The sequence below is a fragment of the Pipistrellus kuhlii genome, unplaced genomic scaffold, assembly GCF_014108245.1.
Source record: "Pipistrellus kuhlii isolate mPipKuh1 unplaced genomic scaffold, mPipKuh1.p scaffold_m20_p_12, whole genome shotgun sequence".
Taxonomy (NCBI): domain Eukaryota; kingdom Metazoa; phylum Chordata; class Mammalia; order Chiroptera; family Vespertilionidae; genus Pipistrellus; species Pipistrellus kuhlii.
The window spans coordinates 20,128,809-20,272,987 of record NW_023425427.1 but is presented as its reverse complement, the minus strand read 5'-3'; the positions used below and the strand labels follow the sequence as shown (position 1 = coordinate 20,272,987).

The window sequence follows — 144,179 nt, the reverse complement described above, 5'->3', positions numbered from 1 at the left end:
TTTATCAAGTACATAAATTTTTTTATGAAAGGTCTAATTTATTCCTTATTTTGAGTTGTGAATATTATGACTGCAAAAATCAGTAAATAAGATAAAGATGGGATTCTGGAACTACTAGCTATTGTAGAAGAGTGTCTTACTAGCCAAAAATTATTTCTTCCTTCCTCCTCCTTGCCAAAGTCCTCACAATTTACCTCTTCATTCCATTTATGTTGTGTTCAGTCATGTGACTTGTGTTGGTCAATGGAATATAGACAGAAGAAACTGTGCTATTTTAGAGCAGAAGCCTCTAATCACCTCTTATGGGTTTTCATTCCCCCTTGTCCTTCTGTCAGGAGAAAAGCAAGCTCTTTGCAGATGCTTTTGGTGATGTTAAACACCTGGAACAGACTTGAACACAACTCTTATCCTAAAGCAGACCCAATCCAACTAACTTGCAGATGAGTGGATGAGGAAATAGTTGTATGCCATTGAGATTCTGGAGTTGTTATTCAATGCTATCACATCAACAGTGACTTAAATAGCTACTATTTGCCAGTTTTTTTTCTTACTTAATCAGGAAGTATTTTTCACACTGCCATATGAAAAATCATGATTTTTAAATAGTCATCAGTTCAGTAAAAATGTCTCAATTCTCTTAATAAGCCAAGCACAAAGTGTGATTAAGCCTAGTAATTCCATGAAATTCATTTTTTAAAACTTCTTACCTTTTTTTTAATTTTAGGTGATGCAACAGGATAGTATTTTGAAGTACTAACAGATGTCCTCAATTATTTCCTATATTTCATTGAGTTATAACCCAGTTTAGTCCTAGGCCTAGAAATAAAGATACCAAATAACTTAAAAAGAAATGCTTCCAACTATGGATTGAAACCATTAATGGATCACAAAATCAATGAAGTAGGTCTCAACCAACGTATTTTAAATGAAAAAATAGAAGATAAAATATCAGACTGTGTCACACATAAAAAGGTAAACATTGGTTTGCAAATATATGTGAGAAAAAGAGAGAATAAAATGTAATAAAGAAAAGTCAAAACAATCATTGAGAACAGTCTTAAAGGAAGTTTATTTGAATAGATTTAGAGGCATCAAATAACTGGCTCTCATTTGATACTAGACTCTTCAAATAACCATTAGCACTTTACTTTCTACTTTTCTCTGGAGCTATAATTATAGTTAATGTAAAATAGAAGGACATTATTTGAACATGGAAAAGACCACAGTAAATTGTAATTAAACAATGAATTACTGAAGTGATTTCCATTCAAGTCAGGACCAAGATAGGTATGTCTACTATGAACACTACCTTTCAATCATGTTTAGAACATTTTAACTAATGCATTAAGGAAAAATAAATAGAACATAAAGAAAGATAAATCTTTCTTTTCTTATCGATGATATTGTTGAATTATGACTATCCAATTTCCTTTTATTATAAAAAAGAAAAGACTTAAGCAGACATTTCATACAAAGGCTATCCACATGATCAATAAACATATGGAAAACACTCAGTATCATTAGTCACAACAACATATGCTAAATAGCCACCAGAATAACTAAAATTTTTAATAACTGTCAATGCTAAGTTGATAAGAATGGGAACAACTGGCACTCTCACAATACTGACAGAACTTTCACTTGGTACTGGTTCTTTGAAAAGCTCTGCCATGCTTTGTTAGAGAGGAATATGTGCATATATTCTGGCCCAGCAATTTCATTCTTGGCATATACCTGATGGAAACGTGTGAACCGACAGACATGTACACTAGTAAGAATTGTTTTGGTGTTACAGATAACAGCCAAAACTAGAAACAACCCAGATGTCCATCAAGAGTAGAATGGAGAGGCAGAAATGCAAAATGACGCATCCACTGTGAAAAGTGGTATGGTGAGTCCTTAAAAAATTAAACATAGAATTATTATATAGTCCAGCAATTCTACTTCTGAGTGTGTCTACTCAAAAGAACAGAAAGCAGAGATGTGAATGAATATTTGTACACCCATGTTCCCACCAGCATTATTCACAATAGCCAAAGGCGGAACCAAGTCAAGTGTCCATGGACAGAGGTATGGGTAAATAAAATGTTGTGTAACCATATGAAGGAATATTATGCAGCCTTAAAAATGAAGGAAATTCTGACACATGCTACCCCATGGATGACCAATGAAGACACTATGCTAAGCCACACACAATAGATCAAATATTATATAATTCATTTAAATAAGGTAACTAGAGTAGACAAACTCATAGAGGCAGGAAATAGAATGATGCTTGCAAGGGCCTGAGGTAAAGAGGGAATGGGGAGTTATTTATAATGGATACAGAGTTTCAGAGTAGGATGACAAAAAAATTTGTGGAGATGGATGGTGGCAATGGCTGCCCAACAATGTAAATGTACTTAATGCAACTGAACTGTACACTTAAAAATGGTTAAAATGATAAATTTTATGTATATTTTACCACAATAAGAAATTTTAAGAGTAGAATGGATAAATTGTGATATATTCATCAAACTACTACCACACTACAACATAGATTTAATATTTTTAATTCAATAGCTTTAATACCTATGCGTTTTTTGAATACTTATATAAGAAAAGGCAAAAGACTTAAGCCAGACAAATAAAGACCAAAAAAAAAAGATACTTTTCATCCTTAGAACCACGGAAAATATATGTTAGCAGTTTTAGAATGATTATTTTGTTCTAAATTTCAGCATGAAGCCTACTAGAAACTGAGCCTGAGAAATTTTCAAATAATCAAAGCAAACATTTACATAACCTTTTCAAATGTAACTTATTAAACAAAATTTTAAAAAGGTAAGACTGTCTAATTTCACATCAGGCAGCCCTTCCCCAGCTTCATTGTCATTCACTTCCTGCACCACTCCGATTATAACCGCCGGGGCCAGTGACAAGCTGAAGTAGACGAGGCAGTAACTGACCACTTCCATGTTTTGAGATTTGTAGGAGAGAGGACCAGCGTCAGGAATAGACGTTGGAGACGTGTCTTGCAGAGACTACCATGTTTTACTTACACTTCCTGGCACAAAAAGAATGACAGATTGCTCCACACAGCCAGGCACCATAATGGGCCCAGTTCTTCAAGGGTCCTCACAGTGAGAGCAGCTTCCTGCACTGTCCAGTTGGGGCCACCCCATCAGTGAGCTCAGCGTGGTGCACAGTGCTCATCCTCCTCCCTTAGACCTGGCGAATAGTGAAAGGGACCAAAGACACTCCCACCCAAGCCAGGTGAACAAGCCCTGACTAGCTCCCCACTGCCTTGCTGTGCAGGTGAACAGAAAAGAGCAACACGGCGCCTACGAAACAATGTGGGACATAGAAAAAGGAAGCAGTACACTCGGGCGGCAGAGGGAAAACAGGCTTTTTTTTAAGAGCTCAAATCCATCACGTTTATTTTCTAAAAGAATGAGAGACCCTCCAATCAAGACGAAAGGTTATTCCCTAAACTTGGAACTCTAAACAACTTGCTTTTTAAAAAATATTTCATTTGCTTTAGAACGTGAAATAGATAGTGGGTGAAGAAGGTCTCTTCAAAACTCACAGGACCCAGATCCACAGAATGTGACCTTTTTGGGATACAAAGTTTTTGCAAATGTTATTGGTTTACCTAAGATGAGGTTGTGCTGGCTGAGAGTGGGCCCTAGAGGCAATGACTGGGTCCTTACAAGTACAGGCACACAGAGAAGGCTCTGAGGAGACGGGGGCAGAGACTGGAGTGAAGCAGCTACAAGCCAAGGATCATTAGGAGCCACTAGGAGCAAGGAAGAGGCCAAGAAGGGGTCTTCCCTAGAGCTTTGAAGGAGCATGGCCCTGCCGACTCCTTGATTTAGTTGTCAGAACTACGAGAATAAATATTTGTTGTTTTAAGATATCTACTCTGTGACAATCTGTTACAGCACTCCTAGGAAATTAGCATAGTAAGCTATACAGAAGGGTAAAATCAACAATAAAATAAATACCCACTTATCAATAACCTAACTTATGGAAGAAAAGTTACTGGCAACTTTGAAGTCCTCAAGAGTGTCCGTCCCCTGTCTCAGCCTCCATCCCTCATCTCTCCTGTCTGGAATTTTGTATTAAACATTCCTTTTCTTTTCTTTGTAGTTCCCTTAATTCAGGGGTCCTCAAACTTTTTAAAGTGGGGGCCAGATCACGGTCCCTCAGAGAGCTGGAGGGCCGGACTATATGAACTACTAATTCCTACTGTAATACCTCGGCTGCGCTCACTGCCCAAAAAACCTGGCGGGCCGGATCAGACTCCTCTGCGGGCCGCATGTGGCCCGCGGGCCGTAGTTTGAAGATGCCTGCTAGATGTACCTATGAAAATATCCCCAAATAATACAGTGTTTAATTTTGCCAGCTTTGAGCTTTTATATGAAGTTATACTTTATATATTCTTTTTAATTTTTTCATACAATATTTTGTTTTTGAGACTAAGTCATGATGATGTGTAATATTGCATATACAACATATTTATTTATTTATTTTCTACTACCTCCTAAGTAGTTTTTAATATTTTGTTGTTATAAACAATGTTACCATGAACATCCTTATGTATGTCTCTTAATACATCTATATTATTATGATACTATACCAACCTGATTTGCAATAGGCTTAGAATTAAAATAGAGTTTCTACTTCATATATTTGCTGAATTATGGGTATGTCTATGTTCCACTTTATGAAAAGTATACTTTAAAAATATATATGGTGCAGAATTTAGAGGAATTTTTTAGATGTCAAAATCACAGACTCAAAACAAGAGGAAAAAAAAAGATGAGGTAAAAAATAATTAGTTAATAATCCAAAACCTGAAAAGGTTAGGAAAAACACACAGACTGATCTCATTTATGAATATAGATTTCAACTCATAAATAAAATATAAGCAATTTAAATCTAAAAGTATATAATAATAATGTACCAAGTTGACTTTACTCCAGAAATGCAAGCATAATTAATTAAGAAAAATGCACATAATTTATAAAATGAGTCAAAACATAAAAGTATACAATTATTTTAATCAAAATTGAAAAGATATTTTATAATATTCAGAATCTATTTCTCTTTTTTTTTAAAAAAAACTCTTTATGAACCAGTACGAGGAAAGTGGATTTGTAACTTGATGAAAAAAATAACCACATTAACCAAATTAGAAAAAAGAATAGAATGTTTGCCTTCATTATTCAAACCAGTTTGGAGATTTCTAATCCATGCATTAAGAAAGAAAAAGTGAGATATATATTTTACAAAGGAGACAAAAATTAGAAAGGTGAAAATTTGTTTGGAGATGACATGATTTGCAAATGATTTTTCACCTAGATAACACAAGACTAAAAAAATCTGTTGTAAAAATCTCACCGTAATGGAGACAGATATACATAGTAGTACTTGTCAGTGTTCAGCAAAGACAATTTGTCCTACACTATTGACACAATGCCTCTTGTGGGGCAACAGATTAAACGGAAGGCTGACGTTAATGATCCGAAATATTGTTTTAAAAAAAAAAACATTTTAAAAGTATAGAAGTAGAATTTTATGTCATGTGAAAAAAAATATTAACTTTTAATACTTACGAACAGCATAGAAAAACTGCTCATATCATTAGAGAAAACAAGCAGTGCACCTCCCCTTTCTCATGCTCCCTTTTGGACATAATTTTACAGGATGAAATAGGGGATGGAATTGTCTAACATTTACATCATTATCTCCTTCCTTTTCTCTTTCTAACTCTATTTTTTCCCCCTCTCAGAACAGACATTTGAATTTGTGTACTTCACATGCATATATAATCAGACATCATTATAAATAAAACTGTATCTAATTATGCCCATATGCAGATTCTGCTTTTGCTTGATGCCAAACCTGATGCAAAATTCAGTCCTGCTACAAATCCCACCTCCCAACGAATTATTTTTGCACACCAAAAATATTATTGAAGAAAACAGACTTTGCTAGGATGTTGATTTTGGAGGAGGGTATGTGAGTAGAGATACAGAGGGCATAGGGGAACCCTCTATACTTTCCACTCAATGTTGTTGTGAACCTAAAACTGCTCTCAAAAAAATTCTTATTAATTAAAAAACTGGAATTTGCTAATTATTTAAGAACTTAATCAGTAGCCAAATTGAAGAATTGACATTACGTAGCACACGTTATTTCCACCAGGCAATTCTTTCCTAAGTGTCTCTTGTCGACAGCACCAGCTACATCCAGCCCGGATCCAGGTCCCGGCTCAGGACTAAGAATCCCACCTCTGGCTTCTTCAAGCTAAATCCACTTTGTGATTTGCGGTTAACAGGGTCAAGGAGCTGTCTTCTCCAGAGCCCACCACCTAGAACTTTCCTTTTATCCCTCCTACTTACTCTCTTTTCTGCCCTCTCTTATTTTATTTTTATTATTATTATTAGAAAAGCTTCTTTATCTTTTAATGAAACCTAAAATTCTGCCACATGATCATTCCTACCATCAGCAGTTTGTGATAGACTATTACGCAGCCATGAAAAGGAATGGTGCAGGTCCCAGCAGTAAAGCAGCGAGGTGCCTGTTCTCTCTTGGTACCCACTGCAAGCGCCACCAAGATGCCCAAGCATAAGGGCGATTCAGCCCAAGGAGCGCTAAAGGAACCCTATGGGATCAGCCTAAAGGCCCACCAAACTGTTTCTGTAAACAGTGAAACTAAGCCACAGAAATCTAAGTAACAAAATAAAGTGATGAATGGAGTGGATCCAGAGACATGGAAGTGTGGAACAGAGTGTGGAATCTTGGGAAGGTCGGTGGTTTGATTCCTGGTCAGGGCACATACCCAAATTGTGGGTTTGATCCTCAGTCCAGGTGTGTCCCAGAAGCAACCAAACAAAACAATCTCTCTCTCTTTCTCTCTCTCAAATCTATTTCTAAAAGAAATTTAAAAAAAAAAATTTTTAAAGCCCAGCTTAGTACTCAGTGGTTCAGCATCAACCTATGAACCAGGAGGTCACAGTTCAGTTCCTGGTCAGCGCCCAGGCCCAAGTTTCAGGCTCTACTTCTGGGTGGAGCATGAAGGAAAAGAACCAATCAATGATTCTCTCTCCTCATTGATGTTTCTCTCTCTCTCTCCCCCCCCTCTCTTAAATCAATAATAATATATTTTAAAGTAATATGTCAATTATATCTCAATTTTTTTAAAAAGGAAACTGGTTAGAACACAGGTGTTGTGCTATAGTTTAATTGGCAGAATTTTGTCTTTCTCAGCAGTACATTAAACAATGGGACACTAACAATCAATGACATCTTATATACAATGAAATATAGTTTCTTTATTATCATGGAAAGAAATCCTTGATACACTTGAAGTGTTCCTTTCAGGAGCACAGACTAAAATTGGAATGACACAGCATGGCACCTGGGTAAGGGTGCCATTCAGCCTCATGAAGAGCTCCACCTTTTTTTCTATTTCTTGATCTGGGTGTTTATTCATGAACATTCATCCAGCCATACACTTACGTTTCATGCCCATTTCTGTAGGTGTGCCATCTCTTCATATCATTTCTTACAGTATCAGTATGTAATCTAGCTTACTAGTATATAGTGTGGATCCCATTTTTCTAAGTGTAGGTGTGCATGCCCTCTCCCATTTGGGTGCACATATTTTGGTATGTAGGCACAGAATCCAAAATGTCAAGGGTAATTATGGAAAGACAGGTGGCTTTTACCTGTCTTTCCATAATGCTTTTCTGTGTCTGAATATTTTTTACAGTGAGTATGTTATTTCTTTTACAATCAAGAGAAAAAGACAAAAAGACCTATTCTCGTTTTAAAAGCACAGGTATATAAAACAAAACCAGCATATTCCGAGAACAGCGATTGCACTTCACAGAACTGCTGTACATAATAATTAAGGATGTGCACAACAAGTTAGCTATTATAATGCTCATCACATTTCATGTCTTCTACCCAGTATTTTCATTTCTGAGAACCTAGCCTAAAAAATAATTTGAGATGTGGAGAAATACATATACAAGGTTTTTCAGCATAGTGCTCTGTAAAATATCAAACACTTCTAATAACACCGGGATAGTTAGATAAATTATTGTACATTCGTGTGATGAATGTAGCCACCAACATGGGTGTGGATTTTTAAGACTTCAGGGGTAGACAAAAGTAGGTTTATAGTTGCAAATACATGAAACAGAGAGTTTGTTCCTATATTATTATGATTATAATAATTATGATTATAACCTGCATGTCTTTTCTTTAGGAACAACTGTAAATTTACTTTTGCCCACCTATGCATCATAACACATGGTTTAAATAATATCAACATTGTTGTACTTCTTGTTAACAAAAAATAAGAGAGAAAAAAACTTTAAATACTAACAAAACTCTTACTGAATTCCCGTGATATGCCAAGTACTTTATATACATTATCTCATCTAATTCTCAGCATAACTCTGCAAAGTACACAATCATGTTCCCATTTGAAAGACAGGAAAATAAAGGCTCCAGAGTTAGTACAGAAGTTAGAAGCTGGGAGCTCTGGAATTAAATGCTGCCTCTCCCTTCTATCTGATCTCAGTAAGTCAGTGGATTTCTCTGTGCCTCTGTTTCTTTACCTGTAAAATGGGGACAGTAATTCTCAGAGAGAAGTTGTCAGGATTAAATAAGCATCAACAAATGTAGGGCTGCAAGGTCATCTTATTATATGCTATTTAATTCCAATTTCTCTCCCTTTTAAGGCTCACTCCACTCAAATTTTCCACCCCACAATCTTGGCATCTTAGCGTGGCTACCAATGACATCCACATTGCTAACTCCAGCGGTCAGCTCCCTCCCTTCCTTACCTGGCACAGTTCATCACATCCTCTGAAGTGCTGACTCCCTTCCCTTTGCTTCTCCAACACCACACTCTCCTGACCTTCGCACCTCACTGGCCACATGCCCCACCTGTAATCTTCTGTTCTGTCTTCCTATTCAGAAGACAACGTGGAAGCCACATGTTGAAGATGGTGGCATCAAAAATTGGAAGGAGCCGAAACCAGCTTGGCTCAGTGGATAGAGCGTCGGTCTGTGGACTGAAAGGTCCCAGGTTCGATTCCGGTCAAGGGCTTGTATCTTGGTTGCAGGTACATCTCCAGAAGGGGGTGTGCAAGAGGCAGCTGATGGATGTTCCTCTCTCATCGATGTTTCTAGCTTTCTATCCCTCTCTCTCTTCCTTTCTGTAAAAACTCAATAAAATATATTTTTTAAATAAAAATAAATTTTTAAAAAAATTGGAAGGAGCTCAAGCTCCTGAATGTGCGGGAAACAATCTTTTACTTCTCCTGAGGAACTACATTGGGAAAGAAGTAAACCTTTCTTGTGTTAAGCTAGCATAATGGAAAGGTTATTTATTTTAGCAGGTAGCATAATTTAGCCTGAATAATATACTCAACCACTGGAATAAGAAGGCAATGAAAACACCAAACAAATCAAAAAGTAGGCACTGAAGCAAATTATTTAGACATATGACTGTATATGGTAAAAGAGGTGGAAGTGGTATAACTGAGGTATGAAGTAGGGTGGGAAATTAAAGTGGGTGACTGCCGGTTTTCATTACAAGCCTAATAGTAACTTTCAACTACATGCATGCATAGTTTAAATAAAAATATAAATTATTGACCTAAAAATTATTTATATTAAGTAAAAATATAAATTCTAAACGCCTCTAGGAGAAGCAGACATGAGCCTAAATAATTACAGAATACACACTATAAAAACCAGAGTGAAGCATGATGGGTTATGAGTGAAACAAATAGCGCTCTTAAAATGAATCTAATACATCTGAGTACAATAAAAGTTGTGTTCAATTCAGTTCGGTTATTTTGTTGTAGAGTTTAGACATGATGGCTTCCTAGCGGGTAGAAAATTTGGGAGCATTTTCCTCCCTTTCTCTTTTTGCAGAAAGTGTAAGAAGAAGATATTTTAAATAGTAAGTGGAAGAAGGCCAAAACTCAGGCCTCTGCCAGCACATACTATTTTTGTGTGTGGATTCTTTTAAAGCACCCCTTCCTCGAGATACTTTCATCAGTTGGAAAATTGCCTTCAGTACACTTATCTTGTTAGAATGAGACACTTTACTGACATCTGGTGGATACGCATAAGTATTCAAGTTCAAATATTCCTACCTGCACAGTTGCATTGCTCTCCTTAGAGGTGTGATGTGTTCCGCGCACAACCATCTGGTACAACTCATGCTCCTTCCTAAAATACCTCTTGACTATCCCACCCTTGCAGACCCTGGCCCCTCAATTGATCCTATCTTGCTAACTCTTCTCCCCTCCTCCCTTCTCTCCTTTTCCCCTCTAGCCCTCCTGTTTAAGAGTGCCTCTCTCCTCCAAAAAAAATCAACCCTTCTTTTGCAGAGGAAAGGCCTTGGTTTCAGCAGACACTAGACCTTTAGAGCTTCACCTTTTGCCCAGAGCTTTATCCGGAACTAAGATGTAACCCCAGAGCCTGCTGTTAATAAATAAACCATTTCTACTTCAGAATAGATGCAGACCACAATTCAGTATGTCTTTTCACTTAAGGCTCGTGCACAGGGTGAGTGGGGTCCTGAGGGGTCTGCTCCGGACAGAATCTTATCCTGATGCCCTCCTCTAAACCACTAGGACCATAAATGCTACCTGCTTGGCAGAGAGCCTTTGCCACACCCACTCAAGTGATTTTCAAGCTCTCAACTTCACCAGGAGTCAGAAAACCAATGGGTGTGCTTTCTTCACCATTTCCCTTAGGACTCGGGTGGTTTGGCTGCTGGTTGCTCAGAGCCCCTGAATCAGCTCAGTTAATTTTTTTTTCTTTGCTATTTTCTTTTCCAAATTACTCAAGGAATTAGCTGGTACACATCTGAAAAAATATATACTTCATTCTTTCGGACCTAACTCCTCTCTTTTGGGGGGAAGACAAATGAACCAGCCTATGCTTGGGGACTGCACAGTGACCCAGTCCCCTTTACCTACATGCATGGTTTGATGCCACCAATTCTCTGTCTCACTTGCGAAAAGCCATAACCCTTGTTGGATTAAAAGATCTCTCTTCAATGCATCCCTTCTTTGCTGCCTATCTCCCCTAACACTACTTAAGGGGAGTAAGTGACCTTCAAGAAGGCCCCTCAATATCAATGAACTGCTTCGAAGTAATTTTTGTTCTCCAACATGCTGCTCTGTAAAAACAGGATGAGTCCAGGAAACACTGTCTCTAATCCAGATACAGTATAAATTCAAATGTCTCTAGCCAGTTTCCTCACACCCTATTGAGCTTGAGACCTGGAGATCTTTAAGAAACTGAAACAATTCAATCTAGAAAGAGAAAGATGCCAGGGAAGGTCTGAATGCCTTTCGATGTAAAAAGAGTTACCATAAAGGTCTCATTTTTATTTATGTCCAATAAAATGAGCTTCACCTGCAATTAAATGGCCATTGATGAGAGAGAGGCGGTGAGTGGATAAGCTCCTCCCTCACACTGGGAAACCTGCTGCTTGACTGGAAGCCCACTGGAGGCAGGGGATGGAGAGAGGGCCTCTTGAGCTCCCTACAGCCATGCTAGTTGAAAGTCTACACAGTTCATTCAACTACAGAATTATTCCATTAAAATTTGGCCCTCGGGAGCTCACCATCCACCAGTGGAATCCAGCCTGTGCAGACTTCAGAGAGCCAGGCGCTCAGCTTGTCCAGCAGGTGAGGGAAGGTCACTCCCTGACGCTAAATTCCTGCTGACCTAATCCTCTCTCAGACTCATCTGCCAATGTAAGTGTGGCTGTAATTTAGCCCAAATCCCTGAACACTAGGACTCTGTGCCCTCCCTGAGAATATCTCCGGGCTCTTTGTTAGCCAGCCTGCATGCGAGGAAAGAGCGTTTTAAGTGTCCTGGAAATACCTTTCATTGCATTATGCATCAGGGATGATTTGGGAGTGATGCAGGGAACGAATGCTGAGCCCTAATTAGGACAGTCAATGCTGATCTGTCTCTTCTGTAGCTGTCTTCAAAGCTTTGCCTGCCTGTGCAGGATCACAAGGTTTGTAAGAAACCAGAGCAAGTGTAATATCAAGATTGCACACACTGAAGCGTGAAAATGTGCCAAATATTAGCCATCCCTCTTCAGTCCTCTTAGAACTAGGTCATTAATACCATGCCTAATTAATGACAACTTTTCATAGGTCCTGTCTCTTCCAGGGTTCCAACAGGAAAGACTTGACATGCAAGAAATATTAAATGAAAGGACAATATACAGTTATGTGGGGGAACCATCAGGAATAATGCAATCCTTCACTACTATCATTGGGACTCAATGTTTGGGACTCAGGGAGGAAGGCGAAGTGCTTCAGGACCAGAAGGTTAAAGTCATGGAGAGGCTGACAATGGAGAGGAGCTGTGATCGGTCTAAGGGCACAGCCGTCCAAGGCCAGGGATCCAGGAGAACAAATCCCCAGCCTCACTCGCCTCCCTCCTTTCCCATGGGCTGAAGCTAAGCAGCAGCTGGAAGAAAAGGAAGTCCATTGGTTCAGTCCAGAGCATCACCATGAGTATGAGTTCTTTATATATTTTAGACACTAATGTCTTGTGTCTTTATAATTTGCTAATATATTCTCCCATCCCTTGGGTTGCATTTTTATTTTGTTGATGGTTTCCATTGCTGTGCTGATGCTTTTTAGCTTGATGTAGTTCCACATATTTATTTTTGCCTTTGTTTCCTTTGCTTCTGGTGTCAACTCCAAAATAATATCACCAAGACTGATGCCAAGAGTTCTGTGATCTGTGGTCTAATTGGATTCAAAGGCAGCAGTGACTCTGTTTCCACTGGTAAAGAAGGGACTGGTCTTTGGTGAAGCAACAAAACAAAACAAATCATTGTTTGCAACACATTCCTTTAGTTAGCTCTGCTCTCTGTCAACTGAAACTGCTCTGCTTCTTGAAATGTTTGTTCCAGACCTAAGATTAGAAATCACATTATTCTTCCAATAGTGTGCCTAAGACTAGCGCTCACGCTAAAAGGCATGGTTTTTCATTCAATTTTTTAAAACCTTAATTTAACTTTTGTCTTTATAAATGTAAACATAATTTTGAACGTTTTCATTTTTTTTCCTCTGGTTCATCCATGCTCTTGATTAACCCCATTATTTCATGTCATTTGATATCTATCCACCCAGAGCTCTTTCTAAGGAAAATCACTCTACCCAGAGCCCCTGCTAAGTTTAGAGCACTGCCCCTTTTCTTTGTTTGGATATCACACACACACACACACACACACACACACACACACACACACACACAATTTTCCCATCTAACTGCAAAGCAGAGAACATTTTTTTTTTCATTCTTCCTCTCTCTTGGAATGCAGACCAAGCATGGACGATGTCCAGTCATCAGAATAATTCCTCCCAAAGCTGTGATGCAAAGGAGGAGTGGTAATGATGTACACCTGGATGCAATACTGAGCACTCGTCATTGCCATCCGGGGGGCAAGTACTGGCCGAGGAAGCCAGACACTTGCATTTTTCTTACACCTCCGCAACTCTCCAGTCTTTCAGCTGCCTTGGGCTTTAGCGCCCACCCTTCCCATCAAGAGGATTAAAGCTTTCATTTCCTCCCCTGGAATGCTGTAGAAAGAGTGTGTGAGAACCCACTGTGTGTGGTTGTGTGGTCTGAGTCACTGGAAGATGGAAAATGTAGGAAATGTAGGAAATATGAAATATGTGCCTTAGGAAATAGTATTTTTTATCTCACTTGGTGATTAAATAAATCAATATCATTTATTCAATACAAGTTTTTCCTACTCACTCAAAAATTATGCAGAGCCCAGCTGGCATGGCTCAGTGGTTGAGCATCAACCTCTGAACCAGGAGGTCACAGTACCAATTCCTGGTCAGGGCACATGCCTAGGTTGTGGGATCGATCCCCAGTAGGAGGCAGCCAATCAATGATTTTTCTCATCATTGATGTTCCTATTTCTCTCTCCCTCCCCTTTCCTCTCTGAAATCAATAAAAATGTATTTTTTAAATTATGCACAGACAATTGTGTGTTTATGTACATCTATTTACAAAGACATACAGATATACTTCTTATATACAACTAGAGGCCCGATGCATGAAATACGTGCAAGAGTAGGCCTTCCTTCCCCCAGCTGCCAGCCTGTGCTTCCCTCTGGCACCTGGGTCCAGCCCTGGCTTTGTCCGAAAGGAGGTCTGGAATGACATCTGGTCTAATTAACATATTACCCTTTTATTATTATATTATAGATTGCACACAGGGGACTGGGGGTTGCATGTGTGTTACATATCTAGATATCTTCTCTGAACTCCTACCCTGTGCTAGGGTCTATGCTAAGTGCTATGGATTTGAAAATGAATAATGGACAAAATATTTTCTTATGAAGTTCACTAATAGTGGATATAGACTTCTAACCATCTTCTCAGCCTTTTTATCAAGTACAGCATTGGACATTTTTTTTTTCAGATTTGGAGAACATTCAGAGAGTGGACTGAATAACATTATCTAGCAGGATAGGTAGGCTGAATAATGCCCCCAAATATATCCATGTCCTAACCCCCAAAGCCTGTGCTTATGTTAGCTTGTATGACAGAGAGGACTTTACAGAAATACTCAATTAAAGAGTTTTCAGCTTAGACTTCTGACTTTCAAAACTGAGAGAGAATAAATTCGTGTTGTTTTAAGGCACTAAATTTATGGCACTTTAGAATTATAGAATGCAGAAGATTAGGAAGGGATTCCTGGGAGAGATCAGATATAGGCTTGAAAACTAAGTAGAATGTTTCTGGGAGCCAAGGCAGGGGTGAAAGTTGGGTGCCAGAGAGGGGACCATGTCAGCAATGGATAGAGGTATAAAAGCACACATGAGACAGAGATTTCACTTTAATTTTTTATTTTGTTGTGATCATAGAGCTTATTAGAGAGGTGAAGGAGGTAACACCAAGCGGACTGTGGAGGGCTTTAAATGGGGAATATCAGCTGTGGCTATAATTAAGCTGCATAACAAACCACCCCAAATCTGTGGCTTCAAACACCAGCCATTTATCATTTTTCACAAATGATTTGGGTCATCTGGGTGGTTCTACTGATCTGAGCAGACGTGGCTGAGTTAGCTGAACTGGCTCATGCATCTGTGGTCAGACGGCAGGTTGGCTGTGGGCTGGTTGGTCCAAGTTGGCCTCAGCTGGGAGCTCCTGGCTCTTGGCTCTTTTCCATGAGTCCCTCGCATTCTTCCAGGGGGTATAGCTTGGGTATGTTGTCTTAGTAGTGGCAGGAGTCAAAAGAGAAGAAGCAGACATTTAAGTGCATTTTTTCAGTCTTCTGTTTGATTACTACCATCCCATTGGCGAGAGCAAGACAAATGGCATATTTGTTTTCGAGGATTAGCATAATAAGCATCACAGATGGTAGCTTAAACAGTAGAAATTCCTCGTATTTCTGGATCTGGAAGTCCAAGACCAAGGTGCTGCCATGGTTGATTACTTTTGAAGCCTTTGGCTTATAGATGACTGTCTTCTCCATGGTCATTCCTCATTGCGTGTCTGTGGCCTAATTTCCCCTTTTTATAAGGACACCAGTCATATTTGACTAGACCCCACCCTAATGGCTTCATTTTAATTTACCTATTTTAAGGTCCTTTCTCCAAATACAGAATGTGATTAAATTCCAAGGTATTTTTAGTTAGTTATGTCTCATCCAAATTCTTTAACATATGAATTTGGATGAGACATAATCCATCCTATAACATGTGGATAAGTGCAGAGTGGTACCAAAGGTCATGGGCCCTGGAAGCATGAAAATTTGGACCATTAATATAATTAATCTACCGCACAAGGAATTGAGAATTTTTATTTTAATTCATTACATGATTGGAAGTCTATAGATTTTTAAGTGGGGGTACAATGATAAAAAAAATATATATGTATTTAAGGAAATTATAGCTCTAAATTTATTTCTTGCTACACACAATATTAATGAGTGAATTCTAAATGCCATGGCTCTGATTCATCACACTAATTTTGGTTATCTATTGAAAAACTTAGTGGCTTAAACAACCATTTTATGAAGATGTCATACTTTTATGGATCAGGAACAGGGGATGGATTAAGCTAGGTCCTCAGAACACTCAGAGAGAGAGAGTTCCAAGAGAAAGGAAGTGGGAGCTTGCAGTCCTTTAACGACGGGGTCCAGAACCAGCACCGAGAGCCTTCCACTGCACTGTATTGCTCAAAGCAGTCGCAAACAAGGTCAGTCTATTCGTTTCTAAAATCCTGTCGCTCCCTCAGGACAACAGGGTTGGAGCAGCTGGGCTTCCATGTTGATCCTTTTGCACTTGTTTGAGATGGGCTTTTGTAAGAAGACGAGCAACATTTGAAACCTAGGAACAGAACCAGATCTGGAAGGTGAGTGTGGGTGTGTAACCTGTTCTCAGTTCTGCTGTGGATTCTCAATCTGGAGACGTAAACTACACACCTAGCATTGCATCCAGACCCAGGTCTCCCAGTGCAGGCTTCTGCGTTCATAAATGCTACCAGCAGTAGTGACCTCAGACATTTTCAAGGATGGGAAGAATGAAAGGGGCCAACCTCTGGTCCTTCCCTCCTGGTGTGGTCATCCTACTATCCTTACCCAAACAAAGGAGTGAGGGGCCAGGGGAACATTGTGCCAGCTCTCTGCCTGAGGAGTGCACCTCGCTCTTGGAAGGTTTCTTCTCTCCACTGTCTCCTCTCAAAAGTGCTCACCTCCTCAGAACTTCCTCACCCACTTCCCCTACTCAAGGGAGAAAGGCAGTTAATCTTCCCTGGGCACACACTAGAACTTACGTCTTCGGTTGGGTACCCCAAAGCAGATTCTGAGACAAGGATTCAAGTGCAAGAAATTAACTTGGGAGGAAGCACTAGTAGTGGAGGGGGAAGGAGAGCCAAGAGAGGATGTTAATAACCGAGGCTCCCTCTTGCTGGGGACCTTTGGGGACGCTGTAGAGTGTGGCCCCGGCCATTATGACTGAGGCACTGTTGGTGCTCGCAGAGTGCAGACTCCCCGGCACTCGGGCTTTGCTAAGCATGGGCTCCGCAGCCAGAGACAGCCCCAGGCTGAGCCACAGGTGCCTGCATAGGAAGCTGTGGGCAAGTTCAAAGCAGGAACAGTAAGTACTGAGGGGATGAGGATGGGGTGACAATGGTGTCGGCCACAAACTCATATCCAGGGACCCACATTAGACCTCCTATCATGCCCATTTTTACCAATTACGTCACTGAGATATTTTTATCAAATAAGAAAAAAATCAAATTTTGAAAACTGTATGACTTTAGCAAAATAAAAATACAATGAAATAAGTTTGAACAATAGAGAAATGTATACAATCAAAAATAAAACTCTTTGTCTCTACCTCATTCCACCAAGGTATCCACTCTCTCAACACTTCCTGTGGTAAATGGTTGGGTACAATCATCCCTTTCAATCATGCGCTTAGACAGGAGTTCCTCACAATTCAAGGACAATTAGCACCGGAAAAAGCCACTTACAGGGAATCCATTTAAAACTGAGATCAAAATTTCACACTAAATAGCAATTAGGAGATTATCTTGAAAACTGAAACTGAAATTATAAAAATAAATGTATTTTTATTTAATAAAACATAATGGCCACTAATTCTTGGAAAGAGTAAAAAAAAATAAATCAAGCATTTAAAGGGTCTGGGGAGTAATTTTCAGACAAAATTGTACAGCAGCAGGATGCAACATCCTTCGCTTCCTGTGTGACTTCCACAGTTCATAGAATGCTCACTCTCACAAAGAGCCTTCGAAAACTTCATAGATGTTCCCAAGGACTTCTCTTTATTTTGTGTAATTCGAACCCACTTCCTCCCTGTGACCGCACTGTGCAGCAGCAGTTATCCTTTTACCCCATCAGGTTTTCCCTTCCCTGTTGTCAACGGGCCTCACTCCCTACGTCTTATTTCAGATTTGCAGTTGACTGAGTTAAGAGTGATGGGGGTGGGAGGCGAGGGTTGTTGACTGCAAGTATCAGGAAGTGAGGCTGTTTTAGTGGAAACTAATTTGATCAATATTCATATAATTTTGAATTATACAACCTCATAACAATAGAGACCAGCATAATGAACATTCAGATAACAGGCACCCCTCTACCTTCATTTCTGAATGTATCCATTTTGGACATCTATGGGCAGTGCCCATTCAGCAGTTCTGAATGATTGGCCTGGCTTCGATCATAGAAGAACCTGGGCCTCGCAGCTTTTCCACACTCTTCTCCCTCCCACTTTCTCAGAACCCATTGAACAAAGCACCCTGACCTCAATGTGTAAAACAACCATCCTTTAACCTGCCCACGAATTCTGTGGGTCAGGAGTCAGGAGGGCACAGAGGGACGGCTTACCTTTCATCCACAATGTCTGGGGTGTCACCCAGGAATCGTTGGAGCTAGGGTGCCCTCGTATCAGGAGGCTGGAGTCATCTGAGTGGGCGGGAGGAGGACAGGACTGCGCGCCAGAGCACCTGTGCGTGGCTGTTCCCCGGGGGCAGCTTCCTTACACCATGGCAGGCTCGGCTGGCTCAGGCTCCTCACGTGGGGCCTGGGCTCTACGCACAAGTGTTTCCACTCGTGTGGGGCAAGAACTGCAACTCCTTTTATGGCCTAGCCTCAGCGATCTGGCGCTGTCTTTTACACTGCGTTCCAGTGGCTACACAGGTACCAGCCACAGCTTCAGAGGGGAGAAGAGCATGGGCCATGGTAGGTGTTGTTGAGATTACTTTTATTTTTTTTAATATATTTTATTGATTTTTTTATAGAGAGGAAGGGAGAGGGACTGAGAGCTAGAAACATCAATGAGAGAGGAATATCATCGACCAGCTGCCTCCTGCACACCCCCCACTGGGGATGTGCCCGCAACCAATGTACATGCCTTTGACCGGAATCGAACCTGGGACCTCTCAGTCGGCAGGCCGACACTCTATCCACTGAGCCAAACCGGTTTCAGCGAGTTCGCTTTTAGAAATACTATCTGTCTGAAACCTCAAAGCCAAATGACACCACTAGCTGTTAGGCAAACATGCCCACACTCTTCCATCCCTTGTCTATTTGCACCTGTCTTAAATCTGGCCCAACCTTCAAGGCTCACCCCAAATGCTGCTTCCTCCTTGAAGCCAAAAGAATCTCTTCCTCAGCCACTCCCCACGCTGTAGCTATTTTTCTCAGCTGCCCCACTGTCTTGTGTCCTAGGCGTCTGGATTCTCCCTGGATCCTTCTGGTCATCAGGCCCAAGCCCCATTTCTCCTTATGGCCCCTCTGTGTCTGGGGCACGTGTCTGTTGGCAAAATGTGTCTCTGGAAAGTTTATCAGCCTCTAAATGCAGCCCCAGCCCTGGCACAGCGCCAGCTAGCAAGATCTGGAGAACAAACTGGACATTGTCACATAGACTATCCAGGCCCATATTCCCACCCACGGCTCCTTAAATGTGATGCTCTGAAACAAGGTTCCCCAACCTTCTAAGCTAAACAGACATCCCCTCTGGGGTGGCAAAGGCAGACTGGCACACAAAGCTCTTAGCTGTACAAATTCTGGGGTCCCACGGCGTCTTAGGTGTCCTTCTACCTGGGCAATGGCTCTCATGTGAAGATTGTAACAACTCCATTTCCTCCCCCCCTCCACCCCCACACCAGCCCCAAGCTTTATTGAGGTATAATTGGCAAATGAAATTGTAAGATACTGGAAGTGTAACATGTGATGATTTGATATACTACATATACATTGTGAAAGAAATCCTCACATCTATTAATTTGCTCCACCTTGTTGACCTGTGTCAGCAAACTGTACCAGTGGTTGGGTGGGGGTTGCAAATCCAGCCCATGGCCTGTTTGGGTAAATGAAGTTTTATTGGGACACAGGCATGCCCATTTATTATATTTTGTCTATGACTGCTCTCCCTCTACAGTGGCAGAGTTGAGGAGTGTGACAGAAATCATATGGCCCACAAGGCTCAATTGATTTATGCTCAATAAACATAAGTATGTACACCTGATCTGCATAAGAAAGTGATTAGATAAAAATTTTTAAATGCTGGGACTATGCATACAAAGACTAAATTTTAAGTCTTTGCTTTGCCACACACACTTTGAATAACCCTCGCAAAGTCATTTGACCTCAACGGGCCTCAGTTTCCCCATCTGATCCAATAAGAGATTTGGGCTAGGTTCTATTACATTACAGAATGCACAACTTGAGAAAATGGTGGGGACAAAAGGAGCTTGAGAGGGATGTGTGTTCTTCTGTTGCTGAATGAAGTCGTCTAAAGAAGTCAATTACACCAGTTGATCGATGGTGTCGTTGAGATGAGCTACCAAGTCCTCACTGACATCTTGCCTGTGAGATCTGTCCGCTTCTGACAGAAGGTGGTGGAGTCTCCAGCTGTCATAGTATGGCCATCTATTTCTCCTTGCAGTTCTATCTGTATGAGTTTTGCCTCATACAGTTTAATGCTCAGTTGTTAGGTGCATACACATTAAAGATTCTTATCTCTTCTTGGAGAATTGAGTTGTTTATCATCCTATATAATAAGAGAGGAATGTGCTAATTATCCGTTATGCCCTGAGGCGTAATGACCAACTGCATAAGGACCCGATCTCAGACCTGCAGGAAGGTGAGGCAGTGAACTACAAGGAGGCAGCAGAGAGCTACAGGATGAGTCAGGGTAGCAAACTATGGGGGAACAGGGAGAGCTATAGGAGGGCAGGTAGCAGGTGGAAAGCTACAGGAGGGCGACAGATACTAGTTATTCATGTGCAGGGCTACTAGTTATTTGATATCCTTCTTTTTTAAATTCTTTATTGTTTGAAGTTTTACATAAGTCTCCTTTTTCCCCCATTTACCTCTCCCCAGCCACCACTACCCCCAGCACATCCCCTCGCCCCCCTACTGTCTGTGTCCATTGGTTATGCTCATATGTATGCATACAAGTCCTTCAGTTGATCTTTTACCTCCTCACCCTCCACCTTCTCTCATGAGTTGGACAGTCTGTCCGATGCTTCTGTCTCTGGTTCTATTTTTGTTCATCAGTTTATGTTGTTCATTATATTCCATAAATGAGTGAGATCATGTGATATGTAATATCCTTCTTTATCCTGATATCTTCGCTTGCCCTGAGGTCTGCTCTGTCTGAAATTACTATAGCTACTTCTTTCTCTTGACTGGTGTTAACATAGTATTTCTCCTTCCCTCTACTTCTAATCTATATGTGTGAGTTTCTTGTAAACAACATATTGTTGGGTTTTTTGTTTTGATCCACTCTCATAACCTGTGCCCTTTAATTAATACATTTAGACCACAGATGTTCAAAGTGATTACTGATATAATTAGGCTAATAGTTGCTACTGTTTTCTATTTCTGACCTTGTTCTTTGTTCCTGTTGTCTCCCAATCTTTTTCTGCCTTTTGTGGCTGTAATTGAGCATTTTATATTTTATTTTTCCTCCCTTCTCAGTATATAAGTTGTACTCTTTTCACTTTTTTTAAAGTGATTGATTCAAATACTCAGAAATCAAGTGCCTGAAATTCAGAAGTGCCTGTCAATTTACCTCATCTTAACAGCCATCCTCAGCCTCAGGACTCAGCTGGATTTCTCTAGCAACTCAGGTTCAGTCTTTGTTCTTTTGTACTCACCTGTTGGAATAATAAAACCCTGGCCTGCACATAAAACCTTTTTCTTGAACTAATGTTATTCTGGATAGCTAAGAATCAGAGCAAACCTTTGTATTCCAAGTTTTAAGCCTTTCTCCCACACAAAGATGCACAGGAAGTCTTTGCGGCATTATTCATGATAGATGAAAATTAAAAACAATTCAAATGTGCAATGGTTTTAAAAAATGTATTGTTCCATACAATGGAATATTATTTGGCAATGAAAGGAAACAGAGTAACAGCACATAATGAGACGTGATGGACCTCAAAACATTTTTCTAAGTGAAAGAAGCCAGACACAAGAAATTGCATGTTGCATTATTCCATTCATATAAAATGTCAAAAAATGGCAACTCTACAAAGACACAGAAGTGTAATGGTGCCCTGGGGTGTCGGGAGAGAATAATGGAGATTAATAGTGAATGTGCATGAGAAATATTATTAGGGTGATGAAAATGTTCTATAAATGATTTGTGGTGGTGGCTGTACAAGTTAGTAAATTTACTGAAAAAAAAACACACATTGAATTGTACACTTGAAACAGGTGAATTATATGATATATATAATATATGCCTCAATTAACTGGGGTGTTTTTTTTTTTTTCTTTCTTTTATTCTAAAATTCACAAGCCTGTGTTTTTAAATCCTTTTTGCATGACTGAGTCCTGGCCTCCATCCGTTGGGTGAACTATACTAATCATTGCTGAAGGTTTTACCCTCAAGGTACGGGAAGTTCAAATACAGAGCTGACACCTTGAATCCCATTTGACCTACCCAGAAAGCCTTTTACTTATTAGCAAGTCTCCAGCTTTGACCCGCCTGCCAAGTGTTTCTATTTCTGTAGGTTGGGTTCTAATTGATCGGGATTCTTGTTGTATTTTCTTCTGTCTTCCTCCAGGATCTTTCCTGGGGCAAGAGAGATACGCGAGAAGACAGAAGCATTTGAGGCAAACTGAGCTGGGAACCTAGGCCCTTCTGCTGGCCTCATCGCCTCGCACAGAGCCGGACCTCCACGTGTGTGGAGCCAAGAGAAAGGCAGGGCACTCGTATTCCGTGTGGGCAACATTCATGGTCCATCGCCCCAGCACCTCCAAGCAACTGGCTCAACGCAGCACCGGTGAGTCAAATTTGTGTTTGCGGAGGGAAACAAATAATTAAAACAGATCAAAAGCTCGACGTGATCGTTGGAAACATGCTCATCCCTGTCCGGCCCCTGCCGAGGTTCAGCACTCTTAAAGTCGGAGAAAAAAACCGCAGATGCTATGTGAACACTCGCCTCAGCCCCACCCCTTGGGCTGACTTCCATTTTTCTCCTGAGAGGGTTTCTGCTTGCCATAAGGATCCATCCCCTTCTTTCTCAGCCTGGTGGCCTCTTCCACAGACTTTAATCCTCAAACGCCATGTCCTCCAGAAAGCTGGTCTGATCCCTCGGGGCTCGGGCTCACAGCTGTTGGAGCACTTCCCCCATTGGCTTGGTCCTGCAGCCGGGGTAAGGCTGCTGACTCCACCACGACCACACACTCCAGGAGGGCAAAGGCCGTGCCCCTCGCCTCCAGGGCTTCCGCATCACCCACCACGCCCGGGGCCCAGCCCTCACTCAGACACAACCACTGATTCTACACGTCCACTGTTTGTAGCACCATCAACATGGTCCTCTTGCCTTATATGTTCCACCTCCACTCACCCCTGGATTCAGAGAGAAACAGAAACATTCACACCGACTATTCCCTCCCCTCACCAGTTCACACCGACTCCCTTCTGGTCTAGAAGAGGAGGTACCTTCCCACCAGCTTCTAAGCTTTCACTGGCTCCTCCTCACCCAGAGATTCATATCCCCAACCCCCCAGCATGGATCTTCAGAACCCAAAGCCACCACCCTGAGGCGCCTGCCCTGCCACCCCACCCTGCATTGCAGCCCCAGCAAACCACTGGCCCCTTCTTACCTCCGCCCCAGCTGTTCCAGCTCCGCGCCTCTCCCTGTGCTTTCCCCGCTTCTTGTGTTTCAAAGCTCCAGCCCCAAGAGGCAGGCTCCTCTCTTGCTCCCTTCCCCTGGTGCTCCCAGCAACACCGTGAAGCCAGCATTTCCCCCTGCCTCCGCTGCCGCTCTGTGTTTGCTCTTCCGTGTTTCCATCCAAACGGTAAGTATTCTTAAAGCAGGGGCTCTGCTTTGCATGTCTTCACATTCAGGTGCCTAGCACAAGGCCTGGCACAGGTTTGGTAAAGCCAACCAATCAGGAGAGGACTGTCATTAGGATAATATAGCTTGCTACTCAAAGTTCCCAAGAAAAGAGGGCATACCATGCCCCCGGGGGTAGTTAGAGGGGAGAAGGCGGGTGTCTCACGGAGAAGACGCACCAGAGATGGTCAGGAGGCAGAAGGAGTGAGGGAGAAGCATGGACATGAGCTTTCACTGTGGTTTTCACGGGAAGCAATGGGCAAGGCAGGAGACGCAGGCCAGGGCTTTGCTTGTTGGGATAATTTTGAAGACCCTGGATATAGGGGTTCTTCCCAGTTGCCTGGCAGCTGGCCTTCAAGTAACAGGGCAGATGGATAGTGGCCCCAACTATGAGAAACCAATAAAGGAGGTGGTTGGGGGATGTAGACCCTGGACTGGCTGCTTTGTTTTTGAAAAGAACACCTCTGAGAGCAAGGGGACTCAGCACAGCATCTGCTTGTCCAGAACCACTGTGTTCAAAAATGCATGCGGGCAGATGTTAAAGCATCACATTTACAGAAGCTAGAAACCTGGTTATACAGTAGGTGTTTTAAAAAAATGTAGAAGTAATGACCAAATGAATAGATGGAAGGGTGGGTGGATGAATAAGAGATAAATAGATGAGAGGATGAATGGGTGGGAAGTGCGAGGGTGGGGAGGTTAGATGGATGGAAAGATGAGTAAGTAGATAAATGGGTGGGTGGATGATGGGTAGGTGGATGGATAGATGGCTCACACGCTAACAGTTTCAGGTAATCGAGAGAGATCACTGAAGCATTTCGATTTTGCAACCTTTAGATTTTCGCATATTTCAAATGTGGGAGCATTTGTCTTTAAAATAACTCTCAAAAAAATCTTGAGATATAATAAATTTTCTTTCATAGCCTGGTTATGGCACATTTATTTTACAGATACCATTTACTCAGTTTTATTTTCCCCTTCTAATTATGATTAAAGATAAAACTCATGGTTCTATGTTCACCATCCTAGTAAATGCAATATCGCAGTTTTAAAGAGCTCATTTGTGCTGACAGAGTCCCAGAACGGAGCGGTGCATTCAAGGTCAGAGATGAAGAAGATTGGAGAAAACTGAGCCTGGGAGTGCTTCAGTGGCTACAGAAAGGGCTAACCTGAAACTGGCCCCCAAGTCCCTGATGCCTGATGCCCAACCACCCCTCTCTCTCTCTCTCTCTTTCTCTCTCTCTCTCTCTCCTCCCCCCTCTCCTCTCTCCAAATGTGTGCCACCAAATAAAAAAACAACTGATGATTTCAAATCTAATGCAAAGATGTTTCACAAGGAAACCGCCCTCTGGAAACAGAGCAAAAATCCACCCCGGGGATGCATCCCAGAACTACCTCTGCGGGGCACCCTCCACTTTAACTGATTTATGTGAATAGCAGGGATTTGAACGTTTCCAGGTTGGCATCACCAGTCTCCTGAAGAAACACCCTGCCAGCTCACCTAACTCAGTTCACATAAATCCAAACTAGAACGACCGCTTTTGTAAGCTGGAAGACGCCAGCTACTGCCATGGCTGAAATCTCCGTGGGAGGGTTCAGGCCTAACCACTGGGAAAGCTGTGATGCTCACGAGCGAGAAGCCCAGATTCCCACAGCTCCCAAAGAGAACGCCACGCAGCTCGGCCTTCAGCTGGGAGCTAATAAAACGTGGGGCAATAAAACACATGTTGTAGTCAGAGCCAGAGAGAGGATACTCCCTTAAGCAGGCCCAGTTTACAAGCGAGTTTACTGCCTGCTTCTCAGGCCCAGTGCATTAGGCATCGCTGCTGAAAACCATGGGGGTTCCAGGTTCTAAATGAAGTGGACTCTCTCCGGGCAGCAGCGAGAGACTCGGGGAACTTCAGGCTAAACCTTTGCTTAGATTTTCCCCAAGGGGCGTCAGAAACAGGAGACACACGGGAAGCAGGCAGCAGCCGTCAGCGTGGCCAGGCCCTCACCTAGGGAGACCACAGCAGCCCCGCACACAGGCCCAGGCAGTGTCAGGGGCCGAGCGGTCCTGTGCGGCCACCACTGTCCCTCTCTCTAGCCTAGGGGTGTTGAAGTCAATCAGAGAAGGGGCCAAAATCTAAAATCCAGCCTAAATCGCGGGCTGAATGGTTTACTGAACAGTCATAAACTGTCATTGTGATGGAAATGCAGCGGAGTGCAGTGATGACAGCGCAGTGCGGGCCACATTGCAAGGCCTGGCGGGACGGATTTGGCCCGCGGGCCTTGTGTTTGACACATGTGCTCTAGCCCGCAATGCTAAGATCCCTTCTCCCGCCCCTGTGGCAGCTCACACAGTGTCCTTCGAGCCGGGCTAACTGTGACCGCAGCAGGTACCGCCTCCCCAGATGTCCAGTTTCTTTCCTCTTTTGGCCCTGATACTGCCTCTGCAGGAAAACTTGCTACCTTGCAGGGAAACTTCCAATAGGAAAAGAAAATTCTACCCTGGCCTACCCCCCCTTGAAGAACGTTGCATTCAAGCCTCAGCACCTCTTAATGACACAGTCCCCTTGGTGGCAACGCCCAAATCAGGACGGAGAGACCTGAGTATTGTGTGTCCACAGTGCATAGCAGCTGTTACACTGAAATAACACTCTGCATATACTTACTGGGCTAGTTTGACTAGACATAGATGATATAAAATTATTAATAATTTTCTTAAGTGTGATAAAAGTACTGTGGTTGTGAGGAAAATTTAAATTCACATTCATAGAGCCCTAGCTGGTTTGGCTCAGTGAAGAGAGCATCCGCCTGCAGACTGAAGGGTCCTGGATTCAATTCCTGTCAAGAGCAAGTACCTTGGCTGCAGGCTCCTCCCCGGCCCAGGCTCTGGTTGGAGGCAACCAATCGATACATTTCTCTCACATTGATATTTCCCTCATCTTCCCCTCTCTCTTTCCCTCTCTCTAAAAAAAAATAAGAAAAGGAAAGAAAGTAAATTCAAATCATACATAGCTAAGGAAATAATTGAATCTAGATGGACGCTATGTGGGAGTTCATTACATTACTATTTCTCACAGTTTAAACATTTTCATAGCAAAAAGCTGAAGTAAGGAAATAAGCCAAACAAAGCTACTGTAATAATAAAATACTTATTATAACTACAATTTATAAAAAGGAAATTAAAACTCTTTATTACATAAAGATTTCTCAGGTCAAGGTATACTGATCATTCGGAAACCTAAAAGAAGATAACCCCAGAAAGTGGCAAAGAATTGGGATGTGAGGGTGTTACTCTGTAGGGTTGGGTGGCTTTTAAAAGGGCAGTTCAGGAATGCTCTTCAAAAACATTTCCCCAGCAATCCCACTGCTGAGTTTAGCCTGAGAAAATAAGAAAACAAAGGGGCTGAACTGTATGTGTACAAGTGCTCAATGCAGCCCAGTTTATAAAAGAACAAAAGAATGGCGACCAACCAACCGTCCCTCACTCGCTACTGAGGTATCACACGATGGAGTAATATTCAGTCCACATGTGCTAACCCAGGGCGATGGCCACAGGTGACAGGCAGGTTAGAGATACATAGGCCGATAGATGCAGACAGGGAGACTGAGGAGGAGGAGGAGGAGGAGGAGGAGGAGGAGGAGGAGGAGGAGGAGGAGGAGGAGGAGGATAATGTTGGTATTTAATCTTTGCTTCCAGGGGGGAAAAAGAAGAAACAAAAATGATGATCACTTATTACTTTGTAATTATGGAGAAAAGGGCCATCTTCATTTGGGAAGCAAAATGACACAGGCCTGTTATGCAGAGTAAATCACTGGGGTCCAGCCTGTGCCCACACTGCCCTGCCTGACCCCAGGAAGAGGAAGAACCAGAGTTCCTGCCACCGTCACGGGAGGAAAACATCCTCCAGGACCCCTGCCAGGGACTAACGAGTTAACCGAGCGCACAGTGCAGGCTTCTCAGGAAGAAGAGAGAAGAGCACACGGTGTTATTATTCCCTCCCCCCACCCCACCCCCGCCCCACTCCCCAGGGGCATGCCAGGCTGCATCTCAGTGTCTGATTGAAATTGTGCCATCCAGTCTGTCTCTCCACAAACAAATGGAATATTCTGAGCTTCCAGCATTTGCAGGCACACAGCTTGCATTTTTCTGTGAAGAAAAATAAACACTGTGTATGGTAACAACTAAGTCACGATGGATAAAACATGCCTCGATCCAGGACTGCTTGTGCAGCCCAGGCCGCAGACTGGCGCAGGGCAGGCCCGGCTCGGCGGTGATGGGGAGCAGGCCGGGCGTGGGAGACGTGAGGGAGCCGTGTGTGGACGTGCCTCTGGGGAGGACACCTTATCCGGTCACGTCCCCACCGCTCCTAAAAAACAAAAGGCACACGTTGTTTATTCCAACAGTGCCAGCCACTAGTGGCATCCAATTCTCTCTAGAGTTCCAGCCCCAACTCCAATCACCCCTTCCCCCGGACATCCTCAGCTGCTCCGGGGACTGGAAGGAATGGAAAACCACTCACATGACCTTCCGACTCATTCCTTAGGGTGTCCGATGGACTCCTCCCCAAATGGAGCAGAACAAGCCACCACTCCGTCCTTCCTCCTCCTTCTCCACAACTTCCTTGCTTTATTTCTTAGGTGCTCTTCCTCCCATAAAGGCAGCAGGCCTGAGCAATTTGGGGAGACCTTCGTACCCGGCTCCCTGGTAGACAACGTGGGAAATAAAGCTGGTGGAATAAACTGGGTCAGAGGGAAGGAGAGATGAGAACTAATATTTGTTTAACCCAGCATGTGCCGTACACGGCAATGGCTGTTGCCATTCATTATCATAGCAGGGCCCCCAGTGGTCTTCTGAGGTAGGTATTGCCCTAGACCAGTGTTTCCCAAACTTTTGACATATGTGTACCCCTTCTATAATTTTCGTAATGCTGAGTACCCCTGGTACTCATGAGAACATAGAATTAGGCGCAGCTAAGCACGGTGCAGTGCATATCCCCACCAAACTCCGGTGCATCGCGTACCCCCACCAAACTCTTCCCATACTCCTGGGGGTACACATACCACACTTTGGGAAACACTGCTAGTAGACCACAATGAGATGGTTGGAAATCAGAGAGGTTCAGTAATTCTAGGACTGCAGAGCAGAGGAAGGAAATCTTAAGGTGATCATCCTCGTACCGTGGCTGGCCTTCTGCTTCTCTGGAATGTGAGGTCCCCACCGGGAGAACACTCCCTGCCACCGTCTGCTCACTCCCCCCCAGGCGGCTGGCTCTCAGGAGTGGTCCCGTCTGTTTGACAAACCACAGGAGAGATGCTGCTGCAGGCACAGTGCGAGCTGCAAGGCTTTTTGGAACAAGGGACTTGAAACTCACCTTTTTTTGAGGGATCCCAACTCTGAGAGAAACAAATGGAAACCAGAATTCTTTGGCTGTGGTCTGTGGGAATATCTGGACCCTTTTTACAGCATGTGACATCATTTTCCTTCCAGACTTCCATGTTAAAAATAGCCCGGAAAGTCCTTTGAACTATTGTCTCGGTCCTTAAAGCACAGTATGGATTGTGTGTGTGTTTACCACTTGGAAGAAACGCTTTGTGACATGCGACGTGCGCTCAGGCGGCTCCTGGCCTGGCGGACGCTTGGGGAGCCGCAGACCCGCTGAACTTGCACTAACCAGACACATGCACCGTGCACACACACAGGCTGCTCTTGTATGACACAACCATTCCAAATAGCAGCTAACGCTTTTATTTATTGTCTAAAGTTTTACACGTCTCCTTTTTCTCCTATTGACACCTCCCACCTCCACCAGCCATTCCTACCCCAGGCAAGCCCCCACTCCCCCAGTGTCTGTGTCCACTGGTTATGCTAATATGAATGCATACAAGTCCTTTGGTTGTTCTCTAACCCACTCCACCCTGCCCACTTCCCATGCCATTTGTCTCTGGATCTATTTTTGTTCATCAAACTATGTTGAGTATTATATCCCACGTATGAGTGAGATCGTGTGATATTTATCTTTCTCTGACTGGCTTATTTCGCTTAGCGTAATGCTCTCCAGTTCCATCCATGCTAGCTCATGCTCTTTTAAACAACCCTGGGAGGTGACCAGCTTGACCGAGACTCAGCAGGAAGATGACCAGGCAGAATTTGAAGGAGCTACCCTTGTGAGACCTCTGACTGCCCCTATGTCTAGATGGGCCCAACCCAGTTTCCTCAAGAAAGGGTTGCTCAGGTGAGCTTTCAGGCTCTGTGGAGGTGAGGCAGCGGCCTTCTCTGCAGGGGGAGCCGGGGAGCTTAGCAAAGGTCTCCCCCCTAGAACTGCTTCTACCCAGAGCAGGCTGAAGGGGGAGACGCAGGGAGCACAGAGGTGGGGAACTACCCAAGTCTCCGAGGTTCACACTATTAGAGTCTCTTGGTGAGACTGGAATATTCTGACCACAGTCAGCTGGCAGGAGCAGAGAAACATGGGCCTCTGACAGGTAAGCCCAGCTCAACTGGTACTAGCTGGCTGAGTGCCTTTCTAAGGAGATGCCCAACCCAAAGCCAGCAAACCTGCAGCCACGGCTGGAAGTGGGTTTCCAGGAGGAACACTGAGCCTGCCAGAGCTTAGGGCGAAGACTCGCCACAGCATCGGCACATCCAACCTGGGAGGATGGTTTCTAATAGAAACGAGATGAAGCGCAGTAACAGGCCAAAGAACAAGATTCCCGGGTTTTCTGGGGGCATGGGAAGGAAGGCCTTATGATCTCTTTAAGCTGAGCAAATGCCAGGTGGCAGGGACAGTCTGCGGAAAGGTGCGCACATTCTCATCTGGTTTGATTTTTACCACTTGGCATTAACATCCAGAAAAGTCCACTTTACTGACATTAAAAAGTTAAAATGGCCAAGGTCACTTCAACAAAATGCAGCATTGTTGTAATTCAAAACTCAAGGAAAATAAGAATATGTGGATGAGAGCACTTGGAGTTGTGGAATTCCCTGCCAAGAACAGTAACACGTTGTCAACAGCTCCCTACAAAGAAGGGCATGGAAACTGGCTGAGCTATTGGCCCCCCTGGGTCAGGCAACGTCCCTGCCCCACAGTCCCAAAGAACAGCGCTGGCTGCTTCCCGGTCCCATCTGGCATGTGCTTATCAATTTCCCCCAAAGACCTAAACCAGACTGTCCTTCCACAAAGAGTATGAATCACACAAGAAGCCTGAAAATTCAACCCACTCTGCACAATTTGACTTTTTTAACTGAGAGTGTATTTTCCCCATTCTCATATTCTCTTGACTCCAAAGGAGATCAAAATAAACTTTCCAGACACTCCCAAACAAATAAAATGCAGCACCTTGAAGCTGAGGCCAAACACGAACACGTTTGGCTCAAGCCAGCAGGAAGTGGTCACTGCGTTTATGGAAGCAGGCCTGCTTCGTCTCAGGGGACGTGAAGAACTGATTGTGTGGCAGCGAGGTGGCTGGCTTTGGCTCTTTTCCCTCCTCCTTTTTCTCCAGGTGCCTCCTTTGGATTTGTTTTCTGTTGCTATGAACTTAGCAGATTTAAATGACTCCAAATGCCCAGTTCGAAGAACACAGTGTATTATCTCACAGTATCTCTGGGGCAGAAGTCTATCCACAGCATGGCTTAGCTAAATCTCTGTGGGGGTGACACCATGTAAGGCTGAAATCCAGGCGTCAGCAGGGCTGCAAGGCTCTGGACAGGAACCCACTTCCAAGTTCAGTCAAGTTGATGGCAGAATGCCCTTCCTGGCAGTACTGAAGTCCCCACTTCTTAGCTTTGGGTCCATGCTGCTTCCAGCTCCCTGAACTCCCCGCTCTGTCTCTCTAGCCTCCAGCCTTCACCTCCAAGGCCAGCCAGCAGCCCTCCCAGTCTCTCTGACCTCTTGCTGCCTCCTTTTTCTGTCTGGCACTTCTGCCCTCTCTTCTGCTTGTGAGGCTTTGTGCCTACCTGGTAATCCTGAAGTACTTGGCTACAAATCTGAAAAATAATCCAAATCTTAACCAGTATTTGGGCAATAACCTGACATGTTGTGCCTTTCAAAATACAAAATGTACCAACATAACAGCGGACCAGACAACCAATGTCACTGAAAATCCATTATCAAATCCCATTTGCCCAGATTTCTCATCTCACATGAGCTATCGTCATGCTGTTCTCCTATGCTACCACTTAAAAGCCTCATTATTAGGCCTGGGGAGTGCACATTTGGATGGGTAGAGTGTTTGCAATTATATTTTAAGGTGCTTCCCCAAAGCTCTAAAGTCAAAGCTATAAATGGCAAGATGGGTGATGTAATTGCCAACAGAATATGAAACATGTCTGAAATCAGAGTCAGTTCTGCTCATCCTTAAAAGAGGTGCCCGCAGAGCATACACATCAGAAAGGATCCGATGAGGGGGTGCAAGAACAGAGTCAGAAACCTGGGTAGCCTGGCCAGTTTGGCTCAGTGGTGGAGCATCGGCCACTGACTGAAGGATCCCGGGTTCAATTGCAGGCAAGGGCATGTAAGTCAGGGTGAGTGGCAGAGGCAACCAATCAATGTATCTCTCTCACACTGATGTTTGTCTTTCTATCTCTCCCCTTCCCTTCCACTCTCTCTAAAAACCAATGGGAGAGTATTAACAAAACAAAACAAAGCAAAAAAAAAAAGAAAGAAAGCTGGATGGATTCAGGCAAGACACCTAACCTCTCCTGGACTGAATTTGTTAATCTAAAAAAGAGTGGGATTCTATAACCTCTGAGAGCCTTCTCAGCACTAAAGATTCCATAGAAGGACAGAAACATTCTGAAATATTAAGTAGAACAAATGAAATTGAGTCAAATGGGCCACTGCCCACAGCATTATTGAGCTGTTGTGTGCTGGGCTTTGTGCCTGACACTCTACAAATTTGGGTCTCTGGAACCTCATGAGCAGTGACAGTGATATTTGGTAAATTAATTAAATGGATATTAATCCTCCAGCCAATGCAAACTAATTCTGAATTTAAAAAGTAGACCTTGGCCCCAACAGGTTATCTAAATCAGATTCCACTTATTCAATGTGAGTGACCTGCCAAATCAATATCTGAATTTTCCCAAGAATATATGGCCCCGGTTCATCAATAAAGACAACAGGGACATGAGTCCAACAAAGATGAAAGACCTGAATTAGTCTCTTGAATTAGTCTCTTAGTCATTCATTAACTAAAGTGTCTCCAATTTCCAAGAAGTCTAAGGATATTTTTACCCAAAAAGAAGAGGCAATTTCTAGACAGTTTTAAGCTAGATATAAAGAATTATAGAATGTCTCTTGCTTTTCTTCCCTCTCCTTGTTACAAACAGGCATTATTTTCTTGAGGGAATAGAGTAGACTGAACTCCTGAATTGCACCATTTTCCTTCAGTCAGTTGGTTGCTTCTATTACTTTAGGTCTTTATAACCTCACAAGCTGCAATAGTAATACTTAGTGAATTAATTAAGTGGACATTAAATCCCTCAGCCAGTGCAGACTAATTCCAAATTTAAAAAATAGACCTGTGAAAGGGCATCCTCTGTCCCTTTGAAAACCAAAATCAGATAATTTTAAAGAATCCAAATTTAATAAGATGCAGGGCTCTCAGCTGGGACAACAAAACAAGCCAGTGGGGAGGGAGGGGTAGAGTAAATGGGTGGTGCTGGCATTGGGGGAGGTTCAAGAGTAAAACTATCATTCAAAAGGCCTCTAGTGAACTTACCCTTCTGAGTGTTACATCTGTCCCTTGTACATTCACTTGGGAGAGGGCTATTTAAATATTAACATACTGAGAAACTAAAGGTAAAGTCTTGTTCTGCTCTAAGTCATGAACAGATTGGCATGCTCTGGAATGGTCTGAAATTTTTGGTAAGTTTCATGGACTTGCCTATAAAGATACAGTGAAACCTCCCACCCACGTCACATTAACTAGAAGCAAAGCCATGTAGGATTCTAGAGTTCTCTTCCTCTCTTAGCTAGATATCCAAACCCTAAGTTATCCATAAAAATGTCTGTTTCAAAGGCAGGCAAGAGGGCACCTTGTCCAAGAGTTACAAAGCTTACAGTTCTTAACTCACACCCTTAGGATTACAGAATTTAGAGATGACACAGGTTAAGCATAATTAACCAATGAATTTAAAAGTCTATGCCGAATCCGATTTGGCTCAGTGGACAGAGTGTTGGCCTGCAGACTGAAAGGTCCCAGGTTCGATTCCAGTCAAGAGCATGTACCTTGGTTGTGGGCACATCCCCAGTAGGGGGTGTGCAAGAGGCAGCTGATCGATGGTTTCTCTCTCATCGATGTTTCTAACTCTTTATCCCTCTACCTTCCTCTCTGTAAAAAAAAGCAATAAAATATATTTTAAAAAATAAAATAAAAAAATAAAAGTCTACGAAAGTTTTGACAATAATTTGATCATAAACGAATACAAAGTTGCAAGATTTAAGTCATCTGATTCTTATTTTGTAAAAAGATTATATTCCTCTAAAATTAAATCTAGAAAAACACACAATCATAGGCTTCTTTTTAAGATTTACTTCTTAGCCCTGGCAGCTAAAGTGATAATGAGCTACAGAATAAACTATCTTCTCAGTGAAAACATAAGTTCTTTAAAGAAAATGAAGTAAAAATTGACTTGATGTGAAGTCTGTGAGACTTCAAAATTTTTTGCCCTCACCATCGGAGATAGAAAATCAGCCTTTTCAAGACTTAGGAGAAACCAGAAAGGACAGAGAAAGGCATGTGCTAAGTCATTACCTATTTGGTTAAACATAAAATCAAAAGACTCAAGAGTCTCTTTCCTTTGAAAAAAAATATATATAAAATGGTTCGAAACAATGGGTCACCACCTCTGTATACACTGCCTTTCTCCTAACCAACCATAAAAATACTGATTTGGAAAATATGAGAATCATTCCACACATTATGAGAGAAAATGTTTCCATCGAGATGGTTTTCAGAAGGCACTCAACAGATGTTGTCAGGGTTAGTTAGCTCTCCCCACCTTCCTCAGGGACCCTATGGTATATGATGATAAACAGTTGCATGGTTTTCCAATATCATCAAACTACTTACCCAAGGCTGGCTGGGCTGGCTCACTCACAGCGATGGCCCAGGCCCACCACGTGGCTGCATATGAGGAAGCACAGGGTCCTCAGAGGAGGGCCCCAGGCTCAAGTCTGAGCCCCACCTCTGCTGCATCCTAGCAAGTCCAGGTAAACCAGATGGCCTCTCCAAGCCTCACATTCTCTCAAATTAAATGGAAATGCTAATGCTACATTTATGAAGTGTTTGCAAGATGCTAAATAAGTTTTTTTAATTTAAATATATTTTATTTCAGATAGGGAGATTGAAACATCAATGAGAATCATTGATTGGCTGCCTCTCCATGTCCCACTCTGGGGACTGAGCCCACAACCTGGGCATGTGCCCTGACTGGGAATCAAATTGTGACCTCCTTGTTCATAGGTCGACACTCAACCACTGAGCCATGCCAGCTGGGCTCAAATAACTTTTATTAAAGCACTTCTTGGACTTTAAAGAGCTATTTAAATGCTCTTTATCTATAAATCTGGTGTGGATGAAAGGCAGGCTTTTGCAGTTCTAATCAGTGGGTGGGTGGAAGTAGCTTTGAAATTGCTAACTGAATGATAATAAGAGGTCGTCCCATTATATTTGCTCATTGATCTACCGATGTAACACAACAAAGGGATCTCTGACCCCTTCTTTACTCACTCCCTATGTCCATCTTATTATGATACACCATTGAAGAGGTCCTCACTTTCAATAGTTTATGATCTCTATTACTAATGGAGAAAACTTTCTTTTTAAAAAATATATATTGATTTTTTTTTTTTTTTACAGAGAGGAAGGGAGAAGGATAGAGAGTCAGAAACATCAATGAGAGAGAAATATCCATCAGCTGCCCCCTGCACACTCCCTACTGGGTATGTGCCCACAACCAAGGTACATGCCCTTGACCAGAATCGAACCTGGGACCCTTGAGTCTTCAGACCGATGCTCTATATCCATTGAGCCAAACCCGTTAGGGCTGGAGAGAACTTTCACGATGCTGAAAAGTCAGCTCTTGGGACAATATTATCTTTGAAACCCCCAACAGGTATCATGCCTGGAAGAAATAACCCTAAGTTTTGAGCTGGCAGTGCAAAAAATAAGGTTCATTTCTAGCCAGGTAAACTTTTCTGGTAGTTATAAAACTTAGTTATGTCTGGTGTGTCTGAGTGGACATGTGTGTTTTTGCCTTCCCAGAGTGTCCCTTGGGTGAAAGAACTCTCCTCTTAGAATGTGTGCTTTGAATGGAGCCACCCCCAAGGATGGGCACAAGAGGTGGCTGGTTTTTCAGACACGTTTCAGACATACAGACCTAAGAAATATTTACTTAACATAACATCCTGTTGTGTAAGGTATAATAGCTTTTCAATTAAAATATTGCTTCAACAGATTTTTCCTAATGGAGAGAACTAAGGTTTACATATGGCTACTGAACCTTCACCAAAATAAGAAGAAAAAAATCACTGATCTTCAATTAGTGTTTTATGATTTAAGTACATAGAAAATAAAAGGATTTAGAAAGGTGCATTTATAGTTTCATGACTGCCATTTATTTCTGAATCGTGCACAATTCCATTAATACATTTACTACATTATCCATCTCAGTGCTCACAATATGGTCATCATAATTTGGACATTTGAAAGTTAAAAGTATTGTATTCATTGCTATTACTATGCTAAAAGAAGTCAAGCTCCCGGTTACTTATTTTAATTAGGATTCAGACAAATGTCCATGTTTCCAAACACCACACAAAGTGAAAAAAGTGGCAGAAACGAATGAATGGAAGACAAAATCTTGGGTTCAAACAACACTATGACTGCAGTGAGGGGAAAGCCAATGTGCAGCATAGGTTTTTGCATTCTGCCTTGCCTGAATGCATTTCACAAACTCAAGACCCTAGAGCTTTTAGCATTCCTCACTCTTTGGGGAGAGGCAAAGGGCAGCATCTTCTTTTGTAGTAGGAACATGAGGCTAAATGTCAGATCTAAGCTAAAAACCCTGGCCATGCCCAAATGACCCTGTGACTTTGTGTAAATTTTGACTCTACAGGTTTGATCTAAACCAGCAATCGCCACTGGTGGTCCATGAGGTCCGAAAGGTTGGCAACCACTGATCTAAACCATTTCTGGTGCCAATTTCCAAGTCAGAGGTCCTCTGATTATTAGGAAACTGTGATCACAAAAGAGCACATGAGACCACACCAATGGTCCCACAGCACTGGAGAATTTTTAAGAAATGCAAATTTAGGGGTCCGACCCCAGATATATATGATCAGTAATCTCTGTCTTAAGAAGCAAGGTCTCAGATAATTCTGATGTACACTATACAGTTGGAGAACCACCAGATTAGACCAAAACTACATTTAAGAATTCACTGTTAAAAAAAAAATTTAACTGTAGTTCCAAACACAGGATAAAACAAATAAATCAAAACTCCATTATTAGTCTCAGCTGATCAGCCACACATTAATTTTCAGGTTTATGAAAAAGTCCTGAAATCATTCTTTGAAAATCCTGAAAGGACGTAGTCACAAAGGTAAGAGTTAGGGCAATTTTAGCTATGACTAGCCAATGAAACTTAGTTTTACATCTAATTAGGAAAGATTTTAAATTACTTTTTATATTTCCAAAGCTATTTATTATTTAAGAAAAAAGATCATTTCCCTAACCACAAAGGCTTCCTCTTTAATTCTATGAATAATTACTTAATAAAAGGTATATTCAGGTTTACAACATATGCTAAAAGATGAACAAAATATTGTAACATGGCGAGGGTTTTTTACACTGATTAACATAATGAAGTGAAGTTTTGAGTTATTCTGCACATTATAATAGCTGTAGAGCTGCTTTTCATAATTTCTGCTTTGGTTTTTAATTTCTAATGTTATAAGAACCAAGAAAAGTTCATAATATGGGCATAGTGGCTCCATAATCTACTCTGAAAAATATATAATTAAATATGTAATTATGTTATATATAAAATATGTAAATAAATATGATAAAGTATTAGAAAAATTAGTAAATAGATACATAATACTTTACCTTGCTAAAGTATCCTGATCTCTCCTAAATTATTAGGTCTCCACACACCAAAAGGTTTTCTTCAACTTCACAATCCATTTAGTCTTTATTTTCTGAGATTAATAAGAATTAGGCTATTTAGAGAAAAAGACCTCTTTGTCAACTGCTCCATGCTGTTTTTAGACATGGTTCCCATGACACCAAAAGGAAACTACATAGTAGATAAAATGCCTCTAAATAATACAATGAAAACCACTGATTTGGAAAATGCAAAAATCTGAAATATACTTTTATTTCTTTCCAATTATTACAGGTTTAAAGAAAGACTGGAAAAAAAAATGACTCAGGGATAAGCAAAACTTATGTGCTAAAACCTAAGCCCCTGAGTCCAGAGAAGAGATTAACCAAAGAATGTATATGCATATATTCATTGCCAATGGACACAGACATTAAATAGAGTGGTGAAGCCTGGGGTGGGGTGGGAACTGGGTGCAAAAGGGGTAATGGAGGAAAAAGGAGGGTATAATACTGCGATACTCTTAACAATAGAAATTTTAAAAAGGAAAAAAAAAAAGAATGTGAATGAGGTATCTTTTTTTTTTTTTTTTTTTTTTTTTTTTTTTTTTTTTTTTTTTTTTTTTTTCTGATCAAGCCTCAATTTTATTCTCTGAAATGGCTGTATTTATACAGCAGAGACAAAGGGGGTCAGGGCCGCCCATGCAGAGGGGTCCCTGGCTGTGTCCATGGGGGAGGATCAGGAAGGGGAAGTTGCAAAGATGTTAACATTCCAAGGTGCAACATTCCAAGGCTGGGCTATCTAGGGGGGAGGATCAGGAAGGGGAAGAGGCAGGAAGACAAGAAGATGCTAAGCCCCAGGTTAATCTTATCTTCTGGTCAAGCCCTCAGGGCACCGCATAACTTCTGCTAGAAGGAACTTAATTCTATTTTCTTAAGACTGAGTTGCTCGTCTCAACTCTGCTGGCTCCCAACATCTCCTCCCTTTGTCTTAATTGAAGGTGGGCCTTAACCGATTGGGGGAGTAGTGACCTGGTTCCTCCCGTGGGCTTCCCAGGCCCACCAGTGTTAGCGGCTCTTGGTATCTTTTGGGGAGGAGAGGCAGAGCCGATTGGATTTGTATTGATACCAACCTCTATGCAAACCAGGTATGCTCGCAGGGAAATCCAGAGGGGGTCGAAATTTTCCCATGACCTTCCCTTGGGAAGAGGGGGTCAGAAAATGTTTTGGACCTTCCCTTGCAATGCTTTGCTCTGCACCCATATCGGTACCCATACCTTTCTCCCAGTGAGGAGTAGGTAAGCATTCCTCTGGTCATCATGCTGTCCCCGCAGGGAGGGAGCGATGGTAAAGTTCAAAATCTTGCTCATGGTCAGCTACGGCTAAACGGTGGTAATGTATCTGGATGGGTTTGGCCAAGACGCTGTCAATGTGTTGTTTTACAAAATCTGTTAACCTCCGAAAAGCCCAGGGGCCAAAGGATAGGATTAATAAAAAACCTATGAGGGGGCCCAGGATGGGGAGAAGGTAGGGGAGAAGTCCGTTTAGTCCGCTCCAGAGAGGGTTCTCGAACAGTTCTTTCCTCCGCTTTCTTGTCTCGGTCGATTCCGGCCTTGTTGGCATAGAAACAGCAACGTTCCTGCAGGGGTGAATGAGGTATCTTTTTGGATTTCTTTTGCTACAACAGAAACTTAGTTCATAAAGCGTTTATTCAACATCGTTGGACTTGTTATATTTTATTTAAAAACAAAGTCATTCCTGCAGTAAGACAGCTTAAACTTGGGAAGATGGCACTACAAGAAAAGGCCTAACCTTGCTGCAGTCATCTAGGACTCGGGTGCCAGTGTGGGATGCCCTGAGTGGATTTACTCCCGCTAATAACACAGCACAGCTCGGGAAACGCTAAACATGCTTGAATACAACTAGACATTTAACAGTAGACTGTGTCCTCACTGCATTTTAAAGCTTCTTAACAAACTGACTGCAGTGATAAACTCTAGGTGCACCCAGGAGACACCATTTTAGACAAAAAAGCTGTTCAATTACATTTTTTACAACAGGTAGAGATGTACCATATTATGAAACACTTAACACTGGTAAATTAAGCATTTTTTTTTTTTTACAAATTTTTCTTAACGTGTGTTCAGATGTTAGATTTTTATAATATTTTCACAAAGATTCTATAAACCAATAATCTGAACTGATTAGAAAGGATGACGAAATGAATGCAATATTTAATATTGATTTTATTTGTTTAATTTGGTAAATGTAGAATGTAATGGTTTCCAAGGCAAACTCTGGATTATTCAATCACAGCTCAACAATTAACATGATTCAGAAGAACAGTCTTATCTTCAATATCTACCCACCCTCCCTACACAGACACATCTATAGACATCCATGTACATATATATTAGTTCTCAAAAGTTCAGGATTCTCAACTCTAGAATTTAGATTTTATATTCTCACACACTTCAGAATTATCCATCTGATGCAAGATATCACCATAAGGAGATAAAAATTCATGCAATGATACTCAGGTTTTCCTTTAAAATCGTAAATCCAATACTTGATGATTCAATGCTATATATAAAGTGCATTGAATAGCTAAAATAAAACAAGTGCCAATTTTATCATGAATTAATAACATATTTATTGTCTTGAAACCAAACAGGCCCAAGTTTCTTTTTATCTATATGAGTCAGCTCTCTCTATAAACTCATTTCTTCCAAACTTCTCATGTAATAAAAATCAAGATAGTTCATTTCTTCTTTGCATTTACAAGAGACGGAAGAGGGATCACGGTAGAAATGTTCTGGATGAATCAGAATCAGAAAGTACTTCTTCTTGAGTAGAAGTTTCATAATCTGCATTTTCAGCTAATTCAATATCTAATTCATCATTACTCTCGGCACTGTAATCAACTTCTTCGAGGAATCGAGGTTCATCTTCATCCAAAACATAAGTGGTAGGGCTGCAGCCAAAGCACATAGAACATACAGGTCTTCATTAGGTTACAAGGTTCTAAGAAAATGATTATTTGAACACACTGGAGTAACTTTTATTTGAATGTAATAAATCTGGTCGGGCCAACTTTAAAAACGTTATCCAAATGAACAAATTAAGAGATTTATAACAGTTAAAACCTTCTTACATTGATAATAAAGAGTGAAATGCTAGTTTTTAATTATATTACAATTATCAATATACATCCTACAATTAGAGAGCAACAAAAAACAATAGACTCTCATTAGGTTATTTCTTTGAGGAGTTTCATCTATAAACCCAGCAACCAATAATTTCAGTAAGTTTTATAAGAAACTCTGAGTAGCCCTGCCCAGTGCAGCTCAGTTGGCTGGATGTCGTCCTGCGCACCGAGGGTTGCCAGTTCAATTCCCAGTCAAGAGTATATGCCAGGGTTGCACACTCAGTCCCCAGTAAGAGTCAGCTGGTAGATGCTGCACTCTCACGTCAATGTTTCTTCCTCTCTCTCTCCCTCTCCCTTTCTCTCTCTCTAAAAATCAATAAAGTATAAAAAAAGAAGAAACTGGGTATTTAATTGGTTCCTCCAGTCTTGCACTGACATCACTTCTAAGTCTGTAAAGTGATTATTTGCCATAAAAACATATCCATCCTCAGTGTCTATTGGTCAAGAATAAAAATTGAAAACAAGTGAACATTCCATATTCATATCACTTACTTTCCCTGGGGACACAGAATAATGTATTTGCTTAAAAGCACTAAGTGCTTCTACATATTTCATAAGGTACATTTCTTGGGATTAAGACAATCTTTCCACTAGGATATATATTATTTTCTCTTCAAGAAAATAGCAGTATTCTGATTTTCCTCATTTGAGAGATTACACACACACACACACACACACACACACACACACACACACAATCAACACAACACTACAGCAGTATTTTCAATGTCCCATTTTGTGACACAAACTATATTAATTTCATATAGATGCATGTTCGTTTATATACCACCTGCTTCCAAATGTATTTCTCATCACTGGTGCAATTAAAAGCTACAAAATCAGACAATAAAAAGGGAACAATAATCTGTTAAAATGAGCAGAGAAGCAGATGTCATTAGACCCCAAAAATGAAAGAATTCGTACAACTGAGGATCAAATTCGCTCCAGATAGCTGCAAGTTTGGGCAAGATAAATAAGTGAATGGATTATAAGGTTCCAATTTTCTATTAGAGAATGCAAACTCATCTGGTAAGAGTATTCTTTTTCCTAGAATTGTTTTAGTTTTGTTCACTTAATAAGAGAAAATAATGTATTACAAAACCATCTTGACCTTATATATAGCAAACAACCTCTTTCTATTATGGAGTAGTCCTCATAAACCAAGCTGAGTGGCCTGGAGGATTATGGGAGAATTTACAACAGACCTCACACTCATAAAAACAAGTGTGCAGCTTTCAATTATACATCTAAAATATTTATGATGACTCTGTTATATCTTTAGAGTGAAGAGTTAGATTAAAAGAAAAATTTATTTGCCTTTCAAAATGATTATTTTTTTTCTTTTGAGAAACTAATTCATTCCTCTGCTTAACCTTGTTATTTCAAATTCACAGGATGTCTCAGGTGATTCTTCAAATAAAAGGTTAGCCGAAGCAAAGGAGGGGAAAAGAGAGTGAGGAGAGAAAGCAAGAAAAGACCAATTTCTTGCCACATACTTGTTTTCTTTCTGGACACTGTCATAATAAGACATGATCATCCTTATACTCAGAGTGGACCAGTTTCATACCCCTATTCCACTCGTAACCCATACTGGCCCTGATGGTTAATTTGCAAATATAACAAAATCATGTTCCTAGCCTGCCACTGAAGGATACAGAGTACCTCCAGCAATGGTGATGGGGCTGGGCCCTCATTGCTAACTTATATACTGGGAGGTGGAGGGTGAGCAGTAGAGGAGGGAGAAGGAGAAGTGATCAGATCTAGGTTCAAAGAACTGGAGGAATACTGAGAGAGAAGGGAAGGGAGATTAAATCCCATCACTCCACAGAAAGCAGCCTTCTTACTGTTATTCCAGCTGCCACTTTCCAGTCCATTTTTTCTAGGTCTCTCTGCTGTGCTGACTGTGGGGGAAATGCTGACTCTCCTCTGTCTTTCCTCAAGGCTGCCCAAGTGCTCTTCACCCCTTGTATATGCCGCAAAAGTAGGTGCTCATAACAATGTTCTGTTTTCTTGTATGCATGCCCTCTCCAAGTGAGTTCATGTATTTTAATTTACAACCTGATCATTTCCAAATCCAAATGTCTAGCCCAGCTTCTGCTTTAATTTTTCCTGTGTATGCCTGGACTTGCTAGTATAGTCACATGTCTATCTCACAGGCACCTTGTGAATGTGGCACGTTCAACTGATGGGGCACATTCATTGTTCTCCCCTCCAAGCCAGCTTCTCTGGAATTTTCTCAGTATCATTCACTGAGTCATAAAACCAAAGTTCTCAGTAAGCATGTCCTGCCAATCAATGCCCAGACCACTCCCTGCCTCACACTTTATAGGTCTTCACTTACAGGACACCGTTTCCTCTGCTTAGGACACACTTCACATCTCCCTTCTCACCACTCACATTTCTTTCAAACCACAGCTTGTGCTCATCTTTACATGTCTTCCTTTCTTAAAGCTCAGTGTGGGATAAGAGCCCTTTCTCTTTATTTCCTTTGCACTCTGAACAAACATTCCACCTGATCACTATCAAAAGCCATTGAAACCATCTACCTGTGGGGGCCTGTGTTTTCAGTACTAAATCATAAGGAGAAACTGTGACTTACCCATCTTAGTACCACCTGGCAGCTCCCAGAAGTGCCTGACACATTGCAGGCCTAAAGGAAATGTCCACTGCGCTGTTTATGAGGAGCCATAGTCCGCAAGATCAGTGACTTTCACATCACCCCCTCCCACTGATTTCATTTTAGTAAAAAAATTAAGGCACAAGACCGATCACAGCAATTCAGTTTCACTTTTATTAATAATTACAACATACGTTTTAAGTACATTACAATTTAGGAAGTACATTCATACACATTATCACACAATAACCATCACCTAAGAGAAAGATTTTAAGGTAATTTGCCCTAGGGTTATAAAATAATCCCTTTCCATTAGTAGATAGGAATTCAAATATTTCAATCATAAAAAATGTCTAATCAACATTTAATTCTTTCCCATTGCTGTAATTTTGGTTTCCCACCACTATTTCCTCATTTCCCTCATTTTCTTCATGTAAGTTACTCCTTTTACCCTGTTTTTGCTTCATTTTCCAATAACTGTCCTAGATACACCTGCCTGAATAGTCTTTTATTCTGGATTTTAATTCTTAGTGTAAAGTTGACAAAACCAAAAACAATTCAATATGGAACATTTCATTCTAAAAGAAAATAGCATTTTAGTCTAAATACAAATCCTCCTTGTGCTGCTTCAAGAAAAATACAAAACCTTCACCCAAAGGGCCTTCTCACAGATGAAGGCAGTAAAATTCTCTGCTGCATGGTGTCATCGTGATGCAGAAAAGGTTTATAATAGCAACTATTTCTAAATTAGGAAAAAACTGCGCTTCATTCAGATTCAACGCATTATAGCTATCTTCATATTAAGCTATTAATCAGCACTGGACAAAATTAAACCTAAAGAATTCACCATCTTCCTCAAACGTACACCCGTCTACTTCCATTAGAGCTGATTGGCCATCCGAGACATCAGAATGTAGATCTTCAGCTCTGTTACCTATACAAGCATGAGAGAAACAAAACACTGTATATGGAGTCAGAAATTCTCTTGTGCCTCTTCTCTTCTACTAACCAGCCGCATCTTAAGCGAGTCTCTCTCTCCAAGCACCCGTTTTTCTCACGTGTGAAGCCAAGATAACAATTTCAGCCCCACGACCTCACAAATTTGTTTGCCTCAAATTAGGTAGTAAATGTGAAAGCATTTGTGAACTCTTAAACTGTACAAATATAAAATGTTATTGTGACATTAATAAAGCCTACCTTATTAAAGAAAAGTGTAAATCAAATCTTTCTCAATTCCTAAAGAGCCCATACAAAGAGCTGCCCCAGGCCAATAGGACTAAAAATACTGCCTTACCTTTGTAACTCTGAGACCCTCCTTAATCTCATGCTGGGCTACAATTTCAAAACTAACCTATCTATTTTAAGACAGCACAATAAATATAATCTGGAGTAGAATTTCTGAAACTGATGCACGAACAACTCCATGGCCCAAAGTCTCAGCAATTTGTGACTTGCTGATTGTATCTTTGGATTGAAATGTCAGGTCTGATGTGGTGGAAAATATCTATTAATATATGAATAAATATTGGAGAATATTTTATTTATATAATTTGATTCCTATATTATAAGAGATATAGCATCTCCTAAATATCACAAAGTGAATAAAATTATCCACAGAAAATACAAGTAACAATTTTGTCCATCTTAAGTGATGGACATATAAGGATACATGTAAGTACTTGTACACACTTACACATGGCACATATAAACACTCAGACTTAATGTATAAAATATCTAACAAGAGAATGTTACTTATTTGGGTTGGGGGGAAAGCTAATTTACACGTACTTTGTTGGAAAGTATAACTAAACTGTCCTTGGGAAACGGTGATTAACTCCCAACTTACTTTATTATTCTGAAAACATTCCTTAGACACATGGAGGATTAAATGAGTAAATTCTCACATGACACAGGAGACCTTCAAAAACTGAAGCCACTCCTTTTCGGTTACTTGGAAGACTCAAGATATAATGGAAGTACAGGGGAATTCTGGAGTTAGACCTGGATGCATTCCTGGTTCTGTTGGAAATTACTAGATGGATGACCTTGGGTAAATGCATCTCTGAGCCTCAGTTTCCCACACATATAAAAGGATTACAATACCAGTTGTCTCTGATCATTCTCAACAAAACACTAACATCTCTGAGATAATAATCACACTTAATAGAAATTCAGAATGGCAGGCATGGGTTGGGGGTCCCACTCTGGGCTGAGTGATTTGCTACTAAGACTTCCAGGATTCAGCACACACCTAAGATTTACGAGGTGTACCAGTTAATAATTTGGATTTTGTAATCAAAGAAAACAAGATAATTTCAAGAGAAACATCAATGGGAGAGAACCATCAATTAGCTGCCTCTTGCACACCTCCTACTAGAGATGTGCCCGCAACCAAGATACATGCCCCTGACCAGAATCGAACCTTGAGTCCACAGGCTGTTGCTCTATCCACTGAGCCAAACCAGTTAAGGCATCAACATTTTTAAGCATAAAAATATATATGATGTTAACGCCTACAGAAAATTTGACATATGCAGCTTTGAAGCTTGCTGTCAATACAACAAAACAGCATACATATCATATCGCATATATATCAACATATGTGTAACTTCATCTATTGAAAAAAAAACGCATTATTAACCAGTACACCTGGTATACAGTTGAACGGATACAAAGCAAAATCAATCAAGGAAAAGGGTGCTTGGGGTAAAGTCCATAGGCAACCAAAGTCAGGCAAGGATAGCTGCTAAGAGGCAGGAAAGTCATAAGAGCTTTCAGCAATTTCAAAGGTTTGCAGGCAAAAACAGGAGTTCAGAGCTGCCAAGCTTCCTGAAAGAAGGGAGTTGCACAGATGTGACCCCAACAGTTTTCCCCTAATGGCATTTGACAATTTTTTAAAATACATAATACACAAAACTGAGAAGCAGAATAGAAAGCAGCAAAACAAATGAAACAGAAAATTTTTGGCAGCACTGTGATAGTGAGGAAAGAAGTCTTAGGCCTTCACGATGTTTCTAACTCTCTATCTCTCTCCCTTCCTCTCTGTATAAAATCAATAAAATATATATATTTAAAAAAAAAGAAATAGAGGGGAGGGAGAGAGAGAGAGAGAGAGGAAATGCTAAAGTAAATGTAATAAAATGCTTCATATTTGTGCATTTAGGTAAAGGACACGTGGGAAGTTTTCATATTCTTTTTGCAACTCTTCTGTAAATAAAGTATTTCAAAGTAAAATAAAAATAAAAATAAAAAAAAAGAAGTCTTAGGCCTTCATTTGTGACCTCTGGAGGGCTACGCCCTAGAAAGGGGGAGGGGTGAACCAAGGATCAAACAAGTTTCACAGGTTTTGCAAACCCACCTCAAGTCATCTAGGTCCCACACTGGAGTGAAGCCATCTGCCCTACTCTACAGCCTACCAAAGGATACAATGAATCCTCTTTGAAGGGATATGTATTCTTCCTTATTCTGATACACTATCTTTTTATATTAAAGGCTCAAGAAGACACTTTTGTGAGAGGAATAACTTCATTCTTCCAAGAGCTACCAAAAGTAAAACACACAAATATCTATAAAATATACAGTCAGCAAATTCCTTGTATAGCTAAATCTTAGAGATTAGAAATTACTACTAGTTTGATGCCTATCTGGATCTCATGATAAGGAGCATTTCCTTCTCTTACTAGTATTATAAACCTCAAAGCTTTCATTATAATCTAATATGGCCTGGGGTCCTGAGGTGCTCTTATAAATCCCAAACTTATTTTTCTAGATGACTTTGATCTCCTCTGATTCTGTGAATACAACAGCATTTCATTGACTCAGCACAGAAACACAATCGGTTCACTTGTACTTATAAGCCACTATGATTTCAAGTGGACTGGAAGTTGTGATATGATCTTCAATTATATGGCAGGATTTATCTGCCTGGAAGATACCCCAATAGCAAGTATAGCTGTAAGAATTCCCTACTGTAAGAAGTCACTTAGGCAGCAATAAGTGACTAAGAAAGGCAAACCAGGCTCAAGTATGTGCGTCACAGCCATTAACTAGAAAGATCTCAAGATTGGCTTGATTAAATGAAAAACTTCACATTAAAAACAAAGCGCATTAATACCAGAAAGCTTTACTACAGAGCTATGTATTCACTATTACTGTTAACATGTGGCCCAAGTCCTTAATACTGACAGAAGTCCTCTCCTTGACCAAACTTAAGTCAGGCTCCTCTGAGTTCTGTTGAGGAGTAGGCCCTGACTGTGGGCTGTGTCCTTTACTCCAGCGGCTCTGCCTTCTTAATTCAGTTTCAGCAAGAATCCTGCTGAATCAGTTTATCGAAAATCCCCCACTCTCAACACCTAATCACCCTGGCAAAAATTCTGTCGAGTCCGATGAGCCAGCATCTCCCACATTCCCGATGTCTCAACCCACCGACCCCCACTCTGCTCCTTGGCTATGAACTCTACTTCTCCTCGCCGTTTTCAGAGCTGAGCCTGGTCTCCTCCATGGCTGGAAGCCTCGTGCAGCAGTCCTCCTGGACAAAGCCCGTTTCCCACTCTTCAAAGAGTGCCAGGAATGACTCTTTTCTTTAACAGTATTAGTTTAATTTTCTCGGGGAAAAAGTTCCTACGTACGAATAAACGCTAGATTCACATAAAGAAAGTGTGGGTAATATAGAGTTTAATAGTTCATTTTAGTGTTAATACTCTATACTATAGAGTCTATAGCAATCAATATCTTTATCACTACTTTATAATAACTTCAAGGCAGTCTCTTATAATGACAGGGTCAGTACAGCCTTTAAACAAGGGGCATAAAGATGTTAACTGGTCCACAGACCTGTACTTACTCCCTATACCTTGTTAAAAAGATACTTTATCTTTATCAAAACTCATCAAATTAGAATTAAAAAATTTTTAATACAAAATAGAAGTAAAACTAAGCATATTTTAAAGGTTTTTCCCTAGCTTAAGTTCTGTTTATTTTACTAGTTGTATTAGGAACAATTTCTCATCAAAGTTTCTAATGTTCATGCTGTACTCATAAAAAGGAATTAAGTACTAATACACATGCTTCAACAAGGATGAACCTCAAAACAAGCAAGGTGAAAGAAGCCAAACACAATAGGTCACCCATTGCATTATTCCACTTATTTGAAATATCCAGAATAGGTAAATCCACAGAGACATAAAGAAGGCTATGGTTGCCAGGGGCCGAATATGACTGTTTAATGGGTATGAGGGTCTCCTTTGTGGGGGGTTGGATAAAATTTTGGAACTATATAGAGGTGACAGGTGATTGCACAAAATTGTGAACATACTAAAACCCCATTCTATTGTTCACTTTAAAATACTTAATTTTATGCTATGCGAAAATTTTATCTCGATTTTTTTAAAAGAAGTCCAAATACTGTTTGATTGTAAGGCAGTAATTAGGCTTCATTTCAATATGGGCACATTTTGTATTACGATGAAACACTATACAGAATTTGGTATTTTTCAACTTCAGTTTTCTATAATGTTTTAAACATACTCAAATTTCAGATACTTCTTCCATATGCCCAATATACTAAAATTTAGTCATCACTGCAAAATCCTAATGAGAAATATTTTTAAATGGTTTATCAGTTCTCAAATCTTTTAAATGAGGGGTACTGAGAAAACTATTTAATAGTTCAGGTGACATGTAAAATAACACTTTTGCTAAATACAAAGGATTAGGAGGAAAATGTCTAAATCTTTCCTAATTAGCTACAATTAATAACTGAAAAGATAAATTTCACATCAGATAAGACCCAGCCTAAGAGAGCATGGGTGAATTAAACATTTTTTTAAATATATATTTTATTGATTTTTTCACAGAGAGGAGGAGGGAGGGATAGAGAGCTAGAAACATCGATGAGAGAGATACATCAACCAGCTGCCTCCTGCACACCCCCTACTGGGGATGTGCCCGCAACCGATGTACATGCCCTTGACCAGAATCGAACCCGGGACCTTTCAGTCCACAGGCCGACGCTCTATCCACTGAGCCAAACCGTTTTAGCAAATTAAAGATTTTTTTTAAAAGCCCAAACACAGCACAGAAAGACAAAGAGCAGAAACTTATTCATGAGAGTAAGATCTATGAAAAGGTCAAACTTAAAGGTAAATGGAGTCCCAGAAAGGACATAATGGGGCAGAATCCATGTTTGAAGAGAAATTGGCTAAGAATTTCCCTAAATTGACAAAAGATATTCAGCCACAGATTTAAGAAACCTTGTGAACCCAGGCAAAATAAATAAAACCCTAAGAAAAATCCCTACATACCAAAGAGTAAGAGAAATTCATAAAAGCAACTTAGCTTAAAAAGATAGATTACATTCAAAGGGCAACATTCAGACTGACACCTAATTTAACAACTCAACAGAAGACCAAAAACAATAGAATGGCCTCTTCAATGAAGGACAGTGTTACCTATCCACCAAAATAATCCCTCAAAACTAAAGATAAAGATTTAATAGTATTCTTTGAACAAAAGAAAAACTACTTAAGATAAAAAATGAAATGTAGGAAGGAATGAAGAGGAAAGGAGGGAAAGAGGGCAGTAAATGTATGAGGAAACCCAAAGACTGCATGAAACAGTAATAATGCCTGTAAAGTTTAAAATATCAATAGTATACTCATAAAATATCTGACAACAGCAGCACATATATTAAGAGAGGGAGTTAAATGGAGTTAACATGTTCTAAGGATCCTATGTTGTCCAGGAAAAGATAAAAGTACAAATTTCTATTGACTTTGATAAACTGAGAAAGTGTGAAGTATACCAAGTATCCATTAAAAGAAATTAAGAGGACAAAATCAATATAAACCTGAGATCAATCTAAAATCTATCAATCTAAAAAAGGAAAAACAAACAAAAACCACAGGGCAAGTGAAACAAACAGCAAACATGTAATAAGCTGGTAGAGTTGTCTAAATATGTCAATAATTATAATAAATGTAAATGAACTAAATATTTCAATTAAATATAACTGCCAGATTAAAATTTATAAAAACTATGTCCTAATTATGAGACATTTTTAAATATAAAGAGACAGATGGTTAAAAACAAACATTAAATAAAAAGAAAGTTAGTTATATTAATAGCTTATATACATAGTAATACTAACATGGTTTAAGAATCTGTGAGCTTTTTAATATAAAGTCTTACATTCAGAGGTTTCAAGATTTCTAAGTCAAATACTTTAACAGATCAGTTTTTAAACTTTGTTAAACTTGTAATTATTTTTTAAATTTCCATTGTTATTTATGAAACTAAATTATATTTATTGAATGAAGCATGGTAGATACACTTAATAACTGAAAACTTATCTATACATATAAAAGTCAAGCGACTGGAATGCTAGGACAACCTGTTGCTTTGATGCACACTGTAGCCCCAATCAACACCCCCCCCACCCGGATGGGGGGGAGGCGGCCAGCCCAGCCCAATTAGCCCCAATCAGGGCAGGCCAGCTGGACCCCACCTATGCACAAATTCATATACTAGACCTCTAGTTTTTCATAATTATCATAGATTAAAATGGAGTATTTCTCAGCCTTAAAAAAAGGAAACTTGGCCAGTGTGGCTCAGTTGGTTAGGTATCATCACATGCACGGAAAAGTTGTTGATTCAATTTCCTGTCAGGGATGCAGGAATGCAGGCTTGATCTCTGGTAGGGGGCAGGCAGGAGGCAGCTGATTGATATTATGCTCTCACGTTGATAGTTCTCTCTTCTCCTTTCCTTGTTCTCTAAAAATCAATAAGCCATTCTTTTTTTAAAAAATAAAATATTTTAATTTGCTACAACATGGATGAACCTAGAGAACATTATGCTAAGTGAAATAAGCCAAAAAATAATAATAATAAATGATGTAACTTCAATGTGAAACCTAAAAGAAAGGAAAAAAATGGAACTCATAGAAACAGGAGAAAAGGGGTTGCCAGGGACTGGGGTGAGGAAATAGGGAGAGGGTGATGAAAGAATATAAACTTTCAGTTCTAAGATGAATAAGGTCTGTGGAAGTGATGGTGATTATAGTCGATAACACTAGATTGATAATTGAAATTTGCTAAGAGAGTATAACTTAAATATTCACACACACACACACACACACACACACACAAATGTGTACAGTAATGGATGGATATGTTAATAACTCAATTTGGGAAATATTTTCACATTGTATATACATATCAAATCGTCACATTGCATACTTCAAATATCTTACAATTTTATCTGTGAATTATACCTCAACAAGATAGGGTGGGTGGAGAATACATGAAATAACTTAAAAAGAGGCTTCTACACATCAGTGAGAATAACTAAGAAACTTTATATTAGCTTGTTATTGTTTAGCAGACACTTTCAAGGGTAGAAAATTCAGGTGATCACTCTGTCAGCTATCACGATGAACAGAGTTCTAACTGATGTTTTACTATACTACTTAAAACTGCCAAATTGATATATAATAGAGCATGGCAATAATTAAATCTGATGACAAGTCAATATCTAACAACAAAAATTAAGGTTCTGTAATAATGACAGTATTCTTACTCATATATCAAACTATAAAATTCTAAAATCTAATATTATGATTAAGAACTATGATACTGCCGAAACTGGTTTGGCTCAGTGGTAGAGCATCGGTCTATGGACTGAAAGGTCCCAGATTCGATTCTGGTCAAGGGCATGTACGTTGGTTGTGGGCACATCACCAGTGGGGGGTGTGCAGGAGGCAGCTGGTCGATGTTTCTCTCTCATCAATGTTTCTAGCTCTCTAGCTCTCTCCCTTCCTCTCTGTAAAAAATTAATAAAAATATATATTTTTAAAATTTTTTTAAAGAACTATGATACCGAATTGTTTCTGATCCTATAGCTGACCAAATTTTATATACATTGAATTTTAAGAATCAAAATTTACCCATTTAGAAGAATATTTGGCAGATACAGTTCAAGTTTCAAAGGCGTACTAAATTAGCTGTTTCTAGTATAGGTAACCAGAAGTTTATCGGAAAGATATATGATGTGTGTAGATAACAACAAAGTAGACTTCCTTTTAAAGCACATGTGTCAAACACAAGGCCCGTGGGCCAAATCCATCCCGCCAGGCCTTGCAATGTGGCCCGCACCGCGCTGTCATCACTGCACTCTGCTGCGTTTCCATCACAATGACAGTTTATGACTGTTCAGTAAACCATTCGGCCCGCGATTTAGGCTAGATTTTAGATTTTGGCCCCTTCTCTGATTGAGTTCGACATCCCTATTTTAAAGTATGAATCCTAAATCTAAAGCCCTCTTAATTTAGATATTACCTGATATACATATTGTTTCCACATTGTTTTGGAAGGTTAAAGGTAAACCATTAAAATCACTAAAAACAGCATCCATAATATAAGAATATTTCATTAAAACTTCATCTAAAAAATCAATATTAAAGAATTAATAATATTATTACAACTTAGAACAAATATTAAATATGTAAACTTAATTATAGTAATCTTAAAAATGTTCTTAACTGTCAAAATTCTGTGTGCCTTTTCTATGCTAAACTGATTTAATGAAGTCTAATAGAATACTACAAGGTAACAACAGAATAAACAAGTGTTCCTCACCTAGTTACTTTGCAGCTTGATTCAATCAAGTCATTTTCAAAGTCAAGCAGGCTGGAAGGCAGACTATATTCCAATGGGGATGTCAGTCTTTTCAAACGCAACAGACCAAGACAAAATTTTGCTCCCATCTCTTCCAATTCTCGTGTACCAATCTGTAAGCCCTGGGTATAAAGCAATATTATATGTGTAGCTATGATGACTGCTATCCTCTGGATGTATCACATTAAAATTACATTTAAAAAATTTATAATTATATTAATAAGATTAGAAGGTTAATATTTTTTATGGACCTAGGACTCAACAGAATGTCTTAGCAATATCAGATATTCTAAGTCATAAAGGAAACTGTCTTTAAAAATCATTTCTAAACTGTCTATTCTTATTCATTAAATGCAAACTATTTTCACCAATACACTGGAGAGAAAAAATACATAAACATTTTGTGCTTATGTTACTCTTAGAATTAATGTGTGGAAATTAGATTTTTGCAAGATCTCGCTAGTATTTCTTATAATCCACTACTCTGGATGCCAAGGTTGAAATATAGAGTTAAAATCAAGGCTCTAATTTGTATACTTGAACATTATAGGTACTTTTATTGTATGATAAACAAAAGAAAGGTAACTATGTCAAAAAAGAAACAAACAAATCTAAGCCAATGAGTATTAGTAAAATAAGTTCCTATATTCCATGTCAATTAAGAATGCCCATTTCAAATTTTGTCTTCTAAGGCAAAGAGAAAATTTTAGCACAACACCCATACCCATTATACATAGGAGTTTTCAATAAACAATATAAGGTTTTCTGGAAGTTAAATGTAACAATGTAAAAGGATAAAAATGGAGTGTAAATCAAGATTTTGCTTATCATGTAATTTTCAGATAAAAATAAGTCTCTAAAATAAGTGAAAGTCTTGCACCAATAAAAGCTGGATGTATAGATGAGAGCTGACATTATTTAGAGACAAGGTACTGTACAGAAACAACTTCTCAATGACAGGACTAAAGGCACAGGCTAAATGAAAAAAATAAACTGTAAAAACTATTAATTAACCTACATGCCTTTATAATAATGACTGATTAACTGATTATTTAATGAGTTTGGCCATCTTAATTTAAGAGCTTTAGAAAGGCTATGCCTATTTCTGAATTATTTCATAGGAAAAGAACATTTACAGCCTAAAATACAGTAATAAAAGAACATTCTCAAGGTGAAGAAATCTTTTTTAAAAAAATATAATTAGACTCACACAACTTATTAGCTAATATTAATAAGTTTGAAAAGTATAATTATATGCATGTGTGGGATGGAGGTAGGTGGGAATTTTGTACTTTCACTCAATTTTTCAGTGAATCTGAAACTATTCTAAAATATAAAAGTTAATTAATCAAAAAAAGGAAAAAACTAAAAGGAAGTGTATGTTATGATCAAAGAATTGAATTTCAGACATAAAAAAAAAAAAACTTGGCTTAGTAATACACACTTCTCTTCATGGAGTTTGAATGTCCATGGTAGAGTTGTCCACTAAAGCAATGATTGGGGGACAGAGTTTGGGGGAGTAGAATGGTGCTCAAGCTATATTTTCTTTCTCATCACCATCATGCTTTTAGCAAACTAGAAGTCACCGTTTTACAATATTTGGAGAGAATTCAAAAGTTATTATTACACTTTGGAAGAAGAGTATACGGTAGTCAACCCAAAACAGAAAGTACTGAAATGTCATTAAGTTCTATTCTACCACGCCCCAAAAGCTTGAATGTCAGTTGCAAAAATCTACCAAATCTTCTTCCAGCTTGTTTCAGACTAAAAGTCATTACTTAGGCTCTCTCTCCACTTAAACATTCTGACAACTGTAATATGTTTACATTTTTAATACTAAACAACTGGAAGATTTTTAGCTCTTTCAAAACATAAAGTAATAACCATCTTTATGTGAAGTAAATGAAAATCTCTATTAGATTCAGTTCCCTCTTGCCCTACGTCAAAAACAAAACAAAACAGGACACCTAAAAAACCTTTCTGTGCCAAGGCAAGAAAGATGTTCAGGTTTGCTGTTGCATATATAAAGTCCAATTCATTGTCCATTAATTTCTCAATATTTAAAAATTTTAAGTTCAAAGTCACCTAATATTTTATTAGTCTTATATTTCAAAAGCAGAGTTTAAACTCAGATTGTTTCCAATAAAAGTGCATGGCACTACCGAAGAGTAGTCTTAGTAAAGAAAAATATTTAGTGAAGGGATATGCATTTAAAAATGAGACACAGGAGGGCGGTCAGTGGAGGGGAAAGAGGGAAATCTGAAATACTTTCAACAATAAAAATATATCTCAAAAACTTTATAAAAAAGTGTGGTGTGTTTATTTCTAAATGCATAAAAACATATTTACATCCAAATTAAAATGATATAAACATTTTATTAATAATGTATTACTTGCACAACTCATTATAAATTACTAATCAGTATTTATAACAATATGTTTTCTTAAAAAGTATGAATATAAATATACTCAAGATTTTGTGAGAATCCAAAGCAAGCTATTTGGTTCAAAGGAATTTTTTTAAATGTTTATGGCTGCATACAATTCAATTTCATGATTGCAAATTACATATAACTCAGCATATCAAATGTATCATGGAATATATACTTGAAAACCTTTGGATTATACATATGAAAAAAAGTCGTCAAATATTATTTTAAGGCTAGAAATCCTGAAATGTTTTACCTTATATTTTCCCTGATCACAGCCACACAAAGTACTCTCCATGGTATAGCTTCTTTGTACTCCTATCTCCCTCCAAACTACAACACGTGCTGTGGATTCTTTAGATTTTTCCACTACGAAGCTACAGCTACTCATGCAAAACGCTGGGGCAATATGGCTCAGTATCTTAGGCAAAGTCTGCAAAGATAAGAATGATAAAATAGAATATTTCAAGAAATTTTCTAACAAATTTTTCTAAGTTTTTAATCTTTAAAAATGTTCATGAAAGCACAGTGATTAAAGCAGGGTCATGCAGATCTTCTTGCTATACACATCAAGATAATTCTCTTTCTAATTTACAATTTCTGCTTTCCTAGAAAAATAATCAGAAAATAGAATGGACGAAAGTATCACATTTACTTAGTATAGTAGTATCCAGTAAGTGGAATAAAAACTTATGTTAGAAAATCCATGAAGGAAACATGTTTTAAATAATGAAAAAACTTTACAGTCATGAAAGATGGCTTGACTAATTAAGAGATTTGCCACGTAGCACTAGCTGGTTTTCTCGGTCGTTAAAGCATCAGCCTTCGGACTGAAGGGACTTGGGTTCAATTCCCAGTCAAGGGTATGTATCTTGGTTGAGGGGTGTGCAGGAGGCAACCAATCGATGTATCTTTCTCCCACTGATGTTCTTTTCTCTCTCTGTCTCTCTTCCTCCCTTCCACTCTCTCTAAAAATCAATGCGAAAAAATATCCTCTGGTGAGGATTAACAACAACAACAAAAAGATTTGCCACTGTAAATGTCAATCATTCCAAATTAATCAATAAAACTAAGACAATCACAATCAAAATGTCCACAACATTTATGGCAACTTAAAATCATTCTGAAGTTCACCTGAAACTGTAAATATGGGAATATCCCCTGAGGAATTCTGAAAGAAAAGGCAATGACTAGAGAAATAAACCAGCAGATATTAACCTAAATTATATGCCTAAGGTTAAGTTAAATTATGGTATTGGTGCACGAATAGATATAATCTCTAGAAAGAAAAGATTAAAAATTAGAACCAAAGGTAGCTGTTAAAGTTATTACTGTTACTAGAGAAAAGACTGATCCCTCACTAACGCTGACACCACTGGGTAGCCACTAAGACAAACAAGCTCCAATCACTCATCTTCATTAAATTAACTTCTAATTAGATTGAAATTTTAAATGTAAAATTTTAAAATGAAACTAAAAACAGTAAACATAGAACCATACTTTTAAATCTTGGAATGAGAAAAGTTTTTCTAACCCTTAAAACCCAGAAGCTATTTTTTAAGAATTCAACAAATATGATAAAAGTTTTAAATTACTATACATCACAAAAACATTTGCTACACTTGTAATACACATAGTTTAAAAAACAATAACTAGGTGACCACCACAAAAGTAAGTAGAGAATATGCAAAATGCCTATTTTGAAAAAGAGAGAGATCATAATTGGTCAAACATATGAGAAAATACTCATCCTAAAAATTATAGATTCGCAAATTAAAAGTATAAGGTATTTTTTTAACCCAGCAAAAAATAATAATAATAGCATTATGTAATAAAGATGTGGAGAAATAGCACTATCATTCATTATACTGGGGAACATCAATTTGTATAATCTTTATGAAGAACAATTTGGCATACTAATTAAATGACCATCACCAGAGGGTAACTGGGTAAATTTTGGCACAACCGAACAACAAGAACAAAATCACACAATGGAAATCTTGTGGAATTGTCATAAAGACTGACACAGATCTCCATGTGAGAGCCGGGAAAGATGGCCAACAAATGTGAAAAAACAAGGAGCTGTGGAGCACTGGAAAACAAGCAAAAACTTCATATGCTCTAGGTATAATCTATGAATTAATGTGTTCAGAATAGCAAAACTGCTTAATCAGTAACTGTGAGATGACTTCCACTGACTACTTTGAATTCCTCGGTTGTTTCCATTTTTTATATAACTCTAACATTTTATTTATTAAGAAAAGGGGAAGAGAGAACCAAAAATAAAAATGTAATTTGACCTTCTGCTAAAGGCAGTGTTAAGTTACTGAAACTTTTTTGCAAATTAACCTAGGGTGCTTGTCTAGGCATAAATGTAGGAGGAGAATGGAAGCACACTGGGCTTAAAGCAGTTAAGATCTCGTGTCCGTCCTCAGCATACCTCAAAACACACCCGTGCATGTGGAAAGTGGTGTGCCACAGACGGCTTTATAAAATCGGCTGAGAAAGGATGTGCTCTTTAATCAATGTTTATACATAAAACTAAATAGGTCCCCACAACGCAGATCAAATAAATTCAAGATAAACATCTAAATGTGCAAAGCAAAAACATTTGGAAGAAACATTTAAAATGAAAAATTTGAAAGCATAATAGCAAAATGGCAACATGAACAGAAACTGAGTAGTTTATGTTAAATTATTTTCTGCAGTTGTATATATGGTTGTATCTCAAAAACTCCTGACTTATCTGTTATAATTACCCTGTATCCAACATCTTCCACAACATCACAGGAACTTGCATTATTATTGGTATGCCACACTGTCTCCTTGATGCTGCAGCCATACATAAATACATTCTTCTTTCGGGAGTGGCCATGATAATCACAATAAACCTTGAAAAGATTATATGTTTTAAGAATTAAAAACCCTCAAATTCATATATTTGTCAAGTAAATCTAGTTACTATTAAGCCAATAAACTTGTCTGTGTTCCTTGATCCTTTTACTATAGTAGAGCCACCACTTAGCAAGTAGAGTCAATAAAAGTAGAAATATCTAGTTTTGGAAAGAAACTTATGATTACTAGAATGGATAGAAAGTCCTTTGCAAGACCTGCATCAAATCACAAATTCCACTCTTTTCTTATATATCTCCTATGCACCATTATAAAAAATAATAAATTCAATTATAGGTTAAATCTACATCTGTTGTCATCACTGCCCCAAGGGCTGTTAAAATATTTACCTAATTTAAAAACACATGAAAATGTTCTCATGAAAAACACTATTAAAAACAGTGTGGTTTAAGCCCTGGCCCATGGGAGCCCTGACTGGTATGACTCAGTTGGTTGGAGCACAGTCCTATACACCAAAGGGTGGTGGGTTCGATTCCTGGACAGGGCACATACTCAGGTCACAGGTTCATATCTTCTCTCTCTCTCTCTCTCTCTCTCTCTCTCTCTCTCTCTCTCTGTCTCCTCTCTCTCTCTCTCTCTCTCTCTCTCTCTCTCTCTCTTTCTCTCTCCCTCTCTCTCTCTCTCTCTCTCTCTCTCTCTCTTCTTTCTTTTCTCTCTCTCTCTCTCTTTCTCTCTCTCTCTCTCTCTCTCTCTCTCTCTCTCTCTCTCCTCAATAATTTAAAAAATAAAAATAAGTGAGGTTTTTTTTAAGGGGATAGTTTCAATTTAATTTTTGAGAACATCATTTTTAAAATGAAGGGACAGGCTCACATGCCAATTTTTCCCCTCTGCAAAATGTTTCTTTCCTAAAGAAAGATTAACTCATTTAAACACTAACAGAATAGAAACATTCTAAACAAAAGCTGCTGAAAGCAGAAGCGCATTCACACAGCTCCTGGAGCCTCCCACCCCACCTATACTACCTTTCCCCCGTGAGTAGCCAAGACTGACCAGCTTCAGAGTTGACCAAAGAGCTCAGATATAAGCTACTAGTATGAGAATTTTAAAAATACTGTTACCTCAGTATTGTTCAAACAGTGAAGTTAAATACCTAAAATTATAACCAGAAGTTGCCAATATTAAAAATTTTAAAAATTAAAGAGCTCATGAGAATTATAAAAATTAAATCTGATGTAATAAAAATATAAATACATTATATTCATACCATAATTAGTACACAAGTGACTGATAACAGAAAAAGATATTTTGAAGAAATTGCTTCTAAAATTAACACTTAGCTTTTATAACCAGAAAATCCTATATAATAAAAGCATAATATGCAAATCCACCAAACAGCAGAACAACCAGTCACTAGAACATGCACTGACCACCAGGGGGCAGACACTCATTGCAGGAGCTGCCCCCTGGTGGTCAGTGCGCTTCCACAGGAGAGTGTTGCTCAGCCAGAAGCCCGGCTCATGGCAGGCGAGCGCATGGGCGGTGGCAGGAGTCTCTCCCACCTCCCTCCGCAGCTGTGCTAACGAGCAGTGAGCCAAGTGGTAAGGAGCAGCAAGCAGGTGGGTGACAAGGAGCAAGGGGTCCCAGTCATCCCCCTACAGGTCCCAAACTGCAAAAGGGCACAGGCCGGGCTAAGGGACATTCCCCTAACCCCAGAGTGCACAATTTTATGTACCGGACCTCTATTAATATATAAAATACTAAGTCATTAATCAACAAAGTCATGTCTTTGTACAAAGCACAAACAAATCTTGGCACTTACCAGTGGTAGGCGCTTCACGGCAGCCAGGTACTGTAGCAGCCCCTTTGCATGGTAAATTGTAGGATGCAAATCTGGATTTGGACTCTGCCATTGTCTATTCAAATCCTCTCCACTTAAAGAACAGCGGTGACTACACAAAAGCAAACACAATGATAGACAAACACTAATACCAATAAATTCTAATATATATTTGATTTGATTTGATGAATCAAATTCTATTTCACTAAAAATTTCAAATTGGTATAGATGGTGGGCTCAACAATGCATATTTTAGTCATTAAATAATCATTTATTAAGCATTTGCTGTGTCCAAGATCCTGTGTTACATGCAATTAAGTGTGGTAATAAGCTTTCAGATTCATAGGTCAAAACTTTCAAGCTATAGAAAAATACTAATTCTCAATTCTGGGATTTTATTCCATACTCTATAAAAATTAATGGCCATATTTCCCATTCTGATACATAATAATCATTTTATACTAACATTTTATATTTTGATTGTATTAGTTATTATTAAAAGTGCTATCTGGGCCCTCCTAAGAAAGGTTAGTTTATGAAAAGCATATATACTTAAATACATTTTCATTTAATCATAGGTATTAAGTATTACATCCACTGAGCAAAAATTTAAGCAAACAATCAGAAGGTGATAACAGAAATATAAACAGGATTCTAAGTGATTAAAATAAAATGTAAAATTTCATTTTAGTTCCATTACCATAACATAGCTAAAAATAAATTATCCTCTTTTTAAATTTTTCCTAAAATATGAGAAAGATTCATGCTATAGTTATTGAATAAAACACAGTATCCTCAACTTTGGAGATGCTCATGTCAAATTCCATCTTTCCAATGCACTAAAGAGACCTTGTCTAATTGCCACAATAAATGAATTATACTAACAATGAGCAATGAGCTACCTTCACTTAAAAAGAAGTATCCTCTAGCATCTCCAGTCTAAAGAATTCCTTCTGTCAGAGACTGGATTTCCTTATATCAGGAAGAAGTTAGCAGATGGACCCAACATGCCATATAAGTGGAAAGAGATCCCAGGAGATTTTAAATCTTACAACTATGATCACACCATTAACAAAATTAAAAAGGAAATATAAGAGGACATGTTAAAAAAAATCTTTCTCATATCCTAAAACTATGATTTTTCTAAAATATTTCAAGCAAGACAGACATTTTATGAAATCATACTGTCATGAGTACAGAATTTATCAAAATGCCATACTACTAATATACAAAATATATTTTCATTTAAAAATGTATCTTAAATTAATTCCCCACTAAAAATTTGTTCTAGCAAAATCACTAGATTTGCTCTCCAAATTCACCCTGGATAGTATTATTTCAACAATCTTAAATAGGCTGACCACAATTATCTATAGTATTTCTATAACTATTGCTTAACTTACTTTCCATTGATGACACCATCTGGATTTAGCATAGGGACAATTTTAAAAATATAGCATTCTCGTAAGCTCTGAGCAGTAGGGCTATTACTCATGAGATATTCCAATGTTCCTTTCATTACCCAACTTGCATTAGTTTCTCCAGGATGTACCCGAGCAGATAAGAAAACGTAAGGGCGGTTTCCTAAGGTACACATAAAATCTCAAATTAAAATGAACAACGACTAAAAGTTTGTATGATGTTTGACTTTGGAGCTTTAGAAATATATCTACTTAATCATGAATTCATAGTAGAATTCAGCGTGCACCTACTAGCAACAAGCACTGTATTAGGTCCTGGAGAGGAAAACAGATAGAAACCCATGCAAGTACACATCCTAAAGGAGTTCATAATATGAACATAATGCAATAAATACTACATGAGTCACTTATTTACCAATCATTAATCTAATATAAAAAATATTTCTTTAATATTGGTTTTATAAAGAACAAGTAGCTAGGGAAGTTTTAAATATAAAATTATTTTTCATAAAGTCATTGGGAAAAGAAGGAAAATATAATCTTAACCGTTTTACAGTCACTATGACAAGTACAGAAAAAAAGGCATATCTTCTCAGAAATTTACAAAGAAATATTTTCACTATGCGTTTAGATATACCCATCTACCAAATAACACTCAGTTCACCTGATCATATTTTCATGCGAAGCAAGATCTCTTCCCTGAAAATATTTTACTTGCTTATAAAAACTTTAACAGTTTTCTTATTTTTTCTACCCCAGATATATATCTGAGGCAACTTTAAAAAAATAAATGGCCAAGAAAAACAAGTAGCTAGAATTAAAACACTTGATAATTTTCTCGCGGTTTTATTTATAAATAAAATTAGCTATAAATTTGATTGATGACATTATTACATAAACTCTTAAAATGATTTGTTACATTATGGTTATGACTTACAAGAATATCAGTTTCAAAAGGGACCATAGAGATCATCTCACAAAGCTTTCTCTTTTTCGAGATGAGGAAACTGAGGCCCAGAAGTAGACAAGGGCTAGGCAGTAACAGGACCAGGATCTCTGATGCCTATTCCTGGTGTTATAGCCCTCGCAGATATACATAAAGCAAAGGAAAATAAGGAAGGACGACTGGCATTTTGAGTGAAGAAGACAGACTTACTGAATTGACAGATATGTTCATAATAATTAGACTCTGGCATTGCTGTTATAGTCACCAGGGGACAGCTGTTTCCAGACAGGGTTTCACATAACACATCTCTTCGAAAATAGATTTGCTGAGGGTTGTGCGCTGATTCCAATTTTTGAAGATGCATCTTGATAAAAATGTAAAAATAAGATATACAATTATTTTAAAAACTCCTATGAAAAACAGAAATAAATGCACCTAGATCTCCACATAACTAAATGTCAATAAGATTCCTAATCCCTCCTCTAGAACCCTCAGGGGCCAGATGTCGTTCAAACATCAGTATTTGGGGAACTCGAGGCTTAAATGTGCAATACCATAAACAGGGTCAGAAGCAGCCTGTATAAGCATGTTATTAAATCTGCTACAAAACATAAGAAGAATCCAAGTAGAGTCAATATTTTAAACAGGCTCACATCAATTTAGGCCAGGCTTTGCTGCCCAAGTGGGCTACGAAAAAGCTTTTGGTTCTCAAAGCCTTTTGAATTTTGAAATGATAAATGACTGTAGACCTACAAAATAATTTTTGTTGCTACTTCATAACTGTAATTTTGCTACTGTTAATGAATCGTAATGTAAATATCTGTGTTTTCCGATGGTCTTAGGCTCTACAGCAGTTGTTCTCAACGATTCATAGCAGTAGCAAAATTACAGTTATGAAGTAGCAACGAAAATAATTTTATGTTTGGGGGTCACCACAACATGAAGAACTGTATTAAAGGGTCGCGGCATTAGGAAGGTTGAGAACCACTGACTTACGGTAAGAAGAGCCTAGCTGAGTCTGCGCAATAAGAAAAGGTCTCCTAAGAAAATATTACATTTAAACTGGGAACTAAAGGATGAGTGAAGAGGACAGAGGAGAGAGGTACAGGCAGAGGAAAAATGTGCATGAAGAACACAAACTACTGGTAACTGAGATAACTAAGGTTGTGTGGATTACCTTTAAAAAATGTAATAGGTATGTATTTCATTGTGAATTAGAAAAAACGTCTATGCATTAAACCTGCAATTCCCTGCATATTAACTTAGGATGTGGATAAATTTAAAGAGTGAGTTATTTTAAAAACTATTTAATAATAAATATTAAGTAAATAATAGCTCACACAGTTTGTGGAGATGGCAAAAATTATAGAAGACAGCAAAGAAATGACTTGGTGAGAATTTTAGACTTTGTGCAAATGTTTAGAGAAATCACGAAGGACTCTCAGGCAGGGATGTTATATGATTAGATTTGCCATCAAAGAACTCTCTTGTTATAGTGTGGGGAAAAGACAGACAAAGAGGAAATGGATAAAAGTAAGTTTTAGGACACCAAGTCCAGGTGAGAAAACATGCAAATGCCTGGAAAAAAAGGTCATGGGATTGAAAGAAAGGAGGGGAATTCAACATACATTAAAAGGTATTTTTATATACCTTTTATAAAACATCAGTAAAGAACACTAACATGTAACCCTCTAAATAACAACAGTATATATTCTGATGCTATGTTATTCAGAGAGATACCTGATAATACCTTTAATGCAACCTTTATTAAAATAAATGGAGCCTCATTTAGTGTCCCAAGCCTTGTTGCCTCTGCTGCTCCATGGACTGTGCTTTTCTCTCATTTTCCCCTCTCTAATCATGTGGAAGCTTGTTTCTATCCCTACTGCTCCAATTCCTTTATGGGTAAATTGATATCTTTATGATCCCTAGTCAGTAGGATAGCCATTCTGTACTGAGAGTAAATCTACCACAGTAATTACTTGAATTCACTTGTTTTATTTTGTTTTACAATGCAAATAATAAAAAATCTCAGAAGAACCCACAAAGCAACTCTTGTATCCCAAATTCTAAGCAACCTAGATCTAGGACTACATATAAAACTATTAGAAGAAATAAATTCCCTATAGAAAACTTGAATTGCATCCACATTTTTCTACTGTTAGATTTTCCTATCAGATCCAATGTTTCTCATTAAACAGGTGGAAATCTCATCCAGTTAAAATCTGAAAATCATGGAATCTTAGAGAACTGTAGATTTCTACCCAAAGATAGAAAGTAAAAATAATGTCAAATTTCCTTCCTAATACATAAAAATAAAGACTACATCCCCATTTATACCCTTTAATGTTTTCAACAAATATATTATTATCTAAAATCTTCAACACTAGATCTTTTTCTTATTTCATTAATAAAATTAATTAAAGCAATTTTTCTTCTATTATCTGACACATATACATGTAACACAATAATAATCATAATACAACTTAATGAGTTCTCACCTGTAAAGTTGAGTACGTATATGGATAGTGATAAGCAAAGTAGCAAACATCATCTTTATGTGGGAAATTGATAGTGAATGTAATTGTATAGTAGGATTTTCCCTTTTGTCCACCTGCAGCAATTGAACTTCTTGAGAAGTGATTTCTGCAATAAAAAAGCATAAAACATTTATTTCCTCCACACAAAATCCTGATGTTTTTTCCTTGTTATTATATTAATTAGAACTTCAAAGTGGGGAGAAAAACCATTGTTTGTGAAAAGCACAACTTAAGTATTCTATAAAAATAGACTTGATACTAATAAAACAATTTCTATTAGGCAACATCGGTACTGTTCACTTCCGATTTACAAATCAAATCTGGATTTACTAAATAAATAGAGTTAATATGCTACACATCAATAAAGCTTTTAGAACCCATTCTTTGATGGCCATACACATTACTGGTATACAATGATCATCAATGGCTGCTACAACCATTAGATGAAAGGCTGATAAACGCCTTTGCAGTGGATGGATCAGTGGGTGGGGTGAAAGCAGGTTTACAGTTGTTTGTATATAAAAAGAAGATAATATAATAGTTAAGAAACAATAACACAAATAAATAGAGTTAATCAACTAGATCTACCTATTAGTTTATGGGAAATTGGTGAGACTACAAGAATTCATTAGCAGCACAAGGGAACAATCAGAAAATCCAAAATGTAGGAAATCCTACATGGCAAATTATCTAGTTTCAATAAACAAAGGAGAAATAAAAAGAGACAAAAGGGAAGACTATAAATTAAGAGACTTAAGAAACATAGCAACATAAATCAAATGCACTGTGCAGTCCTTGGCAGGTCTGATTGAAACCAGTAACATTTGTTTTGAGACAAGTGGGGAAGTTTGAACACTGACTGGATATTTTATCAAAGTAAGGATTTTTCTCGGATGTAATAATGACATTGTGGCAATTAGACTCTCATATATATATATATATATATATATATATATATATATATATATATAAAGACAAAGAACTTTGAAGTATTTGAAGTGGATAAAATATGGTATCTGGAAATGTTTTTAAAAATTCAGAATGTTGGGGGTGGGAGTGAAAGTATAACTAAAACCTAACTTGAGTTGATACCTGTTGAAACTGGGTGATGAATACATGAGGTCTCATTATCCTATTATTTGTTTTTGTAAATGTAAATTTACTTTTCAGACTTTAAATATCAGTGACATGAGTTAAAAATGCTTTGTCTATTAAATTAATTTCTAAATTTCCAAATCATCTTGTGTTATTTAAGCTTCAAACTGAAGAAAAGCTGTGGCCTATAGACACATACATAGACTTTCAAGGAATTTTCAACTTGGTATAGTCTTCATTAACTTAGCATTACACCTTTAATAGATTCATATTCTCTCTCTCTCTCTCTCTCTCTCTCTCTCTCTCTCTCTCTCTCTCTCAACACTCCACCCCTCAGGCAAGGATTAACAAAACATTAAAAAAAAAACAGAATATACATTTTGACTCCCCGATATAACAGTCATCCCTTAGTATCCAAGGGAGCTGGTTCCAGGACCCCACAGATAACCAATATCAGCAGATGCTCCTATGTAACATGGCATAGATGAGTGAATATAGTTGGCCCCCCAACTCTCTGACTCCCAACCACAGAGCGAAAACAGTACAGGTATTTATTGTAAAAAATTCACATATAAGTGGCTCTGTGCAGCTCAAACCTATATTATTCAAGGATCAACTACATTTCCACTAAATGTATCCCTAAACTGATCTCAAATTTTAAAAGATTCTGTTAGAAGTAACACTAAAGCATATCACCACAATTCAAAGAATGCAATAACAACTCTACTTTTTAATCCTTAAATTGAAATAAGAGTGAAGTTAATATCCCCTTCAGTAAATTGATGTCCTAGTAGTCTTAGGATACTTACTTATAGTAACAAATGTCCGTCCCCACACGAGTCCACCATGGTCTGGCATTTAATGCTTCCTGAACTGAATACATGAGTGGTTGCATACCTTTGACAGAGAGACAGAAAAAGAAAATTATTTCCAAATTTTTGAGATAAAAATTAATTTTGCCATTGTAGAAAGCACCAAATATTCAGAAAGTTAAAAGGCAATAACAGCCGAAACCGGTTTGGCTCAGTGGTAGAGCATCAGTCTGCGGACTGAAGAGTCCCGGGTTCGATTCCGGTCAAGGGCATGTACCTTGGTTGCGGACACATCCCCAGTAGGGGGTGTGCAAGAGGCAGCTGGTCGATGTTTCTCTCTCATCAACGTTTCTAGCTCTCTATCTCCCTTCCTCTCTGTAGAAAATTAATAAAATATATATATTTTTTAAAAAAAGGCAACAACACATTGCCATTAGTTTAGTATATATTTTTTTAATCTGAGAAATTTCTTTAAAATCTATAAGTCAATCAATATGATTTAATTTCCAGTTTAACTAAAATAGATTACAACTTTAATGAGTGAAGTCATTAAACTTTTTTCTATTAACTTTTCAATGTTAGATTAAAATAAAAAGGAATATATATAGATGTATACTCACACACACATATACATACACATCTTATAATAAGTGAAAGAGTACAATAAAAAAGAAAAGGGAATAGCTCTATAGCTTTCCAAGGATTATCTACACTGAAGAAAAAGAAAAATGCCATCATAATAGCATGGTTATTTTCTTCCTCAACCTTCTTCCCCTACAAATGTGATTATAGCAGGGAGGAGGAGAAGGAAGGACTGTTAACAAGAATAGGATTAAATATATAGTATATTTTCTTGGGTACTTTTGGAAGTATACTTTCCACATGAAATTTAAAATCACCTTATCCTATTTCATAAAAGAATGTACTGGGTTTATAACTGGAGTTAATTGAATTCATGTTATTTTTACAAATGATGATCATTTTTGAGATTCAGGCTGAGGTCAAAGGGCACATTAGATTTATCTGAAGTATTATAGTTATAAAAAAGACAATGTATTCTTACATTACTTTTAAAATAATAAGAAGGGAGCTATATTTGGAAATTCTGACTATAATAAAAGCCATATGAACAAAACAGGGTGCCCAATAAGAATCAATCAAATGAGATAATTCAGGCTTAATACCACAATCTACTCAAAGTGATATAGAAAAGCTATCTTTGAATAATTAATATAGTCATTAGCCAAAGAATAAAACCTTGATGTGCATAAAACAAATACACTAAGAACTTCCCATCTTGTCATATGAATATAGACGATCAAAATATTAAATTGCCACAGTGAAGCCAACACCCAATGACATTAACCTCTAATACTACCCAAGTAAAGGCCAAAGTTGTATTGAGTACATTCTCAATAACAGGTGCAGATACAAAGAAAGACAAGGTGTTTTAAGCATTAATCATCAAATGTACCATGAAATCACTGATTCACAAAATTTTCAAGTTGAAGATAATACCCTCAATTAACAGATCAGAGGAATAAGAAAACTTTAGGATGGAGCCTGAATAAACTTAGGGGCACCTATCACAAGTGGCATTTTTTCTGGGCTCGTGGCTCTATAGAGAAAAAACACATAGCTAGTACAACAGAGACTTATACTAAAAAAGAGGAAGGCCAGATTCTTGGTCTAGAGGCTAACAGTGGTCACTTAATCCCATGGGGATATGTCAAAAGGACACATAAGCCAGCATAAAAGATATCCCATTGGCCAAATCTTGGGCAATTGTGTGTCAAATAAATAATGATAGAAAGAAATTATAAGTCACTGAATAAAAGAGGAAACCAGTTCATCTATCCATTGCCTCATTCATTTAACAAATATTTACTGAATATGAATTAAATGCCATGGTATAAATACAGTGGTCAGCAACAGAGACACTTTCTCTGACCTTATGAAACTTACAAGCAAGTGGTAAGGGTAGGCAGAGAAGATATTAATTCACACACAATAACAACATAAAGATGTAAAGAACAACCTGAGAGGAAAAGGTTACAAAGAACATTTATCAAGGAGACTAATCCAGTCTGGAGAGTCAGGGAAGACTTTCTTAGTCAAAAGATCACAAAATTAACTAATGTGGGAAATTTAGAATCCTACATACTAGACTCCAAAATTCTATTTTGTTGCCTGGTTCTACAATGTTCAACTTATATAAGAAGGTTGTTAAAAATCCTATTTATATGGGAGACAGTGGAGGGTGAGGGGAATGGGAGAGGAAAACAGAATGCAAGAGTGCCAGAGAGGAAGCTCTAATGAAAGCTCAAAGTTTTACTAAAATACAAGACTGCCATCTAGTGGTAACTTGAGCAAACCCCTTTCAAGTACTGAGGGTGAGGTAAGAGGTCATGGATTACAACAGATACCATATAGCACTATTATACAGTGTCTTAAATTCTCAAATGTAAGTTCACAAATAAGTTAATTCATTTTCAAAAAATAAAAGAAAAAAGAAAAGAACTTAAAGCACTCACCTGTCTCATTGCTTTATTTTAGTTGAAGAATTATATTCATTTTAAATTTAAAATGACACTAGAGTAAGAGATTATAAATGTATGGAATTTTTAAAAACAAAAAGAGCATTCCAAATGTATGTTTTTAATTCTAAAAATTTAAATGTTGAATAAAGTTTAAAGTAAGAGTATGTACATGTATATAGTTCATAAAAATACCATCTACCTTAGTCAGCACAATTTAAAAATTATACTGATTATCATTTCAGCAATAAATATGCCTTTATGTTTTAATCTTAAAGAGCACTCAAAATACAAACACAATTACATTTATGTATCTTTTTCTCCACTAAAATATTATGTTAGCATTATACTTAAAGTTAAATAGGAAAAACACAAGATTCTTTACTTTTTTTGGGTATTTTTAATGAGTCCATTAAGGTCATTTTTAAAGTTATACAAACATTTCAGATCAACAAACAAATGTTCCTAAGAATTAGGGCATTCAATGATTAGTATTTATACCTAAAAATCAAAAATTAAGAATGTGAAATAAATTACCAAGAATATTTGTACTATTCATGCAAATCAATATAATCACTGAAATAATCCTTAAAATTAGATTATTTCAAAATTTTAATATAACTAAGCCAGTTATTATGCTACCTAATCTTCTTATACTTAGTACATTAAATTAGTGAATCTGACTAAAGCTTTCATGCCATACATGTAAAGTGATTAGAGTAGGTAATTTCCTGTTTTCCACATAAATAATGACAATTGGGAACAACCTCTTCAACTCTTGAAAGGTTCAATTTTCAGGAACGCCCCCTTAAAGAGCATCTTCATATTCATGCATTTAATAAGTTAAAACATTTGAAATAGATAACATGGCCTCTCATTCCTTAGTTGTTAAAAGCTTTTCATCCTTACAACAAATGACTTTGGACCTCTGAGATTTTGCAACTTGTCAGACAAAATATATCTGTAAAGAATTATTTTCTTTTACCCCAAAATTATCAGATTAAATACTTGAAAATTGATGTTTCCATTTTAAATGACTGATCTTAAGTTTTTACAATTATATTATCTTTCACTGATATATTTTACTATAAATACTGATGGCTGAAAAAGAACTCATAGTTTTGTTTGTTGGTTTTTTTTATATTTTTATTGATTTCAGAGAGGGAATGAGAGGGAGAAATAGAAACATCAACGATCAGCTGCCTTCTGCACTCCCCCTGCTGGGGATCAAGCCTGAAACTGGGCATATGCCCTTAACTGGAATCGAACCTGGGACCCTTCAGTTCGCAGGCCGACACTCTATACACTGAGCCAAACCGGCGAGGGCTATATTTTTTAAAGTACTAAATAACTGAGGCTATGAATTTAATATTTTTTCTGGCGCAACACCAGTTATGTTTTGTTTTTTAATTGCCTCATGAGGAAACAAAAGAGAAAGCCAATGAAGCAAAAAGCTGATTCTTTGAAAATGTCAATAAAATTGGCAAGCCTCAAGCAGGACTGCCAAAGAAAGAGAAGACACAAATTGCTATTATCAGGAATGAAACAGGGGATATCACTGGAGACCCTGCCAACATCAAAAGGACATTAAGAGAGCACTCAGATCAACTAACACACATTTTACAATTTAGAAGAAATGCATCAATTTCTAAAAACACAAACTAACACAACTCACTCAAAATAAAACAGATAATTTATATGAAAGAAACTGAATTTCTAAGTTAAAAGACCACCATATAAGAAATCTTCTGGCCCAAGTAATTTCATTGGAGAATTCCACCAAATGTTTAAGAATCAATACTAAATCTACACAATCTCTTCCAGAAAATAAGAGGAAGGAACATTTCCCAACTCTTTTATAAGCTCACTACCATCAAGACATACCAAAGCCAAATAGAGTACAAAACAAAAAGAAAATTATTGCTCAATATCCCTCCTAAAGAGAAATATAAAAATTCTTAACAAAATATTAGCAATTATACACAGTGGCCAAGAGGGGTTTGTTACATGGATAAAAAAAGCTAATTCAATATTCTAAAATCAATGTGTTATGTCAGATTAATAGGCTAAAGAAGAAAAATCACATGATCAAATCAACGAAGAAAAGGCATATGACAAAATTCAATACCCATTTACAATAAAAAGTCTCAGAAAACTAATAATGGAAACTTCCTCACATAGATTTTAAAAATGTACAAAAACCTCCAATTAATATCCTGCTGAATGGTGAAATATGAAGGAGTAGCACAGGCTATGTGGTGAAGGAGGTACACTGTATCTTGATTGTGGTGACAATTACAGTAATCTACACATGTGATAAAATAGCACAGAATTATGCACCCACATTTTACCAATGTCAAATCCTGGCTTTGATACTGGACTACAGTTATGTATGATGTAATCGCTGGATGAATCTTAGTGAAGAAACTCGGAACCTTTCCACAGCTTTTGTGATTTTTAACTTTCTATGAATCTATTCAAAATAAAAAGTTTAAAAAGATTGCTTTCTGCAATTCTCTTCTAGATGAACTGACATGAGTAACTTGAGCAGCACACATGATACATTTATAGTGGCATTCAACTTGGATGAAATCAACCATACTCATTACATTTTAAAGGGCTTGCCTCCACACAAGGATAACTCTCGTTACTAACAATGCAAAGCTTAGTCTATGTCAAATTCTGCATAACATCTGAATTTTGAGAACCAGAGAAAACAAAAGAACACAAACTTTTTTTTTAAGTTAGCAATTTTTAATTATATATCTCTTGGTTATGAATCCTATGTGCCCTCTAAGTTGGGGTGAAAAACGGTCTTACCATAATTAAACTGACTGTTGGACTTTTCACAGTTAATGATGTTAAACCTGTAAGCAACCCCTGGACGCATTCCACTGACTTCAAAGTAAAACCACTGATGATAATGGTTACTATTTATATCCGAGTTCAGAATAAGATCATATTCATTTCTGAAAATAGAAAATGAAGAATTCTGATGAAAATGAGGAAAGTATCTGTGCACATACAAAATGAGAAAATTTTAAATTACTTACTTTCTCATTTGAATTACTTTGCGCAGATTCCCAGATTCAAATTTGGAGTTAAACTTCAAAATATCTACTTCTTCTGGAACAATGAAACTAAATAAAAATTTTAAAGTAAGCATAATAAAATGCATTCCCTTTAAGTAGATAAGCAATAATAAACATAAAAATACACTACAGATTAAAAAATCCACCCTTACCACCTCACCTTCCTTTTTGAAACCAAAAAACATAACCAACACAAGCAAAATACAAACTCTGGCTAATACTTACAGAAAAAATATTATAATTACAAGTAGAGATTTGTTCCTACATTGAGAGCAAATGTTAATAAAAATAAGAATTTTTGCCTCGGTGAATAAGTGTCATTTCTAAGTATGTACTAGTAATCATATAAAAAAAAGTCAGACTTACTTTTTAAAATGCACATGTCCTGTTCTGAGTACTAATAATTGTAACTAAGCAGTTCTGAAGTAAAATATTATTTTAAATTTAGATAACTACGTTATCTATTATCTTCTAATACTTAGAAAGATGGAGGTATTATCCTCATTTTACGAACTAATTACTTTAGTAAATACTTACTGAGCACCTACTAGGTGCCAGATTCTCTTTTTTGTCTGTTATTTGTCTGTGTCCCTAAATGAATACAAATTCTTGCTCTTCTGGAACCTACATTTAATAGGGGAAAACTCCAAAAAGCTCAAAGATTTTGTTCAAAATCATTTCAGTTAAAAATATGCCACACTCAGAATTCTTGAGTTTCTATTCTTACCACATCTGCCTCGTCTGTCTGACACAGAATTACAAATGTTGAAATAACTAAGAGTAATAAATAAGGAGATTTGTTTTTCATTTTTAAGAATATTATTTCAACTTCAGTCATTTAAAAGTCTTTGAAAAGTGCTTTATTTTCTCCAAATAAGACCAATAAAATATGAAATTTTCCAAAAATATTGGAATGTTAAGCGGGAGGGAAGAATCCACTGAGGGCTAATTAAATTTATCATTTGATGATGCAAATGACTAAATAATTGTCACATTCACAATTTGTAATTTTCATTTATTTACTTTTACATAAACCCTAAAATGTGATGATATTAGTGATAATCCTAAACTGTAAAGGACACTACCACATCAAGCATCACAGTCAGGCAAGTAATTTCAAGGACTGAAGCAAATTATAAACAGTAAGAGACAAAGGAGCATAGCAGGTACTGTGGAGAATTAGCAAACTTGTATTCCTCTTGAAGGGGGTGGTAACTTATTGTTCTAAGGATATGAAAGCTAAATATTACAGGACAAAATTCAAGAATTTCAGATGACATCACTCTCTTGAGTGGAAGTAATTTTAATTTTTTAAAATTAAATTTTTAAGCATCAATTTGTGACCTTTACCTTATTAAACCCATTAAAAGTCCACCTAAGAACAAACAAAAGCTTGTGATAGATTCAATTCAAGTAAATAAACATGATTTTATTACTACATTATCATTATATCCCTGCTAAAAACTGAAAGTGTAGTGACAGTAAACCGGGTGGAAGTTAAAAGATAACCCTTATCTTTTAAAAATAACACTAAAATTTTACAGTAAAAATAAAACTAATTAAAGTAAAACAAAACAAAACAAAAAAAATCAGACTTACTTTGGGTTATCTAAGTCATACACCACTCGATCTATGATATCACTCTGATGTATCAGCCTCTCAATATCTTGGGCAATTTTTGTCCTGAAATCATAAAAGAGATGTTTGACCAAAATTCACTGATATATGCCAAGGCACAACTTTCTCCAAATTAAGTTTTGGATAAAAATAAAGTATAAAATGATAAAAATTTCTTAAAGATGGCCATTCTTCTATATATATTTTGTGTACCAAAAAATTATCACTATATAACAAGACAAATTTCAGTATTTTTAAAGTCTGAGTTCTAGAAAATAACATGTAGAATACAGTTACAAGCTCAATAGTTTTGGATTTTTTTAGTCTTGAACGCCTACTATCCTCGTTACATAGAAATTGTGTGGACCCACTCTCTAGCCCTTCCGCAAATTATTTTGTATACATAATAACAGCATTATTAGAAGCAGTAAAGATTTGAAAAGCCAGCGATTGTATAAGAAACAGATTTTTAAAACCCACCCTCACTGGTATATAGCTAAAAAGCAGTTGGGAATCGGCCTGCACATTCTGCAGAGTCCGTTCTCTCTTCTACAGCTGGAGAGGAAATGTGCAGGGGAGGGAAACACTTGTGTTGGGAAGCGGAAGGCGGACCCCCTGCAGCTCCAGGATTTTCTAGGCCTGACCTTCCCCTGACACAGTCCAACAGCTTACTAGAAAATTCCTAAAATCCCTGCCACTGTCCTAGAAGATTCGGCCATCCAGAGACCTCACAATCTTCAAGCCAAGGAAAACAACAGTCACCAAAAGTGGTAGCAAACTGTAGCTGAAAAAGAATAGATCTGGTTCAGAAAGCCAGGTGCCTAGAACTGCAGGTAGATTGGTCACAAAAGCCATATTGCGAAGGTGCCTGGGGGTGTTAGCTAATACATAGCTACTTCTCAGAGTAGTTAGTCTGAGAGGGTTGTTTCAAGATCCCAGGGATGCTTGAAACAGCAGACAGTAACTAACTCTATATATGTTTTCTTCTCCACATACACACCTAGGATAAAGTTTAGTTTATAAACTAGGCAGAGTAAGAGACTGACAACAATAACTCATACTAGCTGCACCTGTGCTTTTTGAGGGCCATTCCAGCACTGCAAGAAGCCAGCTGCCTCTGGATGGTGCAGTCTGTGGTACAACCAGGAGGTGCCAAGGAATGGGTCCACTCCCACACACCCTTCCCAGCAGAGTAAGTCCCCTTCCTGATCCTCTGTGCTTCCATTATATGGTCGGGTGTATTATGCTGGTTTCACTTGAATAAGTAATGAGCTTAGAAAATAAACTAAACACCTAAGGACAATTTCAAAACAATGTAAAATTCCCAACACAGGATAAAAATTATAGTAACTTTAACCTAGAGCAATTTTCTTTCTAAATACCCAGTTTTTGTAAGTGTGCCTCATATTTTGACAATGGTCTTGTTTAGAAAGAAGAAGGAATCTGCAACTCACCTTTGTACACCATAAGGCCTTTCTAAAATAGGCTCCTTGAATGGAGGTGGAATGTGACCAAAATAATCAGGATAAGCCACCTCTGAATATTCTGGGACAGACTTTGTATTTTTCACAATCTCAATGTAGAGGTCTGAGTCATGCAGTGTTGGTCCATCAGCAACTTCAACTGATACTTGTTCCATTGAAGAAGCAAACTCAGTATCTTCATCATCCTCAATCTCGACTCCAGTGCAGCAAAGCTTCCCCAGCTGAACTGTTCTTCCCTCAAACAGAACATTCCCACAAGCAGCCACGTGTGGGCACGCTTTAGAGCATGTAACCACGGTAAGAGGGAGGCTGTAGTCCTTCTTCATTCCTGCAGTAAAACCTGGAGCTGTTTGAGAAGGAATATTCTGCAATGTAATTCGGTCCAAGGCCTTCACAATATCATTGTTTAAGCCATGGACTGATGAAATAGTTCTATTTTGATCACCTAGCTGTTGCTGTAATGTTCTGTCATTATCTTTAATATCTTCTTTTGCCAGATCCATAAGGCTAGGTTTCTTATCACCTTCATCTCCCAGGGGAGACACATTCTCCTTCATTACCACTCCTTTTCTGAAATTGCCTGAATTCCCAGCTGCTTCCTCTCCTGCTGTAGGCACAACAATTGGACCACGTCCTTTTCCCTCAAATACTAAAGGCTTTGGTTCTTTGGAGATTAAGTCATAGTCCTTTGAAAATAAAAAATATGTTTAATCTTTTATCTCAAATATTAAAATGTATTAACAAAACTAAGGTCATATTCATTTTATATGCTGCTTCAGAAACCTAAAATTCTAAAGATGGATATATTTTAATCTTGCTAACAAAAGACACAATACAGGGGAAGGGCAAAAGTAGGTTTACAGTTGTTTGTATGGAAAATAATACAATAATTAATAATAATACAATAAACTCTGAGTTTCACATAATCACAACTGTAAATCTATTTTTGCCCCTCCTGTATTTAACTACAACAAAATTCATTACACTTATTTTACTTTTTCTATTACAAAAACAATGCCTATATATAACAAAAGCGAGAAATTTAGAAAAGTAAAAACACATTAAAATCCTCTTAAAGAAAACACAAATTGTTATTCTCTAATCCAACAAATATTTACAAGTGTCTGTTTTGTGCCAAGCAATGTTTCAGGAACTTAAGACCCATCTTTTGAAAAACAGAAAACAACTCTTCTTTTTTGCAGCTTACTTTCTTCTAAGAACAAAGGAGAGAGGACTGTCAATATAAGTAATAAACATGGTATAAATATATTTCATGGAATATTAGATAAATAAAGTGTTAAAAGCAAAAAAGAGGGGGATCAGGTGGCGGCATTGGGTGGAGGGGAGCAAAGTGGGAGGGAATAGGGACATCTGCAATAGTATCAACAATAAAAATTAACAAAAAATAAACAGGTACCAGGGAAATAACAAAAATTAATTTAACTACATTAATGTTTTTAAAACCTTCTACTAGTAAGTCTTAGAAATGAAGACAGTATCTTCATAATGATAAAAAGTTCAAAAGGAAATCAATTTACATTTATATATACTAAATATTGATAATAAGCCTCAAAACATTAAAAAAAAAAAAAAACCTCACAATCACAGAAATTTCTAAAATACTTTGCACAGTAATTGATAGCATAGAAATAAAACTCCATGAAACAAAATAAGTTCTCAACACGTTAACAGTCTTTTCCTAATAGGCATATAACCACAGAACTCTTTCAAGGACACAAGAAATCATAACAAAAGTTGACCATATTTAAAAACCATAAAATAAGCCTCAAAAATGTGAAAGGATTATAAGAATAAAGAATTATGTCCTCTTATCCTACAACAATTTGCTAGAAAACAATAAAAAAATGAAAATTAAAAAGCCAGCTTTAACATTACCAATGAATCAAAGAAAAATAATAATAATGAAAATAAAGTTAAACAAAAATTATAAAAATGCTGAAAATCAATACTTATGTGATATAGCTAAAGCAGTAATTAGAATAAAATTTATCACCTAAAAATGTAAATATTAGAAAAGAAGGGCTGAAAAGAACTAGGTACCTATCTTAACATGATAATCTACACAAAAATAAAATTTTAAAAAGAACAAAAATTGAAAAAAATCAAGACATGGCAGTATAAGTATATTATATTACTTAGAAATATGGGGACTAACTTCAAAAAACATGCTATAAGTGACTGTAGGAAATGTCAGGTGGGAAGGAGACAATAATTTTCCTCATTAAACTACACAAAACTATTTGGCTCTTAAAACTCTGCCCATGTGTTACTTTAATTTAAAACCACCCCAACCAGTTTGATTCAGTGGATAGAGCATCAGCCAGTGGACTGAAGGATCTTGGGTTCAATTCCCATCAAGGGCACGGACCTCCCCTACAGGCTCTGTCTTTACTTGGGGCACATGCAGGAGGCAAGCAATCTATGTTTCTCTCTCTGTGTCTCTTCCCTTCCCTTCCAATCTCTCTAAAAGTCAATGAAAAAAATATCTTCAGGTGAGGATTAACAAAAAAAATTTTAAATAAAAATCTAAAACCAAATTAAAAAGAAATAAAAATAAAACAGAACAAAAGTCCATATGGTAAATATCATCATGCTACCACAGATGTATGAAAAAAGAGCTGTGAAAATGCAGAATTTTGACACCTCCCATATTCTGCCATCAAGAAACAAAAGCAAATAAAACTATAATTGTCATTATTAATAAACAATCATGGCCTTTACAGCATAGTAAGTTCCCCTCAAAAGTCTGTTTTTTTTTAATTACTTTAATTACTTTATTAATTACTTTAATAATTCCATATGTTGCCTTCAAATGCATTCATTTTGCCTCCCACTAGCAATGAATAAGAGGCTTAACATATCTGGACACAAAGTGGGTGGTGTTTAGGACTAAAATAATAACATCAAATAATTTTCAACTTCACTGGTTGATGTTGAAAATGACATACAAATCAAAGTGGAAAACATCATATTAATTCTATTTATGTTTCCTATCCCATGATCTGCCAGTATTGGATATGATGATGGCAGAAAAAAATTCTTTCAACAATTTCCTATCTAGAATCAACCAATATAGTTCTTTCTAATATATATATATATATATATATATATATATATATATATATATATATATATTTTTTTTTTTTTTTTTTTTTAATTTTAGAGAGAAAGGAAAGAAAATGGAGGGCAAGAGGGAGAGAGAAACATTGATTGGCTGTATTGAATTGGCAACCTGGGGAATGTGTCCTGACCAGGAACCAAACAGGTGATCTTTTGGTGCACAGGATGATGCCTAACCAACTGAGCCACACCGGCCAGGGCTCCAACCAATATTTTTAATTCTCAAAAATATATCATTTAAATACCACTGCCGATATGTAGCTCCAACGCATACTTCAAAAAACAGAGACTAAAATATTTGAACAGCACATTCTTCTACCTAAAATTGAGATAGTCAAGTGTCATTTGAAATGATTTTCCAATTATGTAAATAAAAGATACTGCACTATTTCCTGTAGAACCCTTATCTACGTAATAAAGAAGGAATATGCTTAGTTGACTATCACTCCATCACAAAGATGGCTGCACCCACAGCTGAGGCCAAGTTCCCATAAGGAGCCTTAATGAGCAATCAGCAGGGACCTGAGGCTATGCCCTCCCCCGCCCCCATGGAGCTTGACAGGGGACCTCAAGGTATACCCCCAGTGCTGGGTCAGGAGAACCTAGGCCATGCCCCCCACCAGGTGGGGCTTGACAGGGGACTTCAGGTCACGCCCTCCACCCCAGCACCAGGCTGGGGGACCTCAGACCGTACCCCCTGCACCAGCACCAGGCCTGGGGACCTGAGGCTATGCCCCCTGCCTGGTTACGCTTGATAAGGGACCTCAGGCTGTGCCTCCCCACCCCAGCAGGGCTTGACAGGGGACCTCAAGGCCCACACCCCCGCCCTGATCTGGGCTGAGGAACCTCAGGTCACACACCCCACCCTAGCAGTGGGCCAGGGGGACCTGAGGCTGCCCCCCCCCCCCCCCCCCCCGCTTGATGGGGTTTGACAGGGGAACTCAGGCCATGTATCCTATCTGGCGGGGCTTGACGGAGGACCTCAAGGTACATTCCCGGCCCCAGTCTGGGCTGGGGGACATCAGGCCATGCCCCCTGTCCTGGCACCAGGCCAGGGGACCTGAGGCTATGGCCTCTGCCCAGCACGGCTTGACAGGGATGGGACTGGCCAGGACTGTAACTAGCCCAAAGTGTGAGGGCAGGGGTGCGCCAGCCACGTCTTATGGGTGGGTGGGGACTTGACTCTAGGTCCCGTAGTGAGTCCCATACTCTTACAGGAGGAAGGTTTTCATATACATTTTACTAATTTTCTTTCATCTCTGACTCTTCTATTATAGAGAAAAGGCAAATAGCATATTAAATTATTTCTTCTAATTAATCCCCTTTTAATGTGCATGAATTTCATGCACTGGGTCACTAGTATGCTATAGAAATATAACTAGCTCCTCTACATAAAACTTTCTGGCAAAATAGAGGATATGTTAATAATTATGTATGATCAGAAGTATTTGAAGTAGTTTCTTTTGATTCAACACAATAAAATGGAATCCTCGCTTGGGAAAAAGATTTTTCAGAGGTCTCTCACTTAGACAAACCTGTCTTTACCAACTGACCCTGGACACACCAAGTCAGACCAAAAGTAGGGATCTGCTCTTGGAGCTGTCAAACCGAAAGGCAAGTTGGCCACCTGTTCATAGGTTCTAAGCAAGAAACTATCAACAGTAGCCTATCTATGTGGTGAACGAAAAAACAGACATACAAGAAGACCTCAGCACTGTAGCCTACAACAAAAAATAATTGGCTTGTGAAAGATTGAGACTCAAAATCCTGGCCTTCACATCCATTAACAAATTACTCACCTCTATGCCTATAATTTTTAATCACATTATATAGTTCTTATGTGCACACAAAGAAGAAAATAAATTATTTCTTCACACAATAATCAATTCCTTCCCCCAAATCCCTTTCACATATTTTTCTACTTTGAGTTAGCAGTATTTCTTACTTCTGTGGCTTTATTTTTAAATGGCTCTTACCTGGTCATAAAAGTATTAACAGAGTTGCCAGAATACTTCCTGTAGGTTTATTGTATGAAAATCAACCTGTATCCTTTCCCAAAAGTCTCTTGTCTCTTTTTAACAAATAACCTCTCTTTCATTCCTGCCCTTTTTTTAGTACCCCTGATTTCAGAGTAACTATCCATACCTCAAATCTATGAAGGGAACCAAACACTAGGGAAGGGGGAAGGAGAACAATTTGCTGCTCCTTCTACTGAAGCCAAAGCACATAAGTTCTCAGAGAAAAACCTGAATAATCAGAACTGAGAAATGTAAACATTAACTAGCAAGTACTTCCCTTTTATTTGATTTCTACCTATGACTGCACATTAAAATCTTTTTTTTAAGCAACTGGAAATTAAGTGTATGGAATGTAGGGGCATAGAGGTTTGGAGCAAGAGTTAAATAAGTCTGAGATTATCTGATTCAAACCCTTTATTTCACAGTTTAAGATCCTAGGCAATTTCAGACTTATTCAAGGACCCACCACAAGTGAGCAGCACAGTGAGAATAAGAAACTAGATCTACCAATTGCCATCATTCAGTCAGCTTTACTTGCTGTGTAATCCAGGCTGTGTAACTATATTCCAGTAAATAACTGAGTTTAAGAAACATTAACAAGTCATTCTCCCTATGAACCAACTTTGATTTTAAAAACTTCGGGTTGCTTTCCTCTCTCTTGAACATTCCACAATTATACAATGACCTTCAGGAAAAGAAATTCAGCATGCATAGACTACACATATTTTAAATTCAGCAGCTTCTTAACTAACATCTCTCTTTAGTTTATCAAAACTGATACAAAGAAGACTTTAAAATAAGATTTTTGAAATATCACTTTAAAGAACATTTTTAAAGAGTAAAAAAAAAAACTATGTCAATTAAAATGATTAACCAAAACAATGAAAAAATTAAAAATCTAGTCCAACAGTTAAATAAGCTAGTTCCCTCATTTTATACATAAGCAATTTATACCCAGAATGTTAAAGTAACTGACAAATGTCACTCAGAAATGCAATGCTACTTTCATTTCTTAGAAATTAAGATAGTGATTATACTAGTATACCTAAGGGATGGGGGAAAAACTATTTTATAAAAATCAGTTGAGATGCTGAGTTTTCCATATTTATACCTGAAAATCATCAACAAGCTCAGGGAAAAGGTGTTCATACATTTTAAGGTCTTCTATCGTTCGTCCTGGCTCTTGCTGGGGTTTTAGTTTGTTAATATCTGTTTCAATATCATCATTCTGAAATAATAAAAATGGCATGCCATCAGTTAAGAAAAACCTAAAATTACAGAATACATTACAGATTTAAAGTTTTCCAAATTATTAATTACATATAATTAGAGAATAATTGCTGAACAAAGGGTGTGTTAATTTTACCGTAAATTAAAATTTGTTTGTATTTCTGGGTTGTTGCTGTGTTACTGTTTTGGTTGTTTTGTTTTTACCTAAGGTTATTCTAATATAATATGGTATTTGAAGACAGAAAACTAGTGTCAAGATCAAGACTCAAGTATGTTCCCCTAATCTCCCTAACTGCCATCATTTTGTTCATATTAAAGAGTAGAAGAACTAAATTGAAAAACATTAAAAATATGATTGTTAGTAGTAATCAAACTAACGTTTATTGAGCATTGAAAATATGTGAAACACTAGTCAAGGATTTTACATATATCATCTAATGTAATATTCATAAGAGCACTCTGAAGGAATAGTATTATTACTTCCATTTACTGAGAAGGAAATGGGTACAGAGAGGTTACGGCTTGCTCAAAATGACACAGCTTGCCCATAGAGTACTCAGTGACTCCAAGTGGGCACAATGCACTGCCTCAGGAGACTCATGATTATCATGCACTCTATGTTCCATGGTCAGCAAAGTGCCCTCAGAAAAGCTCAGTGTCACCATTCACTCTGTTTTTTTCAGGGAAAAGAAAAGGAGTGGAAAACAGCGAGAAGTGATTTCCGTGACCCTTTGGGAAAGAAGAGGATATGGTTAAAGGAGAAGTATGACCTCAGAGAAACAGGGCATGTATCCAAGAGCAATGTGCTTGGTCTGTATCTGTTCAAAGAGCTAATTAATGTACAGCATCATGGGAAGACAAGTGCCAGTTTACCTACTCTCTAGGCTAGTCTCTAGGGCCCTCAATAACTCTGATCTCACGCAAATGCAAGCTCATTATTATCTTCATTGGTGGCTAAAGAGAGGTAACTGAATATCAATTTTCAATTGGTATTTGTCTTTAATTGTGCATTTAATTTACTACTGCAGAGTTCACTGCTTATTTTTCTGCCTTAGTCTACTATGCTTCTATCTTTAAAATGCTTTATATACACATATTAGATTATATACATTTCCTATCAATAAGCAATTTAAAAGAAAAAACATACTATGTATTTCTCATATTTCTTATTCAGAAATTTAGCTATAACCTGTATAACCAATAAAAAGATTTTTTCCATTGTCATAAATACTGGTTTTAAAGAGTATCATGTTAATTATTGTATCAATATTACTTGAATATGTAATTTCATATATCTTAAATTATGCATTGATAAATCGAAAATATATAATTTTCTTGATTAGTATCTAATAAAGTAGACAATGCTTTCAAAATAAAAAAAATTCACAGAGGCATTGCTTTCTCTATTTACTAGATCAATATTGAATATTATTTTGTGAAAATGTAATCTTACAACAGTGGCTCTGTACTAAAAAATAAATTTACCTGTAAATAGTATTAAATCTTCCAATCCATAAACATGTTATATCTACCCATTTCTTCAAATCATCTATGATTTCTTCAACCAGTATTTTGTGATTGTCAAGATATAAACTTTTGTATACATTGTGTAAGATATTTACCCACGTAATTAATGATTTGATGCTATTGCAAATGGTACTTTTAATGTTTTTTCATTTCCTACATCTTCACTGATACACATATAAATAAATATAATTTTAATATATTAATATTTTCTATTAACATAAAGAATAAAAACTTTTTATATTAAAAAGAATTTACCTGTAAAACAGGCATAGTGAAGAAAGAATTCATTAACCCTTTTCAGACCAATGCATTCAAAGCAACTTTATTTTCTCTTTCATAGTCAGCCATGATAAAAAGATGTGGACAGAACAGAATAATCTACCATTAACTATGACCATTTATCCAATCTTGTTTTACAACTATGTGTACAATTATTAAGTAGACTGAAGACAGACATTTACACTAACCTTAAAATTTTGATCTATGTCATCTTCATTTTCAGTTTCATTTTCAGCCTCTAAGTCAATATCATCATTGTCATCACTTTCATCTACTACGTCATCCACTGTGATACAAAATGTGCTATAAGTAAGTAGGTCAGAGGTAAGCATTCTACAACATGTACATCCAAAGGTAAAAAATTATGTTTATGCATATATATACTGTATCAAGTATTTCAATTACCAAAGAAAAATTAAATTAAATTTCTTATTAAAAATATTTCTAAGGCTATCCCAGGTGTTAAAAACCTATGAGATAAGGTGAAAGTACTTTAATATTTGAAAAAGCACTATAAAAATTAATGAGCTTTTTTACTGTTTGTTTTTAAAAATTAATGTCTTTAAAAAGTACCACCTGCATCTGATTCTTTACCAAAATAAAAAAAAAATTATTTTAAATTGCAACAGCCTGAATAAAGCATCTTGTTTCCTGTTTTTAATGAATTTCAATAACTCATTTCATCCCTTTTACAATTCACTTCCCATATATTTATTTCAGTGACTACTATGTACTGTGCTGTGTTTAGGAAATGTTTTTAAAGATATGGAGCTCATGAGGTTAAAAAGAAGAAAAGAGTAAACAAGTAGAAGCTGCCTATCTTTAGGCATTTAATATCCAAGAAAATAAGTATTTTTTTAAATATATTTTTATTGATTTTTTTACAGAGAGGAAGGGAGAGAGATAGAGAGCTAGAAACATCAATGAGAGAGAAACATCGACCAGCTGCCTCTTGCACACCCTCTACCAGGGATGTGCCCGCAACCAATGTACATGCCCCTGACCGGAATCGAACATGGGACCTTTCAGTCCGCAGACCGACGCTCTGCCACTGAGCCAAACCGGTTTCGGCCAAGAAAATAAGTATTGAGGCTAATTCCATTCATCAACCAATGTTAAATGCACACTTATGTCTCAGCAATCTAATGGATGCTGAGGATAAAAGGAAGGAAAAAATGTAACAGTCAATCTTCACAAACCTAGCTAAGGTAAAAAAAAAAAACAATGAAAAGTTGGATAAATGTTACGAAGCCTGATATGTGAGAAAATCACAGAAAACAGAAAGATGGTATTTTTCCTTCTACCTATGCAGTTGCTAATAGGACCTTTCCCTTACATTTTAATCATGAAGGCTTGGTAGTTAATGTAAATCTCCATTTCTAAGTCCCTGATCCATCAGCCTGAGATGAATCAGAAAAAGGCCCTCAAAAAATGTCATCTGTCTGTCATTTTTTGCACTAGAAGTCAGCTTTCCCTGTACATGTGATTATTCTAGACACAGTGCTAAGGACAGTAAGAGGTATATCCTATCTCCCACTCAGTGTTACTACCTGTCATATCACAGACAAGTCTCACTAGCTATCCATCTGCCTGTTAGAATCAGCACTTAAACCCCATAATCCTACATTGAGATGCACAAGAGAAAGGGATTCCAATTGCTTTTTTAAAAATATTTTTTTATTGATTTCAGAGAGGAAGGGAGAGGGAGAAATAGAAATATCAATGATGAGAATCACTGATCGGCTGCCTCCTGCACGCCCCCCACTGGGGGGATCTAGTCCCTCAACCCAGGCATGTGCCCTTGACCAGAAAAGGACCTGGACCTTTCAGTCAGTTAGGCCAACGCTCTATCCACTCAGCCAAATCAGCGAGAGCCCAACTACTTTTTTATTGTCCCTCCAAATCAGGCGCTAACTGAACCTCAATTCTGGAGTCAGACACTGCATTTCATACTAGGGTGAGTGAAAGGATGACACTCTTCTTAATCTATTTATATTTCTGCCATGATTTTTTGCATGTTCTATGTTTATTCCATGAGAATTAGCTTTTAGAGTAAGCACATATTTTCCCATATTTTTAAAAGTCTATTGGTAATTTTAAATGGAATGGGAAGAAAAATCTTAAAAAATGCTTTTATTTAGCTACCTTACTCCAGTTCCCAGACTTGATTTTAGACTTGTAAACTTTTAAAGGAAGTTTCTGAATAATCAATTTTAATATTTTGTGCCATTAAACTTTGTACTTTTTGTGGAGTAAACTTGTACTTCAATAATTAAATATTCTAAAATAAAATCATAAAAGTGTGCTCTGTGATAAATACCACTAATAAATCTGTGTCAAGATTAAAACTAATTATAATTACTTAATTCTCTTAAACCACTGATTTCAAATAATGCTTTTGAATATTAAAAAGTGCCCTTAAAATAATTTTTTTTTACCTAAAAGAAATGATCAAGTGACAAGAAAATACCTCAGAAATTCTATTAGTAGTCTGGACAACTTTTTCTTTTCCATTTTTTCTAGATTGTAGCAAAAAAATTCTACTTTTCCCCCAGATTAAAAATTTTAAACTCTTACTTTCTTTACATGTACCCACAATATTGTATGGAAAATGGAAAATAGTCAACTTTTGATAATTTCATGTTTATAAAACATTTTTGATGGCTAGGCTTTTTGGGGGGGAGAGAGAGAGTTTGCCAATTAGGTATTTTTAATTTTATAAAATGAAGTTCATGAAAAAGCTACAAATGTAAGTCCAATATAATTACTTAGACATTTAATGTTTACATTCTTATACTTTTGAATTTTATATGCACTACCAACTGATGGTCCCATATGATGCTTACGTTTTTTCACAGCACACATTTACATTCTTGTAAAAAATCCCACTTCCTTTCATTACTAAACCACAATTTCTTATATTTAAAGAAATACTTATTAACTAAAATACAAAGTGAAAATTTACTGTGTTCATTAAGACCTTCTTTCGCTGAGGAGTTGGACACAAGTTAAAATAAAATTTAAAAAAGTCAACAGAGTCACACAATCCCCAGAACCACTGAAGGCCAGCCGTGAGCATGTGGTCCTACCTTCAGGAGGTAAACTATAGAGCTGAGCCACAGGTCCACTCATAGGAATAACTGGCAATTGGAAATTGAAAGAACTTTTAATTGTTGGCAGTGGCAGGCGGTTTTTAGGAAAACACTTCCTCATTATCAGACTGGAGATGTTGACAAGAGGATCAAGGGTCCTGACTGCCAAACATTCCTGTTTTTTAAGAAAAAAAAGAAAAAGAATGTGCCTTTGATGACTAACTGAATCAATTTCATATTACTTCAGAAAGACATTAATAATTTTCAAGAGCAAATATCACAAGAAAATAATATTTTAACATAATGTAATTATAAAATAGCTTTGACTCATAAATAAGAACCTCATGTGGCAAATTTAGTAGTACTTTACCTTAAAATTTTAACTATGTGGAAATCAATGCCAACTTTGGTATTAAAAGTCACCAAAATACTAAGTAATATCTTCGATGGACTTAGGCACATTTAGCTAGCTTAGCACACAATTTTTTTAATTAAGCAAAAAATATAGTAAGAAATAAAAAGGAACATGAACTTGCTGAACCATTCTCAGAATTTTATCAGTTATCATGCAATAGCACCTCAAATACGTTACTGTTCAACTATTTTTTTATAGTCTGAATATCACAGTTTTAAGAGTTTAATCTGCTGTCCTAGTATCTAATCTTAAGAAGAGCTAAATATAGAAGATTTGAAACTACAATATATTATATAGCATCATCATCATTATTGACATTTAGATGGCACTTTGATACCCTGTAAAATTTTCAATACAAATCTTCACATCAGACCTGTCAAAACAGATGAGAAATTAAGGCTCAGTAATGTTAAGTGGCATAACCAAAGTCATCCAACTCTTCCTCATGCTAGTATATCAATATCCATCATTGCCTATATTATAAGTAATACAATAAAAACAAGTGTATATGATTGACAAAGAAAAAAAAAAGCTAAGAGTAAACATAAAATGTATGTTCTTATATCTTAACCACTCTCAGGTAGAAAGAGATTGTCAGTTGTATATAAGGCCAAAGAGCACAGGAATTTTCAAAAAAAACAGTTTTCTTTCTAATAATCACAGACTTCTAAAAACAAAGGACTGTGCTGAAACATCCCTATTTCCCATAGCTGATAGTCTTCTACAGATGCTAGAACAAATCGTATTAAAGATATTGTCAAGAAAGTTGAGTATAATAGCTGGCAGAACTAGGGACACTAATTACAGGTTTCACTTTTGTACCTTCTCCATTTAAAAATGCACTATCCAGAGGAAGACACTGAGAACACTCACAAACAACAGAACTACATTACCAGTTGTAAAGAATCCATAAATACCTTATAAAGGAAACATGCAAAATGGAGTATAGCCAACTGCACATCTTAGAAAGCATGGCTAACTGGAATCCCTTAGAAAATATGGCTATATGGATGGATTTATGTATCTTGCTTTTACCTGAGGGGATAAAATCTCACACTGCAGATATATGCACTAAGCACTTTCTCCAACCTAGTCTGTGGTCACATGTGAGAAATTATTATGCCTTTGTTTTCTAATTTTTTTAAAATATATGTATCTTACTTTTAGGAGATTTTTAGAAATACTAAGTTTTCTTAAGAACCAAATCATGCCGAAACCGGCTTGGCTCAGTGGTAGAGCGTCGGCCTGCGGACTGAAAGGTCCCGGGTTTGATTCCGGTCAAGGGCATGTACTTTGGTTGCGGGCACATCCCCTGTGGGGGGTGTGCAAGAGGCAGCTGGTCGATGTTTCTCTCTCATCAACATTTCTAGCTCTCTCTTTCTCTCTCTCTCCCTTCCTCTCTGTAAAAAATCAATAAATTAAAAAAAAAAGAACCAAATCATATTATTAACACATAATCACAATAATAGGAAAAAACTTACTTGTGAAGTGGTATAGAGAATTTTCATCCCATTGGCATCAATAAATGCTTTTCTTCCCAACTTGATATTTGTAATACTTTTTAAACTCTGTAAAATTCCTTTCCGAATGAGCATGTTTCTATGCCGATTGTCATGGCGATGCCAATCTACATAAATTGTTAAAAGGACTTGGACACATCCTCTGTCTACAGCTCTCCTGGCATTTGTTTCTTTAACAAAAGAAAATTGAAAAGAATATTTTTTAAATGACCAGGGAAAATAGTAGAAACCAAATTAAAAAATATAACCCCACTATTATAAGGAATTGTTAAAATTATTTTCATTAAAAAAAATGGCAACCACATATGTAAACGTTTTTATCTTAACAAAATAAATATAACTTCCAGAGAGTAAATTATGCTATTTTCCAGAAACCAGCCCATATATTATTTTGTGATTATAAATAATAGGTATTTAATACAATTAGGACTGCAGCTTTTTAAATGTTAATACTAATAAAAGTTTCATGTATTTTAAAATTTAGGATTATACTGACTTTGATTACAATAAATGGACTATTCAAGCCTTTAACTTACTAGCTGTGAATGTGGTTTTGTTAAAAGCCATTACCATGGTTGTAACTTCTATTACAAACTTTGTGTACTTCCACTAAAACTAACTACATTGGACTGTAGCTGTTATTACAAACTTTGTGTTCCCATTGAAATTAGTTGCTTTAATTACCAATTATATAAATACTAATGCTAAGTTAAAAATACTTGTAAAACTTTTTAGTAAATAAAGTATTAGAAGCATTATGTAACTAGAAGATAGGACTTTCTAATCATTAATTTTTATTGTAATTAAAAAACATTAAAGGGCTTTTTTTATAAATGGTCAAATTTATTGGGATAGATTAATTCTTAAAAATCCATAAATCTGACCTATTCTATTATTTTTAAAGTGTTAATATTTAAGATAATTAACCAAATGGGTGATTTTACTAAGATGGCAGCAAAGGAAACCTATCACAGCAACATCTTGAACCACCCAGCATCACTGGGTGGGCCTATTATAAGAGCACAAAATAAAGTGGAATACCAACCCATCTTAGGTTGTACAAAGAAATACCAATCCCGCCTGGCCAGTCTTGTAACTCCTGTTCCAAACTATGTCTTGGTTAAACTTTGACCTATGAACCTGGAAGGTTCAATTCCAGTTAGGACACGAGCCATGCAGGCTCGATCCCCAGTCAGAGATGTGTAAGAGGCAACTTTTCAATGATTTTCTCTTATCACTGATATTTCTATCTCTCTCTCTCCCTCTCCCTTCCTCTCTGAAATCATTAAAAATATATTTTTAAAAAATACTAATCCCTTCCTAATATAAATTTACCTATAAAATGACCCCCTGCCTCGTGACATGGGCACAAAGATAATGCAAACAGTGAAGCTTCATTGCTTTTAGTTGCCTCAGAGAATTACTAGTGCTGATATATAGCTGAAACATAAGATTTAAGACAGTGAAAGGAACCTTACTGATGCCTCTCAGAAATTATGCTACTACGTGAGGGAACTGGAAAAAACTCCCAGGGTGGGAAGAGATGGGGATTCTTATATAAAGCCTTAAACCTCTATTGTGAATAGAAGAGCTAGTTTTGCTAAAATTGTGGCTATGTGCAATATCAGGTAATAGTTTTGACTAGCAACAAGTAGTTTCATATATTTTGAATTCATTTGCTTACTGTGGTTATACTAGTTGGCATATATAATAATAAGACTTTAACGTTCTTAAAAAGACATTATCGTCATTGTAACTCCTGTTCCAAACTATGTCTCCATTGCAATTCTCAATAGCTTAAATGGTATTTATGATGAATACTGAAACTCTTTACTAACATTCAAATAAAACAAACTTGCCCATAACTCAAACACAGGTACTGAGTGACCCTAAACTTTAGGGTCACTCAGTACCTGTTACTGGTTACTCTGTACCCTTTTCTTTAGGGCCTAAAGAAAAGGGTGCAGAGTAACCTGCAACTGAGCACAATTAAAACAGTTTAGTAAAGGGGGTTTAATTCATGTGTTCAGGACACCAAACATGATCAGCCTATGTCTCCTCTTCTCTCTGGGGTTAAAAATACACTTAGGCTCCCCTGTACACTGCAGCATCTAATCTATACCACAGCGATGATAACTAAGCTGCCTGACTTTCTGTGCTATATATACATTCTTTGCTTTATATTCTCTCAGGTTTATTACAATAATTTAATTATCCTTTTAAAGTAAATTACTGTCCCCCCCCAAAAAAGAAGTCAATGACTGAGAATGCTCCAAAACGCTATAGTACATTTAAAAATATGCCTCTAGTATATAATACTATCACGTAAGGTGATTTTTTTAAATTTAATAAATAATTACTTTGCCAAATATCAGATTTATCAATTAATTATTTGCTACTATTCAAATAAAAGTTCTGATCATTCAAATTTAAGAAAAAATTGGTTTACCCCCTTGATAGTTTTTTGGGCGAGGGAATAACATTAAAAGCCATCATTACAGCTCTTTGGGACTAAAATGTTTTATGGTTAAGTAAATGTTAATCAACCAATAGAAATATGGGTGCTAATGAAAATTATTATTTAAAATGGAGATACTGAGTATCTTGGTGAGAAGAAATATATCATAATCACTCTTCACAGGCATATTACAAGACACATTTACTCCAATGCCTCAGCTTTGAAGATAGAGCCATAGTTTGTCAATTAATTTAGTAAACTGTAAATTTACATCAGTAGCCATCTGGATTCATGATAGAAATAAAAGGGCTCTAAATTAAAATTATGTGTGCTATAGAGTAATTATTCAAGACAGTCTTTACAGTAAACATACTCAATACCATTTTAACTTTAATTTTTTAAATGATACATACATAATATTTACATATTACTTTCTTATACTAACAGAGCTTTATATTTATAGTTATCACTTAGAAAAAGGAAGTCAATGTATCTTAATAAATTATAGCTTAATAAACATAAATGACATTAGTTATGGCTCATCCAACAACAGTACCAAAAGGTAAAATCAGCTTTGACATTAAGTTATTATAAACCAGCTTCATAACTATAGACTAACTCTACATTTCCAGTTTAACACTGTAGATAAAATACTCAGAAAAATAGTATCTAGTAGTTCTAATATTAAAAACTTACTTGATTTTAGCAATGCAGCAAGAGTGTCTAAAGCAACCCTGTCGACATGAGAAAACACAAACAACAACAAAACTAGTAAAATTAATCTACAACAGTAAATTCACACAATTTTTTCAGATAAATAATTATTATCTATTCCAAAAGCCATTCCTGTTACAGTCAATTACATACAGTGTTTCTCTGTATGTATTTCTCCCTTAAGGTTAAAAATGAATACAGGAAGATTGAAATATCAACAGAAAAGCACCAAAAAAAATTTTTTTAAGAAATAAAAAAAGGAGAACATTAACAATATCTAAGTCTTTACATCAGAGGTTAGATGAATTAAACCAGTTATTGTACCTGTATCTGACCCTAGCAGAGTTCACACGAAAGCATTATTAAGATTGACAAAGAAATTAAAAACAAGTTACACACAAATAAAGTTCATAACTATCGGGTCTAGTAATAATTAATGTCGTTTTTAACATTCGTTTAAAATCTTGCTTGGCGTTGACTTGTATTGACAACCTTCAAACACATGGTATCTACAGAACGTGTGAAGTGCAATTAACAAGTTTTTGCTTGAAAAAGTTTGTGTTTGGTTTGGTTTTTGTTGCAAAACTAGGGCTAAGAAGATGGCGGATGAAGAGCATATTCGGCACTGCATGCTTTACAAATTCCAATTAGGAAGAAAAGCAAGTGAGGCTGCAAAAAACATCTGTAGTGCTCTTGGTCAAGATGCAGTTAGCGCCAGAAAATGCCAGCGTTGGTTTGAGAAATTTTGCGAGGGAAATCTTTCGTTCGATGACAAGAGTGGTCGAGGCCGTGTGTCCAATTTTGATCAAGAAGCTCTTCAAGCTCTTTTGGTGCAAAATCCTCAAATTACCCAACAAGAGCTTGCGACAACTTTAAATTGTTCACAAAAAACAATTTCCAATCAATTGCATGCACTTGGCAAAGTCCAAAAGTTTGGAAAATGGGTTCCTCATGAGTTGACCGACAACAACTGTAATCAAAGAGTCACAATTTGCAGTTCGCTCCTCTCTCGTCAAAACCGTTTGCCGTTTTTAGAGCAAATTGTTACCGGAGATGAACAATGGGTGCTGTATGTTAATTTGAAAAGGCGCCCTCAATGGTTGGACAAAAATGAGGCTCCACAGCCCATGCCAAAACCTGACTTGCATGCGAAAAAAGTGATGTTGTGTGTTTGGTGGAATTTTAAAGGAATTCTTCATTATGAACTTTTACCATCTAACCAAACCATTACAAATGCAGTGTATAGTGCCCAATTGGAAAGGTTAGCCCAAGCTTTAAGAGAAAAAGAACCCGCGCTGATTAATCGGAAGAGCATAATTCTTCACCACAATAACGCACGACCGCATACTGCAAGAATCACTGCTGAAAAACTGTGCCAGTTGGAATGGGAAGTTCTCCCTCACCCTGCATATTCTCCTGATATTGCCCCTTCCGATTACCATTAGTTTCGTTCTTTGCAAAACTTTCTTCTTGGAAAAATAATTAATAATGAAGAATGCCTCAAAAATGCATTGACCGAATTTTTTGCATCAAAATCACAAGAATTTTACAACAGAGGGATTAAAATGCTTCCTGAGCGTTGGGCACAAGTAGTAGAAAACAACGACAACTATATTGTTGATAAAATTTTGTTGTATTGTTTAAATAAATTCAATTTGAAAAAGTATTAGAAAACGACATTAATTATTACTAGACCTAATATTAAATTCTATAGATATTTGTAGCTGTCTGACTATAAAGTATTTAGCCCTATCAAGCATTAATCCTAATAAATTATAAATGGTAATAATAAATACAAAATACTGGAACTAGAAGGACGAGGAAGAGAAAGGAGGGGCCCCTTAACATTTTTCAGTCCTAAGGCACCAATGAGAATAATGAACCTGGTATCTCAAAAACTCTTACTGCCCATCAGAGAATGAAAAAATAGCCCCCAAAATTGAAGGTACTTACATTTTCTTTGCACATAAACACTCACTTATCCACAGTGAAATCAACTTTAAAAATACATGTAAAATTACTATTAAAACCTACTATAATTCAAACAGGTGTGTGTTTTTTTTAAGGAAGAGTTACTGAAGAAATGGTATTTCATATCAGTAGTTCTAAGAATATATGGCTAACATGTTACAGTTCCTCTTAGTAAGATTTCAACAGTTATGTTTGCATAAAAATCTGTACATTTTTAAACTCACATATTTCACTCATCATTAAGCATTTGTTGAATGCCTACTAGATACCCACAAAAGCAGGTTTTTTTCAAGGGTATAAAATTAGAAAACAAATGTATGTCTTCCACAGATAATTTTACAATCTAGCTAATGCAGTAAAATGTACTCATCTGTGCAAAAACTACTCAAGAAGTTAAAACCAAAAACAAAGCTGCATATATTAGTGGTAAAGGAGACACAGCATGACCAGATGTGAGTAAGAAAAGAATCTAATTAATTACAAAACTGAAGATGGATACTGGTTCACAGGAGAGCCTGACACAATAACCCCAAGGCCACAAATGAGAGAACCCATGTGATGATGGAGGCACAGTTTGAAATGTTGCAGCTCTAAGCTAAGGAGCACCAACCACTACCAGCAATCCACCATAATCTGGGAAGAAACAAGGAAGTATTATCCCATAAAGGATTTAGAGGGACCACTGGCTCTGCTGACAAGTTGCTGTTGGGCTTCTATCTCCAGAACTGCGAGACAATAAATTTCTGTTATTTTAAGGCACCAAATTTGTACCAGGTACTTGGTCACAACAGCCCTCGGAAACTAATCACTTGCAATGAACTTATAGGACTTTCCCACCTACACTAAGTCTTTATTCAAACTATAAAAATCACAGAGTACTTTAAAAATAGCTTTTCTCCCTGCTGGCAGCTGTTTGTAACACATTTGAACCAAATCAAAGTGCTTCTGACAGTTTATAATCCTTGACATTTATTCTTCAAGACTGACACAAGTGGAACATGAGCCCCATTCTTTCTGACTCCATGCTTGTTCCACAGTTCCACTAGATTAAAAAAATTATGAAGTTTGGTGCAAAGTTGTCTCCAGGCCTCAGGGATGCTCCTCCTTTCCTGGTAAGATGGCGCTGCCTTCTCTCCGCGAGAGCTCGCTGGGAGAGCCACCGCAGCCGCGGCAGTGCTGGCCTCTTGGTCAGGAATTCTTGTCCAGCGGACCTTTCCTTACCTTCCTAGAGAATTCCGAAGCCCCTTAGCTGCCAATCAACATTCCCTGAGCGACTCAGACGCTGTTTCTATCTGTTCTGGTGCAAAGTTGTCTCAATACTTTTACCAACATGTTATTTTAACGGTATTTTTTTAAACTTCAGTATAAAGGAATTTCTAAAATTTTACAGCAACACTTATAAGCCAGTAGGAATCTGTAACATAAAAATTACAAAATAGCCAAAACCGGTTTGGCTCAGTGGTAGAGCGTCAGTCTGCGGACTGAAAGGTCCCGGATTCGATTCCGGTCAGGGGCATGTACCTTGGTTACGGGCACATCCCCGGTAGGGGGTATACAAGAGGCAGCTGGTCGATGTTACTCTCTCATCAACGTTTCTAGCTCTCCATCTCTCTCCCTTCCTCTCTGTAAAAAATCAATAAAATATATATTTTTTAAAATTATAATACAAAATAATTTTAGAATAGATTTTTGAAGTGCGCAGTTTATATTACGTTAATTGATTAGAACTCCACAGTACCAATATTTTATTCTTCCTCACGTGTTTTCCCAATCTTCATATGTCACACACAATAATACAACCAGCAATGGCTTAGACAGCAGCCTGTGGCTTATCTATTTAGGAGCAGTAAAGGAAGAAAAACTTAATCCCAGGTATTCATGAAGTTACATTAAGATGGGGATCAATCTTTGCAATAATCCCCAAACCTGTTGTAACTTGAAAAAACAGAGTTACAGTAACTTCTGGAGTTGCTTCCTTCTGGATTAACAGTACTTAAATCCAAAACCTAAAGTTGGAAGAAAAGTAAATCCTAAAGGGAAGCAAGACCTTTCAAACTAAATAATACCCCTCAATCTTCTTCCATGAAATTCAGGGCATTGTTTCAGGAGAAGAAAAACTATGATACAAATGCTACATACTGAGATATCTTAATTAAGGGAGAAGGCCTTATGGTGAATAAAGAGATCAAGATATATATGTTTGGTCAATGAGTGATTTTTCTTTTTAAAGTAAAAGTAAAGCTTAAGATTTTGTTTTTCTTTTTAAATATATATAGAAAAGAATTAAGAGGTAATTTATGTAACAATTAGGGACCTGTTGCAGGAATATTCCTGCAAGACTTCCAGCGGGCTTCCCTCTGGCCGCCGCCACCTCTCCCACCCACCACCTCTCCTGCTGCAGAGACGGTGGTGGTGGTGGTGGTGATGGTGATGGTGGTGGTGGTGGTGGCAGCAGCCTCAGGGCCCACCCCTCCCTCATGCCCCACCATGCCCATAGCCACCGCCACCACCATCTCCGAGGTCGGGAGTGCTGCCACCACCACTGCGCACCTCGCCGGACACACCCGACTCACCACATCTGCCACGGTACCCACCACCACCTCCGCTGCACAGCCTGACCCGCCCACCCTACCTGCTGCGCCCACTGTGCCCACCACTCCCAGCGCCGTCAGTGCTTTCCCTCCAGCAGCCACCGCTGCCTTGCTTTCCACTTTCCCTCCCTCTTCCTTCTATACTGTCTTCAGTCTTCACTCCTCCCTCCACATATGCAAATTAACCACCATCTTTGTTGGGTTAATTTGCATAGTCACTCTGACTGGTTGGTGGGCGTGGCTGGTGGGCGTGGCTGGTGGGTGTAGCAGAGTGATGTTAATGTGCATATTACTCTATTATTAGGTAGGATACTCCTTTCTCAAAAGTTTAGACTCACTGGTTTCTACATGGTTTTGGATATACTCTATGTTGTATATCACAAAGATTTAAATATATGGACATTTTATATTAGAGTTGGTAACTTGGTTACAATAGAATAATGTAGGCTGTAAGTAGGAGATAAGAACCATTAGACAAAAGATAAATAATAAAATACTTTAAATATCAAGGGAGAAAACTGTATATAAATTTAAAAATAAAGAATGTACTTTTAGTATTCACATGCACATTACCACATTTCCTATCTAAATTAATTACATTGCTTTAATAAAAGCATTATGCCAATTGCAGGAATCATTTCATTAAATTCTCACATCAACCCTATGATATACGTTCTAATATTACCACCTTACAGCCAGGAAACTGGGGCATAATACATTAGGTAACTTACTTTGTATTATGGAGCCAGTAACATGCAAACCTGTTCTGCCTACCTCCAGAGCCTACTCACTGCATTACACTACACTAAGTTGGTTTTACTAATTGTGACACAATAATTTTCTTTGTCTTGTTACATTTCATCAGATGCTCTAAGATTGTATATGACCCTTGCACAAGTTTGTTAAGTTATCCCACCAAATAATATTTAATAAATGATTATATGTGCAAGTAAGTTCTCATTTTCAAAAGGATACAGCTAAAATATTTTATCTTACTAAGAATGGGTAAGAAGACTGAAAATGGTCTGAAACTTGTAAGTAGAATTTAATCAAATAGTTAACGTGGACAAGTTCTACCTTATAAAAGAATCATAGCTAATAAAAGCAAAAAGAAGAATAAATTAGCAAAATCAATGATCTGGACAATGTCATTAAATATTGCTAAATTACCAGGTGAAAAGTAGATGGATTACATCAACTCAATAATCTTAAGTGATGTGAAATAGAGTGACTACCACCTACGACACATTTTTTTTTAATTGGAATTAAAAGAACCCAAATCTAGTCAAGCCTCTAGCTCTATCAGTCTACAGAAAATTTGAGGGATATACCTACATGTTTAAATGACCCCAGGATACAGTCATCTTAATCCACAATGCTGGGACATTCTATAAGACAGCACCCAGGTCCTTCAACAAATAACAAAACAGAACCAAAAAAATAGGGGGACTGTTATTGATTTCAAAGGATTATAAGACATAGTAATCAAATAGAATGTATAGACTTTATTTGAATCCTGATTTGAACAAGCCAACTGGGAAAAAAAAAAGATTTCTTAGATAATCAGAAAATATCAGTGGATATTAAAGAATTATTAATATTGTTGGGCAAAGAAATGATACTGTGATAACTCTAAAGGAGCTCCGTGTGTAACAGCAATCACACACAAAAAAAATTATGGGACAAATAGCTGATATCTATTTTAAAATACTCTGGGGGGCTGAGGGGAGAATAGGGTGGTGAAAGGGAAGGACCAGAAAGAGAAAGATAAATTAAAAATGACAGAGTGTTGATTTTTGTTGAAATTGAATGATGGGTAGGCATATCAGGGTTCATTATTCAATTCCTTCTATTTTTGAGTAGTTTTGGAAATTTCCTAAATATAATGAGGAATAATGTGTGTATCTTGGTTAGATCCCAATTCAAACAAACCAACTGTAAAAGGGCATCTTGAAACACCTGGAAAACCTAGAACACAGACTGGATTTTAGATTATATTAAGGAGTTAATAATTTTGTTGAGTGTGACTATAGTATAGTGGTCATTTTTTAAGTCCCTGTTTAGTAGAGATACACTGAAGTTCTTAAGGGAAAAATTAGAAAATATCTGAGATTTGCTTACAAAAATTCATATGACATTTAGGATTTGCTTTAAAATAACCCAACAAAAATAAAACGTGTAAGAAAATAAATGGAAAAAAAAATGGCAGAGTGCTGACAACTGCACATAATTAATATAACTATTCAAGACAATTAGTTTACTATAATGTAAACTCTATGTATATTTGAAAAATTCCACATAAAATTTTTTTTAAAGTATGACCTTTAATAGGGTCTAAGAAAATACGGCTTTTTTTTTTTTTTTTATTGTCTGAGGTTGAAAGACCTATAAATGTGGTGGTTTTTTGTTTTGTTTTTTGTTTTTTTAAGAATGACATTATTTTGGCACAAAAAAGTATAAATTAAAAATATGTCCAGGTAATTGTGAGAATGAAGGACATGGTCATTAGAAGATTGAAAAATTGGTAGGGAAGATAGTAGGCACTCAATAAATGTTTCTGAGTGAATGATACTCTATAAACCTTTTTTTCCTTATAGTATCTAGGAATTTTCAAAGTCTAAATTTCTATAACACTATATTCAATGAATTTAAAGTTTTCTAATTTTGATATAATTTGAAAATTAAACTTTATAGCAAAGAAAATCTTTATCATAATAAAATCACTATCTACAATTTAACTCTACTGTTCATTGTACAGATCAAGATGATGAGATCCAGAATAACAAAGAATATCTCTATTTATACTCAAAACATTTACCTACTTCATAAGACTCAAATTCTTCTTACTAAATGGTCCGATGATTTTAAACATCAGTTCCACAACTCCATTTTTCCCTAAGGATACTGAATTCACAGCTGGGAGGGGAAGAAAAAATTTTAAATTATTTTAAAACTCAGTAAGTAGGAATGTACATATATACTTGGTGAAACATAGTCAAAATATATATTAATTATTCAGTAAATATAATTCAAGTTCCCTCATCCACCTTAACCAATCACTTAAAGGTATATATTTTTTTTTACTTTTTTTTTTTTTTTACTTTATTTTACTTTCAGAAATTGCAGGAAATTCTGAAAGAAGTTATAGAAAACAAAACGTTACTTCTAAAAAAATACTTTTAAGTTGCTTCATTTGTTTCTTCAAAAACTCTACTAAATACCACGTCATGGAAAGACAAAAACAAAGAACTGTTTACAGGAGAATGACAGTAACAGTAAACAAATCAATACTAAATTACTTGTTAAAAAGATGAAGAGTTACAGGTTATTTAGATCACAACAGTGAGGAGTCCTTAATTCTTAGTGAAATAGAAGGCATTTCTGGAGAAATGGATATCTGGGCTCAGTCTTTTTTTCCTTTTTCTTTTTTAATCCTCACAAGAGGATATTTGTCCATTGATTTTGAGAGAGAGTGAAAGAGAGAGAGAAGGACAGAGAGAAACATGGATGTGAGAAAACATCTATAGGTTGCCTCCTGCACGTACCCTGACCAGGGCCCAGGCCTGGGAGGAGCCTGCAACCAAAGTACGTGCCCTTGACCAGAATCAAACCCGGGACCCTTTGGTCCACAGGCCTACACTCTATCCCTGAGCCAAACCAGCCAGGGCTCTGGGCTCAGTCTTTACAAATGACAAGGAGTTAGTTAGGATAGGAGTTGCAGAAAGGGGCAGAAGTGGATATAGTATCAGGGAAAAAAAAGCATTCTAATGAGAAGATGAGCTGGGTAAAAAGCAAATTATTACCCTAAAAGTTGTTCATTCTTTCAACCATAGGAAAGTATCTCCCCTCCCCCTGCTGGCAAAAAAAATAACACTCATTTTTTGGAAAATAATAGATAAAAAAACATTGTGTGTGAAATAGCACCAACAGACAGTAAATTAACAAAGCATACATTTTAATAATGTATGGATAAAAGCTAGAAGAAGGTACACTAAAATTTTTATAGTCAACACATGTTTGTTTTAAAATAAGATCTGCGTTTTGAATACAGGTCAGCCTCACAGCACGCTGGGGAAGGCATGTTTGAGAGAGACATCAGGAGGCTGTGTGCTAGGTGGCAGGTGATGAGGACATGAATAAACAGCTCAGCAGGGAAAGGTTCCACACAGAAGAGGCAAACAATTACCTAATCAGAAAATTGTGCATAACATTTTCAGCTCTGAACAAATATTATTTTAAAGTTACAGGTAGCCATTTACTAGCCTTCTAGTGATTAAGTCAATAAAATGCCACCAAAAATATAATTCCTAAAGTTCTAATATGCTGATTTTAATTTCCTCTGCATCTGTTTAGTATTCCATTACCCCTTCTATTTTTGTCTGTGCTGTCTTGCTTCTTCTTCCTTAATTGCAGAAATCAGTGGCTTATTTTATTTATTTTTAGTCTGTTTTCTTTTTTTTGATCAGCTGGGGTTTGTTTTTTGTTTTTTTCTACGTGTGTGTTTTTTTTCCTTTACTATTTCATTCCTCTTCTTTTCTTGTGTTTTTGCTCTGTTCCTAACTTCTTTGGTTAGATATATTGTACAATTTATTCATTTCTTTATGTTCTTTTTAATTCTAAGTGTTAATTACTTAAGTGCTCAGAACTAGATTCCTCTGAGCCCACCTTTAGCCATATTGTCAAAGCAGATAGATATACACACATAATACATAAATATGTATGTATGAATAAATAATAAAATAGTAATATGTAAATTTACTGTCATTCCAATGTACAAGATGGCTGTTCCCATGTGGTCAAAGATGGCTGCCCCCATGTGGACACAAGATGGCCACAAGATGGCCAGCAGGGTAGGGCAGTTGTGGACGGGACGATCAACCAGCAGGGGAGGGCAGTTGTAGATGATCAGGCCAGCAGAAGGCAGTTGGGAGGGATCAGGCCTGCAAGGGAGGACAGTTGGGGGCAATCAAGTCTACAGGGGAGGGCAATTAGGGATAACCAGGCCTTCAAGGGAGGGCAGTTAGGAGTGACCAGGCCTTCAGGGGAAGGCAGTTAGGGGTGACCAGGCCTGCAGAGGAGGGCAGTTAGGGGCAATCAGGTTGGCAGGGGAGCAATTAAGCATCAATCAGGCTGGCAGGCAGAAGCAGTTAGGGGCAACCAGGCAGGCAAGTGAGCAGTTGGGAGCCAGCAGTCCTTGACTGTGAGAGGGAAGTCCCAGATTGAGGACGATGCAGGCTGGGCTGAGGGACACACACCTCAGTGCACAAATTTTGTGCACTGGGCCTCTAGTGTATGTATAAATACACATAAATACATATGCAAACATATCTACCACTTTGATTATTTTGCAGTGATACTGTATAAGACCATGTACTCTATAATTTCAATTTCAGATGTTTTATTAACCACCCCAATTCCGTAATCAAGGAATAGAAAGAACCTTATGGGTTTGAGATCTAATATGGGTGAGAAGGAGAAAGAGAGACAGAGACAGGGAGGGACAGAGACAGGGAAGGAGAGGAGGAGAGAGGGAGAGAAGAAGAAAAGAGAAGAAGAGAGGGAGAGAGGAAAAGAGGGGGAGAGGGGGACAGGGATAGGAAAGATACTTCATCTGAGTTTCTCTTAGTAAGCCCTCTTCTTTCCAGTTGCCTCGGGGGCTCCTGTACTACTTATTTGCTGTTCTGATACTTCCCTACTGATTGCTGAAGGTCATTAGCTCCAGATGACTATGCTACTTGCCTTCCCTCTCAGCTTTCCTCTCATCTGTGAAAACCTAAATAGGCACGGCAGTTTTCCAGCTGCCAATACTCTCACATTCTTCCACATATTTCCCACGAGGTGCCTACTCCCTCCCCCCCGTCACTACAAGCTTTTACAGTTAGAGGAATTCATGACAATTCTCAAGATTTTTGCCAATTCTCCTTCTTAACACATATCACTTCTATGGTGGTGCAGCTAGACATTATAAAAAGCCATTATTAAATATTCTCTTTAACTTGTCCACAAATTTTAGAGAGTTATGGAGTTAAGGTATTTTTAAATTTTTATTTTCTGTAACTTCAAAATACTGAGTTAACTAAAAACTACGCTGAAATACTCACAGTTTGCAGAATATACTCGTAAAAGCTGAAGACAAGGCAAAACCAGGTGATGATTCTGCAAATTCTGTTTGACCAAGTTCAGGGTTATATTCAGAGCTCCATTAATTCTAGCTTTCACTCCAAATTTTTTGTCTGTTTATAAAAAATTAACACAATGTATTTATATGGAACTTTGAGTGAAATTAAAATGTCATAAAGCAATGAAATTTAAAAACTTATGAACTTATATTACAAATGTAAAGTTGACCTGACAAATCTAAAATTATAATCATTTTCTTGAATGATTTTAAAAGTACTTCTTATATGCCCTAGCTGGTTTGGCTCAGTGGATAGCGTGTCGGCCTGCGAACCAAAAGGTCCCAGGTTCAATTCCAGTCAAGGGCATGCATCTTGGTTGCAGGTTCCCTGACCCTGGTCAGGGCTCGTGCAGGAGGCAACCAATCGATGTGTTTCTCTCACATTGATGTTTCTCTCTGTCTTTCCTTTTCTCTTTCACGCTCTCTCAAAATCAATGGAAAAGTATCCTCGGGTGAGGATTTTTTAAAAAGTACTCCTTATAACCCTGGACGGTTTTGCTTGGTGGTTAGAGTGTTGCCCCGTACACCAAAGAGTCACAGATTCGATTCCTAGTCAAGCTGTATACACACACATACATACATACATACCCTTTAGAATAAGCATTTAAACAAATACTTCAAAGTGTAAGACCTATATGTATGTCATAAGGCAATGGCAGAACTCAGAAATCATTATTTGAAGAATTTAGGTGATCATTTTTATCTCTGTGCAGATAGACAACTATAAACTGAAATTAGGTTCTATTCAAATGATTACTTTGTTAACCTAAATCAGCTTCTTTGTTTCATATTCTGTGTTTTCTCAATTTTTATAATTCTTTGCATGACATGTTACAATAACTGATCTTATAACTTTTTATCACACATACACACACACACACACACACACACACACACACACACACCAAGACACACTTGTGATTTTGACATTTTTCTTCTTTTTCCCATACATGCAATGCAATTCTTCAAGAATCTATCAGGATCCTCAATTCTTTCAGGTCACTAATTGGCTTTGGAAAGCATTTCATGGCTTAAGATCAAGAAAAAGGGTAGCATTCCAGATTTAAAATTTTACCAGTATCAAGGCACAGATAAGCCGTGTCACAAAGATGCTTCTAATCATACAAGTGCAATCCTTACCTTTCGGTCCAATCTTTGCAAGAATAGAATGAATCTGCACCATTAACTCCTCATTTGGGGAAGATTCTTTGCTGGCATTCATAAGTAACTGTAACAATATTTGTGAACCACCTTTGGCAACTAAAAAACTAGCTCTTCGACCTCCACCTTAAAAAAAAAATTTTTTTATTTGTTTAAACAGCAGATCTTCCCATAACATATCAAATAGCACAACTTTTAGCATTCAAAAAATATTTAAAGTGAAGACTTCTGAAATAAAAAAAACAAACATCAAAATAAAATTTTGTTTTATTTCATTTGTTTTATTTAGAAAACAGTACAAAGAGTAAATACAAGCAGTGCCAAAATTCTATGTTCAGGGCTCCAATTTAAGGAATACTGAAAAATAACAAAAACAAGCAACAACAAGAATATGACCTACCAGTTTCCAAATTCCAATACTCAGAATAGCCTCTATATGAGTATCAGAAAATTCCTCATAAAGTACACATGACACATTATTGATCACTATTTACAAATAGAAATTAGACAAAAAAAAAAAAAACTTACCAGCTGACACCAGCTCAACAAGAATGCTCAAGATATTAAGTGTAGTCTGAAGATCTTTCGTGCTCTGAAATAAATAGTTTATTTGCTTTATTAAATCGTTATAAATCTGTAATTCCCAAACTTTTTCTATTCCTGTTGGGAACTATCTGTATTTTACAGATGACCTTTCCAATTTCTCTAAGAACAAATGTGATGAGGTTTCCACTATTCTCTTCTTGCCCTTAAAAATTTTTACAAATAATCTGGCTATTATTTTCTTAGTATCAATATTATTACAAGAGGAATTAATTGGTATTTGAATTCATCATCATCTGCCCAATAGGCAATAAAAATAAATGAATCAAAATATAAAGGCACTACAATGTATATATGATAACTATCTAGTCACCTAGCTCCCCTCTCAGAAGACAACTGTGTTATTGGTTCCATGTAGCCAGCCAAAGATAATATGCAGATATTTTAAAAATCCATGTAAATATACATGTGTATACTGATTTATTTCTCCAAATAGTATTGCCCTACATATATATTGTTTTGTAAACTGATATTTTTACATATCAATAAATAGTTTTTTCATCATCTTAAGGACTTCAGAAAGTATTCCACTATATGGCTAAACAATTGTTGATGTAACCAATCATCTATCAATGAAATTTTTTTTCCAATGCGATTTTAAAAAATCCTTTGCTATTAAAAAACTGCAAAAGACATATGTAATACTTTCAACAACAAAGATGTAAAAGCAAAATGAATAAAGTTATTTGGCATTAAGAATTTGCAACAAATACTACATATATTTACATGGAATCAATTACAGCTATATGTAGGATAAGTTCCTTGAATTTCTGGGTCAAAGAATATGAGTATTTTTATAGTAAACTGCTCTTAATGGAGCAATTTACACTCCCACCAGCAATGGAGAAGATTAACTATTTCCCAAAGTCTGGACAACCAATCTAATTTAAAAAAAAAAATTAAATATTACACTTGGTTACATTTCTCTTATTAAAAGCCATGTCTGGCCCGGCCTGTATGGCTCAGTGGTTAAGCATTGCCCTAGGAGGTCATGGTTCAATTCCCAGTCGGGTCCTATGCCCAGAGGTTTCTGGCTCAATCCTCAGTAGGGGCATACAGTAAGCAACCGATCAATGATTCTCTCTCATCATTGATGTTTCTATCTCTCTCTCCCACTCCCTTCCTCTCTGAAATCAATAAATATTTATATATATAAAAGACAATGGTTGAATGGACAAAAAATAAAACAGATACACAGAACAGAAGCATGGCCTATTCAAGGAAACACCATAACCAGGATAGAGAATTTTATAGTGTTATACAGAGGAATCTCAGAATTACTGTGCATCAGTAACTGGCATGGGAATCTTATCCCTCTTTCCAAAAGGAAATGGGTGTCTCCACTTCATATTTTAGCTCACAGACTGAAGGACCCAAACTTTTTATAATTAATTTTGAGCCATGTGACTGAGCTCAGGCTATTGGAACCTGAATGGAAGTTGCACTGTTATCTTTAGGCCTTATCTAGACAAGTCTCCCAAATAAAATTCATCACCTCCCACCTCTGCTGACCTCAATAATTTGTGACACAACCAAATAGGGAGAAGAAGCAATGATGCTCTATCTCAAGTGCAATTTGTGTTTCTTTTCTAGGAGCTGTCTGTTCATAACCTTTACACATTTTTCTATTGGGTAGACTTCATCCCTTACAAATTTGTGCAAGTTTTTTATATGTTAAAGAAATTATATATGTTGAAATCTTTTTTCCTCAGTTTGCCAAGTGTCTATGATGTTTTTTCCCATTGCATTTTTGTTAATATAGTTGAATTTATCCATCTTTTCTTTTATGGCTCCTGTTTTTTTTTTATACTTTGAAAAGCCTTCCCTGTGCCAAGATTATTAAAAATTCTTCTCATTGCCACAACCGGTTTGGCATTGCCGAGTCGGTCTGCAGACTGAAAGGTCTCAGGTTCGATTCTGGTCAAGGGCATGTACATTGGTTGTAGGCACATCCCCAGTGGGGGGGTGTGCAGGAGGCAGCTGGTCGATGATTCTCTCTCATCAACGTTTCTGACTCTCTATCCCTCTCCCTTCCTCTCTGTAAAAAAATCAATAAAATATGTATTTTTTAAAATTCTTCTCATTAGTTTCTCAAGTATTCTGGGGGTTTTTTACACGCTTAAATATTTGCTTGATATGGAATTTATTTTAGTGTAGAAAGTAAGGATTTAACATTATACTCCTCTGCATGGCTACCAATTTGACCCAGTTCCACTTATTAAAGCAATCCCCCTATCCCTCTGAAATGCTACCATTGATTAAGTAGTACTAAATTCCCATAAACATTTTTAATTTAATTTGGATTTTTCCATTCTATTCCACTGATGTCTATCTAGTTCCCACCCACAATTTCTAAACTACCTGAATTACTGAAATTTTATAATGTTCTCTGATATTTTCTCCTTTATTTTTCAGAAATATCCTTTCTATTCTTATTTTCCCACTGAATTATAGAAAAAAAAAGTTAGTATTTTTATCAAGATTGCTTTAAACTAACAGATCAATTTAGAATAACAACTTTTTTGACAGGAAGTAACTCCTATCAAAAAACATAAAATCACACCCTGTTCTTGTTTTTCCATCTATTTTGAAATATAATTTGATATACAACATTATGTAAGTTTAAGGTATATAATGGTACTTACCCTCTATTCTTAATAAAATATAAAATAATGATTCTAAATGTATCCAGCTGATCTACCCAAAACTTTCACACTGGCATAGAATTTAATTATTATCAATATAATACAGTTATTCAACCAATATATGTAGTAAACTAAATCAAAAATATATGTCAGCTGACATAACACAATAAATGAGGATTTCCAATGCCAATAATTTACTATATTAAGCTAAAGACTTATTTCTAGCTAATGCTTTAATTTCTATTACCAATTAGAATGGTATGTAAAGATTTAAAATGTGGTTATCATTATAATCATAGGGTAATATACTTAGAGGTTTGCCTAATATATATTAGAATGTTTATATAACCATTCCAAATGTTAATCTAAAACATAAAACAAACTTCCATTCATTGGCTTTACCTCTAGGATAAAAATGTTATACTTTATATACTATTTTTTTCTTCAGTACTGATTGATACTAATAGTTACATGATTAAAGCCTGTAAATGCTTTACCTCTAATGTTGAGAGCAGAACTTCCATTCCTGTAGAACCTTTGGCTGTCATTTCTCTCCTTATTTTTTCTGAAAAGGGGGGGGGGGGGGAAATATACAAATATATAAATATATACATATATATCGATATACATATATACATACTTATATATACATACTTATATATGTAAGTATATATCATTTTATTATACAGCTACCATAGAATAAACAAGTCTCCATTGGTTCAGTAAACATTCTAAATTGGTTCTTACATGATCTTCCCTCTGATGCTGCTAATTCTATTCTCTGTAGACTTTCCTTGGTCTTTAGCACAGCTCCTAGTAGGAACTAGGTGAATCCCTGTCTGTCCATCTATAATCTAAAAATCATTATCACAGTACAGGCACCAGAAATGAAGGTGAAGAGGCAGTGGTAATGGAAGGCCTCTATCATCTTTATGACCAGAACTAGAAAACATTTCATCAAATTGGTGAAAACAGAAACCTATCAATGTAACACCTCCTATGTAACCCCTGTGTTTAGGGGTTAGTTAACAGCACCTCAAAACCCAGGAGAGGTCACTAATAGAATGTATTTGTTTCTAGAAAAATCTAAAATACCTGCATCTTTTAATTCAGAAAGTGGTTGTTCTAGATTCTAGCCTTTGGAAATATTATGCTTATCAACAAAGGCAGATGTATAAGGATGTTTATTGTATTAGTGCAAAGATATGTGTACCAGGTATATTCACTGTATTATCCTCAAAACAAAACACCAACAAAAACAAAGCATTAATAATCACATGATATTTCTCATCCCTATTTCAGAGATGGTACAACTAAGTCCTAGAGATTCAATACTTCCTTAAGATCCCCCAGGCACTGAATGACAAAGCCTGCATTTCAAAGCAGGCACCACACTAATAACCAATGTTCTCTGCTACCTGACATCTTTTGTCAACGTCCTAGTGCAAGTAGCACTAGAATTAGGTATTTCTTGAAAATTGATAGGGGGAGGGGAGGGAGGGATTCGTCCATATGTAAAATCTTAATCATTTCTTAGAAACAATGCTTTGAAAATTAACTTCTTTCACAGCTATTCCATTTTCTACTTCTTGAGTCTATTTGAAGAAGTTTGATTTTTACAGAAAATCGTTTAATATAAGTTTAAACATTCTTAGCTGCCTCCACTGTTAAAGAATTTTAAAAGCATTCCCAAAACAAGAGGTTAAAACTCACCTTGACTTTGAGCCAGATGAAGAATTTTTGACGTAACATATCTGGCAGTATCTGATTCTGTAGGCTCAGTACTGATCTTCTCCAGCTGAGCGAGGAGTCCGACAACCCGAGAGTTATTGGTAAGGCTAAAGAGAATGTTACTTTATATTAGAGCACAGCAAGATCACTGTTTTTCACTAAGTGAAATGGGAAGTTTTGAGAGTGATGCCCTCTGACATGCCTTTTTCAGACACGTCACATTTGTAAGTTTTATTTCTTGGGTGATTGGTACAAGGTGTTTATTATATTATGCTCTATATTTTCTGGTTTTCAGAAATATCTCATATTTTTAATTTAAAAATTCTGTAATTTAGTAAGAAAATATATAAAAACTTAAACATGTAACTTATTTTTGTGGTGAGAAAAATAAATTACATGTTTAAGTTTTTATATATTTTCTTTTTCTTCCAATATTGCAAAAGAGATAAATGTTTCCTTAAAACTATTACTATAAATATGAATGAGCAAAACATTAACATTATTTAAAAAATCCAAACATGAACAAAAGAAGTCAAAATAGGAAAATTAACTATCATGTACCTATCACCCAGCTTCAACAATTATCAATTTATGGACCATCTTATTTCACACATGCTTACTTTTAGGCACACCCATCCATTGGCTAATTTTGAAGCAAATCTCAGAGAGATCATTTCCTATGTAAATACTTTGGCATTAATTATCTGTTTTTAAAATAAGAACTCTTTAGAATGTATCTATAATAATAACAGAATAATATGCTAATGAGACCAGACATCCTTCTGGATGAAGCCAGGGCTGCGAGGGAAGCCTGGGTCCCGGGTGCCAGAGGGAAGCCGGTGCTGGCAGCCAGAGGAAGGAAGGCCTACTCTTGCATGAATTTCATGCATCAGGCCTCTAGTATAACTAAAATAGCACTACTATACCAAAAACAGTAACAATAATCCTTTAACATCAACATCTAATTTCCAAGTTCAAATTTCCCAAATTCATATTCTCTCTCATTTTCTTTAACAGTAAGTTAATTTGTACAAACCACCAGAGACTGAACTCAGAAGAAGAAATATCTGTCTTCCATTAAGTCAAACATTATGTTTTCAAATATGTAATAAATCAATAGCATTCTTCTTACTATATTTTGAAAATAGTTATCTTTAATATAAAATGTTATTGTGTCATTATGCATTGTTTATTATTTTTAAATAGATAATTTTTAATTCCTCAGTTTTAATTTATAACATGGTAAGTATCAATAGATTAAAAAATCCATATCAACAAAACTTTTTAGAGTCTTCATTCATTTAAGAGTACAAAGAGCCAAACCTGTTCTTTTTGAGAGCTCTAATTTTTTGTGGTGAGAAATTACATTAAGATACCACAGTTTTAGAATCCAAGATGGCTGCCCGGGTAGGCAACTAGCCGCAGCCGCACACAACAATTTCAATAAAATACAACTAAAATATAAAATGGACATTACCCAGAACTACAGGAAAGTCGACTGACTGGAAATTCTACAACAAGAAGCAAGGAGAAAACCAGAAGGAAGCGCGGAGGAGCTGTAAAAGCCCAAGGTACGGAGACACGCGGCGTGCGGAGAGGACGGAGCCAGTGAGGAGGGAGGCCGAGAGCCTGGCTGGCGGTCCCAAGCGGGAAGGAGAGAAAAGCTCCGACTGTGCTGGGCCCAGCTCCAACTGCTCTGAACCCCAATTCTAGGCCAGACCCTGGGGACCCAGGCTCATCCATAGGGAGCCGGGCTGTAAGGCGGGACTCCGGGGAAGCAGCGAAAGGAGGACCCGGAGCCGCGCACACTGCGCGCAGAGAAGGGCCGGCCGGCTGTGCCGCGGGATTGCCCTGACGGGAAGGAGACAGGGGCTCCAGACTGCTCTGAACACCACCTCCAATCCCACTACCAACTGAACTGAACCCCAATACCGGACTCATTGGGGGAGAGCATAGACAGTTTGGCAGCAGGCGAAAATCGAGGGCACCTTTCTCTCAGAGGCGCTCGCAACAAGTACTGAAGGACCCTGAGTCTCAGGAGTCGCATAGGGTGGGGCTGACGGAAGCCAAGGCTGAAGGCTCCACCCTGAAACCTCGCCCCATCAGGAAAGCTGCCTGCGAAAATGCCTAAACCAAATAGATCACAAACGAAAGAAATGGAGGACAAAAAGTGACTGGATATAGAGTTCAAAACCACACTTACAAGGTTGTTCAAGAATCTCCTAGAAAAGGCCGATAAAATAAACAAAACCTATGAGGATATGAAAAGGGATCAACTAGAAATAATAAGGGATCAACAAGAAATAAAGAATACATTGTCTGAAATAAATAATATTTTATGGAGTCCTAAAAACAGAATGGAAGATCGCAAGAATCAAGTCAAAGATTTGGAACATAAAGAGCCAGAAGACACTCCTCCGCAGACGCAAGAAGGCCAGAGAATCCAGAAAGTTGAAGATAACGTAAGAAACCTCTGGGACAACTTCAAGCGAACCAACATCAGAATTATGGGGGTCCCAGAAGAAGAGAGAGAGCAAGATATTGAAAACATACTGAAAGAAATAGTGACAGAAAACTTCCCCCACCTGATGAAAGAATTAGACTTACAAGCCCAGGAAGCGCACAGAACTCCAAACAAAAGGAATCCAAAGAGGACCACACCAAGACAAATCATAATTAAGATTCCAAGAGCAAAAGACAAAGAGAATATTAAAAGAAGCAAGAGCAAAGAAGGTAGTTACCTATAAAGGAGCACCTATACGATTGTCAGCTGATTTCTCAATAGAAACCATGCAGGCCAGAAGGGAATGGCAAGAAATATTCAAGGTGATGAATAGCAAGAACCTACAGCCAAAGATAATCTATCCAGCAAAGCTATCACTCAGATTCGAAGGTCAGATAAAGAGCTTCACTAATAAAAAAAAGCTAAAGGAGTTCATCACCACCAAACCAGAATTATATGAATTGCTGAAGGGGGTTCTTTCAGAAGAGAAAGTAAATAAAGATAAAAATTATAAACAACAAATACGTAACTATCAACAAGTGAATCTGAAAACCAAGGAAATTAAAAAAAAAAAATCTGATGAACAATATTAACTGTTGAACATAATAGAATCAGAGAAAACAACTCTGAGACCATGTGGATTCTGGCAACAGAGAGGAATTAACAGGACTACCCCAACCATGAAGGCAGAAGAGAAGCAGTCCAGAGATGGAAGACGCTGACGACGCCTTGCCATATAACAGTCAGCAGCTGTGTGTCACTGCAGGATGCCCAGGACCAAACAAGAGAGGGTTGGACCTGCATTACCACCATTTGTCCACCATCCAGAACTGAAATATCATTGCTGACATGTACACATAAGGAACTGTTTGACATTGAAATTGGGTCTCAAAAGAACTGTTGGCCAAGAAAGAAACTCACTACAGACTGATTCATATGCCTTTCAGCATAAGGATTATTGCTTGTCTCATTTTTTATTCTTATAAGTATATTTTCAGAAGGACATGATCTCACTCATCTAGCAGAAATGGTGAACAACATAGACTGATGAACAAGAACAGACCCAGAGATAAGGAGCCATGGGTCAGACTGTTGGACCTCAAAGGGAGGGTGGGGATAAAAGGGAGAGATCAACCAAAGAACTTATGTGCATACATATGAGCCTAACCAGTGGTCAAGGACAATAGGGAGGTGGGGGCATGAGTAGGGAGGGGTGGGGGATTGGAATGGGGAGTTGAGGACAAATATGTGATACCTTAATTAATAAAAAAAAAATTTTAAATAGAAAAAAAAAAAAGATACCACAGTTTTGCATACTAGGGAAAATACATCTTTAAGAGAAATTTGCATTACAGAAAACAAAATTCAGAAACATACTAATTGAGTGTGTTTTCCTAATTTTTTTCAATTATTTTCATGTGTTAATATTTTTAATAGCTAATCAAACATCTATTTAAAAAATTCAAAAACATACAGAACACACTAAGCATAACACACATTTTATTCCGTTCCAAATTAAGAGTTTGTTTTGTCAGTAACTCTTAAAATGTTAAATTAATTTGTACTACTATAAAAAATATATATATAAAACTTTTGCCCTAGCCGGTTTGGCTCAGTGAATAAGTGTCAGCCTGCAGACTGAAGAGTGTCAGGTTTAATTCCAGTCAAGGGCACATACCTCAGTTGCAGGCTCCTCCCCGGCCCAAGCCCTGGTCAGGGCTCCTGCAGGAGGCAACCAATCCATGTGTTTCTCTCGCATCGATGTTTCTCTCTGTCTTTCCCTCTCTCTAAAAATCAATGGGAAAATATCCTCAGGTAAGGATTTTTTAAAAATAAAAATAAAAAAATAAAACTTTCATCTAAGAGACTCCTTTCTGAGAATCCTGCTATTACATGGATGTGGATGAATTTATTTTTTGAAGGAAAGAAAAAAAAATGGAAATTCAGAGCATGAGCATTCCATTTTTGTACTTTTTTCATCTACAGAATGAAAACTGAATAAAATATTCTAAGCCACTACTGACTCAGCTCCAAAATTTAAGGCTATTGACACTAATGTTGAGAGAATCATAGGATGAACACCAGGGGGCAGCTATACCATTTGAATAATTTTTAGACTTTATTAAAAAAAGCACACACACACAAACCAACACACAATTATATAGCTTTTCAATGAACAAGGAGATAATTTTTTAAATAAAGAGATGGCCACCACAAGATGGCCAGCAGAGGAGCATAGTTGGGAGGGACCAGGCCTGCAAAGGAGGGCAGTTGAGGGCAATCAGGCCAGCAGAGGAGAGCAGTTAGGGGTGACCAGGCTAGCAAGGGAGGACAGTTAGGGGTGACCGGGCTAGCACAGGAGGGCAGTTAGGGGCAATCAGGCTGGCAGGGAGCAGTTAGGCATTGATCAGAGGAGTGGTTAGGGGTGATCAGGTTGTCAGGCAGAAACAGTTAAGGGCAATCAGGCAGGCAGGCAAGCAGTTTGGAGAGGGATGTATTATATAAGGTGGTATTTTGTGGAAGAGCCACAATCAAGAGGCCAAAGAGCTGCATGTGGCTCTTGAGTCACATTTTGCTGACCACAGGTATAGTGGATAAGACAGAAACTAAACAAGAGTGGTTGGAGAATGTGAAATGAAATGTAGATTGCATTTATAGACTATTTCAAACTTTGGGCTTTTAAAAAAATTGTATAAATTGGACAGTAACAGAAGAACAGAGTCTATAAATACTGGAAAGTCCAGATTATTTTTAAATGGTAATAAATGGAGTAATTAAAGATTCAAGACAGAAGAATAAATAATAATTAAAAGACTCTGAGTAGGAAGGAGGTATAAAATCTAGAACAGAGGTGACAGTATTAATCTTTGACAAGAAAAGAGAAAAGCTCTGCTGGAAATAATCAATTCTACACTAGGAAAAAAAGAAGATTAAGTGAGAAAACAATAAAAGTCAATAAACTAGAGTTCTGGGTAAGGCAGAACACTTACAATACAGATATTTGCACAAGTGAGATACACAGATGAAAGATTGTTGTTGGAGAATAAAAAGTCTGAATTAGTACTTAGAAATTAGAATTTTGCCAATGGTAACATTTAGGGCATGATCATGACGACGATGAATGAAATGAAGAGAAAATATCTGCCTGCTGTAGCCTTTTTTTTTTTCTTAGTCCTCATCTGAGGATATGTTTTTATTGATTTGAGAGAGAGAAAGGGGAAAAGTGAAAGAGAGAAAGTGAGAGAGAGATGGAAGAAAACACTGATGGGAGAGAGAAACATCAATGGGTTGTCTATATGCCCTGACTAGGCATTGAACCCGCAAACTTTTGGCATAAGGGACGACACTTCCAGCAAACTAAGCCAAACTGGCTAACTTAAACATAAATAATATTTTTAAAGTGATGGTTTCAAATAACTGCTTCATGCATTATTTCTGTCATTTATTCATGTTGGTATTTAGAATTACAATACCTTTTATCTGATGCCACTTTTAACTTGCTCATCTTGAGTTACTTCATTTCACCATTGCAGGTAATCTAAAAAAAAAAAAATTTTTTTTAAGATAATTAAATGTAATTCTGTTTTCTATACATTAGATGTCATAACTGCCATACAGCTGAAGGTTTTTGTTATGGGAAACACAAAATAACACTGGAAACCAAAGAATATGTGAGCTCTATGTGCTTCTGGCAAGTCGCTTCAACGCACAACCTGTGACTATTACCTAAAACCAACCAGTAAAATATTACCAGCATCCTAGCGCTACAAAAATGCAAAAACCTAATCTAACACAATTTACAATCTAGTGTCCCCATTTCTTTTGCGATAAAATTATCCTTCCTATTCTAATACTCTTCCTTAAAATACTCAAACCAATAATAGCATCCTGAGATTAGTATATTTATTGTCTGCCATTCACAAAAGTACTCAAAGACTGCAAATATGTATGATTATTTCTACATGAGAATACTTTTACATTAATAACAAATTGTTCAGACAGAGTAAAAATCTGTAACATCTTATTTAATGCATTTCATGCATATTTTCCTTCAAGCAGTACAGGTTTTATCTTTATAAAGTTCATACTATACATTTTAAAACATTAAATCTTGATTCACAAAATTTTGATAAGTTTTGGATTATGTGTAAAAAATTACAAGGTCTGTTTTTAAGTTATAAGAAATTTTAAAATTGCTGTTCTTTTTTTCAACTAGCTTATTTACTTATTTATTTATTTAGATTAATCCTCACCCGAGTATATTTTTCCATTGATTTTTAGGGAGGGTTGAAGACAGAGGGAAAGACAGAGAGAGAAATGTCAACGTGAGAGAAACACATCGACTGATTGCCTCCTGCCCGAGCCTCGACCACGGCCCAGGCCAAGGAGGAGATTGCAACCAAGGTATGTGCTCTCGACCAGAATCAATCAAACCCGGGACCCTTTGATGAGCAGGCCACACTCCATCCCTGGGCCAAACTGGCTAGGGTTCAACTGACTATTTGGTAATGACTACAAAATCAAAGTAACTTTCCCAATACCCAAGTTAATTAAGACTTAACTGTATATATAAGAGGAGTAGGGGGAGGAATTTGATGTGTTTTCGGAAGTGCTGCTGCTGCCATAAAATGTTACTTCTTGTTGAGTGGTATGTTTCTCTCTGAAACTACATTAGCAGCACATCTTATGGAAAATTCACTGTAAATTCTGATTTGCAAAAATTAATACTGGGCATTTACATCATTCCTATTTCAACAGCTAAGAAATTATTCAAACTTCCAATTCACAGTAAGATAGCAATTTAGCCACAGGCATTTCTCTCCTCTCCCTCCCAGGACTAGGGTAAGGTAAACAATAAAGTCCACAGTGACACAGAGGAAAACTATGGGGAAGGAAGGTACTCTTCCCAGAATTCAGGAAACTCACAACCAAGAACAGCAGAGAAATAGACTGCTAAACAGCTAACTAAAACTTTACAACTGCACATAACTTGTAAACTCCTCAATATCCCCATGTTCAACATGCCTGGCAAATAATCTTCTCCAAATAAATTGACAACATCAAAGAAATCTGCCTTCTGAGACTTTCGAGTTCCTCAGGAAAGAGGCCAATTCTCGTCCTTATTACCAGAGGGCTAACCCAGCATGTCCTGTACAGACAGCGCTTTTATTAGGTCTAGTAATAATTAATGTCGTTTTCTAATACTTTTTTTAAATCGAATTTATTTAAACAATACAACAAAATTTAATCAACAATATAGTTGTCGTTGTTTTCTACTACTTGTGCCCAACGCTCAGGAAGCATTTTAATCCCTCTGTTGTAAAATTCTTGTGATTTTGATGCAAAAAATTCGGTCAATGCATTTTTGAGGCATTCTTCATTATTAAATTTTTTTCCAAGAAGAAAGTTTTGCAAAGAACGAAACTAATGGTAATCGGAAGGGGCAATATCAGGAGAATATGCAGGTTGAGGGAGAACTTCCCATTCCAACTGGCGCAGTTTTTCAGCAGGGATTCTTGCAGTATGCGGTCGTGCGTTATCGTGGTGAAGAATTACGCCCTTCCGATTAATCAGCGCGGGTTCTTTTTCTCTTAAAGCTTGGGCTAACCTTTCCAATTGGGCACTATACACTGCACTTGTAATGGTTTGGTTAGATGGTAAAAGTTCATAATGAAGAATTCCTTTAAAATTCCACCAAACACACAACATCACTTTTTTCGCATGCAAGTCAGGTTTTGGCGTGGGCTGTGGAGCCTCATTTTTGTCCAACCATTGAGGCCGCCTTTTCAAATTAACATACAGCACCCATTGTTCATCTCCGGTAACAATTTGCTCTAAAAACAGCAAACGGTTTTGACGAGAGAGGAGCAAACTGCAAATTGTGACTCTTTGATTACGGTTGTTGTCGGTCAACTCATGAGGAACCCATTTTCCAAACTTTTGGACTTTGCCAAATGCACGCAATTGATTGGAAATTGTTTTTTGTGAACAATTTAAAGTTGTCGCAAGCTCTTGTTGGGTAATTTGAGGATTTTGCACCAAAAGAGCTTGAAGAGCTTCTTGATCAAAATTGGACACACGGCCTCGACCACTCTTGTCATCTAACGAAAAATTTCCCTCGCGAAATTTCTCAAACCAACGCTGGCATTTTCTGGCGCTAACTGCATCTTGACCAAGAGCACTACAGATGTTTTTTGCAGCCTCACTTGCTTTTCTTCCTAATTGGAACTCGTAAAGCATGCAGTGCCGAATATGCTCTTCATCCACCATCTTCTTAGCCCTAGTTTTGCAACAAAAACCAAACCAAACACAAACTTTTTCAAGCAAAACTTGTTAATTGCACTTCACACGTTCTGTAGATACCACATGTTTGAAGGTTATGTCAATACAAGTCAACGCCAAGCAAGATTTTAAAAGAATGTTAAAAACGACATTAATTATTACTAGACCCGATATTTCTGAGGCCTGAGACCAGAGTGCCTCAGAGTAAACGAAGGCCCTTCGTATTGCTGTGAAAGTTTGTGTTCTTTCCAAGTATGGGGTAACAGAAGTGCTGCATTTCACCAAGTTTGTGGTTTTGCCTATCAAAGAGTGACAAAGCAAGAAAGAGGCAAAGAAGTTGAGAAGGTATGCAATAGAGTATATAATAACTGATGGTGGAATTTAGATATAATCTACTCATTCCTCTTCATTGGATCATTTTCATCGCCATAAAATCATGTTGTTTTTGTGTCTCCTTGGGGCGGGGAGGAGGGAGAGGAGGGCCTTCTTGCTCTCAGTTCCCAGGCTCAGCTACTCTCCCATTTCTTCCCTTCTGAAAGCAGAGTTGTCAACAACTCCTCTCTTCCCATTCCCTCTTAAACACTTTCCAGGCCAGTTTTCCACATATGCTCCATCAACACTGCTAACTGCTCTTGTCAGCAACCAATGATCTCATTTAGTGTTACCAAATCCAACTGTCCATTCTCAGTCTTCATCTTACTAGTTCCGTCAGCAGCATTTGATACAGCTGATCACTCCCTCTTCTTGGAAGTACTTGCTTCATTTGGACAAACTCTGTTTTCTGTCTACCCCACTGCCACTCCTTCCTAGCCTCTTTTCCTGGAATGCCCCAAGACTTAGTTCTCTCTTGTTCTTGCCTAACTCAGGTCTCTTGTTGATCTCATTCAGTTTACTCAACACTTCCACTTAGATCTCTCTTATCACAAACTCAAGATATCTAAGACTGATCTCTTGACCGTTCCTTCCCTTTCCAGGGTGCTCTAACCTCAACTTTTCCCAAGGGTAAAGACAATTCTCTCCAAGTATGTGATCCAAACCTTAACTTCCTCCTTAGCTCTTGTCTTACACCCCACATCCAATACATCAAGAAGACCTGATAAGCCCTGACCGGGTAGCTCAACTGGTAGAGCATCATCCTGTTATGCCAAGGTTGCAGGTTCTAGCCCAGTCAAGTAACAATTAATGAATGCATAAATAAGTGGAACAACAAGTTGATATTTCTCCCCCCCTCCTCTCAAACAAATATCCATTAAAAAAAAAATCCTGATAATTCTACTTTTAAAATATAGAATCTGATCACTTTCACCACATCTACCTCTATGAACAAGCCACCATCCTAGTCTCCCTTCTTACCTTTGGCTCCCTAGAGTCTGTTTATTCTCAACACAACATCCTAACTGATCTTTTTAAATCCTTGGGGAAAAGAAAGAGAAGAAAACAAAAAAGAAAACCAAGAAATATACCAGTTACCCCATTTCTAATGCTTTGCTATTAGTGCAAACTTTCTAAAATGTGGACTGACTATATTACAAGGAACCTATACTGTGAAATTTTGTGATTGTCTCATTTGGTCATTTATTATGCCCTTATGTTTTACATTATAACATTTTAATTACAAATATGCTTTATAATCAAATGTGTCCATTTTTAAGGATGAGGTACCAGAGAAGGGCCAGTGGACAATTTTGCAAGTTATTTCACTAAACTAGTGCAACAAAAGACACACACACACACACACACACACACACACACACAAAACCCCATCTTGAGAACAATGGGTTTACACATAGGCTGGTAATTCAAGTTGTCCAATTCCATTCTGTGTTGTCTCTGGAAAACAACTTTTCAAGTAATTGCAACAAAGGTTCCAGCAATATGCAAAGGACATTTAACTACAAATTATAGTCATTTAACAAGTTAAAGGTACTATTGGAATCTGAAACATAATAAAGCTTTTCTTTTTTTTTAAATTATATACAATGAAAAGGCTGATGAAACAATTTGCATAGTAGCAGAACTTACTAGAAAAGGGAAAGCCATCCAATTGCTGAGAAACTAATGAGATCAGAATGTAAAATTATGCCGAGTAAAATGCTTATATGAGATGCAATAGGAGAAATGTTTCAAGTTCTACAGCATATTAACAGTAAGGTAAGTCAACATATTGACCTGTCACATGATGTAAAATATGTAATAAGCAGAAATATATGGTGTGTTTTTTATCCAGATTGATGAATCCAGAGTTTGTAAGCTGTAATATATCTAAGATTATACTCTAGATATATTATGCATCCATAAATATTATAAAATTTGAGAATAGTAAAATTAAGAAAAGTTTTTTGCCTCAGAGTGCTTGCTGCCCAAGATTAACAAAAAAAAAAACAGGTCATTTAATGTTTTGTCCTCCTATCTGCAAACTAAAAGTCTGTTTGGAAGCACTATGTTGGCATCTGAATTGATAATATCCCATCAAGAGCTGACTCTATGTGAAGATTTGCTACTCTTATTAAAAAATTAAAAGTAAAATTAAAAATACCTGACTTCATAACACAGTATTTTCACAGAGAGCTAAGTGTCAAAAACTCTGGGAGATGAAATTTTTTAAAGTTATACTTAAAGCTACAAAAATGATCAACAAAAACCTGTACACTCAATAATGTTTAAAGAACTACATGGAAACCTGGACAAAGCGCACATAAAACTCCGGCTACATGCAGAAATCCAGTGGCTTAGCAAAAGGCGAGTTCTCAACAGGTGTCAGCTGAAAGGTGAATTGCAGGAGTACTTTCACAAGTAGGTCAGAGGATCAAGAGGGCTACTGAAGCTAGTCACCTTAGCAAACACTTATCACGTGAAACAATTGAACAACTCTCGGCAAGTCCTTAAAGAAAATATTTTTACTTCAAGTGACAAGATTCTTGGCCAGGGAAATTCATGTGACAAAAGGAAATCATAAAATGATTGCTACTTGGACTTGAGAGTGAAAAGGGATCTCTGGACCTTGAGGAGGAAGAATCTTATGTGCCACTTTCTGGCTAGACCCTCAAGATGAGATTTACTGATCTGCCCCTTAAAAATTCTGGGTTTCTATGAAAGAGTAGTGACCTGCAAATCACAATAAAGAAATGAGCATTTTGGCTACAAGTGTTCAACTTTTTATGTAAGAAATTTTTTAGTTGTTTATTAAGTCAAGGAGAAAATCATGTCAGTTGAAAATGAAATCTGTGAATGGTTATTTCAAGTTCAACAAAAGAAAGCAAACAATTTTCATATGAAAGACATAAATTTCATTATTTATTTTTAGTTTAAAAAAGTAACTGTCATGTATAAAGCCTTTTCAGAAAAGGTCAAATTATATATATATAATTTGAAACTTCTGGAACTATATTTGAGCCTCATCATGTCAATCGGTTAAAAAAGAAGTTGGGTGTGTTTTTTTTCAAATTTTAATATAAATTCTGTCTTAGGCTATATTTTTATTAACATTATTTTTAGTAGCTTTGTCACTTAGCATTCTCAATAATTTTCATATTGTAAATACATTAATATAAATCAGCTTACAAGTATTAGGCCAATAGACAACAGCTGAATGCAACAGAACTGAACGTCTAAAAATAAACACATATATCTATGGCCACAACATACATGAAAATAAAAAAGAATGTTCAGATACATGCTACAACATGAATTAATCTTTAAACATTGTGCTAAATGAGTTAAGCCAGAAACAAAACAATATTGCTTCCATTTATATGAAAAAATCTAGAATAGGCAAATGCATAGCCTATAAAGTAGATTAAAGGGCTGGAGGTAAAGGGGAATAGGTATTTATTGTTTAATGGAAATTATAGAATGTCTGCCTGAGGTAATGAAAAATTTTGGAAATATTGATTATGGTTAGACAACATTGTGAATGTAATTAATGCCACTGGATTATAACCTTAAAATGATTTAAGTGGTTTTATTGTGGCCAAATATATTTTAATACAATAAAAAATTACAAAAAAAAAAAAAACCTTGAAATATTTATTTAAATTAAGTCTATCGGGCCTATTTTTTTAAAGCCATTTATTTAACAGTAACTTAATACCTCTACCATATGAGTCTTTAAAAATCATGAAGCCCTAGCTAGTTTGGCTCAGTGGATAGAGAGTCTGACTGCAGACTAAAGGGTCCCAAGTTCGATTCCCGTCAAGGGCACATGCCCAGGTTGCAGGCTTGATCCCCAGTTGGGGGCTTGCATTAGGCAGCCAATCAATGATTCTTTCTCATCACTGAGATCTCTCTCTCTCTCTCTCTTTCTCTTTCTCTCTCTCTCCCTTTCTCTCTGAAATCAATAAAAATAAAAATGTTCCAACTGGTGTGGCTCAATGGTTTAGCTTCAACCTATCAAGCAGGAGGTCACAGTTCAATTCCAGGTCAGGGCACATGCCCAGGTAGAGAGCTAAATCCCCAGTAGGGGGCATGAAGGAGATAGCCAATCAATGATTCTCTCTCATCATTGATGTTTCTATCTCCCTCTCCTTTCCTCTCTAAAATATATATATATATATATATATATATATATATATATATATATATATATATATATATATTTTTTTTTTTTTTTTTTTTTTTTTTTTTTTTAATTAAAGAGTCCAATGCTTTTTTAAAAAAATCATGATAATGAGCTTAGTTTCCAGAATGGTAAACTAAGTTAATTATTTGTTTTTCAAATAAGGTTGGTTAAAGTTATTTTTGTTCACTTTAAATAAATATAAATAAAAATACTCTTGTACATACCATATACACAGGCCATATTTTATCAGTATCTTGTATAGTAAAAATTTGTGGTAAGACTCCTAGGCCTACTTGAATAAAATAAAAAATAAAGTGGGAAATTTAAGAAAAGGAAAACCTATTTTTTCTATCTGCATTACTAACACATCAGAGTTTACATCTTTTGTGCGATGGAGAGCCACACAAAAGAATAGACTAGTAAGATGGCCACAAGAATTAGGTGCACAGAAAATATGTCATCCTCTGTCAATAAAGCATTAGCAGTCATTACTGGAGTACTGTGTTAAAAGATCTAATTATTTTCCAGTACTGTCCTACAATCCTGAGCTTCCCAGGGCCCCAAAGGCCTAATGAGACTTCTCCCACTCTTGCCACAAGTGCCCCATCCAATGGGAAAGACTCCTCGCCCAGCCAGTTCCACCATCAGCCAAACCAGTTGTACTTGATTGAATCCAAAATCTAACTAGTTTCAGTCCCCTGCCAGCTCTCAGAATTATTCAAACAAACTAATCACAACTCCCACAGTGAAGGGATGGGAAGGTTATTGTGACCTTTTGTTACTACAAAGCCTGTCCCCCACAGACCCTGTGGCTGGTTCACTCTATTCCCATGCCATGTGCAGTATCTTCCTCTCCCAGAAAATTGCTGACAATCTCATCTCACCAGTGTCTGGTAGTATAGATTTCAAACTATTTAGGACAGAAGATCCATACTTCACCAAAGGATTATAGGTGGTAGTAACAATTATTATATCTAAACTTTCCATTTATACTAATATCAGGAAGTTTATCGATGTTATACCTTTTATGGAGGAGTTCCCTGAGACCTAAAAACTATTTCACGGATCCTCTGGTGCATAAAGATTGAGAAAAGCTAGTCGAGTCTCTGTAGGCAGGGTTGGTGCAGACCAGAAAAGGTTGGTCCTGGTCCAGTTTAGTTCTATAGCTAGTAAGCACAGCAAAGGATTCCTGATCACACAGCCCCCTGACCAACGACAACAGTTTCCTAATTTTAAAACAAGAGAGTGGTTCTAGCAATGAAGATCTAGGAGCAATTTCACAATTACACAGGAGGCCTTTTAATCATAAAAGAAACAATTACAGCCGAAACCGGTTTGGCTCAGTGGTAGAGCGTCGGTCTGCGGACTGAAAGGTCCAGGTTCGATTCCGGTCAAGGGCATGTACATTGGTTGCGGGCACATCCCCGGTAGGGGGTGTGCAAAAGGCAGCTGGTCGATGTCTCTCTCATCGATGTTTCTAGCTCTCTATCTCTCTCCCTTCCTCTCTGTAAAAAATCAATTAAAAAAAAAAAGAAAGAAAGAAAGAAAGAAACAATTACACACACACACCCCTTGGTTTCTCAGTTCTCTGCAGAGGTTTTGGGAGTTGTTGCTTCAAGCTCAACCTAGAGTCTCTTCCTTTAGATCTCCAAACAGTTCTGTAAAGCACATGATACCTGTGCCAGACATTAATTTATTGCCCCTCATCTCCAAATTCACCGTGTGCCTGTTCTGTGAAAATGAATGTATGCCCTCAAAATATTTATTTCTGTGCCAGCTGGCAAGATATTAAGCTTTGTCAAAAGAGGACGCTGGAAAGACACTGCAGAGGAGAGAATTTTGCTCTGGCTCATTTGCTCACTAGGCTGCAGCAGACAAGCCTTCTGCAGGACCCACTCCTGCAACAAGGATGGCTTTCCCAGCAGCAGGCTCCTGCAGCACACCGGGCGACCCCAACAGGAGGTAGCACAGAGACCGGACAGACATCTCCCCGTGAACAGCTTTCCCTGGCGCCCTAGAGGGTTGATAGCCAGCAAATTCACCACCCACAGCTACTTGCCTTGACCTTGCCTTTTCCAACAAGGTCTAGACCCCAGATGGAGAGGGGAATCCACTACCTCAGCTTCACTCTATCTCAGTAACTATTTATATCAGTTTTTCCTATTTTGCTTAGAGCTATCTTTACTTCTTACTGGTAAACCCCTCATTGCTCCAATCCCAGTAGTTAATAATTCTTTTTTTATATATGTATTTTTCTTGATTTCAGAGAGGGAGAGAAAGAAACATCAATGAGGAGAGGGAATCATTGATTCCTGCACGAGCCCCAGTGGGGTTTGAGCTTGCAAACCGAGCATGTGCCTTGACCAGGAGTCATGATCTCCTTGGTTTATAGGTTGATGCTCAACCACTGAGCCATGCTGGCCAGGCTAGTCAATAATCCTATATAATAAAAGGCTAATATGCAAATTGTCCCCTCAGGAGTTTGACTGACTAGGAGTTCAACTGCTCACTATGATGTGTACTGACCAGCAGGGGACAACACAGAACAAAGGAAGGCCCCAGCTGGCTGCTGGCAATGGGGGAAGGAAGGCCCCTGCTGGCCCTGATTGCTGGCCAGACCTAGGGACCCTATCCATGCACAAATTTCATGCACCAGGCCTCCAGTCTATATATATATATACCTTGTTTCCCCGAAAATAAGATAGTGTCTTATATTAATTTTTGCTCCCAAAGATGCGCTAGGTCTTATTTTCAGGGGATGTCTTATTTTTCCATGAAGAAGAATACCATACACATTTATTGTTAAATGAAAATAAAGGAAATGTATCATCTGTATATGGTACGATAGTATAGTAGTTGTCAACACAAACCAGACAAACTGTGAATCCTACAGTATCAAGAATTGACTCATTTATTCAATGACAATCATGTCATCATCTTCTGGAACATCATCATAACAATCCAATTCCTGAATTTCCTGGTGAATTTCTTGTGACTCCATTTCTTTCAGAATCAGTGGACCAAATCTCTCATGTTTAGCCTCGGGGGGACCTTATTTTCAGGGAGATGCCTTATATTTCACTCAGAAGGAAACCTGTAAGTAGGTCTTATTTTCAGAAGATGTCTTATTTTTGGGAAACACGGTATATAAGCCCAAGTGACCGGTTGACCAGTAGCTATGACACACACTGACCACCAGAGGACAGACACTCTAACCAGTAGATTAGCTTGTTGCTGGGGTCCAGCCGATCAGGACTGGGCGAGAGGGGCCAGACACGCCGTGGAACCTTCCTGCATTCCCTCCCCAGGCCCCATCGTGCACTGGTGGGAATCCCTCAGCCTGGCCTATGCCCTCTTGCAATCCAGGACCCCTCTAGGGATGTCAGAGAGCCTCAAGCCAGGCCGAGGGACCCCACAGATGCACAAATCTGTGCACCAGGCCTTTAGTTCTTTAAACAAATCTTTTCCTGTTAAGTTACAGTGTGGTTTCTATCTCTTGAAAGGACCAAACTGATACATCCCAACAATTCTTTAAGCTCTTTGGTTCTTATGGTAAATAAACACTTTCTGCTTAAGGAATCTAGAATAATTCTGTTCCTTACAACTGAATCTTCACTTTTCTTTTTCAATAAAGAAATTTTTAAGGAGTGAGGAATCATACAATATCCTCAGAGATTTGATTAATCTCTTTTTTTTTTTTTTTTTTTTTTTAATTAGGAAGTGAACCCTACCTGGTCTGGCTTGATGGTTAGCGCGGCAACTGGTCAACTGAAGGGTCACAAGTTCAATTCCAGTCGAGAGCATGTAACTTGGTTGCAGGCTCTATCCTGGGTCCTGGTCAGGAAGCATGAGGGAGGAAGCCAATTAATGAGTCTCTCTCACATCAATGTTTCTCTCTCTGTCTCTTAACCCCCCCCCCACCTTCACTCTCTCTAAAAATCAATGAAAAAAATACCCTCGGGTGAAGATTAACAAAAAATAAGTAAATAAAATAAAATAAAATTAGAAGTGATACTAATCACACATAGCCAGGATTAAGATGGCTACTATAGTCCTAGTTAGTCTATTAAATACTTTAATTGTAATATGAATTCCACCTTAGACTATTATCATCCCTGCTATGCCTAACTACTATTTAAAATTTATTCTACAAAATAAAGATAAAAATTATGAACAACAAATACGTAACTATCAACAAGTGAATCTAAAAACCAAGGGAACTAAAAAAAAAAAAAAAATCTGAGGAACAATATTAACTGTTGAATATAATAGAATCAGAGATATGGAAGGGGAGTGAACTGTTTATTCTTGGGGAAAAGGGGAGAGGGGGATGTGGGAAGAGACTGAACATAAACTGTGCACCTATGGATGAGGACAATGGGGGGTGGGGAAAGGGCAGAGGGTGGGGTGAGAAGGGGGGGGAAAGGAACATTTGTAATAATATGAACAATAAAAATTTATTTAAAAATAAAATAAAATAAAAAAGAAAAGAAAATTTATTCTACAATAAGATAACACTTCACACCCACTAAAGTGACTGGTGTGTGTGCATGCTTATTGACTTAGCTCAAAATCATACAGCAAAATCAATAATAAACAATTAAGATAATAATAAATATTAGCAAGAATGTGAAGAAACTGGAAACCCCATACATTGCTGAAGGGGATGTAAAAGGACAGCTACAATGGAAGTAGTCTAGCAGTGCCTTAAAAGGCTAAACATAAAGTATCCAAATGACTCAGATAGTCCATTTCTAGGTATAACCCAAAAAAGTGAAAATCTATATCCACACAAAGACTTATACACAAATGTTCACAGCAGTATTATTCATAGCAACCAAAAAGTGGAAACCCAAATGCCCATCAATGGATAAATGGATAAATAAAATGTGATATATCCACACAATGGAATATTATTCAGTAATCAAAGGAAACAACATACTAATATTTGCTACCTAGATGAAACTTGAAAATATTACGTTAAATGGGCAAAGCCAGCCACAAAAGACCACATCATTATATGATTCAAGTATATAAAATACCCAGAAATAAGTAAACCTATAGACAAGATAAATGGTTACCTGGGACTAGGGGAGATAGGGATTAGGGTGGGAGGAGAGAGTAAAGGGGTATAGAGTTTCTTTTTGAGGTAATAAAAATGTTCTAAAACTGATTGTGATAATGTTTCACAACTCTGTAAATATACTAAAAGCCACTAAACTGCATACTTTAAATGAGAAAATTGTATGGTGAGTTATATCTCAACAAGGCTCTTTAAAAGGGAAAACGAGCTTAGTCTCCACAGGAACTTTCCTAATTCAATGATTTATAAATTAGGATTAGAGACTTATGTCCTCTGTACCTCAATGCCTACTCCCAACTTGCACAAAAGCAAAACAACCCACCTGGGTCTTGGGAGATGTATTCTGAGTTAATTATCCAACGAAAGTTTTTTTTTTTTTAATAATAATAATGAGCTGCCTTTCCCTGCTGATAGCGCTCTCGCAAACATGGTGAACGTTCCTAAAACCTGCTGGATGTTCCTAAAACCTGCTGAGCGTCTGTAAGAAGTGTGGCAAGCATCAACCCCAAAAAGTAACCCCGTAGGAGAAGGAAGGGCAAGGATTCCCTGTATGGGCAGGGAAAGCTGCGTTGTGACAGGAAGCAGAGTGGCTTATGGAGGACAGACTAAGCCGATTTTCTGGGGAGGAAAAGCTAAAACTACAAAGAAGATTTTGCTGAGGTTTGAATGCATTGATCCCAACTGCAGACCTAAGAGAATGCTGGCTATTAAGAGATGCAAGCATTTTTAACTGGGAGGAGATAAGAAGAGAAAGGGTCAAGGGATCCAGCTTAATATTTTGTTTTACTATAAGACAATAAAATCTTGATACGTCCACTTCAAAAAAAAAAAGCTACATTAAAAATCTATGCTGTCACCTAAAAATCCACAGCAAACATTATTCTAAATTGGAGGAGGGGTCTGTGTGAGTGCTCTTATATATTTAACGATGACCTATACTCAGATTATATATGGGAATTTGACTTTAGGAGAAAATCATACAGCAAAATCAACTCCCTCAAGCTAGCCTATGCATAAAGAAAAGCAAGCAATTGCATCTACTAGCTCAAGAAAAGTACCAAATTTTAGATCTGAATTTTTGAGATTTTTCCTCAACTAGAATTAGTTCCAGAGCCCAGGGAATCTAAAAACTGAAAACTTCAATTCTCACTAGCTTAAGCCTGAAATCAAGCCCATGAGCTAAGTCAATAAGCATGCACACACACCAGGCATCAGAATGTCATACATACAAGCTGTCCTAATTTTCATTCCACAAACAATCCATAGAAGAAATTCTGACACCCAGCCCAAACCTAAAGTTGTATATTCTAGATATATAAATACTTCAAATATGCATGGTTTTTATTTCAAGTTTAAACTGCTTTTTAAAAAAGTGAAAAGAAACACTGTTCACACTCCAATGTCCCATCTAAATCTTGTAAATTCAGTCTGAGGAAACATGATTCCCTTCTGACTGGCCCTGACTAAACAACTTGGTCCAGTTCCCATTCAACCAGAACGACATCACTATTTTACTCTCATCTGTTTACAGACAGGTCTTCCTTCAAGATACCGTTAGACAAAAAAACTTCCACTGTTTAAAAACATTTAAGAAACATGTCTCTAGTTAACAATGAAAACCTTCGCTACTAAACACCATATTGTTCCTGTTGGAGTGGGAGCGGGCAACCAGGAGAAGACCAGTTAAAGAATATCTGGGTAGCTGGTTCCGCCACAGGGCAGATGGGCAAACAGCTACACTGAACACAAGTCATCTTTTGTTGACTTTCTCTGATTGCTTAACCATCTGAAATGAATAAATCACTCTTGAGAACATAAGGGAGCTAACTATTATTCCCCCACGCCAATTACATCAATGTGAGAAAAACTGCAACCCTCAGTGTTTAATAAACAACAACCCAAAGACTATGCCCATCATACCCGTGGCAGCATCATAAAGAAAAAAGTGAGAAACTCTGAGGGAAGGAGGTCAAAAATATCTGTTTTGTTATTAAGAAAGGAAGAGTAATCGTCCCAGCAATAGGCAGATAGACAATACCATTTTAATTAAGAGAGAAACACTTACCGTGAGCATGATCTTTGTATATTACCTATTCTAAATTACTATGTTAAAGTAGACATTTTTTTCACCTAGTTACGTGACTCATATGATATCCAATTATTAGTTTATAAATGTGTTAGCCCAACTGTAAACAAGAAAATTTATTTCACATATATTACTGTCATTAACTTGATAAAAAAAAAAAAGTGGGTAAGAATAAACCTATAAAAAGATTATACTTTTTACCTTTCCTCATCATGCATCCTCATTAAGAACACAAGTTTGGATGTTTCACATATTTCTCCACAAAAGACATTCTGGCACTTATAAAGGTCTCATTTGTTCTGCTATATGATTCATTAATTATACTAAAAGTTATAGGGTCTTATTGTTGGGGAAGTAGAATCCCACTACACTTCAATTTAGTTTATTTAAAATTACTCTTCTAGCAATTCAGATTCCAGATGACTAATTTTAAGCTTAAACATATTCCAAAATTCCTACATCTATATAGGTGATAGGTGAGATTTAAAAATTTACCTTGAAACAAACATATCCATTGCCTCTAACATAACTCTGACCCATTAAATTGACTTAAGTTTTGTTTTAAGGAAAGTACCTTAGCCAAAGTCAGGTCCCACTAATATCCCCAATAAGAATCAAAATACACAAGATATGAGGGACACAGAAAGCTAGAAGGCATATTAAAAAAAAAAAAATAGAAAAATGACAGAAGTTCCTCCTTGTCAGTAATATCTTAAATGTAAATAAATTAAACTCTCCAATCTAAAGGCAGAGATTAACAAAATGGATAAAAAAATTTTAAAGCCATGATGCAACACTCACTTTAGACATTCACTTTTGAAAGTGAAGGAATGGAAAAATATATTCCATGCAAACAGTAATCAAAAGAAAACAGAGGTCGCTATACTATCAGACAAAACAGACTTTAGATCCAAAAATCAAAAAAAAAAGTTTTAAGAGACAAAGGATATGTTAATAAAAGGTTCAAGAGAGCAATAAAATTTAACAAGTATAAATGGCATGCACCTAATAACAGACCATCAAAATACATGAAGCAAAAACTGACAGAATTAAAGGGAAAAACAGACAATTCTATTGTACAATACTACTTGGATGCTTCAGTACCCTACTCTCAATAATGGATGGAACAACCAGAAAGAAGATGAGAAACAGAGGACTTAAACAACACAATAAACCAAACAGACATACAGGGAACAAGCAGCCTACTTAACAATAGTACGCACATTCTTCTCAAGTGCACATGGGACAGTCTAGGACACATTATAGGTCAGGCCACAGATTAAGTCTCAATAGATTTTTTTTTAAATAGACATACATAGTAAGATATACAAAGTATCTCTTCAACCACAATAGGATAAATTTAGAAAGCAGTAGAGAAGGAAAGTTGGACAATTCACACATTTGTGAAAATTAAATAACATTTTCTTAAACAACCAATGGGCAAAGTAGAAATCACAAGGGAAATTAGAAATACTTAAGAGACAGATGAAAACAAAACCACAACATACCAAAATTTACACAATGCAGGAAAGGAGTGCTCATCAGGAAATGTATAGCTATAAGCAAATTTAAAAAGAAGGAAGCTCTCAAATAAACAACCTAACTTTACAACTTAAGGAACTAGAAAAAAGAGAACTAAAACCAAAGCCAGTAGAAGAAAGAACATTTTTTTTAATTATGCCAGAGATAAGTAAAATCGAGAATAGGAAAAAGCGATGAAACCAAAAATTGGTTCGCTGAAAACATTAACAAGATAACCCTTGTTATTATATAACCCTTGATAACTCTTTAGCCCATTAACTAAGAAAAGAGAGAAGACTCAGAAGCTCTTTAGGGTGCTCAATAATTTTTTAAGAGTGTAATAGGGTCCTGAGACTAAGAGTTTTAAAACTGATTTAAAAACACTGTATTACAATCCAATGTTCTATCAGATCCCTGCAAATCGAGAATACATAAAATCATTAATTTTTTTAAAAAATAACTTTTTAGTGTTTGAGCTTTGACCTATGAACCAGGAGATCACAGTTCTATTCCTAGTTAGGACACAAGACCAGGTTTCAGACTCGATGCCCAGTGTGGGGTGTGCCGGAGGCAGCCAATCAATGATTCTCTCTCATCATTGAAATTTCTATCTATCTCCCTTCCTCTCTGAAATCAATAAAAAATATTTTTTAAACTTCCCTAAGAATATTACATGAAAGCTGAAAAAAAACACTATACCAAATCAAAACTAACTTCACTCTATGTAATATTAATAGCAAAACAAAAAATAAATAATGTTTAGAGGAAAGTGATTTTGTATTATGTTGGAAATACCATGCAATATATTGATCAAACATAGTTTGATAGATAATATTTTTCACAATAGCACATGACAAGCTTAACCTACATTAATACATTTAAATGCTTTGCAGAGTTTGCTAATTACATGACAGTCAAATACACACAATCATATACTCAAAAACAGGTGATTAAAATAGCAGCCGCCACCACCACGAGGGAGACAATCCAAGGTTCTGTCACAAGGACAAATAGGGATACCTGAGCAGCTCTCTAGCAGCATCTCAAGACACCTGCTCAGGGTCCAGCTGCTTTATTTAAAACTAAATTACATGCTTCCAAGGCAGGACAGTGAGAATAAGCTCTCACTGAGCCCCCAAAAAGTGAATGGGTCTTAGTGGAATTAATCCGCACTAATAATGTCCCATCAGCCCACAGTCCTTCTTCAGCTCACCAGTTCCTTGGAAAGGCTGAAGAAAAGCAGCAGCAGCAATAGTATTTCCTGAGCACTTACTATGTGTCAGGCTAAGCACTTCAGGTGTATTAGCTCTTTTAATGTTTAGTATCATCTTAAGGGTGTAACCACTATTATCCCATTTTTAAAGCTGAGAAAATTGAAACACAAAGAGGATAAATAACTTGCTTCTAAAGCAAAGCCAGGATTTAAAACCAGCCAGTCTGGCTCTGAGGCCCAACCCCTTAGTCACACACTATAGGATAAAGCAATGTAACTAACAGAAATATATCAAGTGTAAAAGTCCGTGTCCACTCCACCAATTGTCTACACTCTACAGGAAGCTCCCAACTTGCAGAGAACCCACTAACCGGCTCATTTTTTACAACTAATGTTCAACTTCCAAGCTCTGAGGGACTTCAAGCAAGAAGAGCAGGTTTTGGATGGTGAATACTGAGGAATATAATACAATACTGTAAAATAGAATACTGTACACTATAATCTAGACCTCTTTTCCCTCTGGTATTGGAGATGAAACCATTACACAGGATTCCAGTAAGACTATTCTAAAGAGAATAATCCTTGATTCAAGGCAATAAAAATTTCTTCTTCAAAAGCTTAAACTAATTAATACATTTAAATGCTTTGCAAAATTGACTCATTACAAGGGTAACTCTCAGACTACCCCCCTGGTCATTTCAGGGTTCAGAGTGAGACTGCAGTTCTAATTATGTGTCCACGCAATTCAAGGCTGAGTTCTAAAGCCATTATATATGAACTTTAAACTTCATTGTAGAACTTAGGAAAGGTGGAGTGGAAAACTAACAAGTCACATCACAACTTTGCTTAAGGATGAGAAATAAGGAGTGGATAAGAAAATGATAACTATCTCACGGCATTACACAGGACATCCTTACAGATCTTCCGAGTTTTAACTTTTGGCACATGGTTTTAAAATATGTACCATTTAAAGCTCCTTAAATAAACGACTACTTTTTTTGGTCTACTGGACTGAAAACATTCCACGACACAATTACAAAAATAACTTTCTGGTTTTCCAAGGGAAAAAAGACAATTTAGGAAGAAGAACGCAAAAGTTAAAGAGGGTTGATAACTCAATTTACACAGAGATTACAATACGGGCACAAAAGAGAAGTTAACATGAGTGATCAAGAAACTGCTCAAGTCCTATCAACTACAAATTGCCATGCAGTGCAAACAGTGCTGCAATTCGGAATACCTAAAGGAAAAAAAAAAAAATCCACCCAGAATTAAAATCGCCAAAGAAAATGCCAACGTGTTAAAAACGTAATAGGTCATCAGCAGTGCCAGACCTTCAGACACTCGAGCAAGCTATCTTAAAAGGAAAAAAAGAAAATAAATGGGCTTGCAGTTACCAACATTCACATGGAGCACACTAATACCTATTAAAACTCCATTCTATCCGGGGCAATGCCCAGGAAAGGAAACCAAGGCATTCAAAGCTACACTGGCACTAATAGGCTTAAAGGACACACGGGGAAGGGGGAAACAAGCAAGCCTTGCGTAAGGGATTGCAGAAGTCCTTGAATTGAATACTTGCAATTAAGAACCCGCAACTCAGGAAGGAAGGAAGGCAGGCAGGCTGTGGGGAAACTCTGCACTGTCATCTGGGGCGATCTGATTCAGGTTCAAATCAAACCCACCCAGGGCCACACGTTGTAAACAGAGCGCACACACACTTCAGGCCAAAATGCCCTTTTGCGAGGAAGCAAAGCCAGCCAGCGCAGGTGTCACACCACACCCACCCCGCAGCTCTGCACACGGAGGAGCAGAGGGCTGGGTGGGTACCGGAGCGGATGGAGAAGCAGGTCGCGCACCCTCACCCGCCACCCCCACCCCCACCCCGGCCTCCCGCCCACCACCCCTCTGGGCTCTGCCCAGCGCCGGGGCGAGTGGAGAAAAGGGCAGGGCAGGGGGTGAAGGGGGGGTCCCCTCTACTCCGCGGGGATGGGGGAGGGAGGTCGATCAGGTGTTCCTCGGTGGGAAAGCGGGAGAGAGCGTTTTCCATGAACAGCCAAACCTCCATCCAGCCCATCAAGGGAGATTTCCCTCAAGATCCGGCCCGCCACCTCCCCGCAGACACGCGTTACACAAGCTGTCAGGTGAGGGTCCCCGGGCGCCGACAGCGGCGGGCCCGGGCCTCGCCCTCCTCCTCCCGCTTCCCCCGCCCCCATGGGGACGCCGCGGCTCGGGGAGAGCAGGGGGGGCACACCGAGGGTCGGCCGGCCGGCCGGACGCGCGGACGGCGGCGGCGGCGGCGGGGCGCTCACCGCGGGCTGAGGAGGGGCAGCTGGCAGCGAGGGGGCAGAGCCGCACCCCCGGGCTGGCTCGGCGCAGGCAGGGCCGGCGGCTGCTCGCTGGACGCACGGCGGGTCCCTCGCCGCCCGCCACCGGGTGTTTTCATAGACACCCGGCTGGCAGGCGAGGCAGAGGCGGCGGCGGCAGCGGCAGCGGGGGAACCTTCCCGCATCCCGGGCAACGTCAGCGCGGCGCCCCGCCCACCGCACGCTCCGGCCCGCGGGGGAGCGCGCACCGGGAGAGGGCGGCGCACGCGCGTCAGGGGATGGGGAGCGCGCATGGGCGCGGGGGGAGCGCGCGCCGGCGTAGCGGGGGCGGGGAGGGGGGGGGGGGCCTGGGCCCAGAGGCTGGCGCGGGTGTCGCGCGTGCCCTGCGGGCCCCTGCAGCTGACGCCCAACCGAACCAAACGGGTTGCCAGGCCACTCTGCACAAATCACCCTCCTGCAGGCTTCCAACGGGAGACCCCTCCTTTTCTTTTCTTTTTTAATATATTTTATTGATTTTTCACAGAGAGGGAGAGAGAGGGATAGAGAGCCAGAAACATCCATGGGAGAATCATGGATCAGCTGCCTCTTGCACAGCCCCCACTGGGGATGTGCCCTTGACCGAAATCAAACCTGGGACCCTTCAGTCCGCAGGCTGACGCTCTAACCGGTTTTGGCAGAGCCCCCCTCCTTTTCCTGGGGTTCATCCGGCGCCCACCCCGCTGCCATCCATCTCCCCACACCCCCTCCCTTCTGAGGCTTTCAGTCACACTAGACTAGCGGTTCTTAACTCTCCCCCACGTGACGCCGGGTCACGTCAGTCCCTGAGGGTGGCCACCGGGACGCTTAGCCCTTTCCTGACCTCAAGGAGAATCCACGATCTGAAGCTAAAAGACATGCAGTTCCCCCAGCTGGGCTCTCCTCTCCCCCCTCCCCCCCCACCTCCCAGCACCGCGAAATCGCACCTTGCAGCCCAGCCTCAGTAAATTGCATGCCTGTTGCAGCAGCGAACAAAGCAGCATGCTGACATGCTTTTGCTATTTTGTGTTGTGCCTACAGATAGTCACGAAAATGGCAATGCTACGTGGGCTACGGAAAGCAAAGACGGGGTTTTTATCTGAGCCAAAGTAATGCTCCAGACAGATTAAATACGGATACAACCCCCTCCTTCTGATTTGACTGTAATATATTTGTAATAAATACACTTTTTTATTTCAAGAGCATGGGTCACGTTGGCAGCTGTTTATAGTAGCTGGGAAGGAATGTAACATGATTACAAACATTTAGGGCAGCGATTTCCAATCCGTGTGCAGCAAAAATTTTTAAAACATGCAATACCTGACTAGTCGGGACCACGGACCTCTTTCCCTACGATTGTCAAAATAAATAAATAAATAAATAAACAAACAAACAAACAAACAGCAGCCAACACAACGACAGCTGTCAGTGTGAATAAATCAAAATTATACCTATTTTTGTCAGATCGGCAAATATATATATATATATATATATAAAATACCTTTTGATGTGCTGCAGAATTTTAGTTTAGTTTAGTTTATGTGTGCCGTAAGATGAAAAAGGTTGAAAATCACTGAGATAGGGAAATAAATTTAGAACTGTGAGAGGCCTTGTTTTGTTTTCTTATCTTGCTGTTTAAATGAAATTGAGCAATATAAAAGAGGTTCGAGAAGTAGCCCTGGCCCCTGTTGCTTGGCCCCAGCCTGTAATTAGAAAACAGGTCCTCCCACAGATGGGTCTCAGGTTTGATCCCTAGTAGGATTTGATGCTGGTATCTGGTCGAGTGTGGGAAGCAACAGATCAATCTCTCTCTTCCTCTTTCCACTCCTCTTTCCTCCACACTCTCTAAAAAAAAAAAATCAATGGGAAAAAATATCCTCAGGTGAGGATTAGCAAATAAAACAAAAAGTAATCCACGGTGAACCAGGCGGCTTTCTTGCAGCCTACTCTCAGCAGATGTCTTTATGGAGATAAACAAGAGACTACCATTTTCCAAATGCCATAGTTTCCCCTGCTCTGAGCACCAAAAAGTAGGTTATGGTATTTTAAATCATTTTAAAACAAATGTCACCCCAGACCACTCAGTCCAAAAAGCATTATCTAAAAATATTTAACATTTTACAGAAATTAAATATGTAGTATTATGAAATTTTTTTCGAACAGCATTTTCCTAAATGTATCAACAGGCAATATGGGAAGATATAAATATAAGTGTGAATGCTTGTGTTTATAGATTTTGAATTCCACTTTAGCAAAGCATGGTTAGTGTGGTTTGATGGCCAGAACACAGCCCCATTGGTTAACACACACAACTACCGTGTTTCCCCGGAAATAAGACATCCTCTGAAAATAAGACCTACTTACAGGTTTCCTTCTGAGTGAAATATAAGGCATCCCCCCGAAAATAAGGCTCCCTAGGCTAAACATGAGAGATTTGGTCCATTGATTCTGAAAGAAATGGAGTCACAAGAAATTCACCAGGAAATTCAGGAATTGGATTGTTATGATGATGTTCCAGATGATGATGACATGATTGTCATTGAATAAGTGAGTAAATTCTTGATATTGTAGGATTCACAGTTTGTCTGGTTTGTGTTGACAACTACCGTACTGTATACAGATAATAAATTTCCTTTATTTTCATTTAACAATAAATGTGTACGGTATTCTTCTTCATGGAAAAATAAGACATCCCCTGAAAATAAGACCTAGCACATCTTTGGGAGCAAAAATTAATATAAGACACTATCTTATTTTCGGGGAAACAGGGTAGGTAAAAGGCAGAGCCTATCCCTGCCGGTCAGTCACTCTTTTCCACTATTTTAAACAGCTTCCTCAACACACCTTATTATGATATATAAAACTAAACATAAATAATTGTGTGATGTAGATCAGAGTCTAACCTTATAATGTTATTCACTTAACTAGGATTCCTCATAGAAGTTCAGCCTTGTAGGCATTCAATAAACATTGCATTAGTTTAACTTAGGACTCACTTGTCAGGGAAGAGAAAGGTGAGCATTGGAGGCCAGCCAGCTATTTCTTTTCTTGCTGATTTCCTAACTTCCATATAAAATCCAACAAACTTTATAACAAAACTCTATAGCTGTCAGGTTTAGAACAGCCATAGACCTCTCAAAAGTCTACAGCCATTTCCATCTGGAACCATAAATGTTAGGAGCACAAGCTTGATCACGAACTTTCTGAAACATAGCCAGTCCTCCAGAGTTGCAGGATTGTTGTAACTATTCAATACCATTCAACAATCATCAATTTATTCCGCCCCTCCTCCTGTGCTAGACGTACTACTCCTGATATCTTCTGAGGAGTTAAACACAAAATACCTAACAGCTGTCCTGTGTCAAACTAAAAGGCTATGACAAATAGACCATGCAGCACAAGTGCAGCAAGAACAATGTGAGCTGGACCTCGATGAATGTGGCAAGGCTGGGGGATGGAGGGAAGCAGCCCCAGCGTTTCATATTGATACAATGGAGTCATTCTGGAAGCAAAAGCTTTTACAGTGACAAATGGTTTCCAGCAGCCAGGTGGTAGACTGTGAATGATAACACGATTCAGGGCCAACAACCGGGGCCAACAACAGCCGTATCTGGCCGAAGCTGGTTTGGCTCAGTGGTAGAGCGTCGGTCTGCGGACTGAAAGGTACCAGGTTGGATTCTGGTCAAGGGCATGTACATTGGTTGCGGGCACATCCCCGGTAGGGGGTGTGCAAGAGGCAGCTGGTCGATGTTTCTCTCTCATTGACGTTTCTAGCTCTCCATCTCTCTCCCTTCCTCTCTGTAAAAAATCAATAAAATATATTTTTTTAAAGGGGGGGGGGGAGCCTTCTCTCTTTCTTAAAAAAATTTTTTTTAAAAAGCCATATCTGTAAACCATTCCGCCCTCGCTTTCTGTATTTGTGAAATAGGACTTAAATATTCCTGCCAAATCTAAAATTGTAACATTTGGAATACCCTTTGATCCTCTTACAGGAATTTATCCTAAAGAAAGAACCAGGAAAATAGGCAGAGATTTACCTAGAAGGGTTTTTATCCTGAGCAGTATTCAATAGAAGGCACATGGCTAAACACATTATTGTACATTCATAATACTAGTAGATCACTAGGAAGCCATCACAAATGATGGGGCAAAATAGGCATTCTTAACAAAGGGTCCAAGGGGTTTAATTCATGAACAGATGTGAATTTATCTTGAGGCTAATGAAGTGAGGAGCTAAACTTAGCCCCTTCTTTATGCAGACTCCTGTGACTACTAAATTGCTGAGAGTTAAAGAACTTTCCAGATGCTGAAGGGGAGCCAGATTGCAATCAGGAAGCTTTTCTACATAAGTATTTCTGGTAAATAGATTACCTTACATGGCAAGGAGACCTTGCAGATTTGATTAAATTAAGCACCTTGGAAATAAGAACACTACTCTAGATTATTTGGGTTATTTTGAATTATCTGAAGCCAATCTAATCACATGAGAACTCAGAAACAGAGAGGCTGGCCTGGCCAGGTGGTTCAGTTGGTTGGAGTGTTGTCTCATACACCAAAAGGTTCCTGATGTTTCTCTCTCACATCAATCTCTCTCTCTCTCTCTCTCTCTCTCTCTCTCTCTCTCTCTCTCTCTCTCTCTCTCTTTCTCTCCTTTCCTCCCTTTCTCCCTTCCTCCTTCCCTCTCTAAAATCAATAAAACCTATCTCAGATGCTATGATGAGAACCAAAGGCATTGCATTGTATTCACAAGTTTCAAAACTCTTTAAAAAATATATATATATGTATATATGGGTGAACAGATGTGTTTGTATGAAGAGCTAGAATATATACCATAAATAAGAATGACTATCTTTAGATGGTGAATAAAGTGATGTTCACTTTCTTCTTTTTGCTTTTGTCATTTCCTAAATTTGGAGGGGATACATCAGGGTCACTTTCATAATTAGAAGTGGAGCCATTTTTTTTTTAATCCTCACCCAAGGACATATTTTTATTGATTTTAGAGAGAAAAAGAGAGAACAAGGGAGAAGAAGAGAGATGAGGAAGGGGATAGGGGAAGAGGTACTCAACTGGGAATCAAACCCGAAGTCTAAGTCTTTTGGTGTATGGGACAACACTCCAGCCAACCAAGCCACTAGCTAGGGCAGAGGAGCCTTTTTAAAAGACAAAAACTTCCCCTCACTGAGCCCAGCTCATATGATTGACTCATTTTCCAGTTTCCAGTAGCAAAGAGAAAGTTATCCAGTTGCTTCGTGTAAGAGAGAACTATCAGAAAGGAGGCCTGCTGACCACACTGATCAAAACCTCAGACGGGCAATTCCTCACCAGTGGGTCTGGGATCAACATGATTAGTCCAGAAATTTGAATTTTCAGTTAGTATATCCCAGCTTTATCAGTTGATAGGAAACTAACAGAGTTTAACTAAACTCACAGCAACTGAATTATACCCAGAATAATAACTTCTTGCTTTTCTGGTGAACAAAGAGCTCTCTCCTACTACTTTCAAAAGTTTATTCAGCAGTGGTATGCTTTCTCCAAGTGACTGTTCTGTTTTCTATTTTTGCAGGCATATGTAAAATAGAAAACGAAGCAGCTCTGTTGCAAACAGCTGAAGGACCTACTAGGGTCGTGTGATCTTTCTCCTCCCTTCCCTAGATGTCCCTTAAGTGGACCCCTTAGAATCCCTAGGACCTCAAAGAATATCATTTAACACCACTTCATCTATTGGTACCAAACAAATAAGCAACAGGTTATTTATTGAGCATAGATCGGAAGCAAGGGGAATTCAGGGAATATTAAATCCAGAAGTGGAAAGTGTCTGGTGACCTTTTCCAGTTCCACAACAACACACACTCTCCAAGGAGTGGACTATACATTTTCCTGACAGACTCTCTCTGCCTTCTACAGCATAGTCAGTGGCTGACTCATAAACCAGCTATCTGAAAACAAAACAAAAGCCCTGGTCTATAGCAATTGCCAACTTCCATGGTATAAAGACTCCCACATGACTGATTTCAAACTATCTATAGAATTTAACAACAGCTTGCAAAATTCCTGATTATTTAGCATCAGTTCTAAGCCTGTGCTGCTGACTCCAGCAGAACATTGCTGTGTGTGTGTGTGTGTGTGTGTGTGTGTGTGTGTGTGCGCACATACACACAGAACATAATCTGCTATTTGCTCACAAATTTAGGTTATAATATAACTTATTAGCCTATCGCCTTCTCTGATGAAATTTTTATCTTGATTATATATCTAGATCACCTTTATAAAAGTTAGGGGTGTCCTGAAACTCTAGCAATCACATATCTACAATCCATTTCTGGATGGTTTCTATAAAAGGCAAAACTATTTGCCCTGTGGTTTTGTTCAGAGGGCAACCAAATCCCCACTCTTTATTGATAGCAGTGATTCTGACAAATTGTAGTCATCTCTTTGGCCTGGTGATGATTTCATACCTCACAGGCCCTTTCCGCCCTTATGAATCATGCCATTGTTCCTGGAAATGAGATGGACAGTTTTTAATAAACGCGTGTTTGGATGGCCATGGAGAACTGGACCTGAACAAACAATCAGGTTAGTCTCTTTCTAGTGTTTATTATCCACATGTTCTACTTTGGTACAGAGGGCCTGGGTGACCAGTTCTGCCTTCCATGATAAAGTAGCTGCTTGGTTCAGTTTTTCATACAATTACATAAGGTTACTGTTTTGTACAGAATCACAACCACTGTAAAATATGTATGTTCTTTTCCTCAGCGATGCGAGCATTAAAATAACTGCCTATCAAATATCCAGCAGCAAGTACATCAGGGTACCTGAAATTCTCAGCGTAGGCGTCACTCATTTGAGGAAATTATTATTCCCCAAAAGAACTCATAGCGGCCGAAACCGGTTTGGCTCAGTGGTAGAGCGTCGGTCTGCGGACTGAAAGGTCCCAGGTTCGATTCCGGTCAGGGGCATGTACGTTGGTTGCAGGCACATCCCCGGTAGGGGGTGTGCAAGAGGCAGCTGGTCGGTGTTTCTCTCTCATCGACGCTTCTAGCTCTCTAGCTCTCTCCCTTCCTCTCTGTAAAAAATCAATAAAAATATATTTTAAAAAAACAACTCATAGCTATGAAATACTTAACATATGTGGAAGATGCCTTAGCAGTAAGAGACAGAATTTTTAGATATTTATGAATTTTAATGTAAAGGAAATGGGCCACAAAGAGAGATTATCACAAAGGGGTGGGAGGAGGGTCCAGAGCGTGAAGAATGCTGTGTGGGAGCTCTGGGCAGAGAGGCACAGTTTGCCTTGAAAGTGGCTAGAAAGCCACAGCAATAGCCGGTGAGGGAGAGGAAGGTGGACTTCAGTCCTATGACTCTTCTTTTTTTCTACCGCGGGCTTTACTCCAGCACATACGTGATGCTAAAAAACAAAACACAGCATTCCACTGCAGCTGAAACTGAGAAGTGTGTGAGAACACTCGGAAGACATGGCAGCCCAGGACACAGCTCTTTCCTCCACAAATTAGCAGCAATCACTGGTATTAGTCAACAGATTATGCCTGAAAGGGCGCCAGGGCGTAACGGGATCAGGTATCACTGACCATTGCAGGAAGGTGAAAGGAGCCAGTAGCTAAAAGAAGACTTTGAGCTGGGCACGCAGCCTGGAGCAGCTAGAAAGCCAAATCGTAATATGTGCAAAATTGATCCTTCCAGTCACTCTTTGGGAGACTTTCTTATTGCCAAGAAGGGTTTAATTCAATTAGCAAAGGGCTGTGGGAGAAAAAAAAACAACCTTGTGCAACCTTGAGCCTGGATGGATATTCTTAGCTCTAAAGCAAAGTTATTTTGGGAGAATCATCATAATTCACTGCTTCAGCACCTAAGGCCATCCTGGATAAGCTCCCTGAAACGGAAAAAAAAAAAAACAAAAAAAAAACCTCTGTCCCACATCCTGTGTTTCTGCAGATAACAGTCCATGAACTTTGTTACTGCTCCCTATACCACACACACACACACACACACACACACACACACACACCGCTCCCCAGCTCTCCCTTCCTCTCTGCTGAATATCCATATTTCACAGGCACCATCTAGTTTGTCTTCTGTATCCCTCCATAAGCATCCCTCTTCCTGAAATGTCTGAGCATATCTCTCCCAAGAAATCTTAAGTTATACCCTCCATTATTTAATCAGCCACTGGGAGAGCATCCCCCACCAGCACCCTACATGATTGCTCGATCCCCCTCACAGTGTGTCAGCATGATGGGCAAGACCCTGGGAATTTTTATTTTATTTTTGAAGAAACTGAAACTCAGAGAGGGCAAATAACTTACTCTTGGTCACATAGCTAAAAAGAACAGCAGCCATAATAGCTATTATTTATTAAGGATTTATTGTATGCTGAAACTGTACTGAGCATTTTACATACATTTCTAAGACTCATAGGGCTTAGCTCTGACTTTAGTGCTCTTTGCACTATATATAACCTATATAATTAATATTAAATGCTCTGTAGTACAAGTCAATGTAAAATGCTGTGGACGTGCATAGCAGCTTTATTCCTAATAGCAAGAAACCTGGAAACAATCCAGATGTCCATCAAAAGGTGAATGGTTAAATTGTGGTTTATCCATACATTGGAATGGTTAAATTGTGGTTTATCCATATATTGGAATATCAGCCACAAAAAGGAACAAACTATTGATGCAGACAACATAGACAAATCTCAAAAATACTACCCTGAGCCAAAGAAGCCAGAGCCAAGGCAGTACATAGTGTCTGATTCCACTAACACAAAATTCTAGAAAACACCAGTTTAATCAGTGATTGCCTAGGGCTGGGTAGCAGGGTGGGGAACAATTATGTCTTGTTTAGATGATTTTAAAAAATAAAGCAATGGTACAAGGAGAGGGGCGTGAATAAGAGGAAGTGATGAGTTGCCCAAGGTGTCTAAGGAAGGTTAGACAGAGGAGGTAAAGGAACAGAAATCAGGTAAAGGGCTTTGAAGGGCGAGTAGAAATCACCCAGGGTGGAGGAAGAAATGGAAGTGGAAATGAAATGATGGGCTTCCCAGACATAAACAAAGGACGAAGAAGTTGGGGACTCTGGATGGAGCGTCTTGTGAAAGGATCTTACAGTGATGAAGAGGGGCCATCTCTCAATGGAGTCGGTGGGAGAAAC

General features: G+C 37.8%; 1 protein-coding gene and 1 pseudogene across 12 annotated transcripts; one reads left to right on the top strand and one right to left on the bottom strand.

Moving 5' to 3' along the window:
• The first annotated feature begins 7,360 nt into the window (after positions 1–7,360).
• LOC118716832 lies at positions 7,361–7,453 on the top strand (annotated as a pseudogene).
• Positions 7,454–40,212: 32,759 nt separating this feature from the next.
• On the bottom strand, positions 40,213–135,220 carry AGTPBP1 (ATP/GTP binding carboxypeptidase 1). Of its 12 annotated transcripts, none has more exons than XM_045580080.1 (27): positions 134,979–135,218; positions 126,495–126,597; positions 115,397–115,461; positions 109,403–109,527; positions 108,187–108,254; positions 104,970–105,033; positions 104,421–104,567; positions 103,204–103,335; positions 99,925–100,018; positions 92,523–92,560; positions 89,330–89,538; positions 87,431–87,608; positions 84,530–84,627; positions 82,417–82,533; positions 76,117–76,832; positions 74,645–74,728; positions 73,007–73,093; positions 72,774–72,922; positions 67,414–67,501; positions 65,471–65,615; positions 63,180–63,333; positions 62,006–62,186; positions 60,585–60,714; positions 58,672–58,803; positions 56,169–56,345; positions 53,445–53,605; positions 40,213–40,960 (listed from the first exon to the last, which is right to left on the bottom strand). In XM_045580080.1, the coding sequence occupies exons 3-27, from the start codon at positions 115,426–115,428 to the stop codon at positions 40,786–40,788; spliced, it is 3,681 nt and encodes a 1,226-aa protein (XP_045436036.1). In that variant the 5' UTR covers positions 115,429–115,461; positions 126,495–126,597; positions 134,979–135,218; the 3' UTR covers positions 40,213–40,785. The 12 variants fall into 12 exon arrangements, with proteins under 12 accessions (XP_045436036.1, XP_036289528.1, XP_036289526.1 ...); XM_036433635.2 differs by lacking the exon at positions 126,495–126,597 and having other exon boundaries at positions 76,117–76,492; positions 76,592–76,832; XM_036433633.2 differs by lacking the exon at positions 126,495–126,597.
• Between the last annotated feature and the right edge of the window lie 8,959 nt (positions 135,221–144,179).

What these genes read in the sequence shown, in the direction of transcription:
- AGTPBP1 (XM_045580080.1), bottom strand. Translation starts at nt 115,428, where the DNA reads ATGAGCAAGTTAAAAGTGGCATCAGATAAAAG. An exon ending in TTCTCTATACCACTTCACAA is followed by an intron (nt 87,609 to 89,329) that starts GTAAGTTTTTTC and finishes CTTAAAAAACAG; the next exon opens with GAATGTTTGGCAGTCAGGAC. An exon ending in CTATAGTTTACCTCCTGAAG is followed by an intron (nt 84,628 to 87,430) that starts GTAGGACCACAT and finishes TTTGTATCACAG; the next exon opens with TGGATGACGTAGTAGATGAA.